The sequence below is a fragment of the Panthera tigris genome, chromosome B4, assembly GCF_018350195.1.
Source record: "Panthera tigris isolate Pti1 chromosome B4, P.tigris_Pti1_mat1.1, whole genome shotgun sequence".
NCBI classification, from domain to species: Eukaryota; Metazoa; Chordata; class Mammalia; order Carnivora; family Felidae; genus Panthera; species Panthera tigris.
This window is the reverse complement of record NC_056666.1, coordinates 9,716,820-9,860,998: the sequence shown is the minus strand read 5'-3', so window position 1 is coordinate 9,860,998 and position 144,179 is coordinate 9,716,820. Positions and strand designations below refer to the sequence as shown.

Here is a 144,179-nt window from a genome sequence, read left to right as displayed (position 1 = left end):
TTTTTGTGACCGGCTTACTTCACTTAGCCTAGCTCCTTCAATGTTCGTCCATGTGGTAGCCCGTGTCAGAATTTCCTTCCTCTTTAAGACTGAGTAATATTCTGATGTGCAGAACTCCACAACACTGTATTTCGTTTATCCATTCAGCTGCCAATGGACACTTGGGTTGCTTTCAACCCTTGGTTATTGTGAACAGTGCTGCTGTGAACATGTATAGAAATACAGCTTTCTTACCCTGCTCTCCATTCTGTTGGTTATAGAACCAGAAGTGAAATTGCCAGATCATATGGTATGGTATTCTATTTTTAATTTCTTGCAGAACCACCATGCTGGTTTCCATAATGACTGAACCTTTTCACATCCCCACGGACAGTGCACCAGGTTCCAATTTGCCCGTGTCCTTGCCGACACTTGTTACGTACTTTCCTTTGATGGTGTCATCCTACGGAGGTGATGTGTTATCTTGTGATTTTGTGTTCCTAATCCAAATTCATTTCATATTTTTAAAGTGGGAAAAATGAGATCTGTAACACACACTTCTCTACTCGTGATCTGCACTGTTTTCATCTTTGTAATAAACACAAACACACGCCCTCACGCACACGTATGAGCGCATGTGCACACATATACCCTTTTGTGCATTTTCTGCATACAGGAATACAAAATCAATGCCAAATATGACACAAGTACTTTTCAGAAGTATTTTAAGGAGTAACTAGGATTCCCAAGCCCAATCCAGTTCCACTGTGAGAGTCAAGGGAACGTGAATAATTTGTGTCTGGAGGAAGGGTAACCACATCCATGGTCTACCCCCATCACCCTCAGCAACTAGGGTCAAGGGCATGATGAATCAGTAAAATCTATGGATGAACCCTATTTAGCTATTTCTTCAAATGTGTTTCTTCACTAAGGCTTTTCCAGAGTGGTTTGTTGCAAAGATAAATGATTTGTATTTTGTTATTCTTTTTCTGTTGTACATCTTCAGGAGACATTATTGACAGGGTAGAGTGTTAATTACGAAATAATTCTTAGTAAAATGAAGGAAGGGGAAAAATCCTTATATAACCTATTGTTTACATATTTAGCTTTGAACACTTGTGAGTGAACAGTGGCATCTGTTCATGAGAACATAAAATATTTGTAAAATGGAGAACATGTCCCCTTGGTGGCACCGGGGATATGGGTCAGGACAGAATTCCCTACATAACTACCTACAAAAACAGTTTGATTACAATAAAATTTCCTGGAAGCCAGAGGACGATTTAGTCCTATCTGATTAGTGTGCTATACCACTTAGAACATCCTTCACCACCCACCCTCTTTCCCTGAAAGTTCCTTGAGAAAGGCAGTTAAGTCATTGTATTTTAGATCCAAGTAGCTTTGACTCTGCACATAGTTTGCATCCTTATCTATAAAACAAGGGATCTGAATCTATGGATTCTAAAGGTCATCTACTTCCCAACACTGAAATTCCATAATTCTACCTCTCTTGATTACCTTGCATAAACTATCAAGGTGCCTATAGCACCTACATACCCAGGTACAAATTCTGGGCCCCAAAGGCAAAAATCCAAATCAGGGCTCCTTAAGCAAAACAAGTGTTCCTGATTTTCTCAGGGTATTCAGGTGCTCTTGAGGATGCTTCCTTTTTCTATTTAGTGTTTCAGTTTCATCCTCTGGATTTCAAAGTTCTCAGAGATAGGGCCTCCTGATTATCCTCAATATATCCACCAAAGCACAGAGATCCAGATTCTATCACAGAATGCTCTCGTGGATAGGGCTGCCTGATAAAAATACAAGATGCCCAGTTAAATCTGAACTTCAGATGAATGATACATTTTTTTAGTATAAGTATGTCCAGAACAATGTTTGAGACATGCTTATACTAACAAAAGCTGTTGGTTGCTTGTCTGAAATTCAAATGTAATGGGAGAACCTCTATTTTTCTTTGCTGGAATCTTGCAACCTTCGGAGCGTGGGTCCCGTAGGGAGTGAAGCCCATTTTGGCCACATGTGGATGAATTAACTGAATGGGTTACACGACCTCCATGCTTCTTGGTTTCCTTACCAATTGAATGTAAATAAATAATCATCATCTTCTTCAAGGGAAGGCCAATTCAAGATAAAGGGAACCCTGGAAAGACTAATTTTTTTTTCCCTCTACCTGATTACTATTCATCAAATACTTGCATGGAATTTATTTAGTAAGAGTAAGAATAACCTGTTTTATTTTAATAATAAACTAATGCTCACATGAGAGCTTTAAATTTATCAGAAACTAAGCACCTTATGGCTTGATCACTCTGGCATCTCTTTGGTTATATGGCCCCCTCCTCTGGATCTGTAAGGATGGATAGTGGATACTATAAGCTCCTAGTAGAGCTCCTGGCACAGAGTCTATGCTCATTCGAGGTCCACAATATTACTAGTCTTCAAATATCTCTGCAGGAATAACCTACCCGGTAACCTAGAGATGGCTTTATAAGCATCCTACAATGAGAGCTTCAGATCTGAGAGATGATCTGGTGTAAACTTGTCATTTTACAGATAAGGAAACTGAGGCCTTAGGGACATTAAGTGATTTACTCAGTCTCCTGGCCAGGAAGGTGCACAGCCTAACGTCCTTGGTGTTCTTCCCTTGTTCCATCATAAGACTTTGTGGAGATGAACAGTGATGCTCTACGTATCTAGGTAGTAGGTAGCTGAAATCATTCTACCCCTACAGTGCAAAAATAAGAGGCATATTCAAACACATGCGCAAATATTAGCTGTACTGTTACAAAAGTTTATAGGAACACAGAGATTTCACTATCACCGCTGGAAGCTTAAACCTTTGGCATCCTTCCCAACAAAGACCCACTGAAATCATACCAGGGAACACCAGGGAGGTTGAGGCTAATGATCCGAGTAGAGCCATCTCCAAACAAATGCCAATTTCCAATTGTGAAACAGCTCAGATGAGTATCCAAGTCTCTTTGGAAACGATTAAGATGCTTGTGCAGATTACAATTACAAATGCTTATTAAAACAGCATGCCCAAGAAAGCAGAGAGGACAAACAATGACACATAGAAAGGTCACCGCCTGATGAAGTATTTCCATTAGGCAGCCCCGCACCATACTCTTCCCCTGGTTTTCCCTCTTAATCAGAGGCTAAAGAAGTGTGAGTGAGTGCTGGACTTGACTTTCCATGAGAACTGAAGCCTCCAACTTACAATCCGTTGTTGTAAACATTTTCTTATGTTATTTGGCAGCTTGAACGTGCAGGCACATATCTGAGCTGACCTTCGTTGGCTGAGGTTCCCTCGCAGAATGCTCGGCAACAGAGACTAAATATTTCTGACGTTGCTTAAGAAAGTAGTCGTGTTAAGTGGGTTTACACTTGGCATTTTTATCGAAAGCACGGTTTAACAGGAATAGCGTTAAATGTTCCAGTTAGAGACTGTGTGTAATTACTATCCCAAAGTCACGTGGAGGAGGAAACAGGGATGCCTGACACGTGTGCTGAAGGCTGGTCGGACTGGGGGGTGGGGGGGTGGGGTCTCACCTACCCTCAAGTTCAGCTCCCTTTTATTCTTTTCAGAGTTTTGGTGGAACTCTTCAGGTTCCAGATATGCATTTGAACTTTCGGGGTTTGGTGGAGAAAACTGGGAGGTGAGAAGTATTGTCAGATGAAACCAATGGAAAATTCTAGGAAACTGTCTCCACTGGCCAGATAAATAGCGATCACACTTAATAGCATTCCTTACTGCAGCTGACCCATATAGCACAGTTCATTATTTAGATGATAAAACAAAGGGTTTTCACAAAGTTCTTCCTTAGATTTTAATAGGCTAGGCTTTCTACTTTTAAGCTTTCATAACTAAGATTATTTGTATAATAGGAACAAATTCTAAATGGTAAAGGGAAAATGAACTTTGATCTCTCCGTTGTGGTGAGCTTCAATTCTATCGGCCATAAAACTCTCCTCCTCTCTGTCCATATAGGTATAAAATGTATGCATATACATATATATATATATATATATATATAATAAATTATATACCTTTTATAAAACATAAAATAAAATTTACATGTAAAATAAATATGTACCTATATTTTGTGGTTTAACGTAGTTATTGTTCATTTGTTAAAGGATCTGAAAGAAGTAAATAAGCTAATAGCATGAGTTTGGGAAAATCCTGTGCCTTGTTTCTCTCATCTATAAACACGGATGATAATGTAATAATGGTACCTGCTTCATGGGGTTGTTGCAAGGATGAAATGAGATAATATATGTAAATGCTTAGGATAGGGCCTGGCATATGATTGTTACTCAGATAGCAGCTGATACTATACTTACAAGGGATTTGTTATGGATACTATGATCTCCCCACATTTAGCTTAGTATTTTTGAATGACTAAAATTGTTTTGATGGTTTTCACACACATTTGACACAACTCGGTCACTCTACTTTCTCATCTGTAGGAAAACACACACATGCACACCCACACAAACATTTGGTTTTTCAAATCAAAAAGCATATCTACACACCTGTACGTGCACACACACATGGCTCAGGTCACAATGTCCCTGACTTTATGTCTCCGGCCTACAGTTTGAAAGCATTAAGTGCAGGGAAGAGGGAGACCTACATCTGACAGGTTATAGCCTGAGATGAATCTGGACTCCCCCATCCCCAAACCAGATGGGGTGACAGTCCTAGAACCAGTTTCCATCCCTCCAAGTGCTCCGGTCCCCACACCTCCCCTTTCGTCCTGTCAGACTGTGCCGGAAAGGTCTGTAAATGCAGAATCCGTGCAACTAAAACACTTTGGGACACTGCTCAGATATCAAATTGTGAGTTAACAGTATGTAATTTCAACTACAGGCTCATTATACATTTATTTTTAACTAGAACTCAAGAGAGCACAGACCATACCTATATATATTTTCCTGTTTCTATGTACCAAAAATATGCTTGAAAAAGTGCTCCTGATTGTGATTTTTCCCCCCAAGGAAACAACAGAAGAAGAGAATTGTTAAGAATAATAGACTTATGCTCCATCGCAAGGAGATGTTCCGTTTTCAAGAGTCCATAAACATGCAGGCTTTTATCCATGTAAGTAAAAGATTTCTAAAATTTCCATTTTGGATTTATCTGCACCTATCATAGCTTCACAAGTCAAAATCCTAGAAACGTACAGAAATTTTCTTATCAGAGGATTCTTTGAAATGCACCAATTTTAGGCACCCTGTTTGGGCCAGCCAGCTGCTTTCTGATCAAGACGAAAAATAAAAATTGGTAATAAATAGTCTAATTTTCTTTACTTCAAATGATTAGGGTTCAAAACTCATTTAAATACATGTTCTCCTTCTCTCCCTCCCTGTCCCTCTTCCATGTGAAAAGACAGTAAGCAAAAAATGGGTAGAGAAAAATAGTAAGTCAGGTCTACATGCAAGAAGTACAGATAGTTAATTGCTTAAAAAGACACCTTTTCCCCTGAGGTTCTTCCAATTGAAGTCTGAACTTTTTCTCACTGAGCACATATAATTAATCTGTGGAACTTAATCCAATGGGGTTTTGAGGGCATTTTATTTTGAGTAAAAATAATGTCATGCCTAAACCAGTAAAGCAGCTTTGACTATCGACTTAAACATACACGATCGCATAGGTGTTACTATTATTTCTTTTAAGCATTATTTATATAATTCCTCTCCTTTAGGCAGGGAGATTCCCCCCACTGGCAGCCGAAGTGCCTCTGAGGTCAGTAAGAGGCACAGAGCTGTACCCACGTTTGTACAGAGGGAAATGAAGGTCTGCTGACAGCAGGGTTCACATCAGGTGCGTTCGGAGATGCCAAACGTTGTTCCGCGCCGTGCAGATGCATAGGTGGGCGAGGTCTAGCGCCCCCTATCCGAGCGCTTGTTGCATTCCAGCCAGGGAGGAAACGGACTCTTGAACCAGTAGCCACAGCACAATGTGACTCTTGCTAGGCAGATATATAAACAGGGTGCTGCAAGAGAACAGGAAGCCCCACGGCCTCTCAAGTAGGAGAGAAACGAGCACACTCATCTTTTAAGATGATAATGACAGCAGCACAGTGGGAAGCTCTGGAGTCGTAAATGAGAGTGGCAGGAATGCTTGTCAGAATCTAAGAGCGTCTGAAAGAAACAATGGGGATCTCCATCATGGCTGAAGCAGGAAGGAAGATGAGAAGGACCTTAACTCAGGAGGCGCTTCCAAGGAGACAAAGAAGTGTTCAATGACAACTAAAAATGTGTGGGAGGGACAGGAGCCAAGTCATTGGCATTTTTCAAGCTTCCACCCTAGGTCCTGTGCCCTGTCTGTGCCAATGTCACATAGAGGCATTCAACAGCCACATACACAATCACTCCTCTCCCCTGCACAAATGAATCTCAGATGTGTCCAGCTATTTTCATGGAATTCCAGATGCACGGGGTCAACGCATGGCTTGCGAGGTCTTCTTAAGCTGTACTGGAGGCACCCTGGACTCAAGATGTCCAAAATCTACCCCAGATCTGGTGCTCCCGGAGGATTCCATCTTGGCAAATGACATCTCCATTATGCCAGAAACTCACAAGTCATCCTTGAGACTTTCTCTTCCCTTGGCCCCGCATCCACTGTCACTCCAGATCCTTAGATTTTACTTCCTGAATGACACTGGAACCTGCGCCTTTACCTCCAGGAACAATGCCACCATCCCACCCAACTACAATCTCTGGCCTGGACATCCCCCATGGCCCCCAAAATGCTCTCCCTACTGTCCTCCCTGCTATTGTCTGGCTCAACTTTCAACAGTGTTCATCTCTTCATGGTGGTACTCTTTCTGTTGAAAAATGTGAGTGGTTTCCATTGCTCTGAGGATGAATGAACAAAATCCTCAGTGTGGCCTAGACTGTGCCTTAACATCTTTTCCTGCTCTTTTTGCTAGGTAAGCCCTACGTATGTTCCGATGTCAGCTTAACTATCCCATGGGAGTGCCTTTCTGGACATCCTTAAGTAGGTCAGAAACCCATAGATAATTCTCATGGCACGCCATATCTCTCTATTTGCCTCTTAGTACAGGTTCTATCTTGTATTTATTTTTGTATTATCTCCTCAATGTGTTTCTCTCTGACTGGATAGTAAACCCCATGTGGCAGGGGCTAGGTCTCTTTATGCTCACCGCTGGATTCTCGTCCTCTGGCACAAAACTGGCACGCGTTAGGTACACAATAACATCTGCATGAAAATAGACTAAATGAAAAAGTCCATGGTTTCTAACGAAGGAAGAACAGGGAGATGGATGAAGTCATTGCTCAGAGTTGAGAACAGAGTTGGGCAGTGGGGAGTCTGGCAGATGAATTCAGTCTGGGACAAGTTATAGACCTCCATGGGATACCCAGGCAGGTGGCAGAATATACAAAATACTTTTGAGAGAAGTTTCGAGAGAAACTGAGGAATCGTCATGCGTCAGTACTTGAAACTTGGCGGAGCTTAGGGTGCAGATACAGAGAAGAACTACAAGCTCAAATTCCTCCAGGGACCCCCTAGAAAAGGCATGTGTGTGCAACAGTAGAGCAGGAGACAGGTGGCAGTGTGCATGAACTGGAGGGTGTAAGGCATGCACAATCAGATCAAAACAAAACCTCTTTGCAGCAAGACAAAACACTTCTGCAAATTCCACCCAGCCCTTTTGGAGGGCTGTTGGGTATCTTGGAGAGTAGAGGGAAAAAAGACCTAGGTACACAGAGAAGCCAGCAGAGGAGAGGAAGAAATAAGTATCCCAGTGGACAGAACCAGAGTGTGGTCTCTTGGAAGCCAAGAAAGGAAACTTCTCAAAGAGAAAGGGTGAGCCAACACTATTAACACTTCCGAGAGTTCAAGTACAATGAGGATGACAAGTAGGCCACTGGATTTGGCATCAGTAACCTTAGCAGGGGCAGTTTCACGAGAAACAGGCTAGAATTCATGGTTTCCAGCTCTGGAGCCAGGTCGATTTCGGCACTCTTTCTATAAGTAGGGATTACCACAGAACATGGCTTCTGCCCTTAGTTAATTCGGGCTCCCTTTCGCTAAACCTAAATACCTCACGTTCTCCTTCAGTGTTATTTTGAAATTCCAAATAAAATTTAAACTATAACTGAAACAAAATCAAAGCAAGAGTAATTGTGAAAATGGTTCATATTCTTATAATGTGAATACTCTACAACCTGGAGAAGTATATGGGACAGGAATTATCCCCATTTTCTAGATAAGAATACAGAAGCTCAGGGTAACCTAGGACTTCTCAGGGGTCATACAACCAGTTGTATGTGCCAGTCACAGTGGGCCCGAATCTGGGCTCCTCCCATGTTGCCCATGGTTGTTTCCCCGTTGGTCCACTTGGTGATAGGCTACTAAGAGTATCAGCCAACCACACCGCTACCACAGGAAACACACACACACACACACACACACACAGCAAGCCAAGCTGACCATGCTTCAGAGGTTCAACCTTCCACATGGAAGAAGCCATGTTGCCATGCTAGAGCTATGGAGGCTAGAACCTTCTTCAGACTCCAGGACATAGGCTGCCTGCTTTTCTCTCATCTGCCCTATATGTAGGTAGCCTCTGTGATCATGCTTTCGATGTAAGTTAAACCTCATCTCTAGAGAGAAACCATTTCTCCTGGATGTACAATGTAAGCGGCTGGGAGGCTGGATCCGCTTAAGTCCTCTGCTCTTGGCACCTGTACGTATCATCGATGTGCCAGTGACAGGGACATCTTGTGCTGGCTGAACGGATGTGAAGGTCACCGAAGGTGCTCCTTGAGGTCTCGAGAATGTTTATTAACACAAAACCAATGGCATATGATTACCTTGTAAAATTCTGCTGGAAAGCCTCAATCAAGATGTAGTTTCTGAATAGATACTGCCAAAACAATTTTATTTACCTCAAAGTAAATGTCAGTAACATCAGAAATGTTTGGCTTCATGGACAAGAGGTATTAGTACCAACAGTAGCTTGTTGAGTGAGTAAACTATGCAACAAGAAATTCTGAGGAAGGCAACAGGTTCACTAACATTATTTGACTACATAATAGTATTATTGCCCAAAATTCAGAAGAAAGAGTTTAATATAGACAGATGTACCCATTCCCTGTCTTCTACCTCGGACTCACGTGAAACGTGAATTCTCTTCATACGGTCTTTCTCCCTCCATTGCCGGTCACGTTCTCTGTATACCATCCGGAATCTTCTGAAACCAGTTTCCAAGTCACCTGTCTGAACTGCTGACACCACGTAACTCTAAGCTACAGATTTCCAGTTTCCTTTTTCAGCTCCCAATTTTCATTCTTAAGGAAGAGTCAGAATAGTGCACATGAACATATTTTATCTTTCCTGCACTAGAGGTTTTCATGTTGAAAACTCTAGTTACAGCCTCTGGTTACATGCTGTCTTTTTAAAAGAATATCTGCTTAACTTTAATCCATTACCTGGATCTAGAATATACTAAGCCCAGTTGTTATATGGCACCACCTGCGGAGAGTTTAATGGAAAAGGAAGGCAGCAAATTAGTGCCATATGATCAGCTTGAGTAATACTAAGTTTGTTTACCCAAGGCTCCTCAAAAGAATGGACTGTATTTTTAAGATAGGACTCGTTGTCCATATCTGCATAGAGGCTTGTCGCTACGTAGCTGGACATTTAATTTTCCACAGATTCATTTTCCTCCTCACAGACAGCTCTTTGGCTATTCAGCATGTGCATAATGCAGAGAAAAATAATTATAGGAAAAGGGACACAGAGAAATGTCATAATTAAACCGTGCATTTGCAAAATACATTCGGTATACCTGAAACATCTTGATTGCTATAATCAGGTAGATTAGGTTTTCAGCAAATACTTTTTTAAACAGAGGTTTATCTAAAGTCAGAAGCAAGAGGCAGCTCTCAGAATCACCTTATAACACAACATTAACTACATTTGCCTCCAATTACTTTCTCAAAATCAGATATAAAGAGAAATCAAAATGTAAACCAATGGATCTGTGAAGCATTAGGGCATGTTTCATGACCTTCTAGAACAGGTTTATTTTTCCCTCAGCTGAACTCACATCAACAAAAGTCTCTGTGTGTAGCAATGGCAAATGCAGAAACTTATTGCCTCAAGATGTGATTTAAACTTTTATTTCTCAGTTTGGAGATAAAAGTTCAGAGCAAATACGGTCGCAGGGGTCAATGAAAGTAAAAGATCTATGTGAGAGAATGGTGTTACCACAAGTTTAAAAACATTCACTGTTTTTATAAAGAAAAAACATTGTCTGCCAAAAAAAAGTATGAAATGATGATCAAAAGGGATTTAAGCCAATTACTGGGGCGAAAAACCCAAGCTATGAAATAGAGTCAAGGGCTGCAAATCCTCTTAGTCTCTCTTTTTCTACGCTATGGTTTATATGCAAAATATTTCTCTCCGATCCCCATCTAACTAATGGGCTCGTAGAGAGTGCGGGTCATTCTGCTGATTTGCTGAACGGTGACCTACAGAGAATAAGTAAAAGACAAGGGAACCAGTTTTATGGAAAGAAAAAATATATATATTAACTAGAGAATTAAAGCTTAATATAGCTTTATCCTCTAGAGAGCTCTGCCTGATTGCAGACAGAGCTTAAAACCAGGATTCAGAAGCACAACACATTAGTTCCCTTACGAGAGCTCTGCCCAAGATACGTTCAATACATGGAAAACCCCTTTGCCGCCTGCCTTCTGTAATGAGAGAAGACAGGAAGCCAGATACCAGTCTGGGAGCCAGGGAACTGGGTTTTACTCTCCCACTCGGCTACTGGTTTAAAATGAAACAACATCCAAGGTCTCAGGAGCTGCTTGCCTCAAACACACTCACCCCTCTTTCAAAGATGAAAACAATGACCCTTTCCTTCCTTTCCTACAGAAATCCGAGTTGAGCAAATTATGCTGTTCCTTCCTGCCACTTTCTGTCCTTCATCAGCAATGCCAGGTGCCCAGAGATGAAATCTGCCTCCTGCTCCAAGGGGACAGCAGGGGAAGGAGGAGGACAAAGGCGGCCAGCCTGGAGGGGACCTGATTAGAATCCAGGGTGGGGCGGGTGCCCACAGGGAAGAAGTTATAAATGAAATTAAAGTCTTTAAGAAATTCTGCCTCAAACCACTTTCCTCTCCAGTGGTCTTCTCTAAGCCCCGTTTTTGTGTAATTCTAGCTCTTTGACAAGGGAAACTGACACTTTTGATCTGGTAATTTAACGGCAATTTATTGTGAAGTGGTAATTTATTAAGTAACAGTTAAAAGTGGAGAGAGCTCTCCTAGCCAAGGAGTGTTCCTGACTCAGATCTTTCTAGACAGAACCTATGTGGCTTGATTTCAGCTATACAGAAAGCCTCACTAAACTTCTTCTAATTCCTGAATTCTTCTGTCCCCACACCCCACTTCATGCAGCATAACTGGAAGTCTTAAAATGTAAATTCCCTAAGATCATATTATGTTGATTCACCTTCATAGTAAGCTATAACTGATTGATTTCTCTGAAGAGCTGTATAACACAAGAGGAGGCTGGGAAAGCCCTATTACTTTATTTGGCCCCAGGGCCAGGTCTGAATCCTAAATGTCTTCAGAGATACTCTTTCTATACCACAGTGACTGCGATGAAAGGCCCATCACGGTGGGGGCAGTTACCTGTTGTGAGCCGGAAATGGACTCCCATGAGATGCTACACCTCTGTGCTTGCAATGATCATGCACATATTGGATCTAGCATTCGTTCCACAAACGAGCTTTATTTTTGTTTAATACTAAAATGTATAACCACATCCTGAAGAATAGGCCAGTTTTGTGGTGATGAAGACAGCAACAGTGGGTACAGACCAAAGGCACCAAGAATCAAGTTCTGTTTCTTCAAAAGTCACTTTCTATCTCTCTTGGGCATAGGACAATAAATTATCCCATCTGCCTTCTGTCCACAGATTCCTATAATCCTTGTAGGGCAGGTTTTGCAAAAATCCTCTTTTCTTCCCTTCCTTGGTCTCATTTCATGACCTGTCCCCCTTCCCCAAAGGCATGAGCTCCTATTATGGACTGATGAGATCCCAGGTCACTATAAAGGACAGGTGGGTAGAAGTGTTGGGTCTTCCTTAAAAGGTAAAGTGTGTCCTGTTTCTTGCCTCAATGCGGCCAAAGTGAAAGGTAATCCTGAGTCTGAGAAAGTCCAACTACCCCTCTCTCATTCCGTATATATTCTCTCTTTTCTTTCCAATATAGCTCAAGCCAGCTCGGCATGTAATATCTGGAGAAACATATTCTCTCTTGCTGCTTTCTCTGGTTCAAGTTCCCTACTGCTATCCAGGCTGCCTTGGCTTTGAAAGGTCTAAAACTCAGTGGAGCTATACGGTCCATTGGCTAACGTACGAGTCGGCAAACTATGGCCTGTGTACCAAATCCAGCCCACTGCCTGTTTTTGCAGACTTTTACTGGAATGGTGCCATGCCCGTTCATTTATATATTGTCTCTGGCTGCTGCTACAATGGCAGAGTTGAGTAGTTGTGACAGACACCACATGGGTCGTCAGCAAAAGCCAAAAATATTTATTGACTGGCCCTTTATGGAAAAAGTTTGCCAACCATTGGTTTAGACCATTGTCAAATGGAGTCGAAATACTCAGTATTTGGTTACCTGCAGTTGAAACAATCTTAACTAACAGACTGAGGTTTTTTCAATGTGACACAGGCTGGAAGTTATTTGGGACCATCTAGATTAGACTTGGGGGTTAAAATGAATACTCTATAGTTTAGCCTAACTCCTCAGCTTTATACATATTGGGGTTTTGAGGCAATGCTACATTTAATCATAAACTATTACTTTGCTTCAACTTGTTATTGTTTCTTTCAGGCCATGAGGGTCTGGGTTTGGCAGAACTGGTGGTACAGGAGGCTAAGTATCATAGAATGTTCCAGCCTCCCCCCAACAAAGAGATTCCTAAACAGTTTTCAGAATCCTCAGTTGAGAAACTGATGGGCCCCATCTTGTTGCCTGTATCTTTGGTCCCTCTGGAAACTTGTACGAGACGGGTAGCCGTGGTCTAGATCAGGGCCCAAATATTCCTGGGTTCCCTGAGCATACTGCCATTGAATAGCACCCAATCCTCCTTTCCATCTGCATGTAAAAGAACTCCATTTGTTGTGACACTCAAATGTGCACATTTCATAAACACCCAATGCCTTGTGATAGAGACAGGATTTCTGCTTTCATGGAAGTTACTCGGTAACCCAAAGGAACAGATAAGTAAATAAAAAAACCACATTCCATTCTGCACAGGAAAGGAAACCATTGACAGAATGAAAAGTCAACCTACCAAATGGGAGATAATATTTGCAGATAATATATATGACAATGGGTTAACATCCAAAATATGCAAAGAACTCTTATAACTCAATAGCAAAAAAACCACAAAAACCCACAAATAACCCAATTTAAAAATGGGCAGAGTATCTGAATAGATATATTTTCCAAAGATGACACACAGATGGCCAACAAGTACATGCAGAGGTGTTTAACACCACGAACCATCAGGGAAATGTAAATCAAAACCCTAATGAGATATCACCTCATGCCTGCCAGAACGGCTATTATCAAAAGGACAAGAAATAGTAAGTGTTGGCGAGGATGTGGAGAAAAGGGAGCCTTGTGCACGGTTGGTGGAAATGTAAATTGATGCAACCATAGTGGAAAAGAGTATGGAGGGTCCTTAAAAACTTAGAAACAAAACTGAAAATAGAAATAGAAAAATAAAAAAAAAATATGACCCTGCAATTCCACTTCTGGGTATTTATCCCAAGAAAACGACGACACTAATTCGAAAAGATATCTACACCCCCGTTTTCACCGCAGCCTTATTTATCATAGCTCAAATGTGGAAACAACCCAAGTGTCCACCAATAGATAAATGGACAAAGAAGATGTGTCGTGTATACATATACGCCATACAAACACAGAACAGAATACTCCTCAGCCATAAAAAAAAGCAATGAAATCTTGCCATTTGTGACAATATGGATGGACCCCGAGGGCATTATGCTAAGTGAAACAAAGAAAGAAAAATACCATATGACCTGGCTTATATGCAGATTTAAAAAAAAAGAAAGAAAAAAACACCAAAACCAAACTCATAATACAGAGAACAGACTGGTGGTTGCCAGAGGTGGAGGAGGGGGAGGGGAGTTGGTGAAACTCGTGAAGGGGTCAAAAGGTACAAACTTCCAGTTATAAAACAAGTCAGTCCTGGGATGTCACATACAGCATGGCGACTGCAGTTAATAAAACTGTATTGCATATTTGAAAGCTGCTAAGAGAGATCTTCGAAGTTCTCATCACAAGAAAAAATGATCCTGTAACTATGTGCGCTGACGGATAGATGTGAACTAGACTTACCGTGATCGTTTCACACGGTACGCAAACATCGAAATGTGTTGTACAACTGAAGCTAAGACAACGATCTGTATTAATTACACCTGGAAACCCCCCCCCCCCACCTTCCAAGTAGTCCTTTAAACTACATCTCTATGGGCACCTGGGTGGCTCAGTCGGTTGAGTGTCTGACTTCCCCCTCTGATCACGATCTCGTCTTTCATGGGTTTGAGACCCGAGAGGGGCTCTGGTGCTGACAGCTCGAGCCTGCAGCCTGCTTCGGATTCTGTGTCTCCCTCTCTCTCTGCCCTTCCCCCACTCATGCTCTGTCTCTGTCTCTCAAAAAATGAATAAGCATTAAAAAAAAAAATAAATCAATTGCATCTCCGTAGAGTTATCACTACATGTTGAGGAAGCTCTCATGAGGCAAGTGGCTGATTTGAATAGGATTATCAGGCAAAGTTACATTCAGGAGCTCAGGTTAAAATACACCTCTTAAACACCTGTGTTTCATGGAGAAGAAGGCAAGCTCATTCCAGCTTTTGGACCCTGGACAGTGGTTGTTAATGGTCCATAATGATGCTAATGACAGTGGGAAAGAGATGTCATGTGCCAAGTCCCAGAAGAAGCATTAAGCATTAAGAAGGAAGGTGACACAGGAGCATGAGAACAGACAGGAAACCTGTACCCCGAGCCCTCTCCTTAAGCACCCTTTACAACATGTGATTCTAGTATTCCGACACTTTGAGCCTGAACACGTGTGTGGGAGTGTAGACAGGTACCAAACTGAAACAAGGGCAACATTTTTCCAGTTTACAAAATCCTTCCACTTACCTACCAGGAAACATGATAAAATATATAAAACTGCCGTTTCCACAGGCCTCTGACAATTCTTTCTGGCTTGGACATTTGTGTCTCTATAAGAATGAAAAACTGGCGCAATGAAAAACAAAATGGAGTTCCAAAGCCCCGGTTCACTAAAACACCTGCAACCTGGATGGATTGCAATATTCAGCCCCACAGGACCAGTCATATGATTGCTAATGTCAGTACGTGTCAGCAAAACTCATCCCTGGAACAGCTGATTTACATTATAGCCCCGGTTCAGAGACAGAACATCTGAAAACAGGTATGTAGTTTAGTCCATCAACTCTACAGAAGGATTGGGAATAAAAGAGCCTTGAAAGAAAATGAGGATCAATATAAAGAGAATTGCTTTGCTGCGAGAAAAACTTGACAGTGTACGAGAAGGATACATGGCATGCCTCGGAGGTGGGTCCTGTGGGAGGGTGCCTCTTTGTTCCACCTGCCATTGATCAGATAATTTTATAGACGGGGATCCTTAGATATAATCTGGTTCAATCTCTCATTTTACAAATGAGATATGTATGGGTGTCCGTGCAGATACTGACTCGACCAAATGCACCGGCTGGTGATGGAAAGGATGCAAGTGTGTGCCAAGATGAATCGGACAAGGACCTTCCCCATCTTCAGAGAGTTCTCAGCCTGCTGATAAAACTAAGATGTCACAGAATAGTAAATAGTGCACTTGCACTTGGGGATCTAAGGTTTCGATTTGGTGCTGTGATCACTGAGGGGAAGAGAATCTTCCTTCCTGTTGAGAGGAGGGTGGGGTGGCGTGGGAAGGCAAGGAGGAGGCTTTAGTGAGAATTCTCAGCCCAAATTAAGTATCAAACTGGGGTCAGGACGAGGCTCTGCTGGAGACACAGTGGTAAACAAGACACACAGCCCCCGTCTGGGAATAATAGGGTGTGGGGGGGGGCAGTTAACAGACTTGAAGAAAGGAGAGTGATTAGTTGATCACTCGAGGGGCCCTCTCTCGTTGCACTAACGTGGAGAGGGAAGGTGACACAGGAGCATGAGAACAGAGAGGAAACCCGTACCCCAAGCCCTCTCCTTAAGCATCCTTCACAACATGTGATTCTAGTATTCCCACACTTGGAGCGTGAACACACGTGTGGGAGGACAGGCATGTATGTGGCACATTCTGCTTTCTGTTCCCAACTGCTGGGATAAAAGGGACAGAGGATTCTTCTCCACTTTGGGAAAATAGCTTCACTGTGGTCTCTGACCTTTGGGAGATGTTATCTGATCATATGGGGAGTTTCCTCCTGTGTTTCTCCTAACAGGGGATTCCAAAGATCTGGATTTATTGGTTTCGATCTACTTGGGCCAGTTCAGCCCAGGAGAGAAAAAGACCAATCTGGGGGGAGGGGGGGGGCAGGGAACATGCTTGTCAACTGAATATTTCTCTATAGATTATTTGGGTCAACGGAGTGGAAACAACTCATGAGGGTTTTTTGGTTTTGTTTCAACACTGGCATTGGACGAAAACACAACGGCAGTGGCATCTAACCAACAGGTAACGGGATTTCTCTACATTTTTATGTGACTTTTTAGAATAACCTTTGTCATTATTAGTTATGTCACGGGCTACATTAGTCACGCTTTGCGAAAAATCCTAGATTATTCTCCAATATAATACATTATTTAAAAGGCCCAGGTCTTGTGTTCGCTTTTCATAAACCCATAATTCATTCTACCTAGAGAATTCTGACTGGATGTTCTATTTTCACAGCCTACATCCCCCTCTGCTCTGCAAACGTTTTTTTTTTTGTTTTGTTTTTTTGAAAGTACCCAGCAGTAACTGGGTCACAATTCTTCAAACTTCCCTAAGGGAATAGGAAGAATGATGTGGTGCACACTTTTCCCATCTGAGACACAGTTAAGTTAAGGCAACATGCCTCATCAAGCTACCAATGTACCGAGGAAAGGTGCTGTGTCAGGACAGTATATGACATCATCTTTTAAGTGCTCTGCCTCTTCGAAGTTGAGACAGCAAAACCCAAGCCCCCTTTGTGGCCAATGAGAACAATAACACCACCACCCACTTCGCAGGGCTGTTGTAAAGGTTAAATGAGATATTAAATATAAAGCACTTAGCAACATACCTAGCACAGAGAAAGCATGAATCGTTCTTAGGTCCCCCTCTAAGAAGCTAATCCCTGATCTGCAGATGGCTAGCCTACCCTCGGTGGACACCCAGAGAGCTTCCACACAATCTCTCCCCACTCCATGCGTCTCCAAGATGTCACGTAATGGGAGCTAAGGAGCATCTACACATGGCATCCATTCAAAATTACAAAGCATGTTTTCCTCTGTGGATTTGGAATTCATCTTGGGGGACTTATCAGGCATGTGAAAGGGAAATGTCTCCTAAATGAGCTAGAGAAAGCAACGAGGAAAAAAAAATGAGGCCAAGCAGTTACTTAAAACATGTCAGGATCTGGTCTATTTTTTCCATCAACATGTGCTGTTCTCATTAATGGGAGTTTCTCACACGCTCTGTAAGGGAACAGGCAAAAGTGTATCTTGTTATAGCATTACGACTCATCCAAACATTTAAGGGATACAGTAACCCGTAAATTTTCTCCAGACTATAATCGCATCTTTGTGAGGTCACATGCTCATGACCTATAACATCTCTGACCTTTGAAATACCCATAAGTCTCCTTTAATGTATCCCCCCCAATAATGAGGCAAGTTTATAATATGCACTTTGTCATAGGAGATTTGAAAACATCTATGGGCCAAAACCACTTCTATTTTCTTGTTCGTCAAATCATTAGCCTCACTACTGGATGAAAGGTAGGCTATGTGGCCAAGGGGCCACATCCAGCCCACTTCCTGTTTTTGTATATACAGTTTTATTGCATCACGCCCAAGCTCAATCAGTTACATATTGCCTGTGGCTACATTCATGTTACAATAGCAATTGTAGTTATGACAGAGGCTGTGTGGCCAGCAAAACCTAAAGTATTTACTATCTTTGCCAAGCCCTGCTCTAGATCATTCTCTTGTGTAGAAAGAATAAATTCTCCTTAATTAAGAGGCCTCTATCAAATTCTCAGAGAATTGAAACATGTTCCCTGTTATCAAATCCGGACATGTTGCTGATTAGAACAGGAATGAGAACCTGAATATGGGATTACTCAACTGTCAGGAGTCATTCATTCATTCCTCCTAACACGCCGCCTCCACTGGGACAAATACTGGCATTTGAGCGTGAACAAAATACATAAAGCCTTTGGTCTCACAGAGTGTAGAGTCGATGAGGGGGACACACTGACCATTTCATTAATTCATTCATTAATTCATTCAATATCTGTTATGTACCAGGAAATATCTTAGGTCCTGTATTTACACCAATTATCACACAAACCATATATTCCAATGGGGAAAAGAGAGAATAAATACATATGAAAATAGTAGGTATCGGTAAGTGCTACCGTGAGAATATCAGTGAATTATATGAAATTAAGATTTTTATGAGCCAAAAATAGCTAGATACTGGCAATTTTATGTGGTTCAGCCTATTAGGGAGATATGCTAGACTTTTGGGCGACTTTAATTTTTTGTTACGTGTATTTCTAGAGAGAGAGAGAGAAAGAGAGCACGAGCGGGGGAGAGGGAGAGAGAGAAGGAGACACAGAATCTGAAGCAGATTGCAGGCTCTGAGCCATCAGCACAGAGCCTGACACGGGGCTTGAACGCACACATACCATAAGATCATGACTGGAGCTGAAGTCAGATGCTTAACCTACTGAGCCACCCTGACGCCCCTGGGTGGCTTAACATTAGGGGGGTCAGGGACGGCTTCACTTAGCAGATGAAATTTGAGCTAAGACTAATGACAAGCAGCATCCTGCCTGCAAAGAGCAAAGGAGAAGATTTCCAGGATGGGAGAGTGATTAGTTTATGCAAATATCCTAAGGCCAAATTAAGCTTGGCTTGGTTGAGGAAGAGAAAGCCGACCAGAGCTGGAGGAACAGGAGCTGTAGGAAAGAAGGAGGTAGGCTGGAGAGGTAGTTGAGGGCTAGGTCAGGTGCCATCTTGTAGGTCAGGACGAGGATACTGGCTTTTACTTGAACAGTAAAGTCACATGATCCGACTCATGGCTTTCAAAGTGTTCTCATTCCTCTTGTGTGGAAAACAGACTAGAAGAGCAAGAATGGAAGCAGAGAAATGTGTTAGGAAGCAGTGCAGAGCTCCGAGCAATACAAAAGCATAGCAAGGAAAGTGGAGACAAGTGGAGAGTCCTGAGTGTTTGGGAGCTGAAATCAACAAGAGCCGGTGATGGTGGGGGATGGAATCAGGAGGGGAAGTGAGGGACAAGGGGGGCTGCAAGGCTTTCCGACTGGAGTACCCGGCTGGATGGCCATGTGATTCCTAAGCCTGTGAGCAACAGAACAGAGCCAGTCTTGGGGGAGATATTATATGCATAGTCTGCGACCTCGAGTCATTTGGGGGACATAGGATCGGCTATACCGAGGAGGTGCTGGGGAGCTCTAATGCCAGGTCTGGGCTGAGCATCTTAAACCAGGGGAGAAGAGATGGAAATAGAAGCAAAGGTGGTGAATAAGCTGCTCAGCACAGAAGATGGGGGAGTGGAGACAGCTTGTCCCAATGATCATTTAGCACTTCATCTTCTGGGCTCAACTCCCTCACCTCTAAAGTTTATTTATTTATTGTGGGGTGGGGAGAGGGCGAGAGAGAATCCCAAGTAGGCTCTGCACTGTCAGCACAGAGCCCGACATGGGGCTCGATCCCACGAACCATGAGATCATGACCTGAGCCGAAATCAAGAGTCGGACACTCAACCAACTGAACGGCCACCCAGGCGGCCCTCAAACCTCCTCATCTCTAAATGGGAGACTTAAACTAGATTTGGGGTTTTCCAGACTCTTCCACAGAAGTGATACAGGGACTGGGCAGGGGTGCAGGAGAGGCCAGGTATTCAGAGCCCCACCCTGTTAAGTTCCCCCAACCGTCAACTTTTTTCCCCTCAAGAACTATCAATGAATGTTAACTCTCATATCAATCACATTTCTCCTCCTCTATGTGCTCAGAGTATTTCTTCCTGATTTAGATGACTCTGAGTCTTTGAGTGAAGCTTTCCTGTTTGTGCTTTCTCGATGGTAGAGAGGGGAGTCTTCCTGTTGAAAATAGTTGGTGTGCGTGTTGGAGGAAGTCATGCCCCCTGAAGTAGCCAATAATTAGAACAGCCAACAGCACCATCCCCAGCCTTGACCTAGGATGGAATGACATCAAATATGAAGTTCCCGAGAAAGGTTGAGGACCTGAACTTGGGTCCCACCACCAGACCTTATCTTAAAACACTGAACTGTGAGGTAAACGGATTTAGAAATGGTATCTTGCGATCACGTCAGGAGCAAGAGGTCTGGCAGAACTCCAGGCCACAGACCTGGGGCAAACACCTGACGATAGGCCAAGCTATGCAGGTTTAAAAGCCTTTCTACCCTTGAATACCAAGCACTCTGCTCATTTGTTAATCACAGGCAGAAATGATGCTCCTTCTCTTTACTGGAACTGAGTCTCTCACCTCTGAACTTGCAAAGCTTTTTACTGACATAACTCCTGTCACCACCACCCTGGAGGGCATTAGCATACACGTCTTCATCTGCCGGTTCATCCCACTTACAAGGTCACGTTGTATCTTTGCTCCTCCCACATATGGTAGGCAGACACTCAGTGTTGGCGAGTGAATGGCTCAATGAATGGGAATTAGCCAAAGAGATGCCTCACCGTACACAATTAAGGATTTAAAATGCAATTCCCAAACACCACCCCCTTTCTAATTCCTTACCCCAGGAAAGGATCAAACACAGTTAAAAGCTGATGGAACGATGCTTGCCAAGAAGAGGTGTGGACAGAATGAACTTGGTGTTCACCCAAAGTGGTCAGTGTAAAAATGTTTCTCTTTCTCAGGACCTGCCAGTCCAAGCTTGTGAAGCCTTACTTATTCTAGGCATAAAATCAACTTTGGTTATATTAGGCACACATTCAGGGGAAAGACAACATTATCGCCGAGTTTTAAATGGGTTAAGACTTGGATCATTATCTAAAAAGGCCTTTGGAGGGCTGCATTGCCAAAATTTGTAACACACACATTCCTAAAGCTGGGCCCCACCTTATCCACTTGCGCAATAATGTTAATAAGTTAACCACCCAAAACAATTTTTTAAGAGCACTCTTAAGAAATATTTCAATTTTAAGAGTCGGTGACTAATGCAGTTAAAGAAAAAGGAGAATAAACTTTACTCGAATAGCTGCATCAGAGAACATTTACAGAAGTACTTTACCATCTCTTGATTAAAAATAAAATTTAAACCTACAAACAGAAGAAAATATCACGGACAGACCCATAAAAATGTTCGTGCCCTTTCGTCTAGAAATCCTGGGAATTATTTGATGAAAGCAAAAAGCTATATGCACAGATCCTTCAGTAACCTTTCTCAAAATGTCACTCACTTCAGGAATCCTTTCCTGATGCTCCAGGTGGAAACACCGCCTTCCTCTGGAACCCCGGTAATTGCCTGTACCTTTCCCACAGCACTCGGTCTGTTTCACCTAGCCTCGTCTGCTCTGAACAACCAACTCCTTGCAGCCACCGTCTGCATCACCAGAACCTTTCTGACTTTCTAAGCACCCAGGACAGTGCATCACTATGGCGGTGGGCGGGGGTTGCTTGGTATGCTCTCAAAAGTCCTTCATGGAGTGGAACACCTCAGAATTCTTGCAAACAAATAAAGAATCTAAATACCAGCACAGGTACATGGACAATAAAGACTACATCCTGTTATGTTGTCCTTCAGTAGGAAAATAAAAACACTTTCTCCCTTTTTCTTACCCCTCAAAAAAAGTAAATGCTACCAACACATCACTAGTAGCTCAAGTGCACTATTTCCCAATAAATGAGTTGTAAAGAAACGCATATGCATAGGTATATTTTAAAGCTACAAGCACAGAGATGTTCATTGTGTTGTTGTTCACACAAGCGAAGGACTGAAAACGATCGACATTTTCAACAAACAGGGTAATTTAGTAAAATATGGTACATCAACATCACCATGCTTTATCTAAACGTTGAAATTATGGTTATGAAGGGTAGGCAGAAGCATGGAAAGAAGTTTGATATTTAACTCGAGAAAGGGCAGATTATAGAACGGCACATACTCCATGAGGTACAGCACGTAGCACACGAAGTTCTAGAAAACAAGAGGTAAGGATTTTGAAGAAGAAAAGAAAATGAAGATTGGCCATTTTTTCTTTTATTTGCTCTTTTCTATTATGTTGTTGCTTTTAAAAATAATAAAACTACACAAAAACGAAGGGAGAACTCGTACGAAGGAAATAAGTAACAGCTAATTAATACAAGATAAATGTCAGGAAACAGAGGTCCCAGTAAGGTACACACTTCTATTCCTTATTTGGGTCCAATGGGGTTAGGTATTTGGGACAACATGGCATCATGGAAAACGACGTTTAATAAAAATCTCTCAATTTAACACTTTTAGATCTTAAAAACTGCCCGAAGTGGTTTTATTTCCTGGAAAATAGCACGTGGTGTCAAGTTAAATCTAAAATTCATTGTGAACTCTACCAAAGGGGTCAGTTTAGACCCAAGTAGGGGGGTGGAGGGATGCATGAACTCTGCCACTCTGCGCTCCATGGGTTCCGATTTCTCTGAGCCTCTGAGAGATGAAGAGGAGCAGAGACCTCAGCTCATAAACTGTTCTCATTTAGTTTTAGGGTCAGTTGAGCTTTTAATACTGGGTTTTCCAAGTTAGACTTGAGGAGGAGGAGGGAGAGGAGGAAGGGGAGGAGGGGGGAGGGGGAGCAGGAGGGGGGAGGGGGAGCAGGAGGGGGAGGAGGGGGGAGGAGGAGGGGAGAGGAGGAGGGAGAGGAGGAGGGGGAGGAGAAGAGGGGGGAGGGGAGGAGAAGAGGGGGGAGGAGAGGAGAAGGGGGGAGGAGAAGAGGAGGGGGGAGGAGGAGGGGAGGAGGAGAGAAGGGGAAGAAGGGGGAGGAGGAGGGGGAGGAGGGGGAGGAGGGGGAGAGGAGGGGAGGAGGGAGGGGGAGGAGGAGAGGGGGAGGAGAAGGGGGGGAGAGAAGGGGGAGGAGAGAAGGGGGAGAGGGGAGGGGGAGGAGAGAAGGGGGAGGAGGAGGGGGGAGGAGGACGAGGAGGGAGGAGGAGGAGGGAGGAGGAGGAGGGAGGAGGAGGAGGGGGGGGAGGGGGGAGGAGGAGGGGGGAGAGGGGGGAGAGGGGGGAGAGGGGGGAGGAGGGGGAGGAGGGGGAGGAGGGGGGAGGAGGGAGAGGAGGAGGGGGAGAAGAAGAGGGGGGAGGAGAGGAGAAGGGGGAGGAGAAGAGGAGGGGGGAGGAGGAGGGGGAGGAGGAGAGAAGAGGAGGAAGGGGAAGAAGGGGGAGGAGGAGGGGGAGGAGGGGGAGGAGAGGGAGGAGGGAGAGGAGGGGGAGGAGGGAGAGGAGGGGGAGGAGGGAGAGGAGGGGGAGGAGGGAGAGGAGGGGGAGAGGAGGGGAGGAGGAAGGGGGAGGAGGAAGGGGGAAGAGAGAAGGGGGAGGAGAAGGGGAGGGGGGGGAGGAGGGGGGAGGAGGGGGAGGAGGGAGGAGGAGGGAGGAGGAGGAGGAGGGAGGAGGAGGGAGGAGGAGGGGGAGGAGGAGGGAGGAGGAGGGGGAGGAGGGGGGGAGGAGGGGGAGGAGGGGGAGGAGGGGGAGGAGGGGGAGGAGGAGGGGGAGGAGAAGAGGAGGGGGAGGAGAGGAGAAGGGGGGAGGAGAGAAGAGGAGGAAGGGGAAGAAGGGGGAGGAGGAGGGGGAGGAGAGGGAGGAGGGAGAGGAGGGGGAGGAGGGAGAGGAGGGGGAGAGGAGGGGAGGAGGGAGGGGGAGGAGGAAGGGGGAGAAGAGGGGGAGGAGAGAAGGGGAGGAGAGAAGGGGGAGGAGAGAAGGGGGAGGAGGAGGGGGGAGGAGGAGGAGGGGGGAGGAGGAGGAGGGGGGAGGAGGAGGAGGGGGGAGGAGGAGGAGGGGGGAGGAGGAGGAGGAGGGAGGAGGAGGAGGGGGGAGGAGGAGGAGGAGGAGGGAGGAGGGAGGAGGAGGGAGGAGGGAGGAGGAGGGGAGGAGGGGGGAGGAGGAGGGGGAGGAGGGGGGGAGGAGGGGAGAAGAGGAGGGGGGAGGAGAGAAGAGGAGGGGGAGGAGAGAAGAGGAGGGGGGAGGAGAGAAGAGGAAGGGAGGGGGAGGAGAGAAGAGGAGGGGAGGGGGAGGAGGAGGGAGGAAGAGGAGGGGAGGAGGAGGGAGAGGAGGAGGAGAAGAGGAGGGGAGAGAAGAGGGGGAGGGGGAGGGGGAGGGGGAGGAGGGAGGAGGGGGGAGGGAGAGGAGGGGGAGAGGAGGGGAGAAGGGGAGAGGAGGGGGAGGAGGAGGGGGGAGGAGGAGAAGGGGAGAGGAGAGAAGGGGAGAGGAGAGGAGAAGAGGAGGTGAGGGGGAGGAGGAGGTGGGAGGAGGGGGAGGAGGAGGGGAGAAGGGGAGGAAGGGGGAAGAGGAGGGGGGAGGAGAGAAGAGGAGGGGAGGGGGAGGAGGAGGGGGAGGAGGGAGGAAGAGGAGGGGAGGAGGAGGGAAAGAGGAGGGGAGAGAAGAGGGGGAGGGGGAAGAGGGAGGAGGGGGGGAGGGAGGAGGGGGGAGGAGGAGAAGGGGAGAGGAGAGGAGAGGAGAAGGGGAGAGGAGAGGAGAAGAGGAGGTGAGGGGGAGGAGGAGGGGGCAGGAGAAGAGGAGGTGAGGGGGAGGAGGTGAGGGGGAGGAGGTGAGGGGGAGGAGGTGAGGGGGAGGAGGTGAGGGGGAGGAGGTGGTGGGAGGAGGGGGAGGAGGAGGGGGAGGAGGGAAGAGGAGGAGGTCAGGGGAGGAACACACTGTCTCCCCAGCCTGTCTGGCCAGAGGAGCAGGGATACCGTTTTCCGGAAGAAGTTCGCTTCCTTTCGAACGAAGTCCCAGAGAGTCGGACACAGCCAGGCTCACGGCACCGCCCCCCCCCCCCCCCCCCGCCCCGAGCGCCCCGGGGCCGCAGACGCGGGGTGCGCGAGGGAGCCGGCCGGCGCCTCGGGAGCGCGGGCCCCTCGCGGACCCGCGCCCCCCCTCCTGCGGACGCGGCCTCCCCGCGCGCCCCGGCGTGTGCGGCGGGGCGGGCGGCGGGTCCCCGCCCGTCCCTCCGCCGGACCCGCGCGGGCGGCCCCGACGGCACCGGCTCGCCCGCGGGCCGCGAGGAACTTGGCCGAGAGCGGGGGCAGCCGGGGGAGAGAAAGAAAAGCAGGCCTACCTTAAAACTTTCCAGTCTTTGAGTGGCTCCGAGTCGGAGATTAGGGACACCATGGTCTAAGGGCGGGAGGCGCGCGCAGGCCGGGGGTGGGGGGAGCGGGGCGAGGGGGAGCCGGCCTCGCGGCGGGCCGGGCGGCGGGGCGCCGGCTCTGCCCACTTCCCCGGCCGAGCGGCGCTCGCGCGCCCCGGCCGCTCTCCACCCCCACCGCGATCCCGCGCTATATTACTTCCCGGGCCCGGCTCATTTCTCCACACCACCTTTGAAAGCCCCTGTAATCTGCTCCAACTGATCAAATTTGACCTTTTTGTAGCCCACTTTATTCCAAGCACAGCTCTCGGTTAAATCTCTCTTTATTAACACCGTCCTCCTTGGCTTTCTTTTGGAACAAACACAGATCAAGCCTGAAGCCTCCAGACTTTACCAGCAATCATTTACAGATTACGGCGAGCTGCCTGCAGCCTCCTCCTCTGGGGCACTCCTCCTGTCTCTCGCAGATTTTGTGCTTTCATATTCCTAGTCAGAAGACTGGTTAGCTTTCTTTCTCTCCCCCCCCCCTTTTTTTTTTTTTGTGGCTTGGGTTCTGGGACACTAAGCATCCGGCTTAGAGCTTCCCTCAGAGGCTGTAACTACATGACTGTTAGGATTTGTTTTTTAAAAATAATTTGGAAACGGGCTGCTTAACAAGCTAGAATTTACTGTGTGTTTTCTGGCAGTGATTTTGCTACACCACTTTTTTTTTTTCTCCCTTCTTCGTCTTGTCTTCTCCTTTCTTGTGTTTGTAAATAACGTGAAGGGGGGCAGGTGTAGGATCTCTCTGAACATTAAGGGGGAAAGGGTGTGGGCTTTTCTCCCTCACGTTGTGTACCTTTTGTCCTTTATTTAATAAGCTGAACATCCTTTCAATAATCATCTGAAACCGTGCATAGCAGAAGTTAAAAACAAAAACAAAACCAAAAAATCGTGTATCAAGAACAAGATTATTTTCCTCTGGCATCTCCAGCCCTCCTCTCTGTGCTGATGTAGATTCTTTGTGAGCCTACGGATTCCTTATTTTTCTAAGCACTGCCTCTTAAGCCTGATTTTCTGCTTTCCCTGCGGTTCTAGCCTAAGCTCTTTCTGCCGTCGTCACAGGTCTCTGGAGTTAGAAGACCTTCATATCATCCGGTACAGGGGGCTCCAGACCAGTGTCTCTCGGGCCACCAAGATTTTCCTCCTAGCTGCATGCCACATGAGCTTTACTTGATACTCTCTCTTTATGTCAAATTTCTCTTTTTTCTTACACTTATTTTAAAAGGAATTTTCAAGATCATTACCGTAAATGGAAAATCAGCTTCACTGTTCTAATGAAAGAATTTCCCCAGACACGGAAAACTAAAGGCCCTTATCTGGGTCTTTTTTCTCTTGGTTGAAAAGGGAGTTTAACCAGTGTGAGTGGGGTAAGGATACACTTGCACCAACCGGGGACTTGCCCCACCAGGAAGAGTAAAGATTCATGGTACAATTCAATATTGTTTGTGATGACCTGACTACCAAAAATCGTCAGCCAAGAGGAAGGTTCCGTTCCAGTCTCTTGCCTTGAGGCAGAACATATCAAGAAAGACAAGATCTCTATTCTTCCCTGAGTCTCCATAAGGAAAGATGACGGGACAGCTCTTGGAAACATCCTGCTGTTATAGTCAGGAAGTTCTTCTAGTCAACTCGAGATGCTCCTCACAGCACTTTAAATCCGCTCCCCATCCCTCTTTTCTCCACAGACCCCATCCTTAAAATATTCAGCAGACGCTCAGCTGACATATGTTTGTTCTTCTATAGTTACATATACTTTCCTTAGTGGCTGTAAATGACTCGCTTCAGAAGTACAACCATCTTTATGCTAAAATTAAAAATTAGTTCATATCTTTTACCAAAACCATTGCCTCTTTGGGGCTTCATGCTTCTTCCTGGGCCGTATCCTTATACATAACATTATATGTATTATACTCATCATTATTACGTAGCGTAATAATGGGTAAACGTATACATAATGCTTCTAATCCCCAACCTTCACCCAATAGCATGTGTGCAGTGTACCTCCAAAAGGTTTCTAATGCTTAATTAATAAAATGTTTCTTCGTTTAGAAAGTTAGCAAGAGAAAAACAAAAGATTAGAATGAATTGTTACTGTGACTATAATGACATTGTCTTTTTATCATTAACCCACCAGACCCCTGAATTCAGATCTGGGGAAAGAAGAGAAAGGCGTCCTTAACTCTGGGAGTTCAGGGTTAATGGGTGAAAGGGGGAGGGACTTGGCTTCCAATCAAACCACAAAAGGACCAAAGCATGCTCATAAATTATGAAATAATGTTTTTAAGCTTAGTCCTTCCAGAAACTTTTTAAAGGCAGTAGAATCTTTCCTTGGCATTAAATCTGGCACCAAGTTCAAGTATAGAAAGAGATAAGAGTGAAAGTTTATTACGAGGTAGAAGGAACTGTTCTAATTTCTTTAGGGTTATTAACTCGTTCAATCCTCATAACTAACTTGCTAATGAGGTAAATTAGCAGTAGCACCCCCAGTTTGTTAATGCCAAGGAGGACATCTGGGCATGCGTGAAGTGAGCCAATGGTCTGAGCTCACAGGGCTGGTCACCTGTAGGGGGAGGTGTGGGATCTAGAAGGCGTGCCTTTGGACCAACTACTGCAGGCGTTGTCCTCCTTCTGGAGAGGAATATTCAAGCAGAGAACACCTGCAGGGGGGTAGGACTGGGGCTGGCTGGCGTCAGGTTAGGGATGGGTAAGAGGGGTTGTTTGAATTTCATGCTTTCACTCCCGGGGCTCCCTAGACAGACCCTAGCTTTCAGGGACACACTTTAAAATCCACATCCTGGAACTATTTGGTGGTGAGGGAGGTGAATAATCTTTTAAAGGTTGCATTGAGTCCAAAACAGGCTGAATATTTTGCTCTTCTCTTTCCTAATGTTGAGGACCACGTGTTTTCTTACATGCCCCCTAGAGTAATGGCAGATTCCTCCCCCGCCGCCCCACCCCAGTCCTCCAGGTACTATGTTCCTGATTCTGAACAGCTGCCCATCATATGGATCCTTCCTACTAAGAAAAAGCCCATCAGCTTCACCTGTGGGGTGCTCGCTAAAAACAAACCGACAAAAATACTGCCCTATTCAAAACTGGGCCAACTATTCACCTATAACTCAGGAAGAGCAATAATAAAATTTCTATACATAAAACATAAAAGGTTATGCTTCGCCTTGAGAAGACATGGGCCAAAAAATGTAATCTTCCTCTCTGTCACCGTATGAACTACGAGATTTAATTTTACTTGCGTTCTTTTTCTCATATTTTGACACAATTACGCCTTTAAAAAATCAGATTATTTTGTCGTTGGTTATAATGGCTCATCAATAGTTGGCTGTTTGGAATGGTCCCTGTGTGTTAAAGACAGATTCAATCCACATAAAGCAGTGTTCATTAATTGTCCTGCAATTACCAGCAAAAGAGTCATCATTCTCCCATTCATAGAACTAATTTTCTCCCATTCATAGAACTAATTTCCTCTTTCCAGGTACAGAAACCAAAACCCAAATCCAAACAAAAAGCAACCCAGTTTTACCCAGGCCGTAGTGCATCTCACATGGTTATGGTCAAAGCTGAGGATCTGTGGAAGCTCATCTTACATGTTAGAGGAGCAGGCTGCACCTGGGGCTGTGAGTTAGCTAAAGAAAAACAGAAAGCAGTCTTCTCCATCAGGTGGATGTTCGACTGGCTATTGAACAGAGGTTTGGAAAACAGGTGTGAGGTCTCAGGAAATTTCCCTCCCACAAAATGTGTAGCTTCCTGAGGGTCCAGAACTTACAAAGTACCAAAAATAATAATAAAAGCAGTTTCGCTAAGGGGTAAAGTATACATTTTTATGTCCTCTTTTTCATTCTGTGTGTCTCCTGATTCCTAGGAATATAATTATACTAATGTTTTCTTTTTCTTTTAGAAAGTCTTGCTTCGCACTTATTTGTTCCTAATTCTGTTACTTCCTGATAAAAAGAGTCTTTCGCCTTCTGCTTGTCCCAAATTTTTCTTTTAATTATTTGCCAGCTCTTAACTTCTCCTCAAGGGGATAAGGTTCCTCTCTCCCTTTAAGAAACTGAAACGACTAATTGGAGATACAGTCTATTTCTGTAAAAGAACCTTTCCTGGTCTTGCTGATGTGCCAGAGTTTTAAAGTTGGCAGGTGGAATGAGTTCAACTCCAAGCACTTGCTCTTGACCCTGAAAATAGGATCCAGCTTTGCGTGCTTTTCATAGCAAACCTCAGTGTGGCGAATATCGTAGTCAGGGGTTGCCAGATAAAATATAGCACATTCTGTTAAAATTGGATTTCAGAGAAACAACGAGTACATTTTTAGTGGAAGTATGCCCCCCTCCCCAATACTGCATGGGACATACTTCTAATAAAAAAATGATTTGCTTCTTTCCCCCTGAATGCCAACTTTAGCTATGCATCCTGTGTTTTTATTTCTTGCATCTGGCAACCCTATGCTAGACTGACTTTTAAACAAAAATAGCGAGATCACTGTGATTATTATTTTTCATTTATGGCTGTCTGTAAAGGCACCCTGATATTCAGTGAGGCATCGACATGCATGTATTTAAGTGTTCTTAAAGCTTTTCTATCGTATTAGTTGTTATAAGCCAAACATAAAAAGCCACATTTGAGATTGCTTTTTCCACAAAGCCGGGATATGACTGAAGTATGCTTGTATCTTATTAGATATTGGATATCAATATTGGGAATTAGGAAATGCCACGCAGACTTCTTGCCTTAAGACAGGCTACTGGAATGCATTTTTAACTGTTGGTAACATCGATATGCTCAGATGGACGGAAGCTGACGTTTTGTAAATTGGGCAGCGTGTCTCTATCGTATTTACTTTACACAGAGTGACCAGGCGGTGAACACAGCTGCTGTGTTTTGTTTTGCGCTACGCACCAGCTCCCGCCGTACGAAATCTGTACCTGAATAGTTAACCATTAATCTTCAGTTACATAAAATGTGTATTCCACATATCCTCACATTAACGATGCCCATGGAGACAAACTGCCAAAGATGGTCGGTTTTTCTTCTTCTTCTTCTTCTTTTAAATAAATGAATCTAACTTGAATGGAATTTCAAGCACTTCCACATTTGCCTCCCGACACCTGATGCAATGAAGGGACTATGAACAGAGATGTGGGTATTGGTGCTACATCCATGACTTGAGAATTGCTACTATGGGACACTAGGAAAAAAATGCTATTGTTTATTATTTTAATTCTAAAGGGTCTCTGAAGAGACAGCTACAAAACCTGCTCAGGGTAGGGTAAGGCCAAATGTGTTACTCAGGGTCTATGCGCGTACTGAATATTTTCTACTGATGCAAAGGCCCTTCTAACAATTGGGAAGGAATGCTTTTTGCATCTGGAGTGGTAGTCAGCTGAACGGGAGAGCAAAATGGATTGGGGGGGGGGTGGGTAGAGAGTGGGGTCTTTGCTAGGCATATTTTACAAGTGAGAAAGGAAGAGAGGAGACTCACACCCAGCCGGCTGCTTTTCATGCCATGCAAAGGAATCACAGGCCAAATTTGATACATACGGTGGGAAAAAAGAAAATTCAAGCTTTAACTCCTGTACGGCCACAGAAGATGAGATTTTCAAAGCTGCGTAATGTCCTTCTTTGAATTTCCCTTCTGCTTTTGTTAGGATTCACCGCTTACACCAACAGGGACAAACGAATGCCCAGAAGAAGGATGTATTGTTCAGACAGTCCCTGGATCCCAGGCCAGGGAATAAAACCTGTAACATTGATCTTATAATCTTGTTTTGTTTTTCTTTAAATGGCAGTTTCAGATTGCTCTGGTGTTTGTGTGCTTAAAGACAGGCCCCTCAGTGGTTTTTAAAAGGGAAATCTGAGTTTTAGAGAAAAGCCACGCACAATTGCCAAGTTTTTCCAGTCAATGAGACAATGTCAGCATCTGCTCCTGGAGAAGGACGCCTAACAGGGAATATTGACCTTGAATCACTAAGAGGAAAAGATCAGCCTTTCACTATTATCCCTGAATCAAAACCAGCAGACCTAGGTGGAATTAGGTGTGCGCAAATTCACTTGAAGACACACATTAAAATACTTCATAACTTGTTAATTTAATTCAAAGTGGTTACCGCTACGACAAAAACATATTGAATGATGATTGATTGTGCAAAGTGTTTATTTGGCAATCAGAGGATTCATTAGCCTGCCAAAGCAGGCTCCTGTTTGGTAGGCAAGGCAGGAACTCTCTCCAATGGTGAAGAACCATGTTTCTTTCTCTTTTTCTTTCTTTCTTTCTTTTTTTTTTTTTTGTTAGTTTCCAGTGCATTGTAGGCCAATACTTTTGTAAAGTGTGATAAGATTGAATTACTAGAAAAAATTAAACACAGCAGAGTCACACAAAAGTATAAACCCCATTTTTAAATTACCGAATTAGTAGACATAAAATTATTCTTTAAAAACGCTATGTGTATTTAAACTCTTCCTCTCAATTACTATAATTTTTTTTAATGTTTATTTATTTTTGAGAGAGAAAGAGGGAGAGAGAATCTGAAGCAGGCTCCAGGCTCTAAGCTGTCAGCACAGATCCTGAAACGGGGCTCCAACCCACAAGCTGTGAGATCGTGACCTGAACCAGAGTTGGATGCTTCACTGACTGAGCCACCCAGGCGCCCCATTACTCTTAATTATTATAAACTTTGTTTACACTTTGTTATGATCTACAACCTGCATTGCTCTGTTTTTCACACTCTGAGGAGTACTGATGAAAAGTATTCTACAACAATTATTTAAAAAAAGATTTTTAGATACTTTCAAACAAGACTTTTAGGGTCTGTATTGAATAAAGCCCTGTATGATCTAATGTGAGTAGAAACTACATCCATTTATATTGTTGATGAAATAAAAAAAATACACCAAACTCTTCTAGTAAAAAATTAGAAATGAAAATCAATTAACTTAGTAGCCAATTGATGCCAAAGTTTCTTAAAGTCACCATTTTCTGAGAAATTTTCAAATCACTTATAATTACATTAATGCTTTAAGAACTGGGACTCGAGTTCACTGAAAATAATTCTTTGTTGACTGGCAAGTTTGGAAATTACTAACTGCCTGTGACACAGCTCCAAGTGGTTCCTCTAATTCCTATTTTATTCTTCATTAGAGAGAGGAAAACAAAACACAGCTGCCAGTTTGTCACAATTTAAGATATCTCAATATATGAAAATCCAAATGTACTTCCCCAAAGATCATTTAGATTACAACATATTTGGAGGGGTTCCTTAATATATTTAATTTCCTCTGGTGTACCTAAGCATTTTTTTTAGATCACTAAACAACTGAGACAGAGTTATAAAGTAGAAAGGCCTGGAAGTGAAAATTCGAGGAACACTGTATTGATTTCACAAACCCATAGCACTTCCTGTGTACCAGACGCTGTTCTTAAGTCTTTACAAAAAGTAACTCACAAAGTCCTCTTAACAACCTATGGGGCAGACTCTCTTTTCATCTTCATTTTACAGGTGAGGAAACTAAGGCACAGAGGGGTAACTGATCCCAATAGTGAGTGAGGGGAGAGAGGGTAACCGATTGCAGTAGTCAGTGGGTGGCAGAGGTAAGATACAACACTCACTGGTCCAGCTTTGGAGTCACTCTCTTTCCATACACAGCAGGTGTCTTGTAACTGACAATCAGAAAGAGGGGTAAAGCAGTTTTAAGTCATGAATATAATTTAACTGGACAATTAAACTAACGAGCATGGCGATTTCAGTAAGGCTTTCCCATGGACATATCTGATTCATAAATCAAGGCAGAAAGCAGAAACCATAGGGTTATTCTCAGCTCTGTGAAGATTCACTGAATGCTCATTCACTTCCCTTTAAAAACCACTTCTCTCTATGTCCTTTCTGAGTAAGATGACTATAGTAATATAATGACCACTCGGTCGCCTTCATACTTTTCCTTGGTCAACATCCATCTCTAACTGGTCCTATACAGGAGAAAATAACCGCTGCTTCCACCCTCATATGTGTCATTTATATATACTCTACCAAAGCAAAAATGTACATATAAAATCTCTTTAAGAACCCAGAAATAGAAGTTAAAATACAATGAGATACAGTGTTTTACTCATCAAATTGGTAAACATCTTTAAATGATTATATGTGATGGCAGAATGAGGTACAATTAAATGGGCCCATTCATATATGGCTGCTGAATGTTTAAGCCACTGTCAAGAAAGCCATTTGATTAAGAAGTGACAGAAATTAAAAAAAATATTCTTACTACTTGACCCAGAAATTTCACTTCTAAAAGTTTTTATTTTTAATATTCATGTAGAGGAATATTGACTGAAATACTAATGATATTAATGAACTATCAGAGGCAACCAAAATGGCCAACAATTTAAGGTACATTAAAACTATATGTGGGGCACCTGGATGGCTCAGTCGGTTAAGCAGCCAACTTCGGCTCAGGTCATGATCTCACGGTCCATGAGTTTGAGCCCGGCGTTGGGCTCTGTGCTGACAGCTCAGAGCCTGGAGCCTGTTTCAGATTCTGTGTCCCCCTCTCTCTCTGACCCTCCCCCATTCATGCTCTGTCTCTCTCTGTCTCAAAAATAAATAAACGTTAAAAAAATTAAAAAAAAATAAAACTATATGTGTATTTAATGTTAGAACTATAAAATGGGATATTATGAAGCCATTAAAACCATGCTTTGGTGGATGACAGGCTTTCAAAATAAGTGAAAAATGCAGGGCATAGCATGTTATATAGAACATATGATCGATACTTTGTCAACTCAATTGCCAACAGTCCACAGAGATATCACAGTGAGTAGAGGCATCAGGGAAGATGACCCGTGAAAATGCAGCAATCTTGCTTTCTCCAGTGTTTCTGGAATATTGTCTTCTTGATCTAGCTTTCTCTTTTACAATTATGTAATCTCCTCCTACTACCCATTTCTCTTTTCCCCACTCTTATTGAAGACCAGACACAGAAAAATCTACCAACACTGTAAAAATGAGTAATTACTGGCAATGGAAATTCAGCAATATTGAGAAACAGCGTGCAGAAGAGGGGTGTTTGGCCGGCTAGAGAGACGAGCCTCTGAGGACAGAAGTCCTGTCCAATCTGTTCTAGCACTTTCTTCAAGGATAATAGAAATCTTATTTTTTTAGGTGAATTCTGACTTTAGTTGTTGACTTAATATTTTACACACACACACACACACACACACACACACACACACACACACACCCTGCGACTGCAAGAACCCAACAAAACACACTGAGAGACTTCCCAATTTGTGACTTCCAACATCCACACTTATGTGCACGAATGCAAAAACAACTGGAAAGAAACCTACAAAAATATTACTGGTGCAGTTTCCGATAACACTGGGTATATTCAGGGTGGTATGGCTGTGGACAACTAGCATAATTTCAGTTTATTTTTTATACCTTTTCTATTTTCTAAGTTCTCTCCATGTGTTTCTTTTTATAATCAGAGAACCATGACCTCTCATATTATTTTATCTATTTAGTAATTCCTTTTAGGGGATCTAGAGTAGTTCTTTTTTTAACAAAATGCACAGTCCTATTTTGCAGTTTGTCTCTGATCTTATATTTCTAGATACGTCCACACATCTACATGGTTATAGGTCATGTTCTTATTTATGAAATCATTACTTCTAAGCCATCAGAAGCTTCTTTGAAAGACAGGGGTCTAAAACCTTGCCTCATTTTTTGCTCCTTGGTGGCTTACTCTCATCATTTTCTGCCTAAAATCAGCTGCATTTTTCTTTTCTCCGTTAAATCACATCTAACCTTTTCAATTACAGCTAGGTGATGTTAAGCAATTTTCTAATCCAGTGGTAGAGACCACTGATGGTAGGATTTGGGCAGTTCACTGGCCAAAGTGCCTTTTGTTATTTAAATTATTAGGGCATTCCATAGCTGTTTGGACAGGCATGGCTTTTGGAACAGAAAAGAAAGCTTTAAGGTTTATGTGAGCACAGCCACCTCCCTCACACATGCTTCTCTGGATAGTCAGTCACCTTAACAAAAGGGGATTAAAAAAGGAAAAAGGAATGTAGCTAGCAAGTACTCACTCTAGGAAAAAAGAATGTAACAGGCTCAGCCGATTGAGGGTTATGATAAAATAACTGGCAAAAACTACAAAGTCCTCTCTTTATGTAGGGACAAAGCATGCTTTTCACAAAGCTCAAAACAAATTAATTACAGAATTACGGCTGCACACATACAGTAATCCGTATTCACCACCCCCTCCGGGGGTCTTATGCTTAAAGGGTGAGGCTTCTTGGAAACAAGCTTGTTTGACCATTTCTCTTGTTTACAGAGCTTGTAGCTTATGAAAATTGGGAAAACAGAGAGAAAAAATCTGGATTTCATTTTTAACCAGCCATTGTTTTTCTAATTCCTCTATTTTACTGAAAGCATATTGTGTTTTTAGAAAGTATTAAATGAAAAGAGAAAATGAAAATTGTTCACCTCATTATAGAATAAAAACAAGTGTATCTTAGCCATTAGGCTGACATTATTGGATCAGGAAATAGAGTAATTCATTTTCAAAGAAAGGTTTGATAGAACCTTGTATGTGTGTGTGTGTGTGTGTGTGTGTGTGTGTGTGATATCAAACCTTAAGGGCTTTCTTTCCACTGAAGCATTAAAAAGTGAGAATTCTGATTTCTTCTTGACAACGTTTAAATGAATGTGTCAGTTGACAATTACAAATGCAAGGGGAAACTTTTGGTAAGTGAATATTTAACATATTTTAAAGTTACAACATAAACCACATAACGTGGTTCTTGCCTCATTTTGTCCATGGTTTTTCTCTACAAAGTAGGCGTCCCAAATCACTCACCTTAAAACTTGAAAAGTTTTCTGAGATGAGTTCTCTATGAAAATGAGGGTAGATTACTCTATGGCCTTTCCTTTAATGTGTGTGTGTGGGGGGGGATTTAATAACATAATCCATACAGGCAAATAGAGGTCAAAAGGAGTAGCAGGTTAGTATTTTCTATAGGGGCAAAGGGTCCAGAGGGGTTAAATTCACTATGTCTATGATTTTCACTTTGCTTAATAGGAAAATGCTTCTTGTTCCTACCGTACCTTTGACCTCCTGTGACCTCCTGAAAATAAGGTTAGGCCATTTATTTCCTGTTAATTTGATTTCCATTCTTTGAGTTGAATCACAGAGTACAGAAAACTTGTCAGAGCAGATTGAGAAATATGGAAGTACTTCAAGGGTATCTGCTCTGTAACGTCCTTTTAAAAGAATTAACCTTTCATAAAAAGTGGGTTTTTTGTTCTTTTTCCAGATGAATCACAAGCTGTGACTGAGACCTTCTCATCATCCAGATCTAAGTTTTATGATTGGCCAACATGCTTTTGTGATGTGGTAGCTTAGGGTCATTTATGTCACCTTTTCTAAACACCCAACACGACCAGAAATCTGTAAGTTGACAGTCAAAGGAAATGTTTACTCCTTTGGGCCAAGCACTTTATATGCATTATCTCTTTTAATTGCTCACATAAATACTATGAGGTATGTATTCTTATCACCCATTTCACAAAGAGGAAGTGGAGGCAAGTCCAAGGTAGCACGGCCATTAGAGGGCGGAGCACAATTCTGGCTCACTTGTGGCTGAGTCCAGAGCCTATGCTTGACCAGTGGTTCTCAATCTTGGCTTGGAGTTTTAAAATCTCAATGTGCAGGACACCCACCAGATGAGGGGTGAAATGGAATCTCTGGTGGCAGCATTACCCAGGCATCAGTGTTTCTAAAAACTTGCAGCTGATGCGAATGTGCAGGGCGGGCTGATACCCCTGTACTACAGGGACGACTTTATCAGTCACCCCAGCTAGTCAAGACAAGGATTGGCTGCAATTCAAACTTGAGCCAAGTACATAGGGAGGTTTTAGGAATCGTCATTTTACATTTGAGAGTAACCCTTCATAATGGTTTAGACATGCAAATACAGTGGAATTTGACTTGAAAAAGTTAAAATTATATAATTAAGTGCTTTCAATTTTTGCTATAAGCATTCACGGATCTTAGCCGCCCCTATGGAATCAGGCAGGAGAAGTGAGGGCATGTGGAAGAGGGGTGCCCACACATAAGCCTCCCATACAGGTGATGTGGGTCCAAGTGTGTCTGGCTAAATATCTCAGGCCATCTAAACCCCAGAAACATTCCCAAAGGCAGCAAGTTTGAGGTCATGACCTCCCGTTCTTATTTTGCTTGAGAACAGCCCCTGCTGGAGACTGAATAGATTCTTGCTTAGAACTTCAGCTACAGGGCATTTCAGGTCTTCCAGAAATAATAATGTATTAGTTTCCTGGGGCGGCCATAACAAAACACCACAAACTGAGTAGCTGAAACAATAGACACGTATCGTCTCACAGTTCTGGAGGCTAGAGTCTGAGATCAAAGTGTCCTCAAGGTTGGCTCCTTCTGAGTGCTCATGGAGAAGCTGTTCCAGGCCTTTCTCCAACTTCTGGTAGCCTCAGGCGTTTCTTGGCTTATAGATGGCTGTCTTTCTTTATGTGTCTCTGCCTCTGTGTTCAAATTCCCTTTTTGTAAGGACATAGTTCTATTGGATTAGGGGCCCACCCTAATGACCCCATTGTAACTCGATCACCTACAGAGACCTTATTTCCACAGGTACTGAGTGTTGGGACATATCCAGGGGGTGTGTCTTTCACGGGGACACAATTCAGCCTGCAACACATACTGTCTGCCAACTGAAAGAAATTATCACTCACCAGAAATTGTGAAAATCCCCAATGAGAGAAAATTTCTTAATTTTCTGAAAGAAGATAAGAAGTATACCGTGAATGTGTAAAGCATCAAAAAAAAATTTTTTTTAACATTTATTTATTTTGAGACAGAGAGAGACAGAGCATGAGCAGGGGAGGGTCAGAGAGAGAGGGAGACACAGAATCCGAAACAGGCTCCAGGCTCTGAGCTGTCAGCCCAGAGCCCGATGCAGGGCTCGAACTCACGGACTGAGAGATCACGACCTGAGCCGAAGTCGGACGTCCAACCGACTGAGCCACCCAGGCACCCCTATGTAAAGCATTTTAAAGCTTAGGAAACATCCTCTTAGACACTCTAACTCATGGCCCTCACAGAAGCCCTTCACATTTACTAAATAAATGTAAAATCAAAGAGTTCAAGGAACACTTCGGGGCCACAGAACTAATAAAGCCAGTGGGGCGGGGGGAGTCCATGTTTGAAGCTCAGTCATCCAACCCCAAAATCTACTGCTCTCCTCAAATAAATTAGGATGGCTGGGAAACCTCAGATTGACAGAGTTGATGTCACAAAGAACCTGAATGGAACCGGACTGCAAAAAGGCAAAGGAAGCCGAACATATTTCCCCTCCGGGAACAGAGTATTCAAGATGAGACACTGAGGGGAAAAAAAGGAAACTCAATGCCACTAGTTTATGGGCCTTCCCATAAATACTGGTCATTGGCAAGAGGACAAAGACACAGAAGACTCCCCCTTTTGGTAAGTGGGTTCATTTTCACAAAATGCTTTCTTTGATGGAATTGCTTGATTTCTTAGTGTTTCTGTCATGACTCAAGAAGAGCGGAATGTTTGATCAACAAGGCATATTGTACCTTGAAGCATGCGGAGCCCTCAGTGGAATAGTTACTCAGAGTCTTTAACAACCCCAACTTAATACCTATTGACAAATTGAACTAATCAGAGTTGTGTTGATGTGTAAGATTCTAGATAACGGTGTCACGCACAGAAACCCTTTCATATGCTGGAGGCCACAGATGTTAGAGATCCTTGGCTTTTGAAGTGTTCCCTCTGTTAGCAAACCACTTCTCAAATCAGGAAGGGGAGAGACTTCCGGAGTAACGGATCTGTACTGCCCATGTGGCAACATGGAGAAGCACTGGGTGTCTCTCCTCTTAATAAAAATGCCCACAGTAATTGCCTTCAGGAATCTTTTATTCTTATTCTTGACAGATGTTCCTATGTACAGAATTTGGGTGGGGCTGGGGACCTCCACAAAATGGCTATTTGGCTGTTGATTCTGTATTAAAACAAAACAAAGTAAACAACAAACAAAAGAGCCAGAGGATTTCAATCGTATCAGTATATGTCCAAAGATACGACTTACGAGGCACTTTCCCCAAAGAAAGTATGCTTATCCCTGTTGAGAAAAACAGAAGAGAGCAAAACAAAACAAAAACACAAAACCCTCTACTATCAGAAATATCAGGACTAACCGGGCACAGAATGTCAGAACTCACGTCTCTCTACCTCTCTTCCCATCTTATCTGTAACCAGCTTCACTCTCTCATCCTCTGTAACTCCCAGTAATGACCACACTTTTCCCCAGGGATCCACCAATATAGGCCGTTAAGCGGGACATCATAGACTGGAAAGTTGTCAGTTTTCTTAAATATCATTCAGGCCAATGACCATTTTACAAGGAAAAAAAAATTCTAATAAGGAGGCAGAGCTTAGATCAGTGATTCTCAACATGCCTGCACTTTAGAATATCTTGGGGAAACATTTAGAAATACGAGTGTCTGGACCTTACCCCAGAATATTTAAATTCAAAGATCTTGAAATGAGGCCATGCGCGCTTGCTTGAAAAATCTCAGATGAATCTGATGACGATGGAAGTATGGGAACGACTGGGCTAGACAGGCCTGATTGTTCAATTTGTAGCAACAAATCTGTGACCAGTGCTTGCTAACAGAAAGCTTCACACTGCCGTGCTCCGAGCTGGAGCAAGGGGTCAGAGAAGAGAGAAAGGACAGGAGGAGGAAGAAGAAAAGAGCAAATCAGAAGAAGAAGGAAGGGGAGACTGGGAATTTCGTAAAGGTGGAACGGAAGGGGCCTGCTGTTCCTCTGGTCAGCCCCTGGCTCGAGTGAGGCTTTTATGTTTGCAAAGCCTGTGGCACCATGTTCTCCTTCCGATGGGCCATAGATTGCAGTTACTTAAGTGACTATGTTGGAAAAGACTATGGCAGAGAAAATAGGGCTAAACCAGCCTAAACATTTCTAGCTCCTAAGTATCAAGCCTACTTTTTAACTACAAATCTTAGTGCTATTCTACGACATGGGAGAGTCAACACACAGAACACAGTTTGTAAACCCACAAAACGAATATTAGTTGCAGAGCTGACACAGCGTGGGTAGGTGAAAAAAAAGGTGAAGGAAGAAACAGTGACTTGCTCTTGGTCAAATGCACACTATCCTGCTCTTTCCAGACGCTTCTTCCCAGGGTCTGCACTCAGTGTCCTCCTTGATTCCTCTTTGTTTGCACTTTTTATGTTGACCCTCAGTGAAAGTAGTATATATCCAAGTTATAAGTTGGTGGAATCATCAGCCAGGCCTGATGCAGGAACCAACTGGTTATCAAGATCTGTTGTCTACCTTCACATCTAAGCACAAATGTCATCTCTTCCATGGAGCCTTTATGGACTCCCAGCAAGGAGTTTAGTTGTTCCCTCCAGTGTTCTCCTTGCCCCATAAATGTATCTCTACTAGAATCCACTGCACCATAATTACTTGTCTCCTGTCTCTCTCCCCAGCAGACTGAGATTCTTGGAGTTCTTAACTGTGGCTCATTTTTGGTACTAAAACATGTCTTCACTCATTTATTCTTCTCACATTTATTTACTGATCACCATTATTAGCCAGACTCTATGTTCTGGGCAAAGCATGTTATGGTCTAGTTAGAGAGATCAACAAATAAATAGGTGATTGCTAATCAGAATAGTAAGTGGACCAATACAAATCTGAGTTCATAACTCAGATGTGGAAGAAATAAGTTTTTATTTTTTCTTTAACTCAGCTTTATTTTTTTGAAGTTCCTATATCACCAGGGCAGCTCAGCTCTCAGTTAATTTATAAAGTCTCCTCCCTTTCCTAGATTTGGTCTAAGTTCTGGGAGCTTACAATTTACTAAGGTTTTGGAAGCAGGAGGGTCACCTGATACTTAAGCATCTGTGCAGGCATGTGTTTATTTGGACATCCATGCAGAAAGGCAACAAGTCATCTCACATTCTTACCCACCTGAGATGGCTTCCTCTCTCAGGTCATTGTATTTGCATAATATTCCTGTTGAATCTTCCCTGGGAACTTAACCTCACTGGTGAGGTTATCCTACCATGCTCAAGAAGGTAGGATAGACCCTCCATGCTCCAACACCCTTGTCCCCTCTCTAGTCTCATAAAATCAATCATAGTTTTGCTGCCACTATGCTGGGCTCTTTCAAAAAAAGAAAAAAAAGGAATACAGGGTCCATTTCTCCTGGACCCAGCTGTGCCAATATCTACTATAACCAGGAAGAAGATTTGTTTGATGGTGGTCTAAATAGAGTGGGGGATGCTTGCTTTTCTACATCACTCAAAAACATGGTGGATGGTGCTATGATTGGAGCATATGAGAGGGGAAGACTGGGTTGGAGGTGGGGGTTGAGTTTGATGAATTCTTGCAGGAGGCAATTCCAGGCTGAGAGCTAAGTTGACAAAGAGAAAAGAAGTGTAACCCAAAGACTCGTGTGCAGGAAGAGAGAAGAGCACTGCAGGAAGTGAGAGTACAGGTAGCCTAGGGACTGCCAATAGTTTGTTATGGTCGGAGCATGGACTTTGAGGCAAGGAGTGATAATCAGTTTGGAGCAGGGTAGGCGGCAACCAGATAATGAAGGGTTATGAAGTCATGCTTAGGTGTTTTGGTTCATCCTCAAGGAAAAGGGGCCTGGGGTAGAGGGTCACTCACAGGAGATAGTGTGATTGGGTTGCACTTTAGAAATATCACCCTAAGTGCAGTTGAGAGAAGCAATACCTGAGGGAGTGAGACTGGTTATGAAGCATGGCATTGACACAGGCAGGAGATGAGAGAGGGTCAAATCAGGGCACTTATGGTGGGCATAGAGGAGAGTGGGCATAATGGAAAGATGCTATGAAGGGAGAATCAGATTGAACTGAGCCAATCATCAGATATTGAGGGTGATGGAGAGAGAGGATTCAGATGTGATGGCTCTGACTCTAGCTTGAGCAACTTGTTAGAGGGGGTGGTATTCTTTAAGATAAAGAAGTGTAGAAGGAGGCACTGCCTTGGAGAAATGCTTATGAATTCAGTTTGGGGTACAGTGAACTTGTACCTGGACACATCCATGTGAGAATGCAAAAGGGCCAACTACACACATGGAACCAGAGCCTGGGAAAGAGGTCTGGGCTAGAGCTAAAACTTGGGTATCATTATCATAGAGATGTATTTGAAGTTTGTGCAGTGGAAGATATTTTCTTGGTTGAGTGTGTGAAGCAAGGAGGAATTAGGGCCTGGAACACATTATGAGTAAATGGAAAAGAGAATCCCACAAAAGACACTGAGAAGTCAGGAAGAGACTAGGAATAAAATTCCAGAGAGAGGATGCCATGGAACTTAAGGGAAGAGAGGATTTTAAGAAAGAGACAGGGTGATTGGGCCAAACGCCATGGGGAGAAGGGAAGAGAATGGGATGACCTTTGCCAGATCATTGTCAGAAGAACAATGGAAACAGAGCCAGAGGTCAAGGAGTCAATGGGATAAAAAGAAGTCATCATTAGATCTGTGGAGCACCTGCTTAAAACCCCTCATTGGTCTCCCATCAAATTTAGGATAAAACCTGAAATCCTCTACAGGATCTAAAAGGCCCCCAGGATCTATTCCTTGCCCATCTCTATGACTGCATTGTCCCTATTTTCTCCCTTGACCACTCCTAGAGCTACAGGGCCTCCTTTCTGCCCTTCACACACACCAAGCTCATTCCTGTTCCAGGGCCTTTACATTTACTCCCTCTTTGTTCAAATGCTCTCCCCCAGATATTTTCAGGCTTGTCTCCTTGTATTTCAGGTCTTAACTCAAAAGTCCCCCCACGCCCAGAGCCCTACCCTAAGCAATCTAGACAGCACATCACCACTACCCATTCACTGCCCCCTTTTACCACACAATCCTATTTGAGCTTCTTCATGATGTGTATCAGTTCTCCATATTTTCATATTCATTTATTTCTCTATATTTACTTTATGTTTCCTTCCATGAAATGTACATTCCTTGAAGTCAGGGACTCCATCTACTGTGTTTGAAATTATACTTCCAATGCTAAAACAGTGCTAACTAAGTGTCCAATGACTATGTCTTGGAAGTGTTAGCAACACAGAAAGAAAATTCTTTTAAAAAGTTACCGGACAGGAGCTTGGGAAGAAGACAGAGTAGGAGGATGCTGAGCTCACCCTGTCCCATGTTTACAACTAGATAGCATCCACATCCCAAGTCAATAAACTGGAGAGTGATCCAAAGACTGGCAAAACAAATTCCACAACCACATATAGAGAAGAAGTTGCATCTGGAAGGTTAGGAAGGTCAGAAAGGTGGAGGGAGGTTGCCTACAGGAGGTAGGGAGCTCTGTGCATGGAGAAGGCAGAGAAACGGGCCTTCTCACCAGGAATCTCACATGGGGAAGACTAATCCCCATAATGTTTGGCTTCAAAAACCAGAGGGGCTGAATTTTATAAGTTTATACAATGTGGGGGGGTACTTGGAGCCTGGAGCTTTCAAAGTCAGCTGACTCAGCACTAGGTGAACCTGGAAGGCAAATGATAGCTGGGCTGTGGCCCTTAAAGAGACAGCAGCCTGCGCAGAGAGGGAACATAAAAAGGGGAGTTTACACAATGTTGGGAACAAATGGGAGACAGAATTGGTCATACTGATTTAGGAACATGTTGGGAGACTTTTCTGAAAATGAGGGAGCTGGTGGGTGTCATTTTCCTCCCCTGACTCCCAGCATTAACACAGAGCCACCTGAGGGGGGCAGGGCTGCACAGACACTTGTTACCTAACCTATTAACAGTGCACCCAACATACAACTTCTCCTGAGGACTTGCCCTCTCCAAGCCTGCTAGCCTCAGCCCTGGGCTTGGAAAATTTTGTTAAAGCCATCCATGCATCCCACTCAACCACCAGGTGCACAGCTGCAGCCGTACACTGTGTCCAGCCTCATGCTCCCTGCAGCACTGGCATGTGGCCCCCAGCTGCCACAGTGCCTCCAGGGATCTATCATAGGACTAGTGGCCCAGCATAAATTTGGCTAACACCATCATCATGCTCCCAAGTTTCCCAGTGGGCACGCCCCCACAGAGTTGGCCCGTTTAGGTCTCACTAGCACCACAGAGAGCAAGCACAGCCCACAACAGGTAGAGTCAGTGCAGATGACTACACTGAAAGGAAAAGTGACTCAGACACAACGGCAGGGAATATACAGCACACATAGGATGCGTTCCTGAAGTGCCAGGTTCTGGTGAACAGGGGACACTGCACTGCAGGGCACCTCTTCTTCATAAAGTCCCACTTTCAAGAGCAGAAGACACAGCTGACTTTCTTAACATGGAGAAATAGACACAGAGAGGTAGACAAAATGAGGAGACAGAAAAATTTATCCCAAATCAAAGAACAGGACAAGGGCACAGCCAGAGATCTAAGTGAAACAGATAAAGTAACATGCCTGAAACAGAATTCAAACAAACGTAAGTAACATGCCTGATAGAGATTTTAAACAATGATCCTAAAGATACTCACCTGACTTGAGAAAACAGTGGAAGGCATGAGTGAGACCCTTAACACAGAGATGAAGAATAACTTAGTGGAGATAAAAGGCACAATAAATGAAATGAAAAACACACTTCATGGAATGAATAGCATGATGTAGGAAGCACGGGAACAAATTAGTGATCTAGAAGACAGCAATGGAAAGTAAGCTGAACAAAAGAGACAGGAAAGATTTATACAAAGCGAGAACAGACTTAGAAAACTCAGTGATTCCATTAACATAATAACATTCATATTATAGGGATCCCAGAAGAAAAAGAGAGAAAAAGTGGGTGGGGGCACACTTTTATTTGAAGAAATACTAGCTGAAAAATTCCCTAATCTGGAGAAGGAAACAGATAGCCATATCCAGGAGGCACAGGGAACTCCCTCCCAAAAAACCAACAATAGCAGACCAACACCAAGACATATTCTAATTAAATTTGCAAAATTTCATGATAAGGAAAAACATTTTAAAACAAGATGAAAAAAACAGCTATTAACTTACAAGGGAAAACCCATAAGGATAGCAGGAGACTTTTCAACAGAAACATCCCAAGCCAGAAGGGAGTGGCATGATATATTCAAAGTGCTGAATGAGAAAAATCTGAAGCCAAGAATACTTATCCAGCAAAGTTATCACTCAGAATAGAAGGAGAGATAAAGAGTTTCCCAGGCAAAACAAACAAACAAACAAACAAACAAAAAAACAAACACAAACTACTAGAGAAGTTTATGACCACTAAACCAGCCCTGTAAGAAATATTAAAAGGAACTCTTGGAGTGGAAAGGAGAGACCAAAACTGACACTATAGAGGTAGGAAACACAAAAGCAGTACAAATGAATATGTCTGTAAAAAAAATAGTCAAGGAACTCAAAAAAATGACATAAAATATAAAAACATCTATCTAAAACATGGGGAGTACAGAAGAATGGGTTCAACCTTAAATGACCATCAACTTAATATATAATAGACTGATATATATAGGAGAGGTTATATATAAACATACTGGTAACCATACATCAAAAATCACTAATAAATATGCAAAGAATAAAGAGAAAGAAATCCATATATATCACTAAATAAAGTCAAAACATGAAAGAAAGATGAGATTGACTGCTGAATGGATAAAGAAGATATATATATATATGTGTGTGTGTGTGTGTGTATATATACACACACACAATGGAATATTAGTCAGCAATCAAAAAGAATGAAATCTTGCCATTTGCAACAATGTTGATGGAACTAGAGTATATTATACTAAGTGAAATAAGTCAGAGAAAAACAAATATCACATGATTTCACTCATATGTGGAATTTAAAAAACAAAACACATGAATGTAGGGGAAGGGAAGGAAAAATAAAATAAAAACAGAGAGGAAGACAAACCATAAGAGACTCTTGAATACAGAGAACAAATTGAGGGTTGCTGGAGGGGTGTTGGGTAGGGGGATGGCCTCAATGGGCATTGGGCATTAAGGAGGGCACTTGTTGGGATGAGCACTGGGTGTTATATGTAAGTGATGAATTACCAAATTCTATTCCTGAAATCATTATTACACTATATGTTAACTAACTTGGATGTAAATTTAAAAAAATATTTAACATAAACAAAGAAAGATGAATGAGAAAGAATCAGAGAAAATCATCGGAAACAACCACAACACAAGTAATAAAATGGCAATAAATGCGTATCTATCAATAATTACATTGAATGTAAATGGACTAAACACTCCAATTAAAGACAGAAGGTGACAGAATGGATTAAAAACAAGACTCATCTATATGCTGACTGCCAGAAACCCATTTTAGACCTAAAGACATCTGCAGATTGAATGTGAAGGTATGGAGAAACATCTACCATGCAAATGGATGTCAAAAGAAAGTAGGAGTAGCAATACTTATGTTGGACAAGATAGACTTTAAAACAAAGACTGTAACAAGAGACAAAGATGGACACTATATAATAATAAAGGGGACAATCCAACAAGAAGATATAATAATTATAAATATTTATTCACCCATGATAAGAACACCCCAAAACATCAAGCAGTTAATAGCAAATATAAATGAACTACAATAATAATAGATTCAACATCCCGCTTACATCAATGGACAGATCATATAAACAGAAAATCAATAAGGAAACAATGGCTTTGAATGGCACACTGGACCAGAGGGACATAAGAGATACACTCAGAACATTCTATCTTAAAACAGCAGAATACACATTCTTTCCAAGTGTACATGGAACATTCTCCAGAAAAGATCACATATTAACTCACACAAGAAACCTCAACAAATCAAAGATAGAAATCATACAATGCATATTTTATGACTATAAACTATGAAACTAGAAGTCAACCTGAAGGCAAAGTCTGGAAATACCACAGATACATGGAGGTCAAATAACATGTTACTAAACAATGAATGGGTCAACCAGGAAATAAAAGAAGAAATTTAAAAAGTACATAAAAACAAATAAGATGAAAACAGATAGATCCAAACCCTCTGGGATGCAGCAAAAGCCGTTCTAAGAGGGAAATTTATAGCAATACATGCTTATATCAAGAAGCAAGAAAAATCTCAAATAAACGACCTACCTAGCATGTAAAGGAGCTAGAAAAAGAACAACAAACAAAACCCAAAACCAGCATAAGGAAGGAAATAATAAAGACTAGAGCAGAAATACAACAATAGAACAGATCAATGAAACCAGGAGGTTGTTCTATTAAAAAAAGCAATAAAATTGGTAAACTTCTAGTCATACTTATCAAGAAAAAAAGAGAAAGGGCTCAAATAAATACAATCACAAATGATACAGGAGAAATAAAACCAACCCCACAGAGATTCAAACAATCATAAGAGAATATTATAAAAAAAAATATGCCAACAAATTGGACAACCTAGAAGAAATGGATAAATTCCTAGAAACATATGAACTGCCAAATCTGATTTAGTAAAAGATAGAAAATTTGAACAGACTGATAATCAGCAAAGAAATTGAATCAGTAATCAAAGAACTCCCAACAAACAAAAGCCCAGGATTAGGGGGCTTCCCAGGTGAATTCTACCAAACATTTCAAGAAGAGTTAATGCTGGGGTGCCTAGGTGGCTCAGTTGGTTAAGGGTCCAACTTTGGCTCAGGTCATGATCTAATTGTCCGTGAGTTCAAGTCCTGTGTCAGGCTCTGTGCTGACAGCACAGAGCCTGGAGCCTGCTTTGGATTCTGTGTCTCCCAATCTCTCTGCCCCTCCCCCGCTCATACTCTAAATAAACATTAAAAAAATTGAAAAGAAGAGTTAATGCCTATTCTTCTCAAATGATTCCAAAAAATAGAAAAAGAAGGAAAACTTCCAAATTCATTCTATGAGGACAGCATTACCCTGATACCAAAACCAGATAAAGACACTCAACCAAAATCACTGATGAACATAGGTGCAAAAATTCTCAATAAAATACTGGCAAACTGAATGTAATAATACATTAGAAAATCATTTATTACAATCAAGTGGGATTTAGTACTTCATTTTGAGGGTGGCTCAGTATTCACAAATAAATCAATGTGATACATCACATCAATAAGAGAAAGCATAAGTACAATACGATCCTCTTATTAGATGCATAAAAAGCATTTGATAAGTACAACATGCATTTATGATAAAAACCCTAACAAAGGTTTAGAGGGAACATACCTCAACATAATAATGGACATCTATGAAAACCTCACAGTGAACATCATCCTTAACAGGGAAAAACTGAGAGCTTTCCCCTTAATGTCAGGAAAAAGACAAGGATGTCCACTCTCACTACTTTTACTCAACATAGTACTGGAAGTCCTAGCCACAGCTATAAGACAGGAAAAAGAAATAAAAGGCATCCAAATTGTAAGGAAGACATAAAACTTTCAGTATTTGCAGATGACATGATACTATATACAGAAATCTGGAAAGACTCTACCAAAAAACTGCTATAACTGATAAACGAATTCAGTAAAATCATAGGACACAAAATAAATGTACAGAAATCTATTGAATTTCTATACACCAATAATGAAGCAGCAGAAAGAGAAATTAAGAAAACAATCCTATTTACAACTGCACCAAAAATAATAAGATACCTAGGAATAAACCTAACCAAAGAGGGGAAAGACCTATACTCTGAAAACTATAAAACACTGATGAAAGAAATTGAAGATGACACAAAGAAATGGAAAGATATTTGATGTTCATGGATTGGAAGAACAAATATTGTTAAAATGTCTACATTACCCAAGGCACTCTGCATATTTAATCCAATCCTTATCAAAATACCAACAGCATTTTTCACCAAGCTAGAACAAACAATCCTAAAATTTGTACAGAACCCAAATAGCCAAAGCAACCTTGGTGGGGGGGGGGCCGGGGGGGGGGAGGAAAGCAAAGCTGGAGGCATGACAATTCCGGAATGTAAGTCATATAACAAAGCTGTAGTAATAAAAACAGTAAGGTACTGGCACAACAATAAATACACAGATCAGTAGAACAGAACAAAAAAATCTGGGAATAAACCCATAATTATATGGTCAATTAATCTTAGACAAAGGAGGCAAGAATATCCAATGGGAAAAAGACAGTCTCTTCAACAATGGTGTTGGGAAAACTGGACAGCAACATGCAAAAGAATGAAATTGGACCACTTTCTTACACCATAACACAAAAATAAATCAAAATGGATTGAAGACCTAAATGTGAGACCTGAAGCCATAAAAATCCTAGAAGAGAACCCAACCAGTAATTTCTCTGACATCTGCTACAGTAACATCTTTCTAGATATGTTTCCTGAAGCATGGGGGAAAAAAGCAAAAATAAACAACTGGGATCACATCAAATTAAAATGCTTCTGCTCAGTGAAGAAAACAATCAACAAAAGTAAAAGGCAACCTATGGAATGGGAGAAGACATTTGCAAATGACATGTCCAATAAAAATATATAAAGAACTTATACAACTCAACACCCCCAAAATAATTAAAATCCAATTAAAAAATGGGCAGAAGACATGAACAGATATTTCTCCAAAGGAAAGATACAGATGGCCAACAGACATATGAAAAGATGCTCACAATAACTTATCATCAGGGAAAGCAAATTAAAACTACAATGAACTATCACTTTGCACCTGTCAGAATAGCTAAAATCAACAATACAAGAAACAACAGGTGTTGGCCAGGATGTAGAGAAAAAGGAACGCTCATGTACTGTTGGTGGGAATGTAAACAGGTATAGCCAATGTGGAAAACAGTATGGATATTCCTAAAAAAGTTGAAAATACAATTACTGTATGATCCAGCAATAGCACTACTGGGTATTTACCCAAAGAATACCAAAACACTAATTCCAAGGGATACATGCACCCTTATGTTTATAGCAGCATTATTTACAATAGCCAAGATATAGAAGGAGCCCAAGTGTCCATTGATTGATGAATGGAGAAAGAAGAGGTGGTAAATAAATAAATAAATACATGTTATTCAGCCATAAAAAAGAATGAAATCTTGCCATTTGGAACAACATGGATGGAGCTACAGAGTATAATGCTAGGCAAAATAATGCAAAGAAAGACAAATACCATATGATTTCACTCGGTGCAATTTAAGAGACCAAAGAAATAAGCAAAGGGAAAAAATGAGAGAGAGACAGAGATAAAGCAAGAAACAGATTCTTAACAATGGAGAATGAACTGAGCTGATGGCTACCAGAGGGGAGGTGGGGAGGGGGGGGGGACGGATGAAATGGGTGATGGGGATTAAGGAGTACACTTGTCGTGATGAGCACCAGGTGATGTATGGAAGGGTTGAACCATTATATCGTACACTCGAAACTAATATAACGCTGGGATTAAAATAAAAACTTAAAAAGAAAATTTATCAGTCAGTACTGAAGTCCTGGCTTAGAGTTGGGACTTTGAATCTCTAGTAGCACCGATCTTGGCTAATCCTCTCCATGAGAGTAGAAAATGTTGAGCGAGGCTCCAAACTGCAGTCATCATTGTTTTACTGTGAATCTTGGGAGGAATGTGATAGAATAGATGGGTAGTGTGGTCTGGGCCACGTAGGGAAGGAAGTGAAGAGAGAAGGGCACTACCCAACAGGGGAAAGGTCAAAGTCAAAAGTGAAGAATCACAGAATGGTGCGAAGTGGGCTAGACTTTAAAACACATACTGATGTCTGTGCCCTACTCAATTTTAATATACAGCCAGGGTTGAAAATCACTGAAGCCAGAGAACAAATGTATCATATTGACCAAGTTAAGAGTCAGCATGCTGCTCAAATAGTGAGGCTTAGGTTGTTCCAAAGACTTATTTTCCTGAGGCAACATGCTAAGCTTTAAATCAGGGGAATAAGCTCATATATGTATAAATGCCTATAGGAGTCTTCAAGTGTCATAATTAAACCAAAGCACCAAATGTAATGTTGGAGCCTGCAATACAAAATGAGGCAAAAGGCTTTCAGTTGAAGTGTTTCAGTTTCAAAGGTTACAGGAAAATTTCTCTTTTTTCAGTTTTTATACCTTTATTTGTGTTTGTATTAATGCCCATAGTGATGGGGTCCTAGACAGACTTGTTCAGGTGCACATAACACAAGCCCCTTGTCTGAGAACAGTCTTAAAAAGTGGGTGGATATAAAAGGTGGGGGTTATTTTTTCCTTCTTTCTTCCATAGTCCTTTGAAATCCACACCATATTTGGGTTGAAAGAAATGTTCTATATATTTTTCAGCAAGTGGTAGATCCTGTTTACTGAATAAATGCTAAATCAGCATGTGTCAGTTTAAACTACCTTATGCTGTCCCCTCAATTCAAATTGGATAATACAGATCTTTAAAAGTATACCTTTTAATGAAGTGTTATCACGCTGCTAAATTTTCTTCTACTGTATAGAAATTAAAAGCAACATTTTTCTGGCCTAGAGCTAACTTTTATGACTCCCTTGGTACTTTCTTTTTTATCTTGATTTTTTAAGATGTTCAAATAAGTGAGTTTTCTTTTTACTTGACACATTTTCACATATGTTGCCTTGATCTTCCACATCTTTTACCCATATGGGAGACTGCCTAAGAAATAAAGGATCTGTGTTTAATTATCTCATGGGGACAATTTAAAGGGAAATCCAGAGCTGCTTCTCTCTAGCTCTGCCTTAAAGAGGAATAAGAAGCAATGGTGAGTTTATAGCTTTTGGCTGTTGATAGAGACTTCTCAGAGTTCCCTCTGTGATAGTACTAATCCCACCTGTTCACTTGGGTACATCCCAAGCTCATTGATTCAGACCCTAATTTGTGAACATTCAGAGAGCGACTGGGCTGAAGTGGATGGTTTCACGAAGGTCACAGAGGTTTATTTAGAAAATTCGTAAACTATAAAGGAGGTAAAAAGTACAGCATTTGAATTGAGACCGAACTAATTTTATGCAACTTTACACAATTAAAAATTATTTAATGTTTATATATAATTTATGTTTAATAATCATAAAACTGATTTTAAAAAATCTAGAATCATACGGTTGATATTTTATAGTTGCAACTGGATTGAGAGAACTCAAGAGAGTTACCTAAGATCATCTGTCCGGATGGTGGCAAAACCAAGGTTAGAAGGCAAGTTTGCAGACTCATGAATGCACCACCCTGCCTTCACATTTATTTACCAAAAACAGGTCCTCAGGAAAGTCCAGTTGTTTTGCTCTTGAATGCAATAATACTTCTCATAAAACGCATTCTACAATCTAGAACTTTCCCCTAATTTCCCTTCCTGCTGTTCAGTCACATTAATAGGGTTTACTCTATTCTGCTGCAGTATCAGACATATAATTGTAAGAGGCTTTCCTATCCATGCAGGTAAATGAATCCCAAGAAATGAATAACAGGTTGATGTTCTCAGGAAAAATCTGTCTTCCATGTAGGCATTAATCAGGCTTTTTTCTGTTGCAAGTGACTGAAATTGATGTTTTTGGCTCCCATAACTGGAAAGGATACTGGGGCAGCACACAGGATTGAAGGAAAAATTCCAGAAACTAGGGACAGATATAGGTCCTCATATGTCATTTCTGCTTACGTTTGCTTGGCTTCATTGTGTAGATTGACTCCTACCAATATCTGGGAAGATGGCCACCAGTGGCTTGAGATTAACACTGAATTAGCAATACCACTGTATACAGTGGCTTCCAAATTTATTGCTGAATCTCAAAAAAAAAAAGTTTCTGATGAGTTCTTCTTAGGCCATAAATCTCATTGTGTCCAAAATGACACCAGAGTTGTCTAAGATATTGCAAGTTGGATCAGGAGTGAATACAAAAATGAAAGATGGGGCATGGAAAAACTTCATAGAGAGACAGTAACAACAACAGGAGGACAGTAGGAGCTATTGATTTGTGGAGCTGGAAGAAGGTTCATCTATTCCCCAGTCATTATTCCATTGACCTCCCTCTTTAATGGAGATATTTGCAAAAATTCAGATGCTCCGTTCCCATTCCAGAGTGACTGAATCAGAATTTCTTAGGATAAAGCCCAGGAAGAGCTTATTATTGAAATAGCACCGCAGGGGACTCTGCTACACCCCTAGTTAAGAACTACTGTTTTAAGTCATTATCATCAGGAGTCTATTTTCTGGGGTGGATAACATATTAAGCATTCATCAGCCATTAATATCTTATCATGATTAGTTCAACACATTAGCCTAATTCATTTAGCTGGATTTCAAAAGCATGAGATGCAGGATGAATACAATTTGATGAAGAAAAGAGGAATTTGGGCTGGCACTAATGGGGCCTGGTCAGCGGAGGGGGGGGTGTAGAGAGGTGGGATGTGGCATTACAGGGGGGCCCTGTGTAGTTATGAATGATCTTAAGCTCATATTCCATTTTCTGACCACATTCTATTATTCCAACTCTCTCACATCCTCATTCTTTACAACTTGTCTTCAGTCTTAAACTTCCAGTTCATGATTTCTCTCCGTCTCTTTCTCCCTTTCTTTCTCTTTTCCCCTAAATTCATAGTGGCCTCAATCTCTCCCCTACCAGCCTGGAGTATAGAGCTGTTTCACCTATTTTGTAACCTCATCCTTCTCTGGCTCACAGCCCACCAGACCTCAGCCCTAGTTCGGTGCTATATTTTGCTCTATTCCCTCGTTGTTTTGCCACCTGTTGAGGAAACTACAGTGACACTCCAAAATTTTGATTTATTATGCTACCTCGTTATCCTGTTATCATACGGGACTAGGTAGGCCACACCTGTCCTGTCCTCATCCAGCCACCCACTAACATTCAGGCCCATCATATCGCTCCCTCCCTATTTTGCTGAGAAAATTGGGGCCATCCAGCCCACCGACTGAAACATCAAATTTCTCTGAATCCAGACGTGGACGCTTACTTATCTCTTTCTCTTTATTCTCAGAGAATGACACATTCTTCTTCTAGTTCATAGTAGCATCTCTACGTGCTCCTGTCCAACAGAACTCTTCCGTGGGCCCTGTTTTCTGTCTCCACATTCCTTCTCTTTCTCTTTGTGGGGTACTTGCTGTGCTTACTGCTTACACATTGGACCTAGTTAAGAATATATTCATGGTGTACTCATCTCTTCCTTTCAGATAATTATCTTGGATGATCATATATTTTTAAATTTTTAGCCCACCAATTTCAGACTGATGATTCCAAAATATTTCCAGCCTTAGCTCCCTTCTAGACAGTCTCTTGGATGTTCCATAGGCATGTCTATCAACATATCCAGAACAACTGACTGTATCATCTTTTCTACCAAAGCTGTATCTCTTTTTATATTCTCAACCCCAGCTAATTATACCACATCCTCTCAGGAATTCAAGTTCTTAGGAAACTTCAAGCTACCCAGTGTACCTCTGCTCACCTCAATTTCTATATCTAATTGATTATGAAGTCTCACTGATATTAGCACTTAAATATATCTCTAACTTCTTTCTTTCTCTCTGACCTGCTGTAACCACATTACTGGTTCAGACCTTCATCATTCTTTGCTTGGACAACTGCAGTAACACTACAGTTATTCTCTCTGCTGCTATAAATTGATCCTCTATTTTTCAGCCAGAGTAGTGTACCTAAGAGATAATTCTGTTTTGACGCTTTCTGTTTAAAATTTTATTTTATTTTTTTTATTTTTTTAATTTTTTTAATGTTTTTATTTATTTTTGAGACAGAGGGAGACAGAGTATGAGCAGGGGAGGGGCAGAGAGAGAGGGAGACACAGAATCTGAAGCAGGCTCCAGGCTCTGAGCTGTCAGCACAGAGCCCGACGGGGGGCTTGAACCCACGGACCGTGAGATCATGACCTGAGCCGAAGTCGGACGCTTAACTGACTGAGCCACCCAGGCGCCCCTCTGTTTAAAATTTTACAGTGATTGACACCACCCACCGAATCATCATCTTGATCCTTATTATGACATAAAAGATCTCCCATGATCTACTAGTCACTAGCCAGACATGTATCACGTTTTATATGTAAGTAACGTAGAATTGATAGCAGTTCTCTCTGTACCCTGGTTAGCCTCTGTGCCTTGATCAGGTGATTCTCTTTTCCTGGAATTCCTTTCCCCTTATTTGTTGGACCGATTGCTACTCATCCTTTAAGACTTGGCAGGAATCATCTTTCCCAGGAAAACTTGGTTAGCCCTCCAGGTTAGGAGAAGTGCCCCACTTTTGTAGTATCTCTCCTGTTAGATTGTAAGCTTATCAGGACGAGGGTCACTTCTTGAATCTCGATTCACATTCTTATTCAGTAACACAGATGACAAGCTTATAATAAATATCTGTGGTACTGAGCTGAGGATAACTTGGTGAGACAATCCTAATAGGAAGTAGTAAGAAGATCCAGAGCATATATTTGTTCTGGATATTGTTTATATCCAGAGCATATATATCGTGGGTGGAAGGAAGGATGGAGGGGAGAGGGCATTATTATCACTGTAGATGACAGTTGTGAGTAAAGATACAGACTTTAGTAGAAAGCAAAAATCGGAAAAGAAAAATCAGGATCTGGAGAAGGGGGATGACAGAGGTAGAAAGAACTTCTATCATACAGTCCCCTTCTTCTAATCCTCTTGACTTTACTGGTTTCCAGGGCTTTTGGCCACTTGTTCCTGCCCAGTAGTTCCTTCAGCAAACTCTTAAGAGCTCCAACCAAATTTCTGGAGCTTCAACCTGACAGCACTTTGCATCATGTTTCTACCACTTCTTCTTCTTCTTCTTTTCCTTATCCTCCTCCTTCTCCCTTTACTTCTCCTTCTACTTCTTCTCCTTCTTCCTTTCCATCTCCTTCTCCTTCTCCTTTCTCCCTCTCCCTCTCCCCTTCCTTCTTCCTCTCCCTCTCCCTCTCCTTCTTCTTTTTAAAGTAGGCTTCATGACCAGCACAGAGCTCAATGCGGGGCTTGAACTCATGACCCTGAGGTCAAGACCTGAGCTGAGATCAAGCTGAGATCAACTGACTGAGCCACCCAGTTGTCCCAGTATGTACCATATTACTTCTTATCCCCCACCCTCAAGCTTTGCTTTTGATGCTGAGATGTGAGATGCCCCCATGCATCAAGGATTCATGATTGCCCCATGGGTAAAGGACCCACGCATGTGCAGCCCTGGAAGATTGGGAGCAATTGTTGCATGGAGCAAGTCTTTGACTGACTGGTTATGGGAGCTGGAAGATAAATTTTTACCCCCTACTTCCCACAGATGAATTGTTTGAAAATGAAACTATTCATGCAGCCCTTTCAAGGACACCCCCAGGAGACTGAATAATCAATCATGCTAAATACCAAGTAGTGGTCTGCTTACTAACACTCTCTGCATAGGCTCTCTTTTCCTCTGCCTTTCTCCCTCTTTCCCTTATCTTGTTTCCCTTGCATTGTACTCCTTAACACAGTAACATATAATTTTTTACTTATTTTATTATTATTGTTTTAATCCTAGCCTCTGCTCTCTGGGGGACCCAGGATAAGCCAGTTGGTACCCTGTGTGGCCCTTGAAAATACACCCTAAGGATAGCATTTTGGAAACTCTTAGTTTGGAATCAGCCCTAAGAGATCCAGAGGATACGAATAAATTACACGAAGAGGTGGCTCAATCTACCTTGGCATCCACTTCTAAAGGGCTAATACGTGTCCTTCAACTCACACATATAGCATCATGGTGGGAGTAGTAGGGTTTCTTACAATCAGTTGAATGTGTTGGGGTTGGTTTACAGCTCATTGATAGGTCAGTATAATATATTGATACTAGTATAAATTGGACTAGTGCTACATTTTAGACCCATTCAAACATAGCCCCAAAAGACAGTGATGAAGTTAAATATGCTCACTGTGCAAAACTTCTGGCAGTAAATTTAGCTATTCCCATTGTAGTGAGAGAGAAGTGGTCTAAGATATGTGTGTGTGTGTGTGTGTGTGTGTGTGTGTGTGTGTATATATATATATATATATATATATGGACCCTTGTGAATGGTGAACAAAGTGATTGGTTGTTCAGAGACTTAGAAGAAAAACATTGGAAGATCAGGGACAAAGTAGTGTGGGGAAGATATATGTGGGTGGGCATCTGTGAGGTGGCACAAAGCATGCAGGTCTTTGTGTCTCATGGTAATGCTCAAGGGAGAACATCGACTGAATTAGAGGATTTTAAAAACTAGGGGGTAGGATGACTCATTCTGTGCTTGTCACCTAGCCTTTCCATCTTTGGCAGCCCTAGTGCAGGTGTAGTGGGCCCATGAACAGTGTGGTCATTGTGCCAAGGATGGAGGTTAAACATAAGTCCAACAGAATGGTCACCTCCTGTCACTTTATTGAGCATAAGTGAAATCCAGAATGGGAGGTGGGGAATGATCAGTCATGGCTTCAAGACCAAGAGCAAGAATGGGGTTGTAGTTCCTTCACCCACCTTCTAGCTTCTCGTTCTTCTTAGAGACTAGGACTTGCTGCCACCTTGAAGAAGACTCTGAGACTGGTTGTATGCCCCCTCTCAGGGCATCTTGTTCTTACAGCAATGAAGCCCAAATTATAACAGGGGAGCCAATACAAGGCAAGGGGATGGATAAGTCTGATAAACTCATCTATCTCTGGGGCCTTAGGCCACTGGCTCTGGCCTGGCCACTGCTGTATAACCAGCCAGATACCTGCTTGGATTCTGGTCAGTTTCCTACAGATTGCACCCAAGAACAGCTTTTGTCATTGAACCAAGCATTCCTGCCATCATGCCCTGGGCCTTCTATTTTTATAAGAACTGAAGCAAGAGAGGCCTTGAAACTTGCTCACTGCCACCCTTGTGCAACTCAGATGTATGGGGCAGTTATCCCATGAAGTGAAACTTGACCAGTGAGAGACAGGAGCTGGCAGATAACATCTTCCTTTCTCTTTCCGCAGACACATGGTCTGAAGTTAGACGTGTTCACATGGCTCCTTGGACATCAGTCCTACAAGATCAAGCAACCAGTGACACTCAATACCAAAGTGGCCAGCTTGGTAATGATAACCTACCCTATACTGGGTCTCACATCTCCCTCTTATTCCCCTTTTCCCCTTAATCCCACTTTCCTGGGGATTTGTACTCTCTAACAAAATACTACACATAAGCTTTTGCCTCAGGCTTTGCTTTCTGGGAAGACTAGCCAAGGCTGAACTGAAATAAAAATGCAGAGATATGAAGCAGAGTGAGTTTGTACAAAGGATCTAGAAGCAGATGCGTGGCAGGGCAGTGCGGGAGGGGGAGATGTGCCTGGAAAGTGGGAGAGGGACCTTTTTTCTTCTTGACTGTTTTCCAATTCAAGACGTTTTGAAATATTGGCATGAGGATTTATAATATTATTAAAAAGACATTAGGGAGAGTGGAAAGTAAGATTGTGAGACATGTAAAGAAGGGGATTATTTCATTTGGGCTTTTTTCTGACATTAACACCTGGCCTGGCGCCTACCCCTCCAGAGACACTCATCTGCAGGCTTGTTCCACTTCTTGGAAAACTTGGCCTTGACTGTTCTCAGAAGACACTTTATGCAGTGCACTGTAGTGCCCCTCTACTGTTTGATTAGGTTTTAATGAGCGATTGTGCTGGAGCCTCAAAATGTCCTGCCATAAGCCTCTTTGTTTACCCCTGTTATGTATATGGAAGCCCAGGATAGGTGGGTGGAGATGGCTAAGTATGGGACGCTATGGGATCTGTGCCAATTTGCCAAATGGAATTTTTTGGGGAGGTATGCCTTTTAAAAACTCCTGTTTGAAAGCAGGTGTGGTATGTAATTTTTAAAGGACATATGATTTCCCTTTCAAATATGAACTATTGGGGTTTTATTGTCAATGTACACAATAAAATGTATCATAAACAGCCTCACAGCAAAACATGTTAATCTTCCCGAAGTGTCCCACTGACATCTACTTTCCTTTTCTTCCCTTTTGAATTTTTACATGACCCTAGAGTGGCTCTGTTACTAATAGGAACGAATGGCTGAATGCACACTAAAAGCATGGGGCGATGCCAGGCTGTGGGTTACCATTTAACACTCTTTCAGATAGTAGCACAGCGTGAAATACTAATTCATTACATCTACAATACCATATCCATTAGTGCTTTCTCATCCTGGAATTTAAATAGTCCAAAGCTCAGAGAGTCACTAAAGAGAGTAATTAATACAATAGCACAATTCTCCATGGTTCAGGTGATATGATGGACTGACTTACCTGTCACAAATAAATATTATAGGAGACAGTCTCCTTCTGTTTTACATTTTTAATCGTCCTCCTCCTTTCCCAGGGTCTACCATTCTTTTTCCAGCTGGATTTTATATTTTTGCCTGGTGAAGATACACTGACCCTCCGTTCCCGTGCTCATGCCTCATTCTATTTAAAATAGCTCCATGGTTTGAATAGCCGCACCACTGCAACAAGTACGTGCAAAAGGGACATGGTTTATATACTTCAGTTTCACCTGCCATTATCTACCTGAAGGGGAGCAGAATTGGTCACCCCAAAACATGCCTCTTTGGCATAAGGATTATTTGGAGTTGATTGTTTTTAAGAAACAGCACACACGAGGAAAGCTCTAAAAACCAAGTATACGTTACAGTAACCAAGCATACGCCCTTTCGTAAAAGCATTTAGATTTACAAGGGAAATCTCCGTTTGGAAGGCTGTCTCCCTCTGTGTACTAGGAAGGGAAGGATGGCTAAGTCTTTAGAAACTTCTCAATTGACAAGGCAACGATTTAGATCTCTATATTACTCTCGTTACTAGTTACTTCCTGGTAACCTCCTGGTGAGCAGCCTGGCCACTGCAACATCTGTCTTTTGTTTCTAGCTAAAGATGGAGTTTAAGGTGACGGCTTGGACCATTTTGAAGAGCTCCTCAGTTTTCCCGGGTCTCTCCCATGTATACAGGAGGTACGCACGTTATTAAACCTCTGTTTGTTTTTCTCCTGTTCATCAGTCTTTTTATTACAGAGGAGTCTCAGCCGAGGACCTAGAAGGGTAGAGGGAAAATTATTTTTCCTCCCCTACGATCCTCTTCATCTTCTTTCGTATTCAGGGTACAGACTCCTTATAAAAGAGCTATTCAGTTCTAAGACCCTTTGGAGATAGTTTTCTTGACCTAGGAAGCCTGCCAGTTGGTGTGAGCTGAGGGGCCTCCTTCTCATAATCACAAACTCAGACTCTTTGAGATCTAATTTCTATGCCCATTACCAAATACATCTCATAAGCAACTTCACAAGGCTCACTACAAGGGATATGGCTGCTTTTGTGCAGAGTAAGTGGGGGGTTAAGAAGCTTTTGCAAACGGTTGGAACTGCTCAAATGATTTATTTGCACAGGAAAGAAGCAGGTGCCCCATTAATACAAGTTTGGCCAGCATTTTTAAATGTACCAACACACCTTCCCATGCATTATCTCATTAGATTCCCACAGCTACTCTCTGAGTTCAACAGGGTGAGTATCATCAGGTATATTTTTTTTAAAGAGTGAAGCTCAGAGACATTAAGAAGAGATTTCATATAAAAAATCTTGGATTAAATCTAGGACTTCTAACATGAAGTTCTAATTTGTAATCTGAAGTTCTAATACTAACTAGAAATGACGTCTCTAAAAACATGGCTGTTTTTCAAATCTTTCTTTGCTTTATCGTTATGGAATTGTTTGTTTGAGAGGGTAAGTGGTTGTACTCATGTAAAAGCCCACCGGCGTAGGGTGTGTATCTTATATAGGCTGTGAACCCTTATGAGATATTCCCCCTCCAAAGCTAGAGTTTAAGCTTTCCCAGAACATTCCAGAATGTTGTCTGCGTTCCCAAGCACTTGTTTGAATGCAAACATCTAGCTTGGGTGACTCTTCTTCCAGGACTCCAAGGGTCTCTGTAGGTACAATCTGTTCTCTCTTTTTTTCTCTTATACCAATTCTCAGTTGAACTTCCTAATCAATATCTATATCTCCTCACTTCTAAGTCATGCTTCATATTACTTCCATCTGACTTCTGCCAGCATGATTCACAATTAGATGCCGTTACAAGCACCGACTTTTGTATTGCTCAACTCAACAAACACTGCCCAGTCACTCCTTAAATGCACCACAGGGTATACCCATCTGCCTGTTCTTGAAGCATTCTCCTTCTACTTCCATGGCTCCCACTTTGCCTCCCACCTCCTTGGTCATTCCTTTGTCCTTATTGGATCATTCTTCTCTACCCAACCTCTAATGTTGAAATGCCTCAAGGCTCAGTTTTAGAATTTCTCCCTTGTTCCCAATTTCAGGCTGTCTCATCAGTTCCAATGGCTCCATTTAACATCTATATGCTCAGAATTTTCAATTTATATCACCATTCAGATGCCTTTTGTATTAGAGTTCTCCAGAGGCACAGAACTGAAAGGATATATGTGTATGCACATGTGCGTGTGTGCGCGTGCACACACACACACACACAGGAAGAAATGTATTATAAGTAATTGGCTCATGTGATTATGGAGGCTGAGAAGGCCACATCTGCCATTGGGAAGCTGGAACCCAAGAGAAGCAATGTTCAAGTGTTCCAGTTCAAGTGTGAAGCCTAAAAACGGAGAGTCAATGGTGTACATTCTAGTCTGAAAGCCAACAGGCTCCAGAGCCAAGAAGATTTGATGTTTTGGTTCTAAAGTCCAAAGTCAGGAAAAAGACTGAGATCCAGTTCAAACCATCAGGCAGGAGGAATTCCTCTTACGCATGGGAGGGTCAGCCTGTTTGTTCTAATCAGACCTTCCACAAACTAGATGAGGCCTGTTCAGATTGGAGAAGGCAATCTGCTTGACTCAATTTACTGATTCACATGTTAATCTCAACCACAAGACGTCCCTACCGACACACTCAGAGTAACGTTTGAGCAACTATCTGGGTGACCCAAGGCCCAGTCAGTTCAACACATAAAATTAACCATCACAACTTTTCTGACTACCTAATTACCAGGTCTACTTTGATTTCACATAGGTACCTGTAATTTAACCTGTCAAAAAATTAACACATAGGCTTTTTCTTCAAATTTATTCCTTTAAATATTCCTAAAAACTATCAAGTGACACCTTCATCCATTCAACCACTTATGTCAAAACCCAGGAGCCACATTCCATACCCTTTCCCCCACATTCCCCCAAAAGCATCAATTTTAGTTCTCAGATATTTGTTGCAGCTTTCTAGTTTTTCCATTTCTATTGTTACTTAATTCAGGTGTCATAATATGTTGTAAGAATTATCGACCAAAATGATGATCAGCAGGCTTCTAAACTCCCACCACCCAAATCCATACTCCATAAAGCACCAAGTGATCATTTAAAATGCCCATTAAATCATGTTACCACCCAGCTTAAAATTCTTCTATGGCTTCCCAGTGCCCGTATGATAAATCCAAACTCCTTAACAAGCCCTACAAAGCCTTGCATGATGTGACCTTTGCCAACATCATTAGCCTTATCTTGTCGATCTTTTTCATTCACTGTGCCCTGCTGAGAGGTTTTTTTTTTTTTCAGTTCCTCCCACACAGAGCGTTCTTTTCCTCCTCGACAATATTACAGATACTGTTCTTTCTGCCAGAAACACTCTTGGCCTTTTACTGCCTTTGCCTGGACAAGTTCTGTACAGCCTTCGGGACTCAGCTTGCATGTCACTTCCCCTGGGAAATCTTCCTGAGGCCCCTGATTAGGTGTACATGTGCTTAAATCACCTTGTGCTTCTCCATTATGGCTCTAATCAGAGGTACCCTTAATTCTACTGCTTTTGTAATTACCTGTAATGCCCATCTCCCATACCAGACTGTAAGTTTTATCCATCTGAATTATTTGCATCTTGTGACTTATGCAGGGCTCACACAAGGTATGAGTCACTTAATGAATAAATGAATAATGATTTCGTGAGTAAATGAATGGATGAACCAATGAAATGATGGGCTCTCCTAATACAATCAGATACCAAACCAAGTGACAGTAGCACAATCTCTCCCCATTCAAGCGTCAGTCTGGATCATGTGGAGAATCCAAAGGGCAAAAGCAGATATCTCCCAGCATCCCCCGTCCTCAGAGATAAAGAGGAGGACTGTGGGAGGAGGTAAAGAGGAGGTCTGGATGGATGTACCAGGGCAGAAAGAGTAAGAGTAGGAACAGTCTTATTACTGTGATAAAATGATAAAAACCTGGCTATTTAGCTACTACTTCTACTCGGAAAAGCACTCTCTTTTCAAGAATATAATTTATCTTCTCTGTGGTTTTCCAAAGGCATATACAGCCAGGAAAAACCTGGCATCCCATACTGATACTAATTTTTGGTGAGAAGGGGAAGATAAACATTCAGATTTCTAAAGCCACTGGAAGGACTTTCCGTGACAATGGTGATTCTCCTGTGCAGGGCTGGGGCCACGTGGCTCACCTTGGGGGTGAGGCCCTGTGTGAGTCGTGGTTGGCTGCTAACTGAGGTCACTGAGTTCAGCTAATATTCACCCACTTTACGTGGCATGGGTGTGTGAGGCTTGGCTTCTCCATCTATGTGGCCCTATTTCGTCTTGACTTCATGCAGTATTATTCTTTGAGATTCAGCTTCAATGATGAAATCTGTATGTTGTGCTCAGGCTCAGAGATGGCTGGCAAGACCAGTGTTAGGAAGCAGTCAAGGATTGAATGTCTCACATCACCATGAAGCAAGGATCCACGTCAACTAAGGAGAACCCCGGCTTTTGACAAGGTTAAAAACATTCAGAGGACTGTGTGACAGTTAGGAGATAGAAAAAGCTCTCCGAGAAGCTTTGCTCAAAGAGGCAGCTTTAATCAAAAGACAAATGAATTTACAGGACACATGGCATTGATCTTAGGGAAACTGAGTGACACACATGTTGGGGGAATAAGAAATGCATAAAATAGGGCGCCTGGGTGGCTCAGTCAGTTGAGCATCTGACTTCGGCTCAGGTCATGATCCCACAGCTCTGTAAGTTCGAGCCCCGCGTCGGGCTCTGTGCCGACGGCTCGGAGCCTGGAGCCTGCTTCAGATTCTGGGTCTCCCTCTCTCTCTGCCCCTAACCCACTCACATTCTGTCTCTGTCTCTCTCAAAAATAAATAAACATTAAAAAAAATTAAAAAAAGAGAAATGCATAAAATAAAGGAAAACAAAAAGAGAGGCACTCATTTTGGACCAGGTGGCTGATTTCCTTCCACATTGTCAAGACACTCAAGTCTGTCAATATGCAATGGATGCTTGCACTATAATTTTTTGTTTATCACCATGCAACGTCTGAACTATCTTTTCCCATTAAGGCACCGAGGTCAATGATACAGATAATTAACCAACTGATTTAGTGCATTAATTTTCCTGGAAGTTCTAGCAAGAGTGTCACTCTCCAGCCTTGAGCTTCCTACTCCACACAGACACAGGGACAAGGGCTGGCTCCATATGGAACACTGAGGTGATCCACGGCTGAAGTGCTGTCCAGCAGCATCATCTGTCTACTTAAATGATGATGAATGCTATCTTTGCTCCAGGCAGGAAGATGTCATTACGCCAGCTCATACTGCTGACCTCCCAGGGCTTCCCACTAAGTGTTGCCAAAGGGTTGTGGTGCTGATAATTCCTTACAGCGCTCAGAAGAGAATAAAGCAGAGAGGTAAACCTGATGAAAATTGGATAAAGAACCTAAGGTGAATTGAAGCTTAATATACCAAACAGCACAGAGCATGGCTGGTTTCTTTTCCTACCTCTTGTTTTCCCTTTCACAATCGTAGGCAGTGCTCCAGCTGTCATTTCTGCCCTCTCAAAGCATTCTTCAGTCACTCATATCCAGTCTTGCACTTCACCTATCAATAAAAGGAACTTGAAATCTTTCAACACAGAGATATTATTTCTGCTTCAACTGATTTCAGGATGCCACAGTTCACAATGAAAATCTGCAGATTGCTGATAGCTCTGTCAATATCATTCAGCGGCTAACAACACTTTATTTGTGGTACCTGTAGATAGAGTGCAGGCATCTGAACCCATCAATAAATGGAAAGAAAGTCCTGGGGCTCAGAACAATTTGGTTTTACAAGGGGCCTAGTTTACAAACTTCGCTTCTTCATTACTGAAGAATTCCTTACAAGTTTTAAAGGATGGAAAATGTAACCATTTTTTAACAACTTCAATGGTAAGATAATAAGGGCGAGAACTCTACCTTCTAGTTCTCTCTACGTTCCTTTCACTCTATGCAGAGAGGAGTATTTACTATAACATATTATGGTTTTGTATCATAGGTGTATATTCAATTCCTTCGAACTATGTATTTAACAACAAGCTTATTCTTACGGTTTTTTTTATTCTTATGTTTTTTTAGAAGATAGTTCATAGTCAATTTCATTGGTACTTTTAGTATTTGGCTGTTGAATGTCTTTTCATGCTTCTTAATCATTTCTTTTCCTTTTTCATCCACTTGCCTATTTGGTTTTATGGCCTTTCAAATACATAGGTACCCACATACATATCTGCATGTGTATTTGTTGTCATTGTTGAATTTAATGAATTCATAGTTTTTTTTATTACAGATGCTGACCTTTTGTCTAGTGACTAGCAGAACTATTGATCTTTTTAAAACGTTTTTATTTATCTTTGAGAGAGAGAGAGAGAGAGAGAGAGAGAGCATGCACACAAGTGGGGGAGGTGCAGAAAGAGAGAGGGAGATAGAGGGTCCAGAGTGGGCTGTGTGTTGACAGAAGAGAACCCAATGTGGGGCTCGAACCCATGAACCACAAGATCGTGACCTGAGTTGAAGTCTGACACTTAACTGACTGAACCACCTAGGCACCCCAGCAAAACTACTGATTCTTTAAGTCAGTCTGATTTATAGGTTCTTGATATTCACGCTGTTCTAGGATGATGATTCTCAGAAAATTACCAATCATGAATGAATCTTGGGAAAGTGGTAGTTCAAGAAAAGAAAAAAATGAAAGGATCAATAAAGGTATCATTATTACCACCGGTTAATGTAATTGAATCAATACCACTGAGCCATTGAAAGTTAACAAATCATAGAGAGATATTCAATAGAAATCTACTTCCTTTGAGATTGGTACCTTTTTCACTGATGTTCAGTGAAAAATGACTCAACAATTATAAAACAAACCTATGTGATATTATATGGATTTTATAAATCAAGATTTAATATAATATTACTTTAGGAGAAGTCAAAATAAATTTTCTAGCTGAAAACTATGAGGGCACTATTATTTTCAGGAGGAAAAAAAACCCTCTACCCCGAATACAATGACTCCATCCCAAATGTCTCATAATGGGTCTATTAGATATTAGCTTATGAGCAGAGGTATTTTCTTATTGTATTCCTTATGAGTGAAATGATGAAAACAAAATTTCCTTACTACCAAACTCTATCATGGCAATAGTGAGATAACTACCATCATCAGTAATCAGTGAGCTAAATTTTCTTAAATGAGCCAAATTTTCTTAAATACTTTTAAATATAGACTGAGCACCTTCGAAAGACCTTCTGCATCAAAATATTAAATGACCTGAGAAGTATAGCTTTCTTTTCCAAAAGAAACTACATAAAAGTGGAAAGAAACAGCATCAGTATTTTTTGGTGAATGACCAGGTTTCTGGCACTATTTTAGGAATGCAGGATACAGAGAAAAAAATTATTCTTGATGTTATATGAAAGGGACTCTTCTTAAGTAAATATTTACTAGCTTTTCCCAATAATATATCTGTAAAATTATTGTGGGAAATAGACTCTTTGCCCAGGGAGCATTTTATATTTAACTGAGCCAACACTCATTGATATTGAACAACAGAGAGATGAGCATTAGAGCCTTTGGTTCTACTGGGGAAGAAAGGTTTCTTTGAAAAGTTGTCGTAGTGGTTGTTGTCAGTTTCCTACCTAGCATCATTTCTCTCATTTCTTTTTCCCCAAAGAACCCCAGATTTGTTGGAGTACCTTCTTCCTTTCCAGACTCAGGTGTCTGAGGTGAGTCGAAACCTACAGCTCCAAGAGTGAGTGTGACTGGTCTGGTTAAGTTTGTAGGAGGGGCCACGTGATGGAATTTGGCACAATGGCTCATGGACATCACATGCAGGACCATCTTAGGAGAGCTCTTTCCTGCTGTCCTGGGAAAGGTTCCAAAAACGTCTCCTTTTCTTTTCCCTTCAGCCAATTTGTCCTGTGCATTGGGTGTAGAACTATTGCTCTATCTCAAGACCAGTCAGAGGAGAAAGCTAGCAGACACGAGAAGGTAGAACCAAATGAATTGCAGGAAAATGAAGCAGTGCCAGGAGATTAAGGCAAATCATGAAGCCTATCCTACCTCCGGATTTCCAGTGATTTAAGCCAATTAATTCCCTTATCGTCGAAGCCAATTTGATTGGGTTTTCTGTTACTTTCACCCAGAGTCATCTTAAGTAATACCTATTATTACCTGAATAATTGGACAATTAGTAACTAGGAAGAGGGTGCAATAGAAGATGAACATGAATACGGACGAAATCCATGCTACAAGTTCACATATCTGCTGAAAATGATCAGTAGTTGTATTAATTACCTGATAATTGCCTACTAATTCTTCACATGTCCTAATATGAAGATTTTTATGACATTTTGAGATTTTATACCTCTATTTTATCGCTTCTGATTTTTTCTTCATTTCTCTTGTAAGTTTTCATCCTAGTATTGGTCTTTTGTATACATGACCTTGAAATAAATTTGAAGTGACTGGTTAACGTCATTTCTGAACCCAGAGAAGATGGTCTGTGTTCACAGGAAGCAAATAATCTATTTAGGGAAAGAAATCATCTAAGTTTTAAAACACCGTAGTAACTAACGCGACACATGAAGTAAAGTCTTATTGGGAACTGATTGAAGCAGATGGTTTGTGGTTCAGAAACTCAGGACGGCATAATTTAAGGCTTTGGGAACCAGCAGAGGCTTGGGAATGACAGAGACACTCGTGTGGGGCTTCAAAGACAAGTGGAATTCGAATCTGCAAACAGGGCTTGTGCTGGAATGTGGCAGGAGACTATGTTTGGCAAGATGGTTGAAGGGTAAGAAAAGAAGCCACAGAATCTGGACTTAAACCCATGAGCAACAAAAATAGACCTGAGACCAGGCGCTCCTATATCGTCAAATTCTGAGACGGCAGAGTTCTCTGTGAAGCCACTGCCTTGTGACTATGCGTACTCGTGTTTCTCTCTTGAAGCGGGTCTTGTGTCTTCAGTTTTCCTCTAGGACCTTAAAGAAACATGAGTAAGAGTACTGCCTCATCACTGAAATGGTTAATTTAAAATGTTTTCCAAGTTAAATGTTAAAAAGAAAGCACAAATCTCCAAACAACCTTTATTTATATTTACTTCTAATAAGAGCTATAAAACATGTCTCAACAGGCAGCAATTTAATTACATCCATGCATTTGATCCGGAGAACATCCTGTTTACAATAAACCCTTACCTATAAATGTACATTGAAAACACAAATTAAGCAACCGCGTTAAGCAGTGTGGTCTGTTTCCTAGATGCCCTAAGTTTTGCTCTGGAATTGTTTCTATGACCTCAGGGAGCCCCTGTGTTCTCTGTACAGTCCATTACGTTAACTTTACTTTAAATTTGGGAAGTCAGAGGCATGGGACCATGTCCCCAAGGTAGGGATATCACAAAGAATTTATAATTTCAAAAGTCAACCGCTCATCCTAGGAGTCTTTCCAAAAGACTTGCGAATTTCTTTATATAAGAAAGAAAAATGCTATTCTTGTTCAGCTGCCCAGGAATAAAAGCTATAATCAGTCACGTGGTGTGCTTTCCAATCGTTGGCCACATTTCATTTTGGGGAGTGGGCTCGCTTTTCGGAAGGCGCTGTTTGTTAGCAAATTCCCATAACATTACCAGGGTGTTTTACTACCTCTAAGTGGATAGGATTGGAAGAAATGGTGGAACTCTGTGGTAAAATGTTTATTTTTGTGTGAATTACTCTTTCTGTTGTAGAATCGCATAGCACCCACCTACCCTCACCCCCCACACACGGATAGGTAAAAACCCACCCACTCTCCTGGCCTTTGCTTATGTGTGCAAACGTACACACACAGAGCTTTGGAAATTAGAATCCTTTTTTTAGTAAAGAATATTAAAAAGTGTGACCCTTTATTAATAAAAGAACATACACCTCCTACGATATTGGCTTTAAATTTTATTTCACGTTGTGACACGATATATAAACCCACTAAATACACACTGACTGAAACAAACATTTCACTAACCCATACTTGCCTTTTTAATATGAGATGCACTCAGAATTTTTTTATCGTAATAGTATCTTTCGTTGAAAAATAAACAAGGGAAGGTTATAACCCATAACACTGATTTCATGTCACTCGCTAATGGGCCACATCAGTTGAAAATCACTGGCTTTAGGTACATGATGTAATGTTTGTGGACAATTCAAACACATGTAAACATATTCACATATTGGTTTGTGAATATGTAAACTAGGATTCTCCTGAGTCAGGGATTACCACTAGAATAATTCTGAGACTTGGTATTTCATTCCCCCCCCCCCCCCCATCTTTCAAGGTTTATCTATTTATTTTGAGAGAGACAGAAACAGCACACCAGCAGGGGTGGGGCAGAGAGAGACAGAGAGACAGAGAGACAGAGAGACAGAGAGACAGAATCCCAAGCAGGCTCTGTGCTGTTAGCACAAAGCCCAATGTGGGGGCTCGGACCCATGAAGTGTGAGATCATGACTTGAGCCAAAATCAAGAGCCAGATACTTAATAGTGATACTGACTGAGCCACCCAGGAGCCCCTCAGTATTTCATTTTTAATGCCATCATGGTAGAAATATTTGTGCTGCCAGCACTTTTTCCCCTTGGGTAATATCAGTAAATTATATAGCCTAAATTCTTTTAGATGTCCAGAAATCTCTTGAAACATCAAGAAATACCAAAGCAGCTCGCTCCTGCCACGTCATATTTCTAGAACCAACTTTATTTGAGACCCCTTGCTGTGCACATGTTCTTTGTGACATGTTCGAGTGCAAAGAATATTCCACAATGTGATGAATAGATAAGCAATTGTTGAGAGTGCCAGAAAAGCTTCGGAGAGTATCCGTGGGCTGGATTACAGGACAGACTCTCTCCCACGAGGAGTACAAGCCAAGTGGGACCAGGATTTGGACTTGATGCGTGCCCTGTTGTAAATGCGGGAAAACACTTCTCTGCACCCGCTTGTGTGTTTTCAGGTAGCACATCAGTAGGCTAGGTAAAACCTCACCTTCATCAATTCAGTGACCTAAGCAGGTCATAATTTGTTGTTACACGCACATCTTTTTGCAGAAAGGTTATTGGCCTATTCGGCTTGGGAATGCATTTTAAACTTTGTAATCAAACAACAGGGGGTCAGGCGTGTTTGGCAACAAATGAATACATTAGTGTTGGAAACCACACCGGAGCATTTAACTTCTCACTCAATTTTTTAAAAATTTCCACTCACAAACTGGAAATATGATATATTTCACAAATACACTTAAGTCAAACTCATTAAAGCAGAATAGTAAGCTTATTGTTTCCAAAACCAATACAAGATTTGTGCTCATTCATCTCTGTTTTCACCTTACTCCTCTGGGAGCAGGGGGTAATAACTAATAAAGCTTAGTCATGAAATCTACAGCCCCAAGGCGAGGTGATCTGACTGATCAATGTTAAGATGCAGTACAATGCTTTGCCTCATCAGCATGAAGCTCTCTCTAGTCAAAGGAACCTTCGAAGAAAAAAAGGCAAAAGGCACCATCTGGATGGAATTACAAAGTGGCTGATGTGTCTAATGGCTTTGTTGATGGTGGTCCATTTTGCCCTGAAGGAGTTACATTATAATTCTGTTCCTCTCGAGGCAAACTTCATTCTGCCTCAGAAGTGGATCAATAGCTGACTTGGGATTTTGTTCTTGTACTTTTCAGAACGTTGACTCTCCTCTACCTCCAGACAAGAGTGCGCTAACCTTGCTTTCTAAAGCAAACACCCTCATGAACACAGCAGACAGTCACTCCATTTCATGCAATTGTTTGTAAGGCGGTGGTGACACTTAGTTTTAAACAAAAGGATAGGGGGAGGGGCTACCCGAAGATCTGATTTATAACAGACCCCCAAACCAAGATTACGGAAAGATTTGTCACAAGACCGACCCTCCGGTATTTCTCAGAGAAGGAGATATTGTTAGCACAATGGGATCTTAAGCCTACTGGGTTCTATTTAAGAGCGTAAGGAATATTCAGGGATTTCTAGACATCTCTAAAACATTTTGAAATCCTGAAACAATTATTTTGAGAAGTGACGTTTGTTATTTTTGTAGGTCTTTATATCTGCTTTAACAAAGGGATTTGGATTTTACAGATGCTAGTATCTAAATTGGAATAAGAATGGAACAGATTTGGTGACTCTGGGGACCTCACTATCCGCACCCATGGCAACTATATCTGAACGGTGTCTCCCACTTCAGTTCAAGGACGACTTTACCAGCTGAGCTTTAATTAATGATAAATCAACAGACAGGTGACAACCATTATATTCTTTCACCTTATCACTGGGGCTAGAGTTAGTGACAAAGTTTTAATTAAATTTTAACTTTATCTTACTTAATTAACGTTATATGAAGACGGAACACACATACATGGGCACATACATATTGGCATGGATGTATTTGTTTAGTAATTAAAGTTTCCCAATTTCTGATTTTATACCAGAGGGTTGAAAGGGAAAGAAATAGTATTTAACCCAAATTAATCCAGTATAAATTTAACATTCCGCAATTGTCATCCTCAAACGTAAAATACTTGAGTGTCTGATAAATGTGCAATAAATGTTAGTTAACAATAACAATTTTCCTGGTCTTGTTTGCCCGCCTTTGTTCGGAGTATCTCTCCACACTCTTGCACATTTTTCCCACAAGCCTGTCCATGGGATACACTGGCTATAAATAATAAACATACTGATCTTTTCAGTGACTTAAGAGAAAGTAATGGCCCTGGTTTTCATGGATCCATTTTATACATTTAACTGAGGGGTAGGGGTCATGTCTACATGTCCTTCCTAATTCCCCAACACTCCTATCAGGCCGCCTTTTCTTGTAGGGAATTACCCCCATCTTTAATTTAGAACTGTAGGGGAGGCTCACTATAAGACATTTACAAATACTTAAAAGCAGAGAGAAAATATGAAAGTCACTTTAAATCATGTCACCTATTGATAGCCATAATTTATATTATTTACTAATTTCCTTTGTCTTTTTTTTTAAATGCATATATTACTTTCAGTCTTTAAAGAAAACTAGGATCATCCTATCAGTATGCCCTAGTGGCCTATTTTTCACTTAGACATTTTAAATATTATGTCATGTCATTAAATATTCCTCAAAACTATTATTTGCAATGACTGCTTAACATTCCTTTAGGTGAATAAACATTTCTTTTCTTCTGTGTTAGACATGTAGATTGTATCAATATCTTGCTATTATAAATAAATGGTAATAATCTTTTCACACTAATTAAAAATTTTTTAAAATGTTTGTTTATTTTTGAGAAAGACAGAGAGAGGGAGAGAGGGTGTGTGTGGGGGTGGGGCAGAGAGAAGCAGGCTCCAGGCTCCGAGCTGTCAGCACAGAGCCCGTTGTGGGGCTCAAGCCCACAAACCCCGAGGTCATGACTTGAGCCGAAGTCAGACGCCTAACCAACTGAGCCACCCAGGTGCCCCTGCACACAATGTCAGTAAACATTGTTGACTGATTCCGGTCCTTTGGGGGCCATTTAATCCACAGTTTGATGGATTGTACATGAAGCTGTAATTCATTTCCTTCTTTGGGAGCACTGAGTAACTGTCAGCTTGTCATGATGTGTCTCATGTCTCCTGGCAGTGGAAGGCAACGTGCCCTCTGTAAGGAAGCCAGACCTCAGAGCAGCTGCAAGCTGATTTTATATCCAGCCCAAACTTCCCAAAAGATCCAGAATCACTTACCTTCTTTCATAATGGAACAGTGCATGACACAGAGTAGATAGGCACCAAATCCTTGTAAACAGAATATCCAAGAATCTGTTGGACATTTCGCTTGCTTATCTTACAGGTGCTTCAAACTTAACAATGTCCATATGCTGAACTCTTAATAACTGCCACGAATCTCTCATAAACCAAACATAACACCCTTTGTGTCTCTCTCTCCCTCTTCCCCATCTCAGCAAACTGGGCCATGATTCACACGTTTTGTCAAACCAGAAAGCTGGGAATCATCCCCGACATGCTTGTCTCCCTCACCCCATGCAGCAAGTTCTGTCGCTTTCTCTACAGAATCGTCACTTCCAACCCATCTTCTGTCGTTGCTGCGGCCACTAAGTACCCTGGCCCAAGCTACCACCAGCTCACGGTGAGCCCTTCTCTCCGGTCGTCCCACCTTCACCACTGATCTCTTTCATACTGACATTTTTTAAAAATTCATTTGCAGCCTTTTGCACTGAGCATTTTATTTTATTTTTATATTCTTAAAATAAATATTTATCCACTTTTGAGAGAGAGGGCATGAGCAGGGGAGGGACAGAGAGAGAGAGAGAGAGAGAGAGAGGGACAGAGGATCCAAAGTGGGCTCTGTGCTGACAGCAAGTGACAGCCCAGTGTGGGGCTTGAACTCACAAACCATGAGATCATGACCTGAGCTGAAGTCGGACACTCAACCGACTGAGCCACTGAGGTGCCCCTGCACCGAGCATTTTCATAAAATACAAACGCAGATTCCTTTTAAGGGTTAACAAGTCACTGCCTGATTTGTCCCCTGACACAGGTCCTCTCGTAGGCTCTGTGACGATTCCGATGTTTGTCGTCCTCAGGGAATCCACGTACACTGTCCCTTTCTGTTCTGGATCTGTCTCCCCCTTCCCTGGGGCCCTTCACAAAGCTGTATTCTTCTTATACTTCAGGTCTGGACATATCCCACCTTCTACAACACCCATCACTCTCTATCAATGTGCCTTTCTTATTTTCCTCACTGCACTGACCATGATTTATAAATACACTTATTTTTGGTTTTCCTTTGTCTCTCTCACTAGATGAAAGCCACAGAAAAGCAAGGGCCATACCACCTATTTTATTTACAGGGTTTGATTCAATGCCTAGCACAGTGCGTGGCACATAGTGGACCCTTCAGGGGTAGTTGCAGGGATAGACATGACTACAGGATCCATCACTCCGGGGTGGTTTGGGGATAACTTAGAACAGTCTCCATCTATAGGTCCACCAGGCTCCCAAAGGATGGATCTTCTCCTAGTTGGGCAACACCAGCAACTACTTTAGCTTATTTTTCCAAAGCTCCCTGAAAGAATTCTATCCCTGAAAAAAAATCTAGATCACCGTTTTGTAAGTTCAACAAATGGTTTCTAAGCTCTTTCTGCAAGGTGCATTGTATTCTCTGGCGGTGTGGCACTCCGATGCCATCCAGCTGTCCCTTAGACAGGAACGTGACTTGTCTCCTACTATTCGTCTCATACTTGTCTTACGTTTCTCACTGTGCACCTGGCCCTACTGCGGAGCCAAGGTTAGGCTCACAATCCTACTAAGGGACATGGCTAGGTGGTGACAGGGCAGTTATCCACTTTGCTGCGCTTGAGATATTGAAATCATTATTGTAATCATTTAGTAATGTAATTATTTTATTAATGCTTATTAAGAACAGCAACTCTAAGACCAACATCATATGATCCAAATCGCCAGTTTTGAGGCCTAAGAGATTTAGTAACAGGTTTAAGAAAATCAAGGAACCACCTCACAGAGATTGCTGGTCTCTGTTCAGTGTTCAGCACAGAGATGGTGGAAGGAGAGTGAGGCTTCTCTCTTACAACATGCATCGGAGGGGCGCCTGGGTGGCTCAGTTAGTTAAGCGTCCTACTGTGGCTCAGCTCATGATCACAAGGTTCGTGAGTTCGAGCCCTGCGTCGGGCTCTGTGCTGACAGCTCAGAGCCTGGAGCCTGCTTCGGATTCTGTGTCTCGCTCTCTCTCTGCCCCTCCCAGCTCGTGCTCTGCCTCTCTCTGTGTCTCAAAAATAAATAAACACTGAAAAACAAAAACAAAAAACAATACACATTGGAACTTATTTATGGCGTCTAGCCTCATTCAGAAGCTAAAGTTAAAATAATTCACTTCAAAAAGTTTTGATTTAGAACTCTATCAGATGGCTAATCAATCCCAAATCTAGGTCTCTTTTTTGGCTGAGCCTTATTTGACACAGCCTCTTTCCAAGAGGCTGCCAGCACTAGTGAAATTCTTAAATTCTCCATACGCAAAGAGAGCGACTATAGCACATTTTGCCAAATAAATGCATAATTGAACATTAAACATCTGGTTTTTAAAGACTGTGTCAATATTGTCCACGTTCTCTGTTATCCTGGTTTTCTGCAGATTTACTTGTTGCCCTCAAAGAATACAGACTATTCGGTTTTCATAATAAGAAATCCTGCTGCAAGATTTAAAAATAAGACAGTGAATGAAAGCCGTGAAAGGCAAGGCAGCTGATTTGCCTTAGATGAATGGTGAAGATTTAGGCAACTCAAGGATTCACGCCCCGGACTGGCCATCTAATTAAAATGAGAAATGAGACAGACAGCAGCCAAGCAGTTTGGGGAATTACTAATCAGGCAAAAATGTAAAATAGGGACACTATCTTTTAGAATGTTCGTTTGCATCTCTTATGTCACCCAGTCCAAATGACAGGCAGGAAAGAATATCAACATGATGCAGACCACATTAAAAAATGGCTGACCCTCCTAATGGCACATGATAGATGGGAAGAACAGATGATCAGCCTTGTTCAAGTGCAGAAGAATTGCGAAATTACCAGGGAGTATGCAACTTACCCAAAGATAGCTACATCAAGCTCAGAGATAGGGAGTACTGATGATGGGCTAGTTCCATGGTCTTTTTAGAGAGGTCATCTTCCATCGGAGGGATACCCGCAGAAAAAAATATCCACAAGTAGTGAAGCAGAATGAAGGTAGGTGGTCTATGTGGGGATAGATGGATCCGCTGGAGGAAAATGGAACTGGTTTAAGATTATACTAACTATTGGCAAGCAGGCCAGTTAGGAGGAGGTTAAACACAACACACATCTCAAACCCCCAGGATGAAGCCTGCTGCTTTTCGGAGAAAGGATCTGCCAAGTTCTCCACTTCAAAGAGAGCTCCGTAGGGGTGCGGACGAAGGGAAGAATTTTGGAGGGACATGTGAAAATGTTTACATGGATCCAGGAGAAGAGACTGAACAAATTCACATGGACTAGGAAATTGCCTTGAAAACTATAAAATGAGATAGGGGCCAAGAAAGGAAAATAATTTAGTGAGAAATCCAGGTGCTGAAGCAGCAGTTTTGACCAATAGAATGTTATTGTGCACACATGACTTCCATTTCTAGTTCTCTAACTTCTTGCTTGCTGAGTGATGATGGGAAAAAGAACCACAAGTAGGCCATGTCCGTGAAACAGGCCTCTTTGCAAATGTCTCTTCAGTTTTTATCAGAGGTGTTTTTTCCCCCTATAGCTTTACATGGCATAGTTTTGACGGATTTGACAACAAGAACCTTCCGCATACCTTTTAGGGAAGGAGCTTTTCCCACAGGAATAAACTAATATTCATGTCTGTGAGTTGACTTTTCTGAGCCTTGATGTTCTGGTGATGTCCAGGAAGGCTGGCCATGCATGGGCTGTTTTGAAAACCTCATGTGTGAACCCCATGTGCCAGGAAAGGTTGGCAAGATGGAAACAGGGAAGGTTGCTCACTAGCTTTCAATTTAGGTAGAGAGTGGATGTAGGCAGGAAAAGATTCCTCTTCTTCACACAGAGCCTCTCTGTGACTTAAAAAATCTTGATCCTGCAGTCATAACATGAGGGGGAAAAATTAATGGCAGTATTGGCCAATTTAATGTCAGATTGGAAAGGGCCCAACTCATGTTAGATACTCAATAAGTGCTTGCTGAAAAAAGAGAACAATTTTTCTAGTGTAATAGGCAAACATATAAATACATATTTTGAAGTAAGAATATGCAATGTCTTTTCATCACACAGGCTTTTGGTAATTGACATAGAGGGTGGGGCATGCTTGGTTGGATGGGATGAGGTGTATGTGACACCCACAGTGGTGGGTCACACAAATGCTAGAGATGTCTGCGATGGCATAGGATCAATACAAGCACTGGTGTCAACTTTTCCTTAATTGGGAACCAGTAGATACCATAGGGAATTTCTCTGTAAAAGTACTCTTTAGACACTTTGGAACTGCACTAATATAAAGAAGTACTAAATTGCATGTACTATTACTGCTAATTTATGACCAAAAGATTTCTCCTTGTTTTTGCAAATGTGAATAATTCTGCCTAACATCTCCAGGCACTGAAATTATATGCATCTGAATGATTTAAGACGCAAAATAACACTGATCTTTTCAAAACTCAATAGGAGAGAAAATAGGTGTTTAGAAGTGATCGTGACTTCTAATGCTTTTCTCGTGATACAGGTGGCAGAGTGAGTTAGTAACATTCGTACTTCTTTATATGGACTTGAGATTTTAGAGTTTCTTTGAGCACTTTTGGATCATTTTCACTGCTTCAGATATTTGTAAAACTGTCTTACCAACTTATTTGGAAAACATTCGCTTAAGAACAAATGGATTTTTAAAAAATGCATGTATAACACATTGGTGTGAAGAAGGAAAAGGATATGAGAAAAAGTTTGCCTCTATCTTTCACATCTTGGAACTATCAAAGATGGTGAAGGATGCTGAACTGGAGTCATTTCACTTACGGTGGGCCCCCAGAGCCCCCATTTTGCTTTCCAGGGTTTTGGTTATCCCTGGTCAACGGTGGTCTTAAAGCAGATGACCCTCCTTCTGACATATGGTCAGAAGGTCACTGGTAGCCTAATGCTGTATCACAATGCCTACATCATTCGCTTTGCTTCATCTCATCACGTGGGCATTTTATCATTATGCACTTCATAACACAGATGAATACAGTACAATTAGGTATTTTGAGTGAGGGAGACACCACATAGCTTGTATTACAGTATATTGTTTAAATTGTTCTTATTATTACTGTTTTGATCTCTTACTGTGCCTGGTTTATAAATTAAACTTTATCATAGGTATGTATGTGTATGAAAAAACATAGTATATATGGGGTTTGGTATTTTTCGTCATTTCAGGCATCCACTGGGAGTCTCGGAATATATCCTCCATGGATAAAAGGGGGACTAGTCTATGTCTATATCTATATCTATATCTATCTCTATCTCTATCTCTATCTCTATCTCTATCTCTATCTCTATATCTATATCTCATTGGAACATTTTCCTTAAATAGTGTCTTTAAGAGTTTATAGGGGGGGCACCTGGGTGGCTCAGTCAGTTGAGCATCTGAATCTTGATTTTAGCTCAGGTCACGATCCCAGGGTCATAAGATCGAGCCCTGTGTTGGGCTCTGTGCTGAGCTTGGAGCCTGCTTAAGATTCTCTCTCCCTCTATCATTCTGCCCCCCACCGCCACCTCTTAAAAAAATAAATAAAGAGCTTATGTGGTCTGGATGGTACCCAACCAAAGGTAATTATCCTTTCTGTGTGATAGTCTAATTGTTTCCATAGCAACCACAATGGGTTAAGATGTCACAAAGAGGATTAAGATTTCATTTTAGAATAAACAACAGGAATGAAACATCACTAAGACAAAGATGCTGTTTTTGCATTAAATAAATGAGTGGGAAATAGACAAAATGGAACAGCAGTATTTTCCAATTAAAAAATTTCTTGCACTTAGAAGTTGCCTGTCAGTGAGGGAATCCTCAAATGTGAGTTTGCACAGATGGTGTCTTCTCATCAGGGGTGAGAAAGACCCAACTATATGTAGCCATTTAGAGATTAGAGCTAGTCTCAGTTTTTCTAAGCACAGTCCTTTATCTAGCTGCATGGCATGAAACACTCTGCAGAAAGTGTGTATTATTGTGTGTAACCTGTAACTTGTCATTTTAGTTTTTCATCAAAAACGCTCCAATTTCTCCTAGTCTAAAGAAGCTTGCTTTGCTTCTAAAGACCACCCCTTATTCCAGTGGAGACAGACAGCTGCTTTCACACGCTGTATCACAAGGAACGTCTTTGGGTACCTTCCAAGTCAGAGGAACTTTTTTTTTGGAAAGATTAAGGCTATTATGGACTCAGAGGGATCTATGGACTGTGGAAATATTTTCTAAACCAGGAGATGAACCCCATAAGAACCAAGGCTATTGTCGTCCCCATTTACCCAGAAATGGAAACAGTCCTGGGCACATAGTAGATACTGACAAAGTATGAAGGAGCAAATGCAAGTGGTCTTAGCGTACATTCCCAGTGAGGTGGAAGACCCTGGCCAGGGCAGGGAGCACTGCCCTAGTCATGCAGAGACAAAGCTACACTGGCAGGTAGACACCAAGCCATTCTGGAAACCATGACACACACTGATGGTTCCTCTTGCCATTTCAATGGAAGCTTCTCTCTTTCTCCATGGGATGACTTAATGCTACATCTTTTGGCTAACCTGATTTACTCCAAGTTGACTCTACCTGAGTGACAATGTTCTTGTAAAGAGATGGTGGAGAAAGGGGTGTGTGGCCATACACAGAAATAAATGTTAGTTGATTAAGGATCTAAGTGGAAGATTCAGGGGTGCCCGGGTGGCTCAGTCAGTTAAGCGTCTGACTCTTGATTTCAGCTCAGGTCATGATCTAACGGTTCATGAGATCAAGTCCTGCACCGGGCTCTGTGCTGATGGCAGGAAGCCTGCTTGAGATTCTCTCTCTCTCTCTCTCTCTCTCTCTCTCTCTCTGCCGCTCCCAAGCTTGTGCACTCTCTGTCTCTCTCAAAATAAATAAAGAAACATTAAAAAAAAAGGATCTAACTGTAAGACCGAAACCATACAAGCACAGAGAGAAGTGAATTTCTCCTTATCCTTGAGAAAGACTTGTCAATGATGTCTTAAAATCAAGAGGTAATAAAAGATTGATACATCTGACTACATAACAATGAGAATATTTTACATGATAAAAACCTCATATAAATAATATCAAAAGACAACTGATAAACCGGGAGACAATATTTGCAACATATATCATAGACAAAGGGCTAAGGTCCCTAATACATAAAGAACTTTTAAAAACTTGAGAGACAAAGGATCAAAAACACAGTAGAAAAATGGGAAAAGATTCAAACAGATAATTCATGAAACGCATATGAAAATGTCCTTACACATATGGAAAAACAGTATGGTTAGAGTGTAATCTTAAATTTTGAATTAAATTTTAATGAAAAACAAGTCTGATGTGTTTCTCACCTATCAAATTAGCAAAGACTAAAAAATATAATAACATAGCCTGTTGTCACACATTCCAACTAGGAATGCAGACTGATAAAAAAAAAGTCTAAGAGATATTTGGCAATATCTATCAAAGCTACATATGCACTTATTTTTTGACACAGGGGTTTCACTTTCTAGGAAGATAAACCTAAAACAATATGCAAATACATATGCATGTGATTATTCCTTATAGCATTGCTTGTAATTGCAAAACATTGGAAAAAACCTAAATACGCACAAATAGGAGGATCACTGAATAAACTAGTGTATAGCCACACAATAGCATAGCATACAACTGTAGAAAATAAATTTCCAGAATATATTGTTAAGTGGAAAAAACAAAATGCAAACTAGAATCTATAGTATGCCACCTTCATGTAAGAAAACGCACAAGTATTTGCTTATTCGTGCAAAGGAAATATAGGAAAGATAAACAGAAACTGAAGAGACTGGTTTCCCAACAGAGGGTGGGTGGGAAAGGGTGAGGAGAATGGGGATACAGGGGGTTTTGATAAGGAGGGACTGACACTTTTCTGAGTATACCCATTTGGATAGCTCTAACTCTTAGAACCACAGTTTTGTTTTACCTAGTCAAGAAAATCAAGAATAAGAAAACAAGACATGTGGAAACCTCACAATGAAATACTAACAATACCAAGTTAACATGAAATGTATTATGAATTGGTGACAGAACCACACTGAAGGGGGGGAGTGGAGAGAAAAACTAACCAAAATAACTTTAGGAAACAATACTATGATTAAATGGTATAAATCCAAAGACAACACACACACACACACATCTGTATACAAATCCAATTATTAAATTTGTTTCAGGGTATGGGCTATACATTCTGAGACTACTTTATATGTATATTAGGGTTGAATAAATAAGTAAATGCATTGTACATAATGAGAACTAGGTTCTTCACTGTTACAGAAAGAAGCTATAAACAAGGAAGGTGAAAAAGAACCTGTGGGGTGTGGATTGGAGTCTGCCTATCTATCTATCTATCTATCTATCTATCTATGCAAACAGATGGCAATAGAAAAATAGCTGTTTGTGGGTATGGTGGTTTGATATACATACATATATTTTCACTAGCTCTATCTGCTCAGAGGTCCTATAAGCAGTGGTTTTTCAGTAGTAATTGCATACATTGGGTCAAGATTTTGGTTTCTAAACACTATTTTCCAATAAAGGGAGCAGGGGTTCCTTGGAGACATGGTAGGTCCCAGAGTTGGAGCAGAGAAATATAAGAGCCTGAAACATCTTGTGGTTCTATAAAGTAGCAATTGCTCCAAATGGTTGGAGGACAAATGAGTCAACCCCAAGAGGTTCCTCATGGCAAAGTCTGGAACTATTTGAGATATTTATACTTTTTATATGTTTTATTTAAAAATAAATGAGTATTGGGTAATAGAATGGCATAAGTTCATACTGATATAAATAGATAAATAAGGGAGAAGGAATGTCTTTTTAAGAATTCCAACTAATAAATATAGAAAGAATGACATAGAAAAGTCACCACTGGGCAAATAACATGGCAATAAGTGTTGCAGACAAGAGCCACAAAGTGGATGCTAAAATTAGGGTGCAAAGGCTTGAGGAGGAATCAGGATACCTGCATAGTCTCAAAGTCTTGAAGATAAGGAATTTCAAGAGAAAAATAGCAACTTCAGAAGTGGAAATGTCTAGTAGATACACCTTAACCAGCTGATCAAAGTCAGCTTCCCCAGTAATAAGGCACATCAGCCTCATGAAGGCCCAAGTATGATGCCCCGAGAAGGGCAACGCCATTTCTGCAGTGTTCTTGCCAAAATGAGTAACCTTTCTGATCAGGAGGAAACATCAGAGAAACCCCAAAAGAGGGATATGCTATAAAATAACTGACGAGAGCTCTTCAAAAATGTCAAATTCACACATGATGAGGGAAGAATAAGCAAACTTCACAAATGGGAGGAAACTAAGGGGTAAAGGGCAGCAGTGGAAAACCTGGTGAAATTCGAATATGGTCCATAGTTTTGTTGAGTTTTGTATCAATTTAATTTACCAGTTATGCTCATTTTACGGTGATGATGTCAACATTAGGGGAAGCTGGATGATGAGTATTTAGGGACTCTTCTATTTCTATAACGTTTCTGCAAGTCTAAGATTATCTCAAAATAAAAAAGTAAAAAAAAAAAAAAGAATGCAAGGTGCAATAAAATTTGTTCCCACATGGTACAGTTTTCAGGAGGTTGCATTGATCATTGGTTAGCATTGGTGTATCTAAACATTTGAAGATTTGAATAAAATTCACAATTTTTTGATACTTAAATAATCATTGTGAAAAAATAGAAAATCAGGCAAAAGAAAAAAAAAATCTGTCATTCCACTGTTAATCTGTTAATGTACATTTGCCCAAATTTTCCAATGGATGTAAATATGCATGTATTAAAATGTGAATATACGTGCACATACATAATTTTTTGTTAGAATCCGATTCCACCTGATAATTTGCTTTTTTCACTTAAAGTTAAGCTAGTATATATTTTGTATACACCTAAAATCTCACTTTTTCCCCTTTTATATAGATTTTAATTTTTATAAGGATTTTAGATTTACAGAAAAATTGAGAATATAATGTAGAGAATTCCCATATACTTCACACTCAGTTTTTCCTACTATTAACATCTTATATTAGTATGGTACATGTGTTAATGAGCCAATACTGACAGATGATTATTAAGTAAAGTCCATATTTTATTCAGGTTGTTTTTTTTAACCTAATTTCCTTTTTCTACTCTAAGATCCCATTCAGGATGCCAAAAATTGCATTTACTTGTCATGTCTCCTTAGGCTTCTCTAGACTGTGACAGTTTTCTCAGATTTTGCTTATTTTTGATGACCTTGACAATTTTGAGAAGTACCAGTCAGGTATTTTGTAGGATGCACTTCTATTGGAATTTGATATTTTTTTCAAGATCAGATTGGGGTAATGGGGTTTTGGGAGGAAGACCACAGAGCCAAAGTGCTATTCTTATAATATATCAAGTGTCTATACCATCAAGATGATTTATTTATTTTTATTTTTTTATTTTTTTTTTATCAAAATGATTTATATTAACATGTTGATATCAGTGTTGATCACCTGGCTGAGGATTGTTTTTCAGCCTTCTCCACTATAAAGTTCCTCTCTAGAGACCCCATTTTCCATACTGTACTCTTTAAAAAGAAGTCACTATATATATTCCACATTTATTTATTTTTTAGACTGTTATTTAATGTCTTATTTTTTATAAAGAGATAAGAGAATTTTATCTTGTAATAATTGTATATATATATGTATATGCACATATACAATTTCAATAAGACTTTTAAAAAAGCATTGACAAAAGTTATACAACTTTGGATGGAGACAGAAATGATCTTTGAAGTTGTCTCATCTTCAGTTTCCTTCTTTCTGCTTCATGAAACATGAAAGAGATGCCTCCCATTGAGAAATATATTTTCTTCTATCTAAAACTTTCAGTTTTAAGTTTAAATATTTAATTTACTAAATCCTGGTTTACTCTATATTCTGTCTGAAACCTAAATCCATGTAAAACTTGAAAAGATAAAATATTCAAATGTTATACATTGAAAGAACTCCTTAATTAACTTCATAATATCAACAATTTTGAAAATATTTGTTTTAACAATTTTCACCCTAGTTGTCTAAAGATCCAAAGATTTCAAACTTTGTAATGAACATAGTTTCATGATTTTTACCCTTAAAGCTTAACTTTAAAAAAGTTTGCATTTTTAATACATAATGAAAAAAATATTTATTTATTTATTTATTTATTTATTTATCTATCTATCTATCTATCTATCTATTTATTTAATATGAAATTTATTGTCAAATTGGTTTCCATACAACACCCAGTGCTCATCGCAACAGGTGCCCTCCTCAATGCCCATCACCCACTTTCCCCTCCCTCCCACCCCCCATCAAACCTCAGTTTATTCTCACTTTTTAAGAGTCTCTTATGGTTTGCCTCCTTCCCTCTCTGTAACTTTTTTTTCGCACTTTCTTTTCCCTTCCCCCATGGTCTTCTGTTAAGTTTCTAAGGATCCACACTAAGAGCGAAAACATACAGTATCTGTCCCCCTTTGCCTGACTTATTTCACTTAGCATAACACTCTCCAGTTCCATCCATGTTGCTACAAAAGGCCATATTTCATTCTTTCTCACTGCCAAGTAGTATTCCATTGGATATATAAACCACAACTTCTTTATCCATTCATCAGTTGATGGACAGTCAGGTTCTTTCCATAATTTGGCTATTGTTGAAAGTGCTGCTATAAACATTGGGGTACAAGTGCCCCTATGCATCAGCACTCCTGTATCCCTTGGGTAAATTCCTATATTCCACATTTAAAGATAGAGTCTAATTTTAATGGCTTCAGAAATATGAATGTCTTGTAGTATACCTAACCTATCTATTTTTTTCTTTTTTTGGTGGACACAGAGATGGTTTTCAACTTTTAATTCCTATAAAGAACCTTGCATTGTGTCTAACAAGGAACATTTATCTGTTTATGTATTGCTGATTATCTCTTTAGAATAAAAACTAAGAAGTGGAATTGCTGGGTCAAAGGATATGTACAGCAAGGCATTTGACACATAGTGCAAAGTAGATTCCAGAATATCTGCAGCAATAGTCCCATGAGCATGCATCACCGGGAGCACGCCATTTCTTTACATCACCTATGAATAGCTGGTGTGGGTAAGCATGATATAAGAAGACGTTGGAGGGGTGGAGAGATGGCCCAACTGAGCAGGGTATACAAAGAGTTTGCCTTTTATTCTCAGTGTAATGGGAGGGCATCAGAGGCTTGTTAGCAGGGGAGGGATCTGATCTGCTTAATGTGTTGTAAGCCATGACTTCGTTTCTTAAAATGGTCAATTAGATTATGGCTGGGTATTTCCCTTTGCCCTTGGCTGGAGGTCGTAAAAACAAGGCAATGTGACAGATGACCTCCTCTTCTTTCCTATGCCAATCTAACTTGCCATCAAGTGGGGAAGCACACAAGATAGGGCCAGAAAGAGAGGAGAGAGTGCTGACATGATTTATTCAGAGGGAGGGAGTTGGGTGGTGGGGTGGGATGGGGCAGAGAATGGGCAGAGCCTCCCCACCGCTGAAGGCCTTCCAAACGGCTGCTAATGAACTCCACCTTGTCTGCCGTGTCTCGTGTACTTCATTAGAACAAAGAGCAATGGGGACATGAGAGGAACAACTCACAGACAGCTGACAGTTTTCTGCTAATTTTGAATCCTGGCAGCAACACATTACCCAGGATGAGAACATAAGGTAGCATCAGAAAGAGCTGTTCAGGGATAATTCCGCATGAGACACTGGATCTATCCTTTGGTGCTACTGAATAATTCCTCATGCAAAGATGTTTATCACGCTCGGGATGACAGAGGGCTGATAGAAAGCACCACAATCTCCTAAATCTTCATCGCTTTTCAAAAATGAGGATTAAAGAGAATGATAGGAACAGTGCATGAGCCATTAAAAAGACCCTTCAGAAAACTTTTTAAACATGTAGGGAATAGTTAGACGGGGCCATTAAATATATTAAAGAACAAAATGTTAAAATTTCTCACGCGTTTTCTCTCTAAAAGGTCTTGCCATTGATTGGGACATATAAGTACCAAGGTTCTTTAAACATCTCAGGAACAACCAGATGGCACATCCATCATAGGGCCTACTGAGATTCAGAATTAATCTTTAATTACTTATTTATAATTTATAATTACCCAGATAGGGGCAGCTCATCCTACTTGAGTAATTTTCTCTGCGGGATTAAGTTGTGCCATTTGGAAGGCATGTTGACTCTTTCAATCCCTAGAGTTTTAGAAACATGTATGTCAGGGCACCACATCATCACGAGCAAGATTATCAGTCAATACTCGTACGAAACTACTGAGCAGATTGGTCTTCGTGGTTTACTTTTGAAAAAATGATGAAATCATCTTACTCACTGAATCCTGAAAAATTGATGGTCAGCACATATAGGCCAGTAAGAAGGCTGAAAAGATTAAGCTTGAAGGTTTTCTTTTTCTTTCCTCTCTCTAACTCAATGGTCTCATCCTATGGGTACGGCTTTGTGAGCCAAAACAAGCGAGCAAGCAAGCAAAAATAAAAACCTAATCTACTGCCCTTAAGTTTCAAAATTTTAACCTGAAGAGTACTTTATCTAGAATTGATCTACAGATATTCACATTTTGCCAGTTTGATATGCTTGATACATTTCGGTAACTGGGCAGGAAAAAACAACTAGGAGATGGGAAAAAAATGAATAGAGATGATCTTAGCAGCAAGAAATTCTGAGCTAGAGAGCGGGCTACATTCCTAGCACCTTTATTTTAAAAGCAAGCAGGCTATCATGAGCATTTATAGGAAAACAACAAAAGAGGCAAGGACAAAGCCCTGCCAGCATGTTGGGCCAGATTCTTTGTTAGGGTTTTGTATCTTGTTTTGGCTGTGCAGAAAGACTCCAAGACAAAGAATGAAAAAAAAAAAAAAGATTCTAAGATGGCAGAATTTCAAAACTGGACTGCATGCTCAAGAAAATCGAGTCTAATTCTCTTACTTTACAGATGAGAATGGTTAAGTCCATGGAGGTTTGGTGACCGATCTAAATTCATACATTGTGTTGTTGGCAAGCTTATTCATTTAGCAGGTGGTTTTTGGCTTTATATTGACTGTGCTGAGTATTATTAAATTTTAGGCACAGAAATGAGAGTGGCAAGTAAGCGGCAACTATAAAATATCTGTTGACTTTCCTACCTCCACACCACTTCTCTCAAAAATGATGACGGGACACAATATGGCTTCATGTAACCTAGGAAAGACTAAGGTGCAATAATTGTCCACAAGTATACGAAATATTCTGAGGAAGATGTTAACCCTTTATTATCACCATAAGGATGCAAACAAGGCAAATGGGTTCATGTTACAGTGGAACAGAATTCAGTTAAAATAAGGAACCACTTCCTGGATGCCATGGTGATTAAGCGTTGAAATTATTGACGGAACTTGCTGATAGTATGAAATGAAAGAGATATTCATGTTTTCAACTCTAGTTTGCTGCAAATTATTCATTTGGTTTCTCATGAGGTCCTGTTTCGAGGACTAATTCCTGGGTTTTAGCTGCACAGTTGTTTTTGATATAAAGTATATCATTGTTACTGTCTCCAAGTTGCTAAAATTCATAAAGACAGTTTCGCTCTTGTGCTACTGTGTTCACAACACACGGCACAGAAGTAGTCTGTGAAATATGATACCTATGGAGTTCTGAAAAGTCAACTGTAAAGCTAAATTCAGAATTTAACTTTTTAATTTTTTATCATGGACTTCACACTAAAATATTGAAGCCATGCACCCATGGAAATCTTTTGGTTCCTGATGTTAATAATTGTCTGTAATAATAATTCCCAAGGGTTGAATTCCCACTTTGTGACAGATTCTTTAAACTTATAAATTCATATAATACTCTCAAGCAACCCTCTTTCATACCTGTTAAAAGAGAAGGAAACTCAGAAGATAAGGTACATTGCCCAAACTCTCACCCTCATAGCTGGTAGGACAAGGTTTGGGACCAGAGGTAGGTTAACCACAAGGGTGGTGTTTAAGTGTGAGCTTCGGGACCCCTCACTCACATGAGTCCCTTCAAGGCCCTGGGAGATGCCCCAGAAATGTGTTTACAAGACAGGTGGCCAACTTCCTAGTTTTCCTGGGACTGAAGTGTTTACTGGGGTACAGAACTCTCACCACTAACCCTGGGACTGCCCTAGCAACCTGGGATGGTTGGCCAGACTATTATAAAAGGTCATATAGTTCTTTAAAAAATTAAAAAGTGAGACATTATGATCACAGTGGATTAAAACAGCTGTATTCTCCTGCCCATATTTCCTTCTCCTCCATCCCACCTCCCCTTGTGATACTGGAATAGCCCCCGTACACTTTCAGGTTCTAGCTAAAGTGGGGGCTAAGCTGCAAACAGTGGGATATACTTACATAGTCCTCAGCTACTTCTGTGGACAGCTAATTGTTTGCCAGCGACCCCACATTAGGAATGGCTTCCAGGACTACTCCTATGCCCACTTGGCCAGCCTACCTAGCACTGTGACAAGATGATGCAGGGGCAGATGTCCAATCGTGCTACAAATACATCCCAGTTAGCAGTCTGCATGGAAGCATGGAGGAGATGGAGAGAAAACAGGATGTGAAATGCACAGATCCAGAAGCTGTGCTGTAGAAACTGCAGAAAATGTAGAAAATCTCACAGCTCATATAGGAAAGACACTTGAAAAGGTTCTCCCAAATTTCACAACAATCCTGAATACGTACATGCCTTTACCCATGACGAGTTGTCAAGTTGGAAGAACTCACAGTGATGATGAGAATCACCACCAGTTTCTGGTGAGTCGTCTTGGAAGACTGAATTACCTCTCTGTTTTCTCATAAAAAAAGAAACACGTGATTGTTGTCACATCAAAAGGTAATCAAAGACTAGGCAGCCACAAATGATAGGGGAAAATAGTATTATTGAGATATGTTAAACAGTTATTCAAAAATATATGTATGTTATTTTTTCTGGACTTTTAAATATTTTACACATTTGTAATGTCCTGTAATTTCCCCTTCTAAATAGATACTTCTGAGCTGATTGTGTATTTGTAATTTTGTATTCTTCCTAAAGGCGCTCTACCATATTTAAGTTTTAGGTCCCACAAAACCTGGAACCATCCTTGGATGGACCTACGGTCCCGGGTGAAGCGGATTCCACAGGTTGTCCTCTCTCTGATGCTCCCCCTGGGCACACTTTGCATTTCTTTACATGCCTAAAGTCTTTGTCTTTGATGATGGCAGTTGGGGCATTTATCTCTACTGGCAGATAGACAAAGGAAAAGTTTGAAGAAAAAATATAAATTATGGATGTGATGATGAGAAATGAGAAAAGCAACGCTCTTAGAGAAGCTGACAGGCAGAACAGACCCAGGCATAGAGTCTACTTGTGGACACACAGAAGCCAAGTGCAGAAATATGCACCAGGCACTCTGCTTCTCCCTGGGGAGGGGGGTGTCCATTGCCTGATTGATTGTTAGTAGATTGCACTCTGATGTTCCTTTTTATGACAAGATCTTTTGTGTGTGTGTGCCATATGAAGATGAGCCACTCTGTTTTTCTTTTGGCGTGACTGGGAAATTAGATAGCCTAGCTAATCAATATTCAGGAATAATAAAATAAGTTATTCGGGGCTACAAAATTTAAGAATCGAAATTAACTTCAAGAACCATGTAATTCAATTCCCTTCGTTTATGCACATGAGTAACAGAGGTCAAGGAAAGTGAATGTTCCTGTACTTGGTTAAGGCTCCTCGGGAATCAGTGACAGGTCTGTTAAAAAATTTTCCCCATAAATTTCAGTAAAATTTATTCAGTAAAATTTAACATGCCTAATGTAAAATATCGTATTTATATTGTACTCCTTTAGAAATGATTTGGAAATGACTTTGGAATCATCATGCGTGAGATTCATCTTAGGGAACATAAGTCTACGTCGCACTTTATATGTACATGAATCTTACTTATTCAACAAAAGGTATGAATCCCTGCATCTTTTCAAAATTTCCTTTTCACTGTTCTTTTTTTAAACTTTTGTTTATTTATTTTTGAGAGAGAGAGAGAGAGCAAGTGTGAGCAGGGGAGAGACAGAAGAAGAGGGAGAGAGAATGCCAAGCAGGCCCCACTCTGTCAGCACAGAGGGCTCCAACCCATGAATAGTGAGATTATGACCTGAGCCAAAATCAAGAGTCAGACGCTTAACCAACTGAGCCATCCAGGCCCCAAACTTTTCACTGTTCTAAGTAGTGTTTTGCCCCACTGATCTGAGCTGTAGAGCAAACTCATCAAATATGTGATTAAAATTCATACTTTCAGTATCAGTGATAGTGACTATGTATTGAATATGTACAGTGTACTGGGCACAAAGCTTATGGGATTTATTTGCTCATCGCAACAACCAGACAAATGCCATTCATTTAAAAAATGAGAAAGCTGGAGCTAGGAGCAAATGACTTGCCCCAGACACATGGCTGGGAAGTAATCCAGATGGAGCCTCAGCTCCTACCTTTCTGTGTTGACTCTGTCTGATGCTCCTTTTTAAAATAAAGAAAATGGTCCTACAGTTAACTTCCAGAAGTTAACTACTCTATGCTCCATCATTGCTTGATGTTTCCTTTATAGTTTCCATTGCTTAGCTAATGACCACCATTATGATTTTTTCTCCTCGTGGGGAGTTAGGGGGTGGGTTCTCTGATCTCAGCTGGTCTCCTAAAATACAGCTCCTTTCACACAGTCCAGAGGTTACCTATTTGTATGGGTACCTTCCTTCTTCTGTTCCTCTAGGGTCGTCTTGGGGTTGTGAGTTCGTGGTGCTGAGTATTGTATGGATATACTAAATAAACCGCTTCTTGGAAGTAGGACTGTTGGTGGCAGTATTCTGAAGGGTAATCCTTCTAAAGAATTTTCTTTTTGGAAGTGTTGTTTTGACAAGCAAAGATCCTCAAATATGGACTAACCACATTTTATCTCTTATTTTACATTTCACACTGCATTTAAAAATATCAGTTTCCATATTTCCATAACAGATGCTGGAGAAGTTTTCTATCCACAACTTTCAAAAGGGAATGCCATTTATGTTAGATCCTCATGTCTTCCCACTTTATATAATTATGTCATTTTTTTCTATTAATTATGTGTGTGCAGGATAATGGAACCATCAGTTCAGTAACTTTAGCTATGGAAACTCGGGAAAATAATATCTACCTGAATGACCAGATAATCCAGCTATTTATGTCAAGTCTTTTTTTCTCTATAGGTTAAGGAGATAGTGAATGAAGTTACTTATGGGTGTGTGTGTGTGTGTGTGTGTGTGTGTGTCTGCGTCTGTGTCTAATTTTCTGCAGCCATCCTTGTCTCCTTAGCATGTAAACCCACTTTCGAAAGGGATTTTCCATTGGAGAAAAATCTTCAGGTGTGGACTACTGCAATATTTACAGTTTAGTCAAACTTGCCCCTTTTGGAAATGGGACTGAGATTAGAACAAGGTTAAGATAATTTTAAAGATGTATACCATGTGACATTAAAAATTTTTTTTTAAATATTTATTTATTTTTGAAGAAGGAAAGGACAGAGCATGAGCAGAGGAAGAGCAGAGAGAGAGGGAGACACAGAATCGGAAGCAGACTCCAGGCTCCAAGCTATCAACACAGAGCCCGACGCGGGGCTTGAACTCACGAACTGCGAGATCATGACCTGAGCTGAAGTCAGATGTTTAACCCACTGAGCTACCCACGCGCCCCGCCATGTGACATTTTAATAGGAGAAGCAGTGTTTCTTAGGAAATATTAGTAGCCACTCTATCTTTGCTTACTGTATTATCCAAAATAATCTCAGGGACTTAGAACAACAAGAGGTTATTTTTCACCCATGCACTATGCCCCCAGGTTAGCTGGGGACTCTAGTTAAAATGATAATTAGCTTGGGATTCAGGCTGACAGAACAGCAGGTATGAACACCAAGAGAGGAGAATAACACTCTGCTGGGTCTCACACCAGCAACTAGACAGTCCAGCCTGGAAGTGACCCAGGTCATTTCCCTTGACAACTGGTTCGTAGAAGCAGTACTCACATAGCCCCACTCAACTTTGTGGGGGCCAAGACCCCAACTCTCCCAAGTGTCTGGAACACAGAGAGGCAAAATTATTTTATGAACAGGATTAATGGTTTCCATGTGGGGTATATTTTAACCTTCCTTCTTTGATTTCTGCATCTATCCATCTGTATATTACTTCAACCTGTGTTTATTTGGTCACTAGTATGTGCAAGTTACTGTGCTAAGTGTTAGGGCACAGAATGACCAACCCACTCTTGGTCCCCGAGATCAGTGGGTATAGTGGAGGAAGAAAGCAGAAGACTTACAAAAGATTGGAAAAGTCCCTTAAAAAAGTTCATTGTTGTTGAAAAGGTCCAATATTTCTATAATCACAGGATATGTCACTTCTCCTATCTTAAAAAAATGTTTATTCATTTATTTTTGAGAAAAGAGAGAGAAGGAGCATGAGCAGAGGAGGGGCAGAGAGAGAGAGAGAGAGAGAGACAGGGAGAGAGAAGGAGAGAAGGGGAGAGGAAAGAAAGAGAGAGAGAGAGAGACAGAGAACCCCAAGCAGGCTCTGCACTGTTAGCATGGAGCCCGATGTGGGGCTTGATCTCAAACTGTGAGCCACCCAGGTGCCCCATTTTTCCTACCTTAACCTTAGGTGACGCTGAAAATTTGTAAATCAAGTGTTTTCTACTGCTTATATTTCATTACTTTGTCTGGGGCATCCATGTTGAAAAAAGTTTGGGTCTACCTACTTTTCCAGCCATGGATATTATAAATCTGAGACCCGGTAGGAATAACCAATGTAGCTGGAGTATAAAAGAAGATTAACTTTAATCTGTTCTACTATCCAAGTAGCAGTACACAGTTTTCATGGTAATAACAATATGCTTAGCATCATTGAGTATGTTGATTTAAAAAAATTAAAAAAAAATTTTTAACGTTTATTTATTATCGAGAGACAGAGAGAGACAGAGCATGAGCATGGGCGGGGCAGAGAGAGGGGGAGACACAGAATCCTAAGCAGGCTCCAGGCTCTGAGCTGTTAGCACAAAGCCCGACGTGGGTCTCAAACTCACAAACCGTGAGATTATGACCTGAGCTGAATGAAGTTGGACGCTCAACCAACTGAGCCACCCAGGCCCCTCCCCCCCCCCCACTTTTAAATGTTTATTCATTTTTGAGAGGCAGAAACAGAGAGTAAGCGGGGGAGGAGCAGAGAGAGGGAGACACAGAAACTGAAGCAGGTTCCAGGCTCTGAGTTGTCAGCACAGAGTCCGTCGCAGGGCTGGAACCCACAAACCGGGAGATCATGACCTGAGCTGAAGTCAGATGCTTATCTAACTGAGCCACCCAGGCGTCCCTATGTTGATTATTTTTAGACTTATCTTTAAGATTCTTATTAGATAATTCTACAATGCTGTTACTTTTGGGGAGAATTAACCACAACTAGAAATATGTTGGAATCTGTGGTTTCTGGCAACCTGCTTTCTAAGAAGAGAAACACGAGACAAATCTTTCTTGAGGAAGCCCTGCTGAGGAAGAACATGGCTTTATCAATCTAACCTAATGCATACTCTTTCAAATCAGAGACACGAATTAAATATTTGATTGGCTTTATTTCTTTTATCATTGTGCGTCTAGTTGATTCAGCTTTGAAAAAGTTACGAACTTGTCAGTATACTCATCTGGTACATAAAGGGCACCGCTAAGGTCTTAGAACATCTGGTCCAAAGGCTGAATCTTCCTCTCCTGCGAAGACTTGTATTTTTATCTGGTACCCTCAGTTTGTCTGCGTAATTTTTTTCCCCACAAATTGGTATTTAAACCTCAAAACCTTTAGCTAACTACATCTGTCATTGATATTTTATTGTTTAATTTTCTTTTTATGGAGCCAAATTACATCTCTCCCACATACAGCCGGCACTTTACATGTCTAATTTGTCGACATGTTCTATAATGATAATTTCATTGATTTAGAAAGTGACATTATGAGCAACATATGTTCACTTTAGCAGTAGACCTTGTTATGGCAATCAATTTTTTCCCCCTCCAGAACTCAACTATATTCCACATTTAGAGGCGGCAAAATAATTTAACCAGTTCATGTTCTTAGGGCTTAAAAAAAGGGAAGGAAACCTGCCTTCCTAAAAGAATGAATTCTCACTTTGTGCAGTTGGCAATATGCATATATTATCACTACATACCAGAGGCAGGTGAAAGGAAATAAAGCAGTAAAGGCATTTAGTAAAATAGGAAATGACATAGAAGAAATGTTTCACGAAATTCCTTTGACTCTCTCCTACTCTCTCCTATTCACCAGTTCTCCTTAATCACCAGTTCTGCAAATGTGTGCTGGGACCCTCCAGGGCGGCAGGCATGATGCCAGGCACTGGGCTTCCCTGGATTCTCGATTCTCTCACGCCTCTGTGCTCTTGCATGCATTTTCTTCCTTATCCCTATACTTAGCTGAAGGAACAAATCTCGTATTTCAAGATCCCGCTCAAAGGTCACCTGTGCTCAGAGGCTTTCCCCAACCTCCTCCCAACCCAAGTCAGCACGAATCGTGCCATGTCTACCTGTTTTTCGTGTGTATGACCTCCTTCTCACTCTCCTGTGAGCAACTTGGGGAGGGTCTTATTCATCTCTGTGTCCCTAGCAGCTAGGTGCCTGGCTTATTGTAGCGCTCAGTACAAATGGATTGGAATAAATATAAAATATTTTCTATTTGACGAAGTTATTGTATACTAGGAAGCAATCTTTAAGATGGCACCCTGTTTTTCTTTATCACACAGTCAAGGGCAGGTGTTCAGTGTTGTTGTTGATGATGATTTACAAAGCCAGCCAGGAGTTCAGTTCAATATCAACACAAAGCAGAGTGGTTCAGAAATGATGTGGCAAATATCTGGAAGGAGGTGTAAACACCTCTAATAACAGGGTGCCTGGGTGGCTCAGTTGGTTAAGCGTCTGACTTCATCTTAGGATATGATCTCATGGTATGTGGGTTTGAGCCCCTTGTTGGACTGGCTCTGTGCTGACAACTTGGGAGCCTGCAGCCTGCTTCAGATTCTGTGTCTCCCTTGCTCTCTGCCCCTTCCCCACTCACACCCTGTCTTTCTTTCTCTCTCTCTCAAAAATAAAATAAACATTAAAAATAAAGGCCTCTAATAATGTTAAGGTAGGTGGCTGCATAAAAAAGGAAAAGTGGCATGGAAAATGGAAGCAAACAGACTTCACTGTACAGGGACCTACCTGGAAGTCATTTGCAGGATTTCATGTATAGCAGGGTCTCATCTCCTACATCATCTAGATCTACTATACTCTTCACTTGTAATGGCTAATATAGCATTATTCTTAATTGTAAAAGATTAAATTATGTTTTGTATAGAATGCGTATAGAGGTAGGAAACTGGCCAAATACATTAGAAGTGTTCTTCAAAAACAAACACCAAAAACAAAAAATCTGTGTTCCAAGGTGGAACACATCCGTTTCTCCTTTGAAGTACAACCAAACAGTTGGGACAGTGTGTGTATGAAACACACATGAAAAGATTCGGAAAGGGGGAGAGACAAAGGTAGCCCAGCTAGGCTCCTTGGGACCTGGTTAACAGCAGGGTGGTGAATTCCCAAATTTTCTTTGTGCCTCAAGTATCCCCAAGTGGGGACTATAGAAGGTCACAACCTAGACACTTCAATGCATATAGACAAAAAATGTCAGAAGAAAAGTCTGCTTTCTATCCAAAAAACTAGAAAGGGATGAACAGGCAAGACAGAAAACTTGTAGACAATAACCGGCCAAACACAATAGAAAATTCCACAGTCCCACTCAGCCCTGGATGCCAATTCTGTATTCCCATCCTGAATATTGTATGTCACTTAATGGTGATAATACCCCACCAAGAGAGTGGTTATCATCACATCCTGTATTTACTATATGGGGACAGTACTACTCACAGAGGTTGTATCTTTGGCCCAAGTTGGCAAGTCCGTAAGTGGAAGAAATGGAGACAGAGGTGGGTCCATCTGGCTCTACCGCCGTGCTTGTCCCGTTTCAACGCACCGTCTTAAGACTTCATCCAAGGCAGGAACACAAATTACTAGAAATTTATTATAAGCAAGTTGGGATTTTCTCTGGCAGTCCAAGGAGGACCACCAAGGAGGATCACCAGCAGTGGATACACATACCATAAGGCAATAAAGAAAGAAATCCTCTTTGTTCTTTCTCCATCAATCCTGTACTGTTACGGACTACTTAATAGCTACTACATTCCACCCCAGGTGATTGAATCCATCACTTTGACTGAGTTGGTTCATCACCCTGTCAAACAGGAGAAGTACTCCATCCTCCTTTGATAAAAAAAAGTCTTATATAAATGTAAACACTTACCAGTGGAGTTATTATTATTATTCCTGTTAGTGGCAGCTAATTAGAGTCACTTTTCAATTCAGATCCAGAAACAAAAAATTGATTTTTCAGTAATACAGAAAGAAAGCCACCTTTAGGGAAATTACAGTCGATAATTGAGGTAGGAATTGGAATTCTGGTAAAAGCAAGAGTAAATCCAAGAATAATTCATAAAAGGTAGTGCTGAAATTGAACATGTTTTCAAAGCAGCATCAAACTAGGATTGAAGAGTAGTTATACTAATCAGGATGAAACGTTTCAATGAGACCCACGATCTTGCACATTTTACAATGGAGCTAAAAACCATACTCCCTTCCGAGCTTTCTGAATTTATATAAAAATTACTGTCACTTATAAACACCCCAACAGACAGAGTCACTAAGACAATTCCATTGGGCCATTTTGAGTCGTTTAGATAGAAACCCATGGGCTAGCAACATTTACAGGAGGCAAGGATTTGAGGGAGAGATGAACAGTTAGCACCTGTTCAGTAGGAATGCCATGCTCAAGAGTAGAACCCACAAAACCCACATCATTAGGTTACAGTGTACCTTGTGCTTTAAATCACAAAGTTGCCAAACAATCCATGATTAGAGTGAATTTAATTTTTAGTTGAGGACACTGCAACCAAAGGGAGGGGAAGTGACCCAAATGTGTACAACCTAGAAGAGATGGCACTGGATCGAACAGGTGTCATGATTACTACACGGATGTTTTTGTTTCTGAGTGGTTTTCATTCAAAAGAAAAGGAACAGAACTATCATTGAAAACATACAGAGATGAGGTGAGTTACCATGGTTGTGTCCAAGGAGGCAGCTCTGTCAGCCATCACAGAGCTGGGCTTGGGACACAAATGTGAGGACCTCAAATTTTCATTTGCTGAATAATATATCCATCACTGATTCTGGATTGCTTTGATGGAACGGATTTATAGGTTACTGGCCCTTTAAAGATGAAAATATCATCTTTGTTAAAAAAAAAAAAAAAGCCCGTAGTCTTCTTAGTGTCCTTTCAATAATATTTAAAGAAACTATCCAACCAAGATGTAAAGAATACAGCCAATAAGATGTGATTTTTTAAATTTGTATAACAAATCATTTTCAGATGCACTGGCTGTGTACTTAGGATATATACAGTCACTTTTAATTTTCATCTCCTCCAGAATTCTCTTTCTCTTCCTCTCCAGGATGGCACACAGGTGCTTCCAGGAGTTCTCTACTTTATTCTTCCATCCTGCCTAACATCATCAGTTCTCTTGTCCCTGTAAGGAGTCTGGTTTTGTGCTTAAAAAAAATGAGGGACTACGTAGAACTTTAGATGGTTTCAACATGCTTCAAAAAACTGGCTCACATCTCAAGGTAAATGCTAATTGGTGAACTATTTGGAGTTTCTGGAAGAATTTCCAGCAATGCAAATGATATTCAAATGATAATTAACTAAGAGCTGAAAATGTATTTGCAAAACACCCGGGAGTCTTTACCAGTCTCTGATAGAGCAGCACTTTTACTGGATCTGTTTGAGTAGCCACTTGGAATTTCCTTTCTAGGAGGCTGGGGACCCTGCCTAAAAAACCTTTTAGACCAAAAGTTCTGGTATGTCAGCTTGCCAAGAGCCAAGAAATACTTGGCCTTCTTTTGAGAGAGCCACACTCACTTTTATATACTCCTCATGCAATGCTTTCCGTTAAGACAATGAGAGCAGTTATCATCGGGAAAGCACATACCCAGGCACATAGCCACAATAATCAAAAGATGAATTTAGGGGGTGTTTAGCATTTCCAGTTGACTACAACTGGGTCAAAAGTCCCATTGCTCATAGATGCCAATGAATTAAAATTCAGAGAAAAGACAAAATATGAGAATATTATAGTGCACACGGATTCATAAGGAATCAATTTTGCAGTTAAGACTTCAGCATTTCCTTTTAGAAGAATCAAAATACGATTAATATCAACATCCAAAATTGAGGAAGAGATCATTTCCTTGTCAAAAAGGGAGGGGTCTTGCTTCATGATCTTTTAGCTTGTCCAGTCCCTAAATCTCAGGACTGCTATCATCTTGCCCAAGTCAAGATAGCCTAGATGGTATTGTAAAAGGAAATGCTGGAGCGTGCTTCTGGAAATAGAGTGAGGACTTCCAATTCACTCATACAAACTATTCTTCATTTCTCTGGTCCTCACCGGGTATGGCTCATCATGGCAGTGCAGGTGTCATTTACCGATCATACACAGCAGAATCTTTCCCTGTTGAAACTCACATGTTGATGCCCTTTAAGCATTAGCCTACAAAATTCTATTCTTGAAAAAAAAAAACTTTTAATTACAAAAATAATTTTGTGATGAGAGGTTGGCTTTGAGTCAGAGCTGAGAGGAGTAAAGAAAAGGGCAAGGCTTTGTTTTCAATTTTTCAACTCAGGCTTTAAGGAACTGTGCTAACTTATTTAATTTATTTCAGGGAACAAAGTATTTTAAGCTATGCAAATTTTTATGAGCCTGCAGGTATGTCCTACCCTTCAACTGCTTTCAAATATTTCTTACCATGAGTTATTCAAAGGCCTGTAATTTTTTTTAAGTTTATTTATTTATTTTGAGAGAGACAGAGACAGCGCAAGTCAGGGAGGGGCAGAGAGAGAGGGAGAGAGAGAGAATACCAAGCAGGCTCTGCACTGGCAGCGCAGAGCCTGATGCGGGGCTAAAACTCACAAAGCTGTGAGATCATGACCTGAGCTGAAACCAAGAGTTGGACGTTTAACCGATTGAGCCACCCAGGTGTCCTCAAAGGCCTGCAATTTTAATAAGACTGTCTGTGTATATACCATTTTACTATTTTAAAAATGTTTCCCTGTCTGTCTTGTTTAATCACTGAAATCACTGCTCAACGGGCAGGGTGGACTCCATTACCCTCAGTATGCATGGGAAGATGTTAATTAATTCATTCTTAGAACCCTGAACCCAGTGCACATGGTAGGATCATGCTGCCCCCAGAGATTGGCATTTACCTGAAATAATGCAACAGAAAGGAGCCAGGGCAAGAAGGATGCTGCTCTTGTCTATAACTGACCGTGGTTAGTGATTTTTTTTTTTAAAGAGAAGGCAAATAGTGAGAGGTGAATACTATTAACTTACCTAGAGTGAATTTTGTAAAGGTAATGCATTTGTTGTCCACAAGAAATGCAGATTCTTGACAGAAATTAAAATTTAATTCAAGAAAATATTCATTGTGCTCCATTTTCAAAGGACGATGCCAAAAAGGATCAGGAGACAGGGTATTGATAAGCAGAGGAAGCATCAGTAAGTGTGGAACACTGATGTATTATTTTGCTCCAAAACTTCCACTTGGTAAACATTAATCAAACAGAACAAATAGTAGCTTTGAGTTCTACCGATTACTTTTCCTAAACAGACACTAAATATTTGATGGTTGGGTATAGATTGCTGTTAAATTCCAAGTGAGATTTCTGTGTAGATTAACAGGGGTAAAATGCATTCAATGTGGGTAAACAAATGATTAATATTTCAAGCTATATCTACTTGGCTACTTTTAAAGATTGACCTTTCCCTGCTTCAAGACCTCTGCCAAAACTGAGTATTTGGCTTCTCTTTCCAAATGGCTCCCAAATAACTTTTCATCAAATGCAGTTGTATGCGACATTAAGGTTTTGAATTTAAAATAAGATATGCTTTTAAAAACTCATAAAATGCAAATGTTTATAGTCTCTGAGCAGAAGTTGCAATCTGTGCGAGAGTGCTTTACCCACACGAAATTGACTAAAACGTTACCTGTCTAACAGGGCTTAATTATTTTATTAATCTGTGTTACCAGGCAGAACATTTTGTTCTACATCCGGTGTTGGTGGGGTTTAAATGATAGTTTTAGGATTTGCATTCTTTTTTTGTCCCAATTGGCTTTCTTAAGATGTTATTTCTGCTCACTTTATTGGGCGTGAGATGCTGAATTCAGTCGTGGAGAGGGAGGCCGTAAGAAGGTTTGCAACCTGATCTCAGGCAAACACCCGGATAGGTCACGCGCAAGCTGCTCATGAGTATTACTTGGGTCTGACACCACCTCCCCACAGGGGAGGCTCTGTGGCATTGGGGGAGAGTGCGTGTTTCTGTGCCCAAGGTTTGAATCCAGATAGCTACTCATCACCTGTGTGAGTTTGGGCAGGCTCTCCAACCTCTCCAAGCCCATGTTCTCCTCTAGATGCCCGGGCCAGTATGCAATCCCAAGTTCAGTTGTGAGGATGAGAGATAATACATGCAATGAGCATAGTGTGGTACCTGGCTCCGTGGTAGGATCTCAATAAATTGTAACTAGTAAAAAATGAAACTCACTTGAGTCTTGATCAGATGACTGGATTAAAAGGTTTTGTTGGGTAATGAAGTTTAGATAGGCCGACTTCAAGGGAACTCTTAAGATTCTCAAATAATCTCCAAATTTCTTTATTTTTTAACCAAGAATGTCCAATCAACATTTACTACATTCTATACGTAGGATCACCTAGTCCTTGGCATTGCCCTTTTCTTCTCAAAACCCTCACATCCCAGATTCTTTACCATTTAAAAAATTTTTTTTCTTTAACACTTATTCATCATTGAGAGTGAGAGAGACAGAGCATGAGCAGGGGAGGGTCAGAGAGAGAGGGAGACACAGAATCAGAAGCAGGCTCCAGGCTCCGAGCTGTCAGCACAGGGGCCGACGCAGGGCTTGAACCCACGGGCCGCGAGATCATGACCCGAGTTGAAGTCAGAGGTTTAACGGACTGAGCCACCCAGGCACCCCTCTTTACCATTTTATGTAGGGGGGATGGGGACAGGCAGAAAAATGTAGGGGGGATGGGGAGAGGTACTATCTAAAGAAATTGTCCTCTTATTTGTTAGCTGCTTTACATAAGTGATATCATGTAATCATTTCTACTCTCATTTTGTGGGCTTTCCAAGAGGGGGTATGATACTCCAGGCATTGGATACTTATGGTGGCATCAAAACAGTGAGGAGGAAACAGGCAAATTAACTGCCAGCAGGGAATATGCCATTGAAGAGGGTAACAGTCCCTTACATTTGCCTGGCATTCTATAGTTAATATTATCTTGTTTTAAAATTTCTTTATTCCACTAAACTGTGAGATGGTGTCAATTATTAGCCCTATTTATAAATGAGTTACTTGCCAGATCTCCTACCCATTGGTAAGCCAGTGCTAGAGTCTACGGGGCCTCTGACGACAACCCAGTTCTCATCATCACGTTTTCCTGCCTTGGTTCATGGAAAGAAACCCAACGGGAATTCGCTCAATTGTATTAAGCTATATCCTTTTAGGACTGAGTGAAAATGAGGAAATCTAGGCGAATGAAGCGGCTAATAACAAGCCAGTACCTGTGACTAACTGGATGGCTGTCATTGGACTGAGAACAACTGCTTTTGCCCTTTTCAAATTAGGTTACATGTTGCCGTGATTCCCACGGCTAAAATTGGGATCAATAGCCAACATTTGCTGAGTGCTTGCTATGTGCTATATGCCCTGCTATTTTATCTCTATCAATCTTTATAATCACCCCATGGGATAGGTACTACTTAATTCCTACTTTACAGATCAGATGAGGCACAGAAAGGTTAAGGTCACACAGCTAGGTCAAGGTCAAGAAAGAAGCCCATATAGCTTGGCTCTCATGCTATTACACAGTTCATACAGTTGAAGGAAGCAGCTTGCTCACTGTCACAAACATGCAAAAGCAATATAAAACTTCCAGTAATTAGGGGTGCCTGGGGGGCTCAGTTGGTTAAGCGTCTGACTTCAGCTCAGGTCATGATCTCACACTCCGTGAGTTTGAGCCCCACGTCGGGCTCTGTGCTGACAGCTCAGAGCCTGGAGCCTGCTTCAGATTCTGTGTCTCCCTCTCTCACTCTGCCCCTCCCCTGCTCATGCTCTCTCTCTGTCTCAAAAATAAATAAAAACATTAAAAAAAAAAAAACTTCCAGTAATTAAATATTCTGGAAAGAAGTTAGGCTTCCTCAGAATCAGTGGGGACATTTAAATAATTATTTATCACGGGCACCAGGGTGGCTCAGTCAGTTAAGCCTCCAATGCTTGACTTCAGCTCAGGTCATGATCTCATGGTTCATGAGGCTGACACACTGACAGCGTGGAGATGCTTGGGATTCTCTCTCTCTCTCTCTCTCTCTCTCCTTCTGCTCTGCCCCTGCTTGCACTTTCTCTGTGTCTCAAAATAAATAATCTTAAAAAGTAATTATTTATTTCTGCTTCTTAAAATGTTTGGGCTAACAGATTCTGGGGAGTTGGTACAGAGGGCAGTCAGGCTCACTACTGCAGGGTGACAAGTCCACTGCCATGGACGGGAAACCTGTTGGTCTGGCTCTTCCCCTAGGTGTGAGGGAAGTGCAACAGCTATACAGGGTATGGTGCTTGGTGGCCTGACTTCGGTCGGCTTCCTGGAGGAGACCTCCTAGTGACACCTAGCTTTCAGCCAAACTGTTCAGCAGGAGCGTGGTGAGCCTCCCATATAGCTGTTTGCTCATTAAGTGACTTGAGGGAAGGAAAACAAACCCGTTTCCCCTGAGCAAGGAGTTGTCAAGTTCTCGCGTGACGAAGATTGTGTTTGCTGCGGCATGTTTTCAGCGCTCCGCCTGTTTGCACATTTAACATGGTGTTAATTGTGCAAACACAGCGAGGCAGAGCGCTCCCACCCTACCTCTAAGGCCCTGCAAACACTACTAGTTGGTGTGTGGGGGTTTTGATGTTCGTATCTCCTTGGCGTGTCTGGGTCTGAGTGGTGGAATTCACTCTGGAACCAGCCCCGGGGAAGAAGAAGCAATGACAACAGGAATGGACACGAGATCAGCAGAACAAGTCAGCAGCAGTGTGGAGGCGGGTTAGCACCACACAGTAAAATGCAGTATGATGGGGGCATCGTCATGATCTATGTTGCTGGGCACTTAAAGCTTCTCCATCCCACAAACATGACTATAAAAAGTCTTAGACTTGCAGGTAGTGAAGTCACCAAAAGGGCAAAAAGAATGGACACAATTATGTATCTTTGGTTCGATTTTACTTTGCTCTTTTGCTTCCTGTTCAGAACAAGATAGCACCCCGTTTTTTATACATGGTTCTCTGGTGTGTTTATTTAAAATCTTAGCCTGGGAGGCTCAGCCAGTTAAGTGTCCGACTCTTGATTTTGGCTCAGGTCATAATCTCAATGTTGTGAGATCGAGCCCCACATCTGGCTCTGTGCTGTCAGAGTGGAGCCTGCTTGGGATTCTCTCTCTCTCTCTCTCTCTCTCTCTCTCCCTTTTTCTCTGTCCCTCCCCCACTCACGTGCACACATGTGTGCTCTTTCTCTCTCTCTCTCAAAATAGATAAGTGAGCTTAAATAAATACAAAAATAAAATAAAACTAGAAATTTAAATAAACTTGGATTGGTTTGTTAGGCAAGAAAGCATTCATAAGTGGCTTCTTCTCCCTTTGAGATGCTGTTTCTTACATTCTAGAGATAAAAATGATCTTCTCCCCCTGTCCTTAATACCAAATACAAAGTCATGTAATTTAAGTGAATGCGTCTTGTCACTGAAAGAGAATAATCATAGTTCATGAATTTGACAGGTTAGCCTTACTAGGAAACAGGATCCTGCCATTATTTTGATTACTTATAATAGTTTAGGAACCCTGGGGGTAAGGTGAAGGAATAAAGTTTTCCCAGCAAATTAATAACCACAAAGACACTAACCCATTGTATAGCATTCCCTTTGGAGACGACTGGGGATAAATCCATTAGATAGAACATACTCTGAGGTATCGAACAAAGCATTGTATCACTTCTGCCCTCTTCCCTCAAATGACCATGACTCATTTTCCTCTGCTTTTTCTTTGTTTTAATTTAAATCATCACATAAAATGGTGACTCATCCTTTTCATTCTTTCTGCGTTGTACTTCCTATGGGTCAACGTACGACTTACAAGGTAGTGAAAACTCAATTTGGGAGGCACGAGGTTAACTATTTTATGCATAAAATGGTTCATTCCCATTTACATGAATGGAGAGAACCAAATATAAATTTATTCTTCACATAATGGGCTGAAATTTTCTTTCATGAATAAAAGTAATGGCCTATAAAGTAGTTTAAAAAGCCATTCAAGAGGCTGTTTTGATTAGGTGTCTGTATTTGACTATGATACATTATTTTCTTAATAAGTTTCATTGCCTTTGGTGACTCCTCTCTCAAAGGGGGGAAAAAAAAACCCAGTAAATTAAAGGTACATGCTAGCACATTAAAAAAAGTTCCAATGGCAGAACACAAATTATTTTATTACCACGCCAACTGAGTCACTGATACTTCACAATTCATGAACAAATTTTCCATTACTATAGAGTCATGCTTTTATTGACTGTTATAAAATCGCCATTTGTATCTTTTTTATCCTGCTGTGTTTCTATTTTATTGGAAAAGTCCTATAACAGGTATAACATCAGCTCAGATTACCAAGAAATCTATAAAATAGCTTCCTGCTACTACTACCTTTGGTGTGGATTGAAATAATACATTATGATCCCACTGAGTCTCTGATAAAAACTGTGATTCACATGCCCACATGATTTATTCTTATCTGTTAGACATCCAGACTTTATCTGCTCTATTAAATTATGGGAGCACTTCACTGGTATTGATTACTTATATTGGGCATAATTAAAGCATCTGGGTCATGAAATTTAGGTACAAACTTTGGGTATGGTAGTAAAAGCAAAAAACTCAAACATCAAAAATGCTGGAGTGACTAGGAGAGTTCCAACAGCAGGTTATTCTTGCCAAGGCTCTGGTTGAAATTGTCCACTTTGGTCTCTGATACTCAGATATGATGACCACTTGGGGTTAAAATAAAAACAAGGAGAAGAGCATGACAATAAACTGAAAGAAAGTAGCCCCAACTGGTGCAATTTTTTAAAGAAATTGCAAACAAATAAAGAGAAGGAAACTGAAGGAATTTGTTTTTCAAGATGAATCCCAATAATTTTTACAAATAGTATATATGATGGAACTTTCATGAACTATTTGACCCATAGCTTTTGTTTCGTTTTTAATGTTTATTTATTTATTTTGAGCGAGAAGGAGAGGGAGAGAGAAAGTGAGAGAGAGAGAGAGAGAGAGGAGGGAAGGGGCAGAGAGAGAGGGAGGGAGAGAATCCCAAGCAGGTTCCATGCTGTCAGTGCAGAGCCCGACGTGTAGCTCGATCTCAACAACTGTGAGATCATGACCTGAGCCAAAATCAATAGTCTGATGCTTAACAACTGAACCACCTATGCCCTGACCTGTAGTTTTTGAATATTAATAGAAGAACATCGTTGATCAAATTGTTTTTAAGTGCCAATGGTGACAGAATTTCTATCCATGATTATATCTACAGGCCAGCTAGGAAAATCAGCTGGATACATTATCATTTCCCTTCACATGGTTTCATTTGATATTCACATAGAACTTTTCTAACTAATGGGGAATGAAGTTTGTTTTTAAAGTACAGAGTATACTATATCAGGCGTGTATCAACTTCAGCTGACTTCAAAAGAACAGGTCACATGGCCGAGGTGGTGACCTTTCATGAGAAATAAGGACATGCCAGAAGTTTCAATCTTTCCTGGACATCATGGAATCACTTTCTAATCATCTGTTGCCTATAAATGCAAATGACATATCAGCAGTAAATAGCACTATTTTCTACTAGATTTGTGGTATAGCTATTTATGCATCTCAGAGAGTCAGATAGCTCAGCCCATCTTATCTTTACAGCAACACTATAGGGCAAGCAGATAAGGGTTATTTTCCTGGTGAGGAAAGTGGTGGTTATGTAATGGAATAAAAGCTCAGGGGGTGCCTGGGTGGCTCAGTCGATTGAGCGTCCGACTTCAGCTCAGGTCATGATCTCACAGCTCGTGGGTTCGAGCCCCGCGTCGGGCTCTGTGCTGACAGCCTGGAGCCTGGAGCCTGCTTCTGCTTCTGTGTCTCCCTCTCTCTCTGCCCCTAACCCACTCACATTCTGTCTCTGTCTCTCTCGAAAATAAATAAACATTAAAAAAAAAACTCAGCCCCACCACCAGCTCTTCTACTGGAATTTTTGGCTCACGTGTCAGGAATGTTTGGTTTCGTAGAACAACACTGTGGTGATTGATACCCACAATCTGAACCCACAATGTGATGTAACATAGATTAATAAAGGGAACTGATTTGATCCTTTTCTTTTCGTTATAAAGGTAGTCAACAATAAATATTGAAAAGGTGCTTTCATGAAAGAATAGAAAATATCCTTTGGTTAAGAACGTTTAGCAAATCGAACATAAAAAGCGGTTACTGAACACTGAGCATAACAGTTTTCCTATATGAAAACTGATTTCATATATGAATTTGATCGTCTAGCTTATGGGTTGAGGCCGGACTATTGAAAATTCTATGGAGATAGTGTGGAACAAGGATATTTTTGTTCCAGTTACTGAAAAGGCATTTTCTCTCCTTCGTGGCTTTTGATTAACTACCAATGTCCTGTTTTATATCGTGTTTTTGTTCTTTAAAATGATCCATGAAGTTCTTAAAATGTTAACTTACTTTCCTATCGACACATTTAATGATTTCAGAGTTGCTTTATTTTTATTTCTGATAGCTCTTGAATTGGTTATGGCTTCTAGGATGTGAACTTTAAATTTCCTTCTTTCTGTCATTCTTGGTCCGGTAATAATCTCTAAGCAAACACTTAAAAACACAGGAGAGCTCTCTATGAAGTCATCCAATGATGAATCTTTCATATGGTAGAAATAAAACCCCTTTGTAATATAAACTATTTTGGTAAGTCAGATTTTGTTGACTATATGGCTTTTTAAATGTTTATGTTTGTATGGTGTGGGGATGAGAAGGCAAAGAGCACATTGTAGATCTAAGCCAACATAATTATTTGTCAATTAAAATACAAGCATGTGGATGCAAAAGGAAGCATTTCAATGTGCCTGCTTTTGTATTTTGGAGAAGTCATTTTTCCTATGATTAAAAGATATCCCTTGTAAGGAACTCATCAAAAATTCCCTGTCCTTCCAGCACTGAAATGATTGTAATTCTGTCAACATGTCGTAGGGGCATATATAACCTTCTTTTATTGTGTCAGCCTACAGGCATCCTTGATCTCAATTGGTGTGAATTTCATTTAATTGCCAAACTGTGGGAAGATGCAAGGTAGATTCTGTGATTTTCATCCCTATTCACACTTTCTTTTCCTCTTGAACTGAACATGTGTAACCAGCAGACCTCCCTAATTCTCATGGCTAGCCTCTAATTAGTTATAATTCAGCTACCATCCTGCTTTAAATTTCAGGTCAATATTGGTAATTGGCCCGCATGCTTTCTTTATTTTTCCAGTTGGAAATTTCTTTTACCAGTGATAGTGCTGATGATGTTGGCAATAACAAGGTAATTATGGGCAAAATAATAGTGGAATAAATGCAAAATGGGAGCTTCAGAAAGTTGCCTCAATTTAAAGGCTGATCTTGAAGGACATTTCATGTTTTCTAGCGGCCAAAAAATGTTTGATATTTTCTGGGAAGAAGTTTACATTTTTAATCACCATCTAAACGTTGCCTGAAATTGGAGTCTTATATTAATCTCGTTGCTCTAAAAGCACCTATAGCGGGGCACCTGGGTGGCTTAGTCAGTTAAGCATCTGACTTCGGTTCCAGTCGTGACCACGGTTTGTGAGTTTGAGCCCCGTGTTGGGCTCTATGCTGACAGCTCAGAGCCTGGAGCCTGTTTTGGATTCTGTTTCCCTCTCTCTCTGCCCCTTCCATGCTCACGCTTTGTCTCTGTCTCTCTGTCTCTCTCTGTCTCTTTCTCTCTCTCAAAAATAAATAAACATTAAAAAAAAATCTTAAAAAAGCACCAGTAGCCATATTTTCCTTTGGTGCTAGTTCAGTTCATTCACAATGATTCACTCATTCTGTCCTTGATTAAATAGCATAAGAACACTGGCATCACTGGATGTCGGAGGTAGCCAAAACTACGGAAGCAGAATTGTATGACATACCAGAATTTGAAGCAAGCTATTTGGAAACAGTTCACTTGATTAGTTCATATACGGGTCTTAGAATCACTGAAGGGCAATCTGGGATTATCTGTAAATCTCAAGGTGGATAAATGCTCTCTGGTGGTAGGCAGGAACTAGATAGAGTAAGAAGTTGCCTTGTTACACAGCATTTAACTTATGTTTTTCTCCCCACTGTTTGGATTATGTCTACATACCACAGAAGTGTTGATTTAGCTCATCTATATATCAGCTTTCCTATATGTTCTAGGCTCCAGGGATATAGCAATAAACAAAATAGAGTCATTTCTTGCAAGGGGAATATATTCTAGCCATGAGGGCAGACAATAGACATACAGCAAATAAATAATTTCAGAAGCACATGCTGTGATTACGATGAAAGAGGTGAATGTTTCACATGAATGTCAAGGTGGGGCTTCTTTATAGGGTAATGAAGGTCTCTTCAGGAGTAACCACTGGAGTTGGGATCTTAATGATAAGAAGAGAACACCTTACCAGGATTTGGAGAATGAATCTCGCAAACTTAAGGAAAAACTGGCAATGAGCCCTTGCAATCAAAACAAACCAGATACGCTGTGTGACAGAAGTAATGTCACTATGACAATTGTGTTGCAAGTGAGCAGAGGGTGGTGGGAAGTAAGGGCCAGGTTTTGGAGGCCTTGCAGATTTTAATAAGGGTTGGATTTCACCCCAAGTATAGTGGGAAGGAGAGGGTTTAAAGCTTGAGGAATACTTTGTTGACAGAGCAATGATTCAAAGACTATTGAATTGGTCCTGGGGAGAGATGCCAGTGGTCCACACTAGGGTAGAAGAGTGGAGAAGGTTAGCAGTGGTTGGATTTGGGATATATTTTGGAGGGCTGGATACAAATGCGAAGCAAAGTCAGGATGACTCATAGGTTTGGGAGATGGTTGGGTCTGTGAGTGGACTGATAGGCAGAAATGAAGATGGAAATCAATAGTTGTCCGCTGGCCGCGTTCAGTGTAAGATGCCCATTTGATATCCTGATGATGATGCCAAGTAGGAGTTGGATAAAAGAAGATAGAATTCAGTGGAGTGGTCTAGCCTGTGGAAATATATCCTTGATCTATGGGTTGCATTTGAAACACTGGAACTGGATGAGATCACAAAGGAGGAGGGGGTGTAAGGAGAGAAGGGCTGAGGACATGATCCTGTAAACACTGAAATATTTTACAGATTTTGTAGAAGGATCCAGTAATGGAGCTTAGGAAAAAAAAGTAATATAGTAGGAAAACTAGGAAAATGTTGATCACAGAAGTCAAGAGAATAAAATGATGAGAGGAGTGCCTGGGTGGCTCAGTCAGTTAAGCATCCAACTCTTGATTTTGGTTCAGGTCACGATCTCACAGTTGATAAGACTGAGTGCTGTGTCTGGTTCTGCACTGACAGTGTGGAGCCTGCTTGGGTTTCTCTCTCCCTCTCTCTGCCCCTCTCTCTGATCATGCTTTCTCTTGCTCTTTCTCAAAATAAATTAATAAACTTTAAAAAAATGATGAGAGAAGAATGTCCTCGGTCATGGTATGTACTACTGAATGTCAAGACAGAACTGTCCACTCTGAAAACTCCTTCCTCTTGTGAGGATGCAGACTTTGACACCTTCAATCGGTGCTGATCTGTATCATAAGCCTGAGCTGACGTGCCACTAGGTGACCGATGTGCCTTCCCCTCTCTGACAGATTTCAGTGCTTCATCTTTACATCCTACCAATCTCCACAGAACTTCATCAAACTACAGAGACATGCTAACATTTTTTGAGGGGAGAAAATTCAGAGGAAGAAAGGGCTCCCAAACTATTTTATGAACAGGAAAACGAAGACCTTGAAAAGCTGAGGATTGTTTGAGCTCAGCACTCCTATCACGGCATCCTCATTGCAAATCCAGCGGCAAACAGTTTGCAATCTTCCTGTGAGGAAAGCAGGTAGCGGGATAAATACACTCCTATTTCCCTCTATTCTCAAAGTGCACACGGTCAGTCCTTATAATTAAGCCCAAGGTGTGCAAATTGGAGGGAAGGCTGGTGGTTGTCTCTGCTCAGGGAAGTTGAGGAATGGACTCTGGACACCAAGCAACTAGAGCTTCACTGTGACTCAGAAAGACGAGCCTGAGGCCAGGACATCATGATGTCTTTCCTCTTTTTCTTAAGAAAAGAAAAACCAGGAGTCACACAATAAAACTCTAAATTCCGTAGTATCAGCATTCCCAGCCTGTGGGGTTTCTTGGTTTAACTTAGAGCAACTGCCGAGTCTTGATGGGGAGAATATGGAAAAGTCTCTGAGAGACTCAGTTTTAAAAAGAACTCTTACTGGCCAAGCTTCTCCCTCCAAGGGGAGGTGAGCTGACCCCTTTTGACGTAGCTGATCATTGTTGAATAGGAAAGGGAAGACTATGGCTGAACATCTTCCGTCCAGAGGAAACCAATTAACTCAGTTACGTCCATCTAGTCATTATAATAAAATTTAAAAATCGAGCACTCAGGTTTTTAAAAAATGCCCTAGAGTTGAGATCCATTTGTTATCTCTTACTCCTTTTACTGACTCGGAACGCTATTGTTTGAGATGTGCTGGAAGGTCCTCAATTTCCCCTCCAAATCACACTGGTACAGAAGGAAGATCAGTCTCCCCAAGGGAAGCTGATGGCTTGGTGATTGGGTGAAGAGCACAGCTAACACTATGTGCTTTGTCCATTCTTTCTGTCATGGCCTCTGGCTCTGTGCTGGATTCCTTGACCCATACGGACGCTTTAATGGAGGATTCTGCAATACAGCTCATGAAAACTCACAGAGCTCTGCCTGCCACTTAGCAAGGACTCAACGCCCATCGCCATAAAAGAATGCTTAAAATAGCAAATGAAAAACAGTTTTCCTACTAGGGTATGGGGAACAAAAACAGAACATTTGAAACAGGATATTGGAGGGAAATGCATTTCTCAGTGTAAAATCTTCAGGCAGGTTGAAGTTCTTACAATCATAAAGTGGGGTGAAGAAATGGATTTGAAATAAGAGACTCCATCATCTGAATATAATTAGTGTCCCAGGCAAAAATTTCCTAAGACCAGGATTTATTATCTCTAAGTAGGAATAATTACATGGAAGCAAGAAGCACTACTTAATGACTGGGCATCGCTTACTCTAGAAGCATACATTAAGCACATGCTGCATGCATAGCACTGTCTTTTAAGCATGACTGAGTCCAGCAGAAGTATGTTTTTGATCTGATACTATGATTAGGGAAAGAATTGTTTGGTTGAAAATCAATTGCATTGGCTACCCACTACCCTGTGAGCTTAAAATCTGAAAAATAATTTTTTTTCCTTTTATTTCTGTTCCTCTCTTGGAATGACTTTAAATGTCAAATTTTGTCTCAGGAGCAGTGGGGGTTTCATTTGCAGTATCCGTGACACAAAAACTTCACAAGAAATGCTAAAACACATTAATGGAATCAGGAGAACGCTATGGGCATTTTTGTGTACTTCTAATGGAATACCTTTCTCATTTTCTTTTTTCAGAAGTGAAACAAATGGCATAAAACCGAGACATTGATATTGTTATATAATGGTAGAACAGGCAGGGAAACGAATTAACAAGATCTGTACTCTCAATCCATTTTAAAATTAAGTCTCACGCTGGGAGTTAACTATGGTTTTTAGAGTTTTCTCTAAAACTATGGTTTCTAGAGTGTATCAGAGTTTTTCAACCTCGACACTTACCGACATTTTGGGTCAGACAATTCTCTGTTGTGGGGAATGTCCTGTGGGTTGTGGGATGTTCAGGAGCATCTCTGGGCTCCCCTCACCAGGTAGAGGAGCTCTCCAGCGTGACAACAACTGCCTCCGTCTCCAGATACTGCCTAAGGTATCTGGGTTCAAAATCATTCCCTTCTCCCCCATCCCCATTGAGAACCTCTGCTGTGTATTGATGCCTGACAGAAAGCGAATCCTGAGTCACTACTGGCTGTAAGAGCAAACTCTGAGTTTCATATACCACAGTTGCCTAAGTTAAACCAAGAAATCACACAGGCTGGGAAGGATGACACTATCGAATTTATAGTTTTATTGTGTGACTCCTGCGTTTCTTTGCCTAAGATGGGGCCATTACCTCCTATTCTCCAACTTTTCATGGAAAAGAAGTAGCATTCCTTAAACACTGGGATTTCGCCAGCTTCAAAATCGGGGATGATAATTAAATGTGAAAGAAAGGGAGAGATCAAAAACCACAAAAATGAAATTTTGAGAGAAAACAATGCTGAGAAATTAGAAAGATATTTGGAAAAGGGACAGAGGAAACTGGAGATTTCTTTTCAAAGGAGTCCCCACACTCCGGGAGTACATTCCTTCTGAATGTTAATTACAGTCTTTACCTTGGCATTTTGCTCTCATATCAGGGAAGCAATTACTGGCCTAATTCAAATTCATAGCAGCCATTAACAATGAACAAACAGATACATTATTTTAATTCCATTTGCTGCTTCCTTTCTGCTGATGTATTGACCCATGAAGCTTTGACTGGATGTCCTGTAATTGGCATTTGGCAAAGGCTGCTATCATCATCATCCTTTTCATATATGAGTATTTATTAAGCATATATTGCATATATAATACCTTGCAAGGGCAGGCCGCTTAAAGACCACAGGCCAGAAATAGCCTTTGCTTTTATAGAATTTATGTCATTATGCCTTCATTTTTTTAGATAAAATTTTCGTGTGTGTGTGTGGGTGTGTTTGGAAGGGTCAAGGTGAATACCAATATGCTCACAGGATTATTATTTCTTAACTTAAATATCATTTCTCACCATTCTCAGGATATTATTTCAATCATATATAAGTTTATTCTGGGCTCAATAACACCATTTATATCAGAATCCAAAGCAAGATCTCACAATGAGATATAGTTAATAAAAAGAGGGGAAAACAAGAGAAATAGCTCTCAAATGGAGTAATCTATCACGCTTTTCCCATAATTTCCTATTCTTTCTTGAGTCAATGACTTCTTTTATCATAGCGCTCTACAATATCCTTTTCCTTCCCCTTAGTTTTGCACACTGACATGATTTTTATGTTTTGATTTGGAGGTATTTTACATGTGCCTGGTCATTTGCTTCCTTTTCCTTCTTCAGGGCCATTCAATGTCATTCTCTTGTGTCCCAAGACGTCAGGCCTTACATCAATTAATTGGTTTGGCTAGAAACAGTGCCTGAAGCCCTAAGCACCATGTAAATCCCAAGAGCTGTGGGCAAGTCACCTTCTTGGGTCTCATTTCCTCATCTACAAGGTGAGATGATGGGAGCCTAAAGTCTTCCAGCTCTGAGATTTAATTTCTATATTTATTTAAACATATGTTCATTATAGAAACATGATCCTATGTTTCCCAGCTGGTGGACTTAGCCAGTGCTATGAGATACGGTGCAGCCAGGAGATCTCACTTAATAATGCGCTGATGCCTTCCTCTTTTATGCCTTTTGGTTTTGCTCTCTGATTTAAATGCTCCGTGTTTTCATGACTTCACTCTCTCAAGTCAGCTCCAAAAGCATAAGATGTGAAATCCTACCCATTCCTTTGGTTGAATACATGTATTTAAGTTCATAAGGATTATGTTCACGTCCCTGACGTCCTCTACATAGGATCAAGCAAAGTGCAAATTTAGATGCTTAGTAATAGTGGATTTAAACTCATAATCCAAATGTTACTAAAGACAAATTTATAAAGGCTACATTGTGCAAAGTTTGCTTTTAGAAAGTTTAGAAGTTTGCCTCACTGATTCTTGAGGCAAGTCATTTACATGGTTGATCAGCTCTGACGGGGAGGGACTGTTTTCTTTATGTGAACCAAAGGTCTGCCTCCCTGTACTCTACCCAGTTTTTCTAATTTGCCTCTATCTTAACAAGGAATGCATCTCACATTGTCATCGTTCAGGTGTTTAATGATAATTGTCATATTACCATTATGTGACATAAACTGCATTCAACTGACCAATTTTTCCTATCTTAAATAAAGGAAAGAAATCTATTCTCACCCTGCCTGACATAATCAAAAGCCCCTAATAGTATCAGATGGCTAGGCTTTTGCTGACATTTAATAAGTGTCTGCAGATTGAAGGTACACACTCCACTGGAGAATTTCTAGATCAAATTGTACACTGATTATAAAGTCTGGCTTCTGTAATTAGCACCCTAAAATTGAGTTATTATTTATATTGCCACTAAAGCATTGTATTCAAAGAACTGGAATTTCAAGTGAATTTGAATATTTAACTCAGATTGATAAAGTAGGGGTAAGCCAATCACCCTCAAAGTCAGAGTTCATGATTTTGGTATTTACTTCAAAGACTGAGGTTCTACTAAAAAAACGGACTAGATTTTGGAAGATAAAAGGCTGGGTCCCAGGCCATTCTGGAACAGTTACTCTCCAAATTATAAAATTAAAGGCTTTCTGAGTTTTTTTTTTTTTTTGGTGTTTTCATCTGCTTTATCTTCTCTCTTTCAATTTAGTAGAAGACACAGAGGGTATCTTTGGTTGGCTAACAAATCTACCTGCTTCAAGTTTTGGTAAAAGTTAAAGTTGTAAAATATAGGTGAAGAAAGCTCACTGGACTATGTATCTGTAAGTGTGAATAACATTCTTTTTAAAAAATGTTTATTTATTTATTTTGAGAGAGAGCATGAGCAGGGCAGGGGCAAGGAGAGGGGGAGAGAGAATCCCAAGCAGGTTCTGCACTGACAGCAGGGCTCAAACTCATGAAACTGTGAGATCATGACCTGAGCTGAGATCAAGAGTCAGACGCTTAACTCGCTGAGCCACCCAGGTGCTCCTTGAGTATTATTCTTGACTCTACTACTAACTAGTATGGCCTTTGACAATTCACTTGAGTTCTTTGGATCTTAAGGTTCTTAATACTTAATCTGAGAGGATCTAGTTGAGTAGCATTAAGACCCAACTATCCACTCATGCTCAACAGTAATATGTGGAAGGAAGGATTTTAAACTACTTGAGAATTTTATCTATTTTTAATTTTTTAAAATGTTTATTTTTGAGAGACAGAGAGACAGAACGTGAGTGGGGCAGGGGGCAAAGAGTGGGGAACACACAGAACCCAGAGCAGGCTCCAGGCTCTGAGCTGTCAGCACAGAGCCCAACATGGGACTCAAACTCGCCAACTATGAGATCATGACCTGAGCCAAAGTTGGAAGCTTAACCGACCGAGCCACCCAGGCACTCCACCTACTTGAGAATACCAGTGCCCTCTTGCTTCCCATTATCAGGAATAACTAAAGGTTTGTTGCATTTGGTTGGGCACCTCCTAGTATGATTTAGTTACCTTCTTTTTATACCATGTTGAGGCCTATGTCTTTTATTACTGTGGAGGCAAATGTTCCAAGTGCTGTGAGTCCAGTATGAAACTGATGGGTTGAGGTTGATAACAGGATGGCAATTTCTTTGAGGTCTCGGTTATGGGATTGGTCCTAGTTAAGTCTGGGCTCCATTCTCCTAAAAGATCTGGTTGGGGATGGAGACCTGGGTAGAGTTTTCTCTCCGCTATCTCTACAATTGTTTACATGGAAGGCCCTCCTTCCATTTTGGTTGAATTGAACTCAGATGAATTAATGGTAACTCCCAACAGAAAAGCTTTTGTTACTCGTTACTATTACCTTATTCCTAAAGGGGTAATCCATTTAGATAAAGCTAATTTCAGTATTTGAAAACATTTAATGGCTTCTAGAATTCAACATGTGCATAGGTAGTCACAGAGTTCTCTCTAGATTTTAAAGTTGTGAGAGTTGACCAAGCTAAATACCTAGATAATTGAAAAAGAAAAAAGAATTGTGTGTGTTGGGTTTGCCATTCTAATAAGAGAAGACTGACCACAGGACAAACATTGACTTGTGTCTTGTGATAGATAACATTATTCTTTTCTGCATAACGTTTTGGCAAAATTTATAAGCAACTTATGTAAATGAATACAATTTGTAATTACATCTGCACAGCCAATCCAAGTTTTTAACAGTTACTCGTTTGCTCAATTTTCTTATATCTACAATCAGTGCCAGTGTCACTAATTTTTCTTGATTTCTTATTTCACAGGCTAGTTCCCCTTCTTTTGCTTTCCCCCTCCCCTCCGTCAACATGATTTTTATCATTTGATAAGCACATCCGACTCTTTGGAAAAGTTGAGGTGTAAGGGCCCATGCACACCCTTTTCGTTCCCATCCTCAAGTATTCTGAAGGCTGGAGGGCTTCCTTCAGACGCTCTGAGTTAAGATGCTGTAAAGTGGACACTGATGTAGGCTGGTGAGATGGGCTGGAGGGACACCCGGATAGAGTGGTGGTGATACGAACAGAGACAGGAAGGATGCAAGATTCCCCTGCATCACTGACCTCCATCCACTCATTCATCCACCCACTCTCTCAGTGAACAAAAACGTGGTGACCGTCTGCTTTGTGCCAGGTACTGTCTTAGGTAATAGAATAAAGATGCATAAGCAAACATATTCCTGCCTTCATAGAGCATGTGCTTTACATGGAGGATACCATGAAAACGACATGATTTATTATTATCAGGAAAGGTGCACATAGAAGGGATTCCAGCCCTAGCTTAGCTTCTTGGAGGAAGAGACATCTACTCTGTCAGAAACCTGTCAGAAACCTGGAATAGCCAGAGGTGGGGAGAGAGGACTGCTCCAGACTGACAGAACATCCTGAACAAATGGCAAATTAAGGAAATTTAAAACAGTTAAAGGTAATTCATCCTGATTTTAGCAGGGGAGTAACAGGAGAAAGCCAAGAAGCTTTGGGGGGAAAATATGAGCACATACTCTTTTCTGATCTTCTAAGTGCTGAGTGAGTGAGAGGCTTGAGGCTCCACTTTGGATTGTTTTGTATAACGTCAGGTAGAGCTCCTCTACCCTGTACTGCCATTACTCCCCCAGCCCCAACTTGACATTTAAACACAGCCTTTCATTACAGAGCAGGCATTACATGTTTTAAATGCAAATGCTTTAGAGGGTTTCCCCGTTGCTAAGGAAAAGTCTTGCTATGAGTCTTTCCAGTTTCTTAGAGGGAAGGGGGCAGACTTCCGTACTGCCGTGAGTTCAGGGATGCTGAGCCATTGGAGAAAGGAGAAGAAAACGGGTATCACACATTCACATGAGAGCCTCACACATTCACATGAGAACCTCACACATTTATTTTGTGACTTGATGTTCTTTCATGCAAGAATCTGGAGGGAAGTGGGGTTGGTAAAGAGAAGATAATATATAAGCTTTTTCGTCTCTGCTAGGATGGGCTGGGAGGGCACTTTAATGGGGATGCTGGTACTCTTTTACCATTAGATACTGTGATCACCATTAAAACTTCTCTCTCTGTGGATAAGAGCCTGTGCTGGGAGCCAGTAGACACGATGCACTGGTCATCAGAGACAGGTGGCAAGATGACAGAGATAGCAATGTGCCTGCCTGAGAGTTAACTAAGCCCAAACGTTTCAACAAAAAAATCTCACAGAGATACCAGAGACTATACTCCATCACTACAATGCTGATGATCAGCCTTTTAATTTTGTAGTTTGAAATAAAGTACCCCTTGATGTATATTTGATTATTAATTATTATATTATTGTTCATTATTTCTGAAAAGTAATAACATGTTTAATAAAAATCTGAGCTACAATAATGAAAATCATTTAGATAATTTCGAGTATTTCAACCTCCTGAGGACTTCAATTTGATTTCTAAAATACAGTAGAAACTTACTAATTCAGACTAATGACAGAGAGCCCCATTGTGAATTACCAAATTTTGCAGATGAGTGGGTATGCAAACAGAGAGAAAAAAATCAAGGGAAGTAAATCACGCAATATGCTTTATCCATTTGTTTTGACAATGGTAGCTCAGACTTAACAGTCTATGATAAAACTGTCCTGTATATCAGTAAATGTATTGTCGCTTGTTTCATAAAGATGATGAAGTCTTGGTAATCAGAAATCTCACCATAGAACTCAGACATTAAATCTTTGCTCAGAGATAGCTTTGGGACTGCAGGGGTTTCAAATAATTATCTAGCTTACAAAGTACTGAAGCGAGTTCCACTGTAAAAGCAAAGTGAGGACAGAGGTAAGAAGATATTTTAATCCATCTTATGGTTGCCATTGAGTGTTCCTATAATATTTTTCTCTGCGATCACCTATCTTTTGAGGCAGAAGAGACCTCATCGTATACATTCTCTTGCCCAACCTTCTAGTCTATTACACTGCTGTATTGATTACGATTTTATGATGTTTCCTTCAAGAAAGAGGGAGGCCCAGCTTAATTACACGCAATTCTCCCTTGTCTGAGAAAGGGCTACACATTTTTACGTGTGGAGGAAGACCCAGGCCCTGGGGTAATGTTGGGATTCGGAATCTAACACACCTCGATTTTTATTACCCATCATTTTCTGTTACCTCCTTCTCTTCTCCCTTCTATTAATCTTGATGAATGGTTCTCAGCCCTGGCTGTCCTGAACCACCTGGGGAGCTATTTAAACACTCCATTCCCCACGTGCAGACATTCTGCCTTAATTGACGATTGAGAGCCACCGAGAAACCGTAGTTGAGAGGACCCATGCAGAACTATGCTTTTATCTTCAGTGTTATAGTCTGTGTCCTTCTGAACCCTCAGCGTGGGAAGTGTAGATCTCAGGGTAGGGGAGGGCCAGGCTGGCCGTCAGGCGGCGCTATAGATTAGAAGGGCGAGCTGGGCAGCAGCACGCTGGGTTTGAATTCTCAGCCCGTCACTTACTAGCTGTGCGGCGAACCGAAATTTACTTAACATCTCTCTCCTCAGGTCTCCTCACCTGTCACATGTGGATAATAAAACCGTCGTCTATAGAGTTGTGATAAAACGAGTTAATATACACCGAGGGTTTAGAACAGTTCCCAGTACACGGCAAGAACTGTGAACTTGCTCAGTGTTTTTCAAAGGGGACCCAGAGGGCAAGGACAGAGGAGGAAAAAGGCATCGCTTCCCAAGGCCTGTGGGTTCTGAAAAGATGACGCTGGGCCCCACAGGAGACAGCAGAATGGCTGAGAGCTGTCAGGGAGAACAGGATGGCCCTTTGGGTAGGCACCGTAAATGGTCTGAAATGGAGTGAGTTCTACAGGCTCTTCCATTTTATACTTAGTTGGGGAAAGAAAACTTATGTGAAAAGAAGGGTCAAGGGAATACAATTGCTTGTATTGAAAGGGAGGTATACTTGAGCTCTAATAAATTCTGTTCATCCCCCAAACAGATCTGAATCTTTTTTTTTTTTTTTCTTCTTTTTTTAGAGGGAGGCCTAGCTCTTAAAATGCCTGCTTATCTGTAGAAGTCCCTATGGCAGAGATGTGATAAGCCCGGTTAAGCTGTCCCAAACACTGACACAGCTACAGCGATTCTTCTGGGTTGGCAGGGGTTGGGGTGGGCTGGGGAGGGGGCTCCTCAGCAGGGCTAAATTCCAAAGACTCACAGGTGAGAGACCCACAAAGGAGTGAGTCAGATGAAAAGGAAATTTCTGGCAAGAACGGAAAGTTAAGCACACCACCAGCAGTCCTCTCTCTGAAGTGAAGCCCAGACTTCTTGAGAATTTGTAAATTGTTCATTTTGGGACGAACGCTTCCCCCTTCGGTGGCAAAATGTCCGTTTTGGGGGCTCTCCTTCCTGTTCCGTACCTTTCTGTTTTGAGCCAGGCAAGGCTCAGGGAAGAGAATACAAGTTTAACACTGGCTTAAGCCCAAACTAATTAGGGAAGCAAACCCGCTGCTCCCCTCAAAACCGAAACATTGCATACCAGAATCAAGTCAAAATGACTTCTGGATTGTCTGTTATTTGGGAATATCTGCACTGCGGCTCCTTCAATTACCGAGTCTAATTTGGAGTTGGCTGCAGGTTTAAGTACTTTTAGCAGGAGAAGTTCATGAGTCATTCAGACTAAATCTAATTCATTTGTACAGTATTTCTCGGGCAAAGGTGGGTAGCTAGGGATTCACCTAAGTACGGACAAGAGGAAAACTGCAGTGTGAGGGACTTTCTAAAGGTCCCTAAGTGAGATGGCAGCTGAAATGGAAAATCGCATGCGGCTCTCCTCCTCTCCACCCCGTCCTGCCTCCTGGTCTGCCTTTGCTCGCCTGCTGGCAACTCCAACCCACCCCTACTCTCTCTCTGCACAAACGCGCGCAGGCTATTTGGGGGAAAACAGCCTGGTTCTAGCAGTGTTTACCTGTAGTATGTGTACATGCGTCTCCACATAGTGCACACCCTGTGAAAACCTGGAGACCGTGGTATTTGGATATAATTGAAAGGGCGCATGCTAATTTGGACCCTGTGACAGTGCGGTAACCAAGATTTGCAGTTGCAAACGGCTGACAGCTCAGCTATTGGGTGAAAAGAGGGTGATGGGAATCTGATTTGATGGGATGACCCTTTCTGACATGGGAACAAAGAAACCTGCATATCTATTTTTAACCAGGCTCTGGAGACTTCCAGTAATTGACATTTGGAGCTGAGGCTCATACTTGTCCCAGTTCCTGGGGATATTTGCATCTTACTCTGTGTTTGGGTTTTGTCTGTCTAGTCCTTCTGAGCAGGTTGGGAAGCGGCATTAGTGTCTTCAGTGGCAGAAGGCTCACAAAGGCCCTCCTCCTGCACCAGCTCCCTGAAGTCTGCCTTCATCCCGTCTGGCTGGGGCTTCAAACCTGGAGCCTGATGTTTTCAGTTCCAGGAAAATTGCAAACACTACTCGGAGCGTTTATGAGTTGTTTTACCTGAGTGCCACTGATAAGCTAAGTTTTTGCTTCATGGTTGTTATTTATGGGGGTAGGAGAAAGGGAGACATCAAGGTCGCATCCTTGAGTTGAGGTACAGCAGAAGCAATGAATGAAGCCAGAACTCGGTAGTTAGGGCTTCGTGCAAATCTTTCTCAAACAAGGTAGCGATCAGATTACAAAATTGCGAAGTCTGGGAATTTGGTTTTTGGGGTTTCCCTTGGTCTCCCTTTCCTTTCTCCATGGTGTTGGTCATTTTACCCATCTATATTCCTATATGTGGGTTTTATTCTACCTCTTGCTAAACAAAACAAAACCTCTTCCTATGAAAGAGAATGATGGATCCACACTGAGGTATAATGGACAAATGGGCTTCATGTGCTACTTCTCAGAGCACACGTTTGTTTTATGTTATGTTATTTCATTTTATTTTAATTTTAGCATTTTAGTAGGGATAAAGCCTTTAGGCAAAAGGAGTAAACCTTTTGTTTGGGGATTCCAGATATCTAGCAGGGGCCATATTTTCAGTTTAAGGTAGAGGTTGGAGTTTTCTTATTTCTCCTGGAATTATTAAAATGTCAACATTTAACTACTGAGATGCAGTTTCTCTCTGTAAGACCAGTCTCCCCTAAGATGAAAGTAAGAAGAGCATGAAATCTGGAAATATTTTGATGACACCGTTCTCTTCTTCTAATCAGTCACCAGCGCCGTTATTTGGAAAGCGCAAATCTCTTCACTCCAATTCAAAGTCAGGAGCAGTTTATAATGGCTCTTAGAATAGAGATCAAAACCCTTGGGAAGGTCGGCAAGACCACAGGAGATTCCAGCCTTCTGTGGCAACCCGGCTCCTTCATTTTCTGGAGCTCCCCCGACCTTCCACAGGGCTTCTTCCAGTTCCCCAACTATGCAATCCAGTGGACACCAGACAACCTCCTCCACACCAGTCCCTCCTTCCTCTGCATGAGAGGTCACCCTCACCTCTCACCTCCTCTCCATTCCCCAGCCCGCCCTGTCTCTCTAGATGACTGCAAATCACCCTGCAGATAGTGGAACAAATGTCACTTCCTCAGGGAATATTTTAATGACCAGGTCGCATCTACTTGTGATCTTATCCATTACAGGCGCTGAGACAATTTGCAATTATATATCTGTTTGTGCCATTATTTACTAGGTGTCTAAGTGTCTGTTTCCACAAGGACATAGCTGCATATGAATCATTTACCACTGATGTGCCCATCTCTCGCACACTGCCTGGCTCCCGGGTGCACTAAGTAGCAGTTATGATATCAAGGAGCTGGTAAATTAGGGGCATCTGGGTGGCTCAGTCGGTTAAGTGTCCAACTCTTGGCTTTAGACTCAGGTTATGATCTCATGGTTGTGGGTTCAAGCCCTGCATTGGGCTGTAAGCTGATGGTGTAGAGCCTTCTTGGGATTCTCTTTTTCCCCCTCTCTCTGCCCCTCTGCCACTCTCTCTCTCTCTTTCTCTCTCTCTCTCAAACAAATAAACTTAAAAAATATTTTTTTAAAAAAGAACTGGTAAATTATAGCAAACTCTTAAAGTTTTCTAGAAATTTTCTATCTTGATTGAATGAGCATCATTATAGTTTAATGATCGAAAAAAACTTAACTGGAGTTGTCTTCAAAACATGTATTATTTTCTTAGGTAAGTCTGATATACGTATGTGTGTATGTTTATACACAAATAAATGTGCAGCATAATTGGGATAATATTTAATTTCTCAAAGGATCCTTTGTATCTTCCATCATATTTTCTTTTCAAAAAAATCTTTGTGAATAAAGTAAGGCATTTTACTTTGAAAAAATTAAGATATCTTAATTTTATATATATATAATATATATATCTTATAGCAAGATACATATCTTACTATAGTAATAGTAGATATATTCTATAGTATATAGTATATATAGTAATATATATAGTATTTGGGATATAGTGTATACAGTAGTGTATATACATACACACTACAGTATATAGTATATTTCTACCATAGCATATAATAGATATATAATATACTAGTATATATAATACCCTAATGCATAGTGTATATGGCACATAATATATATTACACTATAGTATGTATCTCATATACTATATAACATGCATATAGCATATACACTGTATCTACACTAATTTACTAGTACATAATACAGAATACATAATCATTATGTATTCTATATAGATGTTGTATATATAATAGATATACAAATTTACCAGCATGTTACATATATTTATGAAAAGCCACACTGTAGGCTAGTAGCAAAGACAGAATTCATTACTGACTTATATAATCAAGAGTGATGGTTAAGATGGTGATGACTCTATGTGGGTGTTGTTGAAAAGCCTGACTCTAGACAACCCTTCCTTCCGTGTTGGCGTGTGTGAAAATGGATCCTTAATTTTTGCACTGTCTTCTGCTGTTTGCTTATGATAATAAATAGTTGGATGCTTTGAGAAGTCTTTCATTGCTGACTTTTCTGTAAAGTGAAAGGAAATAAAACAGTAGTCAGTCAGGAAGCAGCTCAGCCCAGAATGTGTTTGCTGCATGAGCACATTATTGGACCAGAGCCCCAGACCTACAGTTCATTGAGGATGCTCCTCCACTATTTGGACTATTGTCCTGAAAACTAAAGGACACATAATTTTAAGAAAGGCATATGGTCTTCTTTTCAGGTACATGGGATTAGGAAGAACAACAACAACAAAAGAGTTACGTGTGTGTATCATTTACTTTGCCTTAAGGACTTTGCTCAGTACTTCCATAAGTTTTATCTCGCTTTCTCTCTGTCTGTCTCTCTCTCTCTCTCTCTCTTTTTTTTTTTTTTAAGTAGGCTTCTCAACCAGTGTGGAGCCCAGTGCAGAGCCCAGAGCAGAGCCCAGGGTCGAGCATGAACCCATGACCCCAAGACCAAGACTGGAGCTGAGATCAAGAGTCATATGCTCAACCGACTGAGCCACCCAGACACCCTGCTTTATGTCTCTTATTTAACTCTCCGTGTATCCTGAGAGATATATGTATTGTTAATGACATAGCAGAAAAGTCAGTTAATTTGCATAATGTCACAGAAGTGGCCTGATTTGTGGAACTGTTCTACCACTCTGAGCTCTGTGAATCAATTCCATTGGCTTAAGATCTTCTCCTGAAGGCCTTTTTCCAGTTAAAGTGAGTATTCCACTGTAGATTTACCGTCCTATTAGATAGTTTCTAGGATCTATGAAATGATATGGCTGGTGTCATGTCAGGGCTTGTGGTTACCATGCCAGCCCTCAGGGATGCCTACAGAGCTGGTCTGTATACCGCTCCCAGTTCTTTAAAAAAAATTTTTTTTAATGTTTACTCATTTTTGAGAGAGAGAGAGAGAGAGAGAGAGAGCATAAGTGGGAGAGGGGCAGAGACAGAGGGATACAAAGAATCTACAGCAGGCTCCAGGCTGTCAGCACAGGGCCCAACACAGGGCTCAAACACACGAACTGCAAGATCATGACCTGAGCCAAAGTCAGACGCTCAACTGACTGAGCCTTCCAGGCACCCCTCCAGCTCCTAGTTCTTAACATGCCCCAAGCAGTGCTTTGGAGCATTCTTAATGGGATGGGTTTCCTGTGGTCCTCTTTCTTTGCAGTGGACAGCTATCATCCAACAGCTGCTTTGGTAATCCATCATCAATTCTCTACACCCTGGTCCTGTTAGAAACATCTTATAAACAACCAATACCATGTTGGCAATTCCCAGGCCCTGGTGTCGCTCCTGTCTTGCTATTTATTAAGCCCTACAATCATTTTTTATACTCAACTTCCTCCCAAACCCAGATTGGATGCTAGCTCCAGGCGGATGGCTATTTCTTTGCCTTGTTCGAAGGCAAGATGTTGTAATAACACGTCCTGGTCATGATTTTAAGCACCTTAAATATATTTTATTACATAATCCATAAAACCACACTGTGAGATAGGAAATACTGAAATTCTCCATTTTTTCTGAAAAAGAAACTAAGACAACAAAACAAGTTTTCTTAAGGACACACAGCTGGTAGGAGGTTGAGCTGAAGTTTTTGTCTCCAGGTGTTCTGTCTTATCTGAACTAATGCCAACCAATCCACACTGACAGGGCACCTGATGGGTGCAGTTGGACATTCTTGACTCAGTTTTCTACTTCTATTTTAAAGACATTTTTAAAAATGTTTATTATTTTGACAGAGACAGAGCATGAGCAGGGGAGGGGCGGAGAGAGAGGGAGACACAGAATTCAAAGCAGGCTCCAGGCTGTGAGCTGTCAGCACAGAGTCTGACGTGGGGCTCGGACCCATGACTCATGAGATCATGACCTGAGCCCAAGTCAGATGCTTAACCAACTGAGTCGCCCAGGTACCCCTCAGTTTTCAACTTTTATTTTGGCAAATCAGTATACCATATGTAGCGTGCTGCTGTGGCATAGAGATGGATGACTCTTGCTTAAAGATACACAGATAATTTTAATAAGACAGAACTGGAAGACAGGAAACATGCTTTGTATAACACAAGCCTCAGGCACAAGGGGATTTTAGACTGGAGCACCTCATGCCCTGGAGGGTGACACCTGCCACTCAGACATGGGAACAAGCCGGTCAAGTTACAAAGGGACAAGGTTCTGGGAATTTCAAGTGTGAGGTCAGAGACTCTTCTGCCATGGAGGAAACCCATAAAGTCTCAGAGGGTAACGAAGAAGTGGAGAGAATTCAGAATTTGGAGGAATGATGGAGAAACTGCAGAAGCGATCAGAGACCATGGGTCCTAGAGACTGTGAGTGCACATCATACCTCCCGCTCACTGAGCTAGTCACTATTTCAACCTCATTCTCAATCCTGTCTACTCTGACTCCTGCCATGGGACTCTGTCTGGTGTTTGGATTATCATCAACCCGGGAAATATTTTCTGTGGGATTTCATATTTGATTTCAATCATATTTGATTTGATCTGATTTTAAATTCAGTAGAAAAATGTTATGTATATGTATATAAAGATAATTTTGTTAGAATATATGTATTTCAATGAATCTGTAGCATAATGTGGAACCGACTTTCACTTCTGTTTAAAATCTTCGGCTGAATACAGGGTTTTCTTTGCAGACATTAGGGAACACACTCAGTTATTTACTAATCTGGGGTCCTTGGCAAATCTGTCTTGTGCCATGGTGATTTCCATGGCTTTCTTAGGTATTTGCGTAGGAGCAAATTCATGGTCATAAAACCATCCTTGAGCAACTTTGTTAATATCTTTAGCCTATGTGTTAAAAAACATTTCACAGTAATATGAAGTACATTCACATACTAGTTTTGGTTTTTCATGTTATGATCTTATTCAATATACTCTTTTGACCTAAAATAGCAAAAGTGATAAAAGATCATGGCCCTCCAAAAGGAGACCATTCGTTTTCTTAAAACCAAGTATAGCATCATGGATTAGTCTTAAGGTATTGATTCAATTTTTAGGGAAGCTAGATGCTATAAATATTATAAAGGTGCCATGAATACCTACTTGTCAGGGAGCAATGCACCCTGGACTTTCTCCATCCTGGACATGCAGCAAATATCCTATTGGCTGATATAAAGTCAGCGGTAAATTTGGGAATATAGTTAGCCACAAACAGGGGGAGCCTGGGCAGGATCTGGGCAGCACAGAAGAGGAGTGATGATAATCTATTGGCATCTCTCTTGCTGAGTGTGGTCATCGGGACACATCTTTGAAAACTCATGGCATTGCTTCTCTGTTCTCTATGTGGAAAAGCAGTTCGGTCTGATCATAAATGAGCATACCGTCTCCTACCTCACAGGGTTCCCCACGCTGAAGTTACAGGGCCTACTGTTCTCATCTTGAGAAAAGAACAATTAGTATATCTGCTGAAATGTCGAAATGAAAGAAATGCAGGGAAAATATCTCCAAATAAAAAACCCCAGCGTGAGCACAACAAAGCAAATTCTCACAACTCAGGGAGTTTTGATAAATGTGTTCACGAGCCTTATAAATGTAGCAGCCATGGGTGCCCTTGCCGGGAATATGTGGCTTAGAAAGAACAACCCTAAAAGTTTTAGATGTTGAACCACAAGTTAGAATGGAAGAAATAATTTTGCTATCTGGTCCTTTGAGAAGGAAATCTACCTGGTCCTTTTGGCAGAAATTCCCAGACATTCTAGCTATTCTGATCATTTGTTTCCCTCCTGCTTCAGGTAGCAAACTGCCAGTGGATGGGGGCGAGAAAATGTTGGGGTAAGAGAAATTATGTAAATGTTGCATTCCAGCAAGACAAATTTCAATCCTTTGAGCTCTTTTAAATGGTATGAATTCTAGAAATAAGACACAAAATTTAACCTTTTCATGCTAATAATGATTTCATAAAGCAAAACTCGTTAGTAACGGTGACAAATATGAAGTTCTATTGAACATTTAAATTCCAGAATATCAGCGAATGCCCCAGGGAGATATTTACCCAGCCAATGACTTTCTGATGTTATTAAGAAGTAATTTATTCAAGAAAGTCTCCATTCATGAGTTTACATAAGAACAATATCTACTTTACAAGGGCTTGTGTTCTCAGTATAGCGCATACCTAATTTACAATGACTTTTGGTTAAAATTTTCATTAGGTTGGTTCAATAGTATTTGATAATTTTAATTTAGTTTTATGAGATCCCAGGTTCCCATTTATAGGAAGGGAAAATGAATGCAGAGGAAATAAATTTTTAAAGAGCAAATTTATCTCTCAAATGAGCTCTGCTAATTTCAGCAGTAAATCTCAGGTGGAGGAAAGTTAACCTTTAGTATTTCTCTGGCAGTCCTTTTGGGCATAGTCTATGGGCATCCTTTAAAAAGCAGCTTAGGCCCACAGCATCACAGTGCTTTGCAACTATGCCGATATTTGCAGTGATTCTCTAAGAGACTCTTTTGTAAAATACCAAAATGGAAAAGGCACTCCAGCGTTTAAAGCATAGGGTGTTTTCATGGGGCTGAGCACAGGAAAAGGAATAGGCATAAATCAGGCCCAAGAAAGCAGAACCAAAGTAGATGAGAAGTGAATGCTACAGGTTTCTGAAACAAGGGTTAAGGACTACACAATTACCAGATGTCAGGAATTTAGGTAGGATGGCCATTATTCAAGCTGTAGTCAAGAATGTGAAATTGGGGCAGACACAGTCCCAAATACAGGACGAGAAAGCCACCTCATGGGGCCAGTCATGGGAGGATGGACCAACCCTGATAACGTGATGGGGAGTTTGCTCTGCTTAATTGGAGAAGGGATGAGTTAACAAGAGGTTGTGATACCCATGTGTGTGTGTACCTCCCCCCACCCCACCACACACAGAAAGTTAAGGTTTCTTTAGCAACTAGTTTTTCTGTTAACACTAACTGATTTACTCTTCCATGGGGGCGGCTCCAAACTCTTTTCCAGCTAATCAACAAATAGCATAGGGCCATGCGAAGCGAAATGCTCCCTCCATCTTATCAACAAATTGCCAATGAGGAAGCAAGTCTAAACTTTCACAATATTATCCCCATGTTGACAGAGGGATTGTAGATAAATTCCCCATCACATCATGCAGCAAGGTCCTGAAAATGTAACCATGGTTTGCATGGACTACTGGAACAGCTGTGGGTGCAAACGACTACAGAAGGCAATCTAGTCCCTGCCCTGCCACTACCATTCTGAACTGGACTCTTTCCTCCCATTCTTCCCCTCCCCAGTAGGGAGAGGACTGTTAAGCATTTATTCAATGAGTTTGATCAATGTAGAAAACCAAGCTAGATCGTTCACCTTCTACATGTCAGTTTTTATTTACTGAAGGCTCACTTTACTCTTTACCCGACTCATGCAAATGTCCATGGTCTACTAGGAAACAGACTATTTTCATATTCACACCCAGAACAGTCTTCTGTTCATCAGTAGGGGTCCTGGGCTATAAAGTCTGTCTCTGATCAAGTCAGGATTCAAATGAACATCAGCTAATTTTTTTAGGTCTTGGCACCTGAAACATCTCTTCTTCTTCTTTCTTAAGTGTTCTTTTTTAAATGTTTATCTATTTTGAGAGAGACAGAGAAAAAAAGTGAGAGGGAGAGAGAGGGAGAGAGAGAGAGGGAGGACATAAGTGGGGTAGGGGCAGAGAGAGAGGGAGAGAGAATCTCAATCAGCTTCCACACTGTCAGTGCAGAGCCAGACTCAGGGCCTGATCTCATGAACCGTGAGATCATGATCTGAGCCAAAATCAAGAGCCAGATGCTTAACTGACTGAGCCACCCAGGGCCCCATGAGACATCTTATAAAACCACTGAAACTAAAGTCAAAAGTCCTGTGTGTTAGATGTATACGGACTATACAGTCTGTCTAAAACACAGTCTGTTAGCATTAGAAGTAAATCTACAGAATATATTGTGTGTGATTGTCATTGTCATTATAAGTTACAGCTCTGCATTTTATAGTATATAATGAAATGGGATGATAAAAGTGACATCAGGCTTTGAATTCCAGTGTCTAAATCACCCATTTTATTCATAATTTGGCAGCTAAATGTCTTTTAAATACTGTGCAAAGTTTTATGATTCAATGTTTGCCTAAAGAATGGAAAGAAATGTGTTAAGCTGCATTGCTAAGTAGAATCAGACTGTACTGCATAAAACCATCAGAAGACAGGTGTTCGATCTAGTTTCTTTTGGCCTCTGAGAAGAGGAGTGCAGGGCCAAAATTTGAGCTGATCTATCTACCTCTGGACACCCCTTCCCCCAAGGATCATCAAATCCATGCGTTGCACTGAGCAAATTAAGAGTTGATCTGCTTTCCACTGCTGCATTCCATTTGTTCTGAAAACCCTCTCAACCTCTTCTTTTCTCCTAAGAGATTGATATTTTGGTCTCCAGTGGTCATTTGTGTTTAGCCTCCTGCCTTTTGTTAGCTTTGCTGTGACCAAAGAGAATTCATCAGTAGGTAGGAATCTTAACTCACAGTGGTTAAAGGCTCAGTGAAGTAGCTTCCAGTGCTATGAATATTAGGTGCCTGCTAGTTTTCTTGAAGATTCAGAAGCCCATGAATGTTGTTTCTCTGATTTTGGAGCTTCAAAGCAAGACATTCTATTCTTGTGATGGAAGGTGGCCTAATTTGACAAAGCACTCATTATTTGTGATTTTTATTTTACCTAACCCTCTGCCAATATAAAGGGCTTTCCATTCCCATCCCCTCTATCATTCATATTCCTGGCACGACTGGTAAGAAGCATCTGCATCGAGTTTCTAGATTCACTTTGTTTTGACTCTGACTCCAATAAGTAATCATGGTCAGCCCTCACATTCATGGAGGAGAAACCCACTTTGCATTGAGACCCCCAAGACTTAGGCAGACCTGTGAACGTCCTATTACTACCTAGAATGTTCACCCGTCTGTTGGATCATATTAAAGCAATCATAATTCTCTATTATCACTACTTTCTCCCTTTAGCCCAAGGCATGAATGCCATGCAATGTGTGAAAAATCACAACATGGATAAGTCCCCAAGATGCTATTAATCATTCCTCTAGGTACAGGAAGTTTGAGAGGGTTTTTTTCTTTGTTGTTGTTTGTTTGGTTTGGTTTGGTAAGAGTAGGAGGCCATGGAGGTAGAAATTATAAAAAGAGGTGGAGAAAGGGGACAAGAAAGAGCGAGAAGGAAAAGAAACTCCAGATCTCTGGAGACACTCTTGCCTAATGGCCTCTGCCTTTGGCTCTCTTTACAAAACTCTGGGGCTTGACAGGCTCTGAACTGGTTTTTTGCCACCCTCTCAATTAGAGAGGCTAATCCTAATATTAATGAACACTGCTGAACAATAAAATGTGTAAAATATCTTTCCTCTCATAACCAAGAGATCATACATGATCCAGATCATAACTACGATCCATGCAATGCATATGTATTTTAGGATTAAGTAACTTTTTCCTTTCCGATCTGTGGCTCTAAATCTGTGCCATATGTCACCTAACAAGGTATTTTCCATTATTCTTTTATTCAGTTCACTGCATTTTGTTCCTCTTGTCCCTTGAAAATTAGCCTGTCTGTAATCAGAAATCACTTCTATTCACAGTTCAGTGCCTCTACTGTAGATGTGGCAAATGCTTGTTTACCGGGCTGGTAATTGGATTAAAACATTGAAAAGAAACAGAAAAATGGAATGTGTTGAAAAAAAAAACACAAGCATAAAATCAACAAAACCAAAACAAATTAAAAAGCTCTAATGAATAAAATGGCTATTAATAGAAATCATTTATCAGTAACAATGTTCCTGAGTTTGTGGTCCTCAATACTCAATGGAAATGATATTTAAAAACCTAAGAGAAAAAGGAAAAGGATTCTGAATAGCTTTACTGTAAGCATGACTTGAAAGTGGTTGATTAGTTTCTGTGTTCTTCTGGGGTGTCTTGAGACATGGGCAGTGTATAAATCTTCACAGGTCTGGATACAGAAATACCACAGTCAGGAAAGCACCTGTGTTAAGTTATTTAAGGGGACTTAATTTTCTTTCAAATTTGGACATTATTATTTTGATACTTGAAATCACAGAAACAAAAAAATAAGTATGACCTCTTTCCACAGAGCCTTGCTGAGTGGCATGAACAGGTGACTGTGATATTGACAGTCATTGGGTGTGGTGTGCCATTTTGTCAATTGAGGAGTGACAGGGTTGGTGTATAGTCAACTGTTTACAACCTAAAAACTATACCCATGTGCCTAATTTTCTGAACATTCTTCCAATAACCTTATTCAAAATATTTTAAGAGAAGCTAATGCTTTAAGAAAACAAAACACCTTGCAACAAAATAACCAAGAGTAGAATATGAAATCAACTAGTCATACAGGAATTTCAATATCCAACAACAGGTAGGCTTTTATATAAATGGGATCCAAAGAGACAAAGGATCAGACTCAATACTAAACAACATCCAGAAGAGAAAAATCCAAAGAGAAACAACAGCACTACTCTTATATTAGGAAGCAGAAATCAGATAAGCGAATCCATGTGATTAAGCCACCACCACTACCTTTAACAGGTGTCTTCAAGCAGTCCATCTTAAGCCTACAGAAGAAGGAAGCTCTTACCTGCCTTAGCTGGATAACTCCTTTCTTTAGTTCTGTAGACCTGAAGATGAAAAAAAAAAAAAGAAATTAAGTTCAGTCCCTGAATTTGAGAAAGACATTCTATGCTAACATATCCTTAAAAAAATTGCTCACTTTTTTATTAAAAAAAGTTGCAGTGAAAGCAATGTATAACAAGCAAATGAGATGACTTTTGTGTGATTTGCTATTGCAGATTGCTCATTGTGCTCATGGACCTAAAGTGAAGGCAGAAGTGAAATTTACTTGTCAGGGACCTCTTCAATTCTCAGAGTAAAACGATAGCACTGCATTAATTGATTTCTGATTTCTGCCACATCTGTGTTGATGAGATTTTTATTAGAGTTTGTCTATATTACCTTGGGGATTTTGATGTCTGATGTTTACCTTTTATTTGATCCATATCAATTGAATTGGGGGCAGGAGGAAAATTAATGCCTTTCTTCTGCCATCAAAATTCTATCCAGGGACTTAATGTCAGAGATTATTATGGGAATCTGCTTGGTCTGTTTTACTTATGGTGTAAAATATAGAACATCAGCTAGTTATTCTGGTCCAATGCTCACTAAAATCCATTTACTATATGTAACATTATTTTTTTGGTCAGGCAATAAAAATTGGGTTCTGAAGTGTTTTATATGAGTTACAATTCATTTTTGTGATTGTCAGAGGTATAAGATTGATGAATTAGTGAGAGGTGAGGAGTATTCTATTATAAACAGAAAGCGTAAACCCAATTCTAGAAACTCGGAATCCATTGGCCTGGGTCAGAAGTTGTCAAAGTATAGCCTGTGGGCCAAATCCAGCCTGCTACCTGTTTTCATAGGACTCATGAACTACAAATGGTTTCTCCCTTAAAAAAAAAAAAGTTTATTTATTTACTTCGAGAGAGAGAGAGAGAGAGAAAGCACAAGTGGGGGAGAGGCAAAGAGAGAGGGAGAGAGAGAGTCCCAAGCAGTCTCTGCACGGTCAGTGAGGAACCCAATGTGGGGCTCGAACTCACAAACCATGAGACCATAACCTGAACTGAAGTCTATGTTTAACTGACTGAGCCACCTGGGCACCCCCAAATGGTTTTTTACCTTATTATATGCCTGAAAAATCAAAAGAAAAATAATATCTCACAGCATATAAAAATTCTACAAAATTCAAATTTCAGTTTCCATTAATAAAGGTTTATTGGAAAACAACCACACATACTTGTTTACATGTTGTCTATGGCTGCTCTCATTCTACAACTGTAGAGGTGAGTAGGAACAGAAGCGATAGGACCTACAAAATTTATACTATTTACTACTTAGTCCTTTAAGAAAAAATGTATTGACCCCTGGCTTAGGCTGTGATTGATTTCACCTTTGTTGGGGATAAGGAGGCTAATGTGATGAGACCCTAATAATTAAGGTTAATCAATATAGATAGGTGAGTGATAGCTTTTATTAAAATAAAAATGACTATATTTCATTCTGGGGTCATCTAAGTCACTCATCACAGATCATAAAGGGCATACTTATGAAAAAATGGAGTCCTTAACTGCTTGTGCAGGAAGTTCTAGGTTGGCTTTATTGCTATACTATAGTTATTTATCAAATCTACTTTTCATCTTATAATAAAACTTCAAGACTTTCCTTAATATTTGATAAAAATACCTAGAACATTAACACAGTATGGAATGAATAAAAAAGAAGCAAAACACAAATATATATATATATATTATATATATTATATATATATATAATATATATATATGATATATAATGATTTAAATGAAGCATTTGTATGATGTTTAAAAACAGAAACAACCAAAATATATTTTTAATGAAAAGATATATATGCATAACATGTATATTCACCCATGTGTAGTAAAGAGTTAACCTTGCTCAAAGAGAGGTCTGGCCTTTGCCCTTGGCTCTTGGGAGATAATTTTGAAGTCCTTTGAATATCCTGCCTGATAAGAGTATCATTGTTTGTCCGGGGGCCTCAGGTTGTACCAGATAGTCTATAATACCGATGGGATTTATGGTACATAGGGAAGCCTTGGATCATGCATATCACCTCAACTTCTGGAGGGGCTGGAGACCAAGGTTAGCCCAGCAGATGATCAACCATGTTTATGTGACTAAGCCCCAATAAAAACTCGGAACACCAAGGCTTGGGTGGGCTTCTGTGGTTGGTAACGCTATGTATATATTGTCACGTGTCATCTGTGGGAGAAGTAAGCACTGTCCACACAATGCCACCGGGACAGGACCGCTAAGTGCTGTGTACTTGGAGCCTTCCTGGACCCTGTTCCATGTGCTGCTTCCCTTGGCTGTTTTTCTGTCCTTTGACTGTAATAAACCGTAACTGTGAGAATAGCAGCTTTAGTGAGTTTGGTGTTATCCTTCCAGCAAATTATGGAACCTGAGGTTGGTTTGGGGGACCTGCTAACTTATAGCTGGTGTCAGAGTAAGCATGGGCTTGGGGACTCCTAAAAACTATAGTATGTGTACATTTAAAAAAAATTTATGTACACATACATACATATATATCACAAAAAATCATGTCAATGGTTACCAAGAGTGGGTAGTGGGCATGACACGTAGTTTCTAGTATGCTAGCATCCTAGGATCTGATGGTAATTAAATGGATAATAACATGTAATTATTCTTTTTTATTTTTTAAATTATTTTAACATTTATTTATTTTTCAGAGAGAGAGACAGAACATGAGCTGGGGAGGGGCAGAAAGAGAGGGAGACAGAGAATCCAAAGCAGGCTCCAGGCTCAGAGCTGTCAGCAAGGGCTCAACGTGGGGCTCGAACTCACGAGCTGTGAGATCATGACCTGAGCTGAAGTCAGACACTCAACCAACTGAGCCACCCCCAACATATAATTATTCTTCAAGCTTTACTTATACATTTTACATACTCTCCTGTATTTATGATATCTCAATATTTTTTTAAAAAAGGTAAAAACTCCCGATAGAGCATGTTACTATAAACACACACACACACACACACACACACACACACACACACACACTGTCCAGTGTAGCATCAGAATCATTCAGCTACACAAAATGTTGCGATTTTGTCCTTTGTCTTATTACTCAAGGACTATAACCTATTTTTCACGAAAAAAGTCACTTTGTTGTTCAAGGATCAAAATCACAATTCCCATGGTCATGTGCTAGAACATTGGTTTTAGTTTGTTTTATTTGCTATTTGCTGGAATCTTGGAAACTCTGTCCCACTTACATGTGTATCTTGGAAAGTAATGTTTGATTTCTCTTGTTTTTATTTAGGTGTAACAGAATGAACTACCTTTGTATAGGTTAGATGAAATGACTAACATCTCAGTTACACAGGAGAGTCACACATGATCACAACAATGAACTATAACCTCTTCCATGAACAGGAACTGAGATTTCTCTCCCCCTTGAAGCACTACCCCAGTTCTGGGACTATTATGTGTGTGGGTAAGTAATTTTAAACTGATTGACTGTGAGAAGGATTCAAACCTATCAACACTTGGTCCCCTATGTCCACGGAGATCCATTTGTGCCCAGTTTCCAGACTTTTTGCAACCATTGAGTGTCCACACAGAACATGCAATACTGTCAAATAGAAAGACCACTATCATCTTCCAAGCAGCAAAGAGTAGCTTAAAAAAAGTACATGATTCTTTATAGTCAGATCACTGAACTTCTTTAGCAATTGCTACTGCTTAGTATCTGATAAGTCTGATGATAGCCCCCAAATAGAGATATTTTAATATGGTTACAGGTAAAGCAATTTTAAGTATTCATTTAACTTCTCAAAGTATCAGATATAATTTACTGACCTTTAAAAATAACGTAAAAATCAATAGTTCAGAAACATTTTTGTTAGATGTTAGGGGCATGAATCTCTCTCTCTCTTTTATGTTTATTTATTTTTGAGAGAGACCCTAAGTGGGGGAAGAGCAGAGAGAGAGGAAGACAGAGGATCCCAAGTAGGCCACGTGCTGACAACAGAGAGCCTGATGCTGAGCTTGAACTCATGAACCACAAGATCACTGACCTGAGCCATAGTCAGACACTTAACTGACTGAGCCATCAAGACGCCCCATGAATATCTCTTTTAATGTAATAACATTATAGGTAACAAAGGCAAACACCACAAAGATGGGTGGTAACTAGTTGTGTAGAATAGTCAAAGTGTGCCAAAGAAGTAGAATTTTGCTAAAGCCCTCTATCAGTGGTCTGCTCAAAGGGATACATACAGACCGAAGACAGAAACTTACCAGGTCATCTTATAAAGTGACTGCCTTTTTGAATCCATCCGGACGGACCCGTGGTCGGAAGTCAATTGCTGGTAATTGCATTAGCAGGGCTTCATCTGATTCTATTGTTCATATGGCCCCAAATAATCAGGCCACTCTCATTGATTGTTCTGGCCAACAGAACAACTCAATCAAATTGACCCGTGGCAACTTGTTTCATTGTGTAGCAGATAGCAGTTAGGATTCTCCCAAAGCCGCGGCGGCCATATTTGGGCCATTTAAAGCACTAAACGCTAGGCTGCTTCCAAGGAAAGAACGTGGTGATGGAGAGCAAAGTGCTGGGTAGCAGCACTGCATGTTCAAGATGGGACTCAGATTCACTAAGGGAGGTCTCAAATTTTTGTGTGTAACAATCACAAGTTCATGGAACTTTTGTAGAAACTCTGATTCCTAGGTCCCAGTCCAGAGATACAGATTCAGTATTTTGTATTGGGGCCCCAGGGATATGCACTTTCCAGAACTACCCAAGTCATTCTGATATTGCTGGTCTCAAAGAAAATTGGAAAAACACTAACCCTAAAATGTCAGAACTGCTTCTAAGCTTCCAAAAGGGGCAGCTGGTTCCTACTGTCGCCATATAATCCATGTGCTTAAGGCCAGGCAGAACCTTGTGGCGGCCTCACATTTTACGGCCAAGCAGAAAAGGTTGCATCCCGTGGCCCTGTCCACAAGCCTTAAGATTCATTTTGCCATTATATGAATGGTACTTACTTGGCTTCTATATAATTTTAAGGATGTAAAAGATTTGGTCCTCTAAAAGCATCTTATTAACATCATGTAAATGTATACTCGAATGTCCCCAGGGAATGATCCTTGGCAGATTTCTTTCCCCAGACTATACATTGCTAATGGTCATCATTACCTTAGAGCTGTCAAATAAAACCATGAGCAGCTGGCCTGAATTGGTCTGCTTTTTTTCTTGGGACTATATTAAAAGATTTTATATTGTTAATAAATGGAGAAAATTAGAGGTTAAGTATTTAGCTTACCCAGCCCTTAGAATAATGACTAATTATAAAGACAGTTTTGATTTAATTCCCCAAATTTAAATATGGCATTCACAGTTATTAAAAGCCTAAGAGCTAAGCTGTAAACTACCTGTTTTATCTTTTGTCAAGGTATGATCAGAATTTTGTTGTTTGGTAAGTGACCTGTTTTGTCTAGTGGTTACAGCTGGGCTGGCCCATCAGTAAGGGTGTGATTACTCTCACTGGAAACTCAGACTGGGACTGAAAGTCCACTTTCAGCATTCAGCAAGCGTATGCTGAATATGTGCTCCGCTTAAAGCATGTATGAGACTCGGTCCTTGCCTGCCAGAGAATGCAATCTTAAATAAGCAGCAATTATACTATGAAAAATGTGTAAGATCTCTAAGAAAAGTTCAAGGTAAATTGCCTAGGGTTCAGAGGGAAAGGAAATTATATCTTGTGAGGACAAATGAATATGTCATGAAAGAGGTGACATTAGCAATGGCAGGTAAGCATGGGGTGTGTTGCAAAAATGCATGCTCCGACCTAGGTAGTGTGCCGACTGCATTTTGGGAGTGAGAGTAGATGACAGCCCTGTTATTCTTCTATGTGTTTGGGTCCTGGCTCTGAGCAAGGCAACTCTACTTTCAAAGTAGGACCAAGATTTGCATGACCCCTTTAGGAAGAATATATCATGCATAGTTTGGAAATAAAATCACGTCATTCAGCTTTTAACATTGTAGTCTGATGGGAGCCAACAAGATGATGTTCTGTTCCCAGCTCTGTAAAGTCATTACACTAGTTCTCTCTGTGTCTCCGTGTTGCCACCAGTGCAATTCAATTCTTAGGATTCTTCCTGATCTCAAAGGAGCATCAGCATAATGAAAGCTTTTACTTGATTAGGATTTTACTCTTCTCAAAACAACTGATATGTTATCTCTTTTAATTTATATAACCAACCTTTCAGGGAATTTGAGCTGACATTTTAATCTCTAATTTTGCAGGTGAGGAAGTTAAAGCTGAGAGGAGAAAAGTACATCTTCCAAGACCACACTACTTACTTTCAGTGAGAGGGCCACCATTTAAACCCACATCTATTGCCACTGAAAGCCACGATTAAGCTACCTCTCCTCACAGTCAGGAGTGGACATACAAATAGTTTGTAATAGAGACAATGTTAAAACTCCATGAACTATAACCCAAGTAATATTCTTGCTCAAGTTTCTAGGTGTTTTTTTTTTTTTATGTGTAGTTTTTAGGGGGAAAAATCATGAAAAACAAAACAGCAAATAATAAAACAACAACAAATAAAAGCTAGTTTCAGAGAAAGTAAGATAGAAACAGTTGGGTCAACCCAATATTAAGTATCTCGGATAGGACATGACACTTAATATATATGTTGTTTTTAGCCCAAAAGGCTTAACACAAATTCATCAGTCCTCTAAATTGCACCTTCCACTTTATAGGAAACATGGCAGACAGAGGAATGAGCTAAACGGCACCAAGAGGGAGTAACCAGTCAAATCCAGATAGGACATGACACTTAATACATATGTTGTTTTTAGCCCAAAAGGCTTAACACAAATTCATCAGGCCTCTAAATTGCACCTTCCACTTTATAGGAAACATGGCAGACAGAGGAATGAGCTAAACGGCACCAAGAGGGAGTAACCAGTCAAATCCAGAAGGTGGGGCATTCTGGTGGGACAACTTTCTTGGCTTCCTTAACAGATGAAGGTCACAAATTGGGGGATGGGGCTGAGCAATGCAGGGGGTGATGGGAGGGAAGGATTGGAAAGAGAGCCGAGGAGAATGTGGCATGCTCTCCTGATGACGGTGAGGGTCTCAGGGATGACTGCACATGGTAAAACTTACACATGGCATGTTTTAATATGTACAGCTCGTTGTATGTCAGCTACACTGCAATAAAACTGCTACAAATGTTAAAAGAGGAAGCGATTCACAGTACTCGAAAAATGTTCACTCTAAGTTCTGGGTGGCTCATCTCTCCCTCTAGGCTGCTGTTTTGCCACGATTGTCCATTTCATCCCTTTGAACAGCTGAGAAAACGGAAATACTTGCTTGGCTGCTATTGAGAAGCTGTGCCTCTTTGGGGCACAGGATTTGAGCAGTTAATGTAGTCAAAAGGACTACTGTGAGGTTGTGCAGAGAACCATGGGGTTAGGCTTCAAGATAAAAAGCTAAAAGGAGCTGTCATTCCGAGATGCCCAGCAAAATCCCTACTGGGAAATGGTATGGGATACGCCCCTGGAGAGCTAAAAGGGCTCAATTTTATTTCCATCTGAACTTCTTCTGATTCCACCTTGTGCACTGATCCCAGGGGTTCCAGTGGATTGGGACTAATGGCATGTGCATTCACAGGGGCGCCTTTGAAAAATCAAATTTGCATAAGCCCACACACACCACAGAGTGTTTAAAAGATCCATCAATAAGTGTAATACTGCTCCTGCAGATAAAAATAAAATGACTCCTTGAAATTTAGGGGACATATTCAAAAACTTCAATAATGCTTTTTGAGTTATAGGAAACATTTCAAGACCGATTTAGTTGTGACCAGCTTGGCAACTATTCCTGTGGCCTCTTAACGCTTAAAAACGTCTCCATTCAGTGTGCCAACACCTGAGAACACTAGCCCAAAGTCAGAAATACATACACTTTCATTTATTTGGAAGGAGCTAAAGGCAGGAACGCATTTTGAATGTTTTGTTTTTTCCAAAACAAATACTTGTTTGATTTTCACAACATCCACTGATATAGGCAGTCACTATAATAAAAGGTTGACCCCAGACACTGTTCCTGATTCTATTGCACAATATATTTTTTTTAAAGTTGCCTGTTTGAGCGATAATAGCTCTAACTGCCACAGTTACCATGCTGGTGGATTGATTCATTTATTCAAATAGCATGGTGCCTTTCAACCTGACATCTTAAAACATTTTCAAATGAAACAGGGACCCTTTGGATTATCTAGAATGTGTATTCATTCTCCTTGCTATTCTTTAGAACTCCATCAGGTTCTCATCTGATACACTTTGGAGGGCCTTCGGCTTAATAAATGTAGGCTGAGGTGTGTGTGTGTGTGTGAACATGTATACACAACGAAAAATCCTCAGAATCGGCTGTGAGGTGAACTAGCTAGCCTCTTTCTTGCTGGCATACAAACTTCCCTTTCAGGCTGGAACCTTGGCCGATTCTGAGACAAGTCATTTCGAGGCTTTCCTTCCCTGGCCCTCTGAGCTACTCACATTACCACTTGAGACCCTTCCTGGTTTCTTCTGCTTCGTTCAAAGGGCAGAACTGATGTGGGCTGCTTGAGGTCACTGGCCAGTTGGAGGCAGAGCTGTCACCATTGTTGGGCTGCCTGGGGCTATGCAGGGCACTGACCTGTGACCTTCCTTCCCCCAACTCCTGTCCCCTGGGGAGACACTGAATCCACATAGGCCCTTTGACCTGGAACTAATTTGACCAATAGGACTCTAAAAATCTACTCAGTCACTGGTGCCTGGCTGGGACTCTTCTCCCAGAATAGGGGAAAGGTAAAACTCTGAGGGTCCCGAATGGAAAGAATGGATTGGCACTGCTTGGTTGGCGAGGGGATTTAGGAACCCAAGAGGTGACCATGGAAATCAGCAACTCTGAGATGCCCGGACACCTACCCCAGATGGCAACAGAGCCACAGGAAGATTCTTCTCCCTTCACAACCAGGGAGAAGGACAAAGCCTGCTGAGAAAGTCCCCAACCCTTAGGATCCCTGGGGCCTGACTGGAGGGCTGGAACCCTATTACAGGTTTCAAGGACTTTAGCTCCATTCCTGAACCATGAGTTGCTGGTGACTGGGATAAACTTGCACAAATACTTTCCGTGGAACTTTATCTTTTCTTCTTCCTTAAAATTTTATGAGCTTTTCTACCAAATGAGTTATCTGTGCACCTTAACTTTTAGGAACAATTTGCAAGATGCTGATATATCCAGCCCTACCTACCTCCCCTGAGCAATCCTAGCTCCTAGAGTTTAGTGATAAGTGATTTGCAAAAATAGAGCATTACCCTTCTTTTAAAACTAACTTGTGATGCATTGAAATTGAAATTAAAGAATAAAATGATATTTGCTTTATTATATCAGTATTATATTTATTTTCAACTATAAAGTGAGTGCTCATTCGATACAGAATTTTAATGCCCGTTGGTAGGTTTATGTATCCAGGCTAGACATGGGTCTTCCAAGGGGGGCCTGCTCTTATCTTCTTGAGGACAGATAATTAAAGAGATAATTCAAGGTATTTGGATTACAAGAAAAAGTAGAAATTTCTTTCTTGCTTATACATATGTTTACGTATATCCATAATATATTCTTGTGCATATTATGTGTTTGTAACGCAGAGCCATCGGAAAGCCGATTTGCAGACAATTTTGCTAGTTCCACAAATTTATGGGCATAAGCTCTGTTTTTAAATTTGATTTCTGTGATCTTTTCCATGGGCAGGCATACTCCTTGGCCCTAGGAACAAGTTTTGACCTTTTCAGCTCTTTTATTCAGTTTGACATTAATTTTTCTTCTTTATTCTTAACAGGTTTTCATTGTACTTAGTGAACAATACAGGGGCCCTGGGGGCCAAATAAACCTGTAAAGTGCCCATGAATGTTAACCAAAGACTTACAGCACTACATGATTAAAAGCTTTAAATTCTCAAAGAGCAACATGATTAATCCAGTACCACAGTGCTGAGTGGCTTCACACTGGCTTCATTTGTTGGTATTGTTATTTTCCTTGGTTACATTTGATTTGTTGGAATGATGATGATTTTAGTTGGCACAGTTCATTCCCACCACCATCTCTCTGCAGTCGCAAAAATGTCTTAACTATTTCAATAATTTTTTAAACTACTCACATCCAACTTTGTGAGGCAAGGAATGCAGGCCCAAGATATGCCTGTGAAGACGAATTCACACACCTCGGCCTGCTACCATGAAGGCGGACATAAACATTCTTTTCAGTTTATCGTGTGTTTAGTAGAAATGAAGGCAGATGGTTCAGATGGCTTCCGATCCCAGTTTGTCTTCTACCTAGCTTTTTTTTTTACTTTATTTTTTTTTTTAGCGTTTATTTATTTTCGAGACAGAGAGAGACATAGCATGAACGGGGGGAGGGTCAGAGAGAGAGAGGGAGACACAGAATCTGAAACAGGCTCCAGGCTCTGAGCTGTCAGCACAGAGCCCGACGCGGGGCTCGAACTCACGGACCGCGAGATCACGACCTGAGCCGAAGTCAGACGCTCAACCGACTGAGCCACCCAGGCGCCCCAATACCTAGCTATTTTTAAAGATTTCTAGGATCCTAAACTTTTCCTTGATGGGCTATCCCAATGCTAACATTAAAAAGTAGGTGCAACAATTTCTAGCCCAACTCAACTTCTGTACTTTTTCTTTTGTCTTCTTTGCACAAATAGAGAAAACCCACTTTGCATCTTTGTGATATTGCTTCAAATACCCCAGGGTTGCTACAAGGGTATTTTTTTTTTCACTTCTCTATTCCCAATTAAAACAGTCCTATTATCATTAATCTTTCATCACAGAGATTTTTTTTACATCATATCATGTTTGTATTTCCATACTCATTGTAAAAAGTTGAGTCC

At 41.0% G+C, this 144,179-nt stretch overlaps 1 long non-coding RNA gene across 1 annotated transcript; it reads right to left on the bottom strand.

Moving 5' to 3' along the window:
• Positions 1-65,507: 65,507 nt before the first annotated feature.
• On the bottom strand, positions 65,508-133,283 carry LOC122240562. The gene is made up of 3 exons (XR_006220342.1): positions 133,243-133,283; positions 68,885-69,016; positions 65,508-65,600 (listed from the first exon to the last, which is right to left on the bottom strand). It is a non-coding gene; the product is annotated as an uncharacterized LOC122240562 (long non-coding RNA).
• Between the last annotated feature and the right edge of the window lie 10,896 nt (positions 133,284-144,179).